This window comes from Empidonax traillii, unplaced genomic scaffold (genome assembly GCF_003031625.1).
Source record: "Empidonax traillii isolate 1590-97213 ecotype Southwest subspecies unplaced genomic scaffold, ASM303162v1 scaffold20:size5563877, whole genome shotgun sequence".
NCBI classification, from domain to species: domain Eukaryota; kingdom Metazoa; phylum Chordata; class Aves; order Passeriformes; family Tyrannidae; genus Empidonax; species Empidonax traillii.
The window spans coordinates 3,159,708-3,292,056 of record NW_020955213.1 but is presented as its reverse complement, the minus strand read 5'-3'; the positions used below and the strand labels follow the sequence as shown (position 1 = coordinate 3,292,056).

The 132,349-nt window shown below is 44.5% G+C and overlaps 2 protein-coding genes across 9 annotated transcripts; both read left to right on the top strand.

The window, feature by feature from the left end:
- Nucleotides 1-16,326: 16,326 nt before the first annotated feature.
- WDR44 (WD repeat domain 44) lies at nucleotides 16,327-39,951 on the top strand. Of its 2 annotated transcripts, none has more exons than XM_027899044.1 (20): nucleotides 16,327-16,445; nucleotides 22,760-22,793; nucleotides 24,660-24,734; nucleotides 25,204-25,834; nucleotides 26,432-26,562; nucleotides 26,659-26,751; nucleotides 27,569-27,705; nucleotides 28,592-28,675; nucleotides 28,996-29,102; nucleotides 30,085-30,236; nucleotides 31,429-31,567; nucleotides 31,657-31,721; nucleotides 32,945-33,058; nucleotides 33,839-33,961; nucleotides 34,854-35,045; nucleotides 35,208-35,309; nucleotides 36,688-36,803; nucleotides 37,644-37,771; nucleotides 38,430-38,561; nucleotides 38,877-39,951. In XM_027899044.1, exons 1-20 carry the CDS (start codon nucleotides 16,369-16,371, stop codon nucleotides 38,969-38,971), a joined length of 2,727 nt encoding a protein of 908 aa, XP_027754845.1. In that variant the 5' UTR covers nucleotides 16,327-16,368; the 3' UTR covers nucleotides 38,972-39,951. The 2 variants fall into 2 exon arrangements, with proteins under 2 accessions (XP_027754845.1, XP_027754853.1); XM_027899052.1 differs by lacking the exon at nucleotides 16,327-16,445 and adding an exon at nucleotides 16,667-16,750.
- An 8,329-nt stretch (nucleotides 39,952-48,280) lies between these two features.
- DOCK11 (dedicator of cytokinesis 11) lies at nucleotides 48,281-126,988 on the top strand. 7 transcript variants are annotated; one of them, XM_027899033.1, is made up of 56 exons: nucleotides 48,281-48,461; nucleotides 66,825-66,941; nucleotides 67,167-67,256; nucleotides 67,959-68,041; nucleotides 69,178-69,247; nucleotides 71,443-71,538; nucleotides 74,566-74,700; nucleotides 75,885-76,062; nucleotides 76,509-76,588; nucleotides 77,184-77,267; nucleotides 79,039-79,179; nucleotides 80,825-81,034; nucleotides 81,389-81,511; nucleotides 82,515-82,597; nucleotides 84,043-84,165; nucleotides 84,347-84,423; nucleotides 84,926-85,110; nucleotides 85,191-85,256; nucleotides 85,415-85,507; nucleotides 85,902-86,025; nucleotides 86,679-86,800; nucleotides 87,143-87,229; nucleotides 88,480-88,569; nucleotides 90,041-90,159; nucleotides 91,898-91,967; nucleotides 92,045-92,170; nucleotides 92,738-92,809; nucleotides 93,198-93,344; nucleotides 93,808-93,891; nucleotides 94,317-94,428; nucleotides 96,488-96,526; nucleotides 97,903-98,081; nucleotides 100,057-100,173; nucleotides 100,878-100,953; nucleotides 101,276-101,379; nucleotides 103,369-103,480; nucleotides 103,608-103,674; nucleotides 104,129-104,176; nucleotides 104,379-104,444; nucleotides 104,688-104,821; nucleotides 105,477-105,592; nucleotides 107,187-107,324; nucleotides 110,405-110,587; nucleotides 111,230-111,343; nucleotides 112,989-113,204; nucleotides 113,289-113,346; nucleotides 114,136-114,242; nucleotides 115,227-115,349; nucleotides 116,188-116,301; nucleotides 118,047-118,193; nucleotides 119,149-119,359; nucleotides 119,694-119,884; nucleotides 120,529-120,629; nucleotides 122,011-122,149; nucleotides 124,572-124,584; nucleotides 124,681-126,988. In XM_027899033.1, the coding sequence occupies exons 1-55, from the start codon at nucleotides 48,360-48,362 to the stop codon at nucleotides 124,575-124,577; spliced, it is 6,195 nt and encodes a 2,064-aa protein (XP_027754834.1). In that variant the 5' UTR covers nucleotides 48,281-48,359; the 3' UTR covers nucleotides 124,578-124,584; nucleotides 124,681-126,988. The 7 variants fall into 7 exon arrangements, with proteins under 7 accessions (XP_027754834.1, XP_027754790.1, XP_027754798.1 ...); XM_027898989.1 differs by lacking the exon at nucleotides 124,572-124,584 and having other exon boundaries at nucleotides 87,146-87,229; nucleotides 124,681-124,820; XM_027898997.1 differs by lacking the exon at nucleotides 124,572-124,584 and having other exon boundaries at nucleotides 116,191-116,301; nucleotides 124,681-124,820.
- Nucleotides 126,989-132,349: the final 5,361 nt, after the last annotated feature.

The following is a 132,349-nucleotide window of genomic DNA, read 5'->3' as shown; positions in this document are numbered from 1 at the left end:
TGTGTGAGGCCCATGGCTTTGCCTCCTGGGGAACACAGCTTTTCTTTGCTGGAACAGCTCAATGGAAAATGCCCCTGGTGCAGCTGGTCTGTGCTGGGAGGCAGCACTTTGACAGCATGGCCACAGACTGGAGAAGGGGAAGGAATCAGCTGCCTTTAGTTCAGGGTCATCCTCAGTAGCACGAGCACCTAAATTGGCTTCTGTTGCATGTCCTGCACTTCGCATCGTGGTGGAGGGGGAGATGTTGCTACTGGATCAGCCTCTATTTCCTCTGACTGTTCTGAGGGCTGCTGACAATTTCAGCTTTACTTATTGTAATGTGTCCTTTACTGTAGTCATTTGTCTTGTTATTTAAAGGCTACAGTCTGACATTTGGTCTTCGCTGCATCATACATTGCTTGTGAGCATAAAGGTCCTGTCTGCTTAAATAAAGTTTTAACCCAGATGCTATTTACAAGTTTCTCTTCCCTCTTCACCAAAATGTCAATATTTGCTTATCCTCCAAGCTGGCAGGACACATCACACTGGATAGCATTGCAAACTGCATGTGCTTGGCGACCAGAAGAGTCACTGAGCCCTTCTGAGCCCCCAGAAGAGTCTCATGCCCTGGGGAGCTGCCCCCTCCACATCCAGCTGTTGCTTCCCAGGAAGGGTCTGGCTTCTTTATTTCAAAGTTCACACTAGTAGTTACACATTGCACTTTTTATACACAGATATTGTCTCTTAAAGTGTTTTCTTCTGTTCCTTGTTATATTTCTTTGTGCTGCATGCATGTAGCTTCTCTGCATGGGACATATACTCAAAACAGAACAAGCAAGTCCTTCTTTATGGCCTTGGTAGAGGCAGCTGCTTATTTTGCTGTTTTAACAACAAATGAGGGGTTAAAATCAGCAAGGCAAGAAGTTCCTGTCTTGTGTTTGCAAGCACTAAATGATCAGGACCCTGTTTCCACTGCACCAAGCTGCTCTTATTTCCCCACTGCAGTGAGTTTTTCCAAGTTATTACCACAGAAGCAATAATGCTTTTCCCTTTCACTTCTGCCTAAGGAAGGGGGTAGTGAAATGTTGCTTTAAGACACTGAGAGAGGAGATAAGCACCGAACAGCAACCTAAGCAACACAGCAAGGTCTTTCGAATACACACTGGTCTGCACTAGACCTCTGCTTTGTGCAATGAAATCGGAGTCCTTCCCAGAGATCTTACAAAACAAGATTTTCTTAATTCCATGGTATTCAGGATACAGAGCTAAACTTGCAGGACTTAATCTATTTAAATTGCCCTGTGATATATATTCAAGAAAACAGAGGTACACTCATAAGAGTTAATCCATTTTAAATTGATTTTGCTTCTCAGCCTTTGTGAAATATCTGTGCAGGAGAGCCTGTGGGCTTCCTGCATTTCTCAGTCAGGAGAGAGACCAGCCAAGCCAAACCATGAACAGGGCAGACCTCGCCTTCCTTTATTTACTGCAGACATGCTCCATCCAGTATTTCAACTGGTACTCAAGAACCAAACTGTTGGAAAGGAGCTGGGAAAAGCCACCAGAGTCTTTTTTCTTGCAGAGAACATCGAAATAACCCCTGAGAACTGCTGCAAAGACAAGCAAGTGGAAAGGTCCCAAAGGAGTCAGCATGCTTAAGCTCGGCTCTCATATGGAGGCCGTAGCACCAGGGCAGTGCGCTGCTCAGCAGCAAAACCAAGGTCATTTCAGCCAGGCAAAACACTTTTCCCATATTTTTTACATCTGTAGCTATGCCCCTCTGCTTTTTCGCCACAACCCAGTCAATTTACTGGTTCACCGAACTGTCTTTGCTCTGGGGAGTCTCTCGCAGCCGCTGCGCAGCAGGAGTTCCGGGCTCTGCAGACAATCCTGGGCAGCGCGCACCCAGAGGAGCCCTGTCCCGGCCGGGTGACATCAGCCCGGGCAGTGCCGGGTGACACCGTCCCGCAGCCCTGTCCCTGCCGGGTGACATCAGCCCGGGCAGTGCCGGGTGACAGCGTCCCGCAGCCCTGTCCCTGCCGGGTGACATCAGCCCGGGCAGTGCCGGGTGACACCGTCCCGCAGCCCTGTCCCTGCCGGGTGACATCAGCCCGGGTAGTGCCGGCAGCGCACGGCGGGGCCCCAGCGCCACCCTCCGGGGACGCGGCCGGAGCTGCGCGGCCCCGGCTGCCCTCCCGGCGTCTGCTCCCTCCCGCCAGACGGGCTTTTGCGCCCCTCTCCAGCGCCCCTCAGCTCTGTTTTTGGGTTCAGCCCCTGCGGAGCATCAGGGGCTGTGGATGTGCCGGGTCGGGGTCCGCTTTCCCGGCAAGGCTGGCTCCCAGCTCGCCCTTTGCCCGGCGGAAAACGCCCAGGTTTGCCGGAGCAGAGACAGTGGCGCTGCCCGTGTTTTGCCACGCTGCTGCTGCCAACACACACCAAGTGTGCCGGTGTAGCCCGGGAGCCCGGGCACTGGCCGTCACTCGCAGTTGTTCCGACTGCTGACACTGCTGGGCAGATCAACAGCCTGTCCTGACTCCCTCCAGCCCCAGCAAGAGCAGCACTGTCAACCAGTATATACAGCATTTACTCTGGAGCAACTTAACTGACTGCTCTGCAGTCCTGTGTGGTCAGCAAAATACTGTTAACAGATTATATCCTTCATTTTATGGAGTGAGACCGTGCCCATGAACCAAGTGCAAGGTTGGTTTCCCTTCTACTCCAGGAGCTGCACCAGCAATACAGGGCTTGGGTTTCACCCTGATTTCCCAGTCTGGATAAGCAGAGCTCCGTGACAGTGGGATGCAGACACTTTTCCAGAATATGGCATTGAAAGCAGCTGGCATAAACTGAGTGTAACTCAGAGCACCCCTACGACATGCACCCTGGCCCTGCAGCGGGGCTACTACACCCGGGCAGGGACTGTAAAACTGAGTGGACTGTCCCAGCTCATGCACCGTGCTTCCACAAGCAGCTCCTGCTCCCCCCAGCTGTCAGATTGAGCCACTGCGCTTTTGTGCTGCCTTTTCAGCTGTGGAAAGAGGATATTTATTGGTCGTTGCAGAGCCAGCTGTTAAAAAAGGGCATCTTTAAAAGATTCTTAAGTGTCCTGTTCTTCCAGGTAAAGAATCTCAACCTTTTTCAGGCTTTTTCTAAAAAAACACTGTAATTTTATTTGGCTTGATCACTTCATGTAAAATTGGTTGGTTTGTTTGTTTGTTTCCCGATCAGCTCCAGCTCAAAGCAATTACCTCCAGGAGGAAGGACACTGCTGTAGAGCAAAGCTTCTAGAAGTGAGACATTCTGTAGCACAGGCCTATCCAAGTGCTGCTCATACCAACAGGTACTCTGAGAACAAATTACAGTATAACTTTAGTAACATGTTCCGGATGTGAGTACTTTATATCTGCTTATAAAAGAGTCCTCTTGTTATTTATTGTCTCTCAGGATTAGCTGAGGAAGGAAAAGGGAAATTGTACTTGCTGGCATGTCATGAAGCTGGCTGAGATGCTGAGGAGGAAATTAAATGGAGGCCAGCTGGGAACAGCACCTTGCAGCCAAACCCCGCAGGGTGGTTTTGTCCCTTGTGAGGAGCGAGGCAGCTTTGACTCATCATCCCTCAGATGAAAGTTTAAAATCAAATCACAGCAGGGAGCATTTTTACTGCTTCCACCCATAACTGCCAACTCCTGACCAGTCAGAAGCTCCATGGTGGAGCTGAAGATGGTGACAAGCTCATAGTTGCCACAGACCAATGGTGACAATGTGCTATGTTCTCCCCAAAAGTGAGCAGTGATATGTCCCTCCCCACTCTGGTGAAGGTCACTGCTGTTCTGCATGCTGGGACACACAGAAAGGAGGGTCAAGCACTCTGCTTTCCAGCTGAAGAGGGAATTTCCCTCCTGTACTAAATATGGGAGAAGACTTAAGTAGCCCTCTTGTTCTTCCCATGGTCATCTGATGCGGAGGACAAACGAAAGAAGCAAGAGGAATACAAGAAATGGTGCGTGATATATGAAAAATACTAAAAGGACTCTTACCTAATAACACGGACGTTTGCAGGCAGTTTAAGCCTGACTCGTAAATGAATAGAATGTTCTGTAGTCGTTTGACTAATGTTTATAATGTTTACTGTTAATGCATGCTTTTTAATGTTTGTACTCCAGTTATATTTGTTATATTATATTTGGATATGTATGAACATGTTAGTCCCCTCATGAATTTTCTCCTCCCTGATTGCTCAAGGTTTCCCTCTCCCTCATTGGCCAGGATTTGCCACAGTGTGGGCAGTCCTGCCATTTCCCTCCTTCCATGTTATTGGCTCCTAGTTAAGTTATGCATGTTGCTGAATCCCCATTGGTTGTTTAGTCCCATGCTCCTCCCAGTTTCCAGATCCTTCCACTCCGAACCCTATATAAGGGTTAGTTCTCATCAGGGACAGTGCCCTTGACTCTACTCTCACGTGTCCCTGTGTTAATAAACACCTACGACAGAGGAAGAACCCCTCGTGCTGTCGTCGCCTCTCCTGTTACCGGGCTGTGGCAATCTGGGGCACAGAAAATTCTGAAGGAGGCTTTTCTTTAGCCTCTGCTCTTGACTGCTTCCCTCCCACTGCTGTCAGAGCCAAAGCCAGCACAGTGGGAAGGGCTGGCCTTTAATACCCCACTGCTTCTTCCAAATGCTTACCTGAGCAGATGCCCTGAGTCCAGGCTGTCTCTGTGCAGAGGACACGATGTGCAGTAACAACCAGAGATTTATGTGGGGTTTCTTTTCCTGTACCCAATGAACATTTGCCAGCACTCTGACCCTGCAGTGCAGTAGAATCATTAGCAGGGCACTGATTGCTGTGGGTGCAAGCTCCTAAATCACTTACATCAAGAAATAGAGAGGAGATTGCGCAGCTTCATCTGCCTTGCTGCGAGCCTTGGCCAGTCCCACCAAGTCAAGCACCATGAGCTGATTCCTTCCAGGACAACACTGGATCTAAAAGAAGTTTATCTCTATTTTTTCTTGGTTCCAGCCTCTAAAAGTTCAAACTGTTTGTTTTCCTGGTGTTAGTCATGCACACAGATGGGGAGCCTAACCTGTAATTCTGGCTTTGCTGCTGCTATAAAACATTCACACTGGGTTCTTCTAAACCAGGAGCAGAAACCTTTAATTTAATTCCACTAGAGGAGTTTAATCTAGGACTGTGACATTTCAATTACTTAGTAATACATATTTAACACACCCAAAATCAAACCAAGAGAAAGAAAAATATTGTATATAAGCAACTACAAGGATTATATTTAAAGCCAGTTAAAGCTGTAAATTTAGAACAAAGATCTAAACAAAGACCTTATAAGTAACCCCTTTTGGCTATTAGGCCACATAATTTAGGGACCTCTGTTCAAAATGTAATGTCTGAGATTTCCATTTCTACTTAATTTGAATTTTTGGTTGATAAGAGACAGAAAGTCTAAAATATTCAATGTTATATTCTTTAACATTGCTGCTTTCTGCATCCCCATAGATGGTTGTTTATTGCCCACGGCCAGAGAGAGTTTCATTCCTCAGCACAATAAATCAGGCTCTTTTTAGCACAGCCTCAAGAATTCCCGGAGCAGTTTCAGCTCCTCCAGAGCCACAGTATGACTCAACGCAGTGAACAGAAACCAGACTTTCCCAGTAAATCCCTGTTTCTACCCAGAAATTATTGCTGCATATGGTTTGGTTTTGGTGGTCAATCCTGAGGATCTTCAGTGTCTGGATTATCCACTCAGAGCAGGGCATTGCAGGGGAAGCAGAGAGACAGTCCTGGTTCTGGAGAGCCCATAGGATGTGTGCCAGGTGAGCTGAAGTGGTGAGCAAGCAGGGGAGAGATGATGAACAGGAATTTGGAAGCAGACCTGTGGAGGCAACTGTTTAGGGGAGTGAGGAGCTTCCTGGCCTGGGCTTACACACGGACACACTGGCCCACCACAAGCAGGATGCAGCTGGGTTTCTGCACTTCTCAAATATTTCTGGGATTATTATTATCACTTTTTAATCAATGCAGGAAATTATTGAAGGTGAGAATGAAAGTCAGCAAAGGTGTCAGCAAAGGACCTGCTTCATTATTTGTGACACAGAGCACAGCAGGGATCCAGAACTGCTGGATAAGACAAAACAATATCAACATTAGAGTCTTGCAGCTACTTTTAAAAATGGCTACTGAATCCTCTATTAGCTTCCCCAGCAGATATCAACACCTGGACAACGAAAGAGATTTATACCCACTAATAATGAATTCTCTGCTAGCAATGGACAAATATTGTTAGCATTGCCTTACAATAAAACATATAGGCCACATAGTGCCCTTTGAAAACTCTGATGTTGTGCTAAACTCACTGCCACTGAGACAGGCAGGCTGCTCTCCTGGCTACCAGAGCATACAGCGATAGTAATGTGGTCCTCAGCAGTCTTCAGAGGAAAAGTAAATAGTTAAGCTCATTAAATATAATAACACATAATAACCTAATATTCATTTACTTAATGCTCATGCTATGAATAGCAGATATTGACCCAAATGTGGGAATAGCCTTATCCAATGTTCTATCACCTAACATTAATCCTTATCAGCTTTGTGGTCATGCTCAGAGATCTCCCTCGGGTATGTTTCCCGGACACTATTAAACAAATAAATTACTTCTGCTGCCTACAATTAAAGAAATATACTCAGCAGCAAAGGGCACAGATGGAAGTGAACATCAGCAAATTGCTGTACCCTGAGTTATCCTTCAGATAGAGCACAGTGGCAGAATAAGACACACTCCCTGCTGGCAAGGAAAAAGCGGAAAAGAGAATTAGATTAAACAATGATGAGGTGCAGTGCAGTCTCTGAGGTGACCTGGGGTTACCACATAAAATACTTCACAGGTCTGGGAGGGCTCATTTGACCCCAGCACTTCTGCTTTCCACTGCCATTATTCCAGCTTTTACTGCCACCCTACACAGACACCTCCCTACCTGGTTTTCTGTGCCGTCTCTGTCCTCTGTCACCATCACTTCTTGAACCAGAGAGTACAGCCCATTCCCAGTGGTTCAATGACTGGGGTTTTTTTGTGTGTGTTTTTTTTGTTTGTTGGTTGGTCGGTTTGGTTTTTTGGGGTTTTTGTTTGTTTGTTTGTTGTGTGTGTGTGTGTGTTTTGTGTGTGGGGGTGGGGGTTTTGTTTGTTTTTTGGTGGTTGTTTTTGGGGTTTTTTTCCTGTATATTCTTACCACAAAAGCTCAGGAGGCCCATTTCAGACTGTTCTCCCACATCTGGTCAGCCAGGTTCACAAATATTCACCACTGGACGCTAAAGAGAAGAGCAATAGAATATTTAATTTCCTCTGGGACCCAGAGTCTTTCAAGAGTAAAGGCAGCAGAACAAGGCACTAGGAGTAAATAGTAATTCTCATCAAAAGTATATATATATATATATATATATATATATATATAAACTAGAGTTAAACTAAGGTTGAGGCAGAAACCATGAAAGCAAGAGAATTCAAAGCTGCGGCTGCCATGGCAACCCTGACTCATGCCGAGGTTGTTGGGCATTGCAGCATCTCGCTGGGACCTCCCAGCAAGTGCTGATGTTTGCTCTGCATTTTATGGGCATTCTGTGGACAGGTAATAGAGCTGATGGAGAAAGAAGCTGGTGCATTTGTGGAAGAGGATGCAAGTTTTAAGGGAAGATCTGGAAGCCTAATCCTAGAGAGTGCAACTATAGGCACCAGTAAATCTGGGCTCACAGGGGAGGTCATAAATGAACTCCTGAGCGCACAATCCCAGCAAGCCATGGGACTGTGAGAAGCTAGTCAGGAAAGCAAAAGTTTCAGTAAGGAAACTTGGAATTCTGAAATACTATCTGCAAATCCCAAATCAGAGCCAGCTTCAGCACTGATCCTCTCTACAGGGCTATAACTTCCAGCTGCTGCTCTGCCCAGCGGGTACCTCTGTGCAACAAAACAGATTCACATTTCTCCAGATAAAATTTCTTAGAGTCATATAAGTCCCTTCATGCAACTGAATCCCATTTGCAATGGTTCTGCGGAGGAATTGAGTCTAAACCAGCGACCAACAGCTGATAAAATCTCAGTTAAAAACAGTTTGACCTGCTGGTTGTAGCCCAAGTGGGTCTGGGTTCTCCCTGTACCATATCAGAGAAGCAGCAGCCAGGCAAGAACTATGGGTTATTAACACAGTCATAATGACCAGGAGCTAGAGAAGAAGTTTTCTTAGCACTAATTGGCTTCACATTAATGGTATATATAAAGTTACAACTTCCAGACACCACAGTACTTTGTGGTGTTATTATATCTTTAGAAATCTGACTGATTTTGCAATAAGGAAAATGTATGCAACATAATTCCTTTACTGCAAACTTATTAACTTATCTTTTTCTTCTTTCCTTTCAGTATAAGTGTTCTTTAGAATCATGTCAGTAAAAGCTATGTATTTGTTTCTCCTTTAACACTTAGATTAGTTTTGCATTGTTTTAATCTTCACAAGTGGCAAATTACCTTTTCAAATCTGACAAAATTCACTTCAAAGCAAGCTGCTCACAATTCTTCCTTACAGGAACAGCCAATGCACCCTCTTTCAGTGTGCATGCCAGCAAGCACTGCTTTGATTCTGACTTCTGGTGAGCTGCAATGAAGAACAAAAGAAGAGCTCCAGAGGAAAGCATAACTCCCTGCTCCACTATACAGGGATACACCAGCTCTGATTCATAAACTAGCAGCACGCTTTTGGGTACAAAGACAGAGCACAGAGGAAACAAAAATGTAACAATCATATATGAACACACACGCCATCCACTGAGCATCTTCAGACAAAAATAAAACATGGAAATTTGGAGGACAGAGCATTTGCATTGGCAAAGCTGAGACACAACTCATCTGCACATGCAGGAATTGTCAGCATGCCAAGAAGAGCGATTAAAGAGCACGTCTGTGTGGTTAAATTGGTTTGTTTGTGAGAGAAGATGATGTAGTGCAAGTCAGAGCAGCATAAAAATTCTTTGAATAGAAATCCATGTGCAGTCTGAGTTTCAGGAGGGCATCTCAAGAGATAGGCAGGGCTTTCCTGACTCCAATCATTCCTTACTCCATTCAGCAGGCACCGAGTCTGCTCCTCACCTTTGATTTAGTAGCTGCACTTCATCCTGCTCCATGCTTTGGATAGCTGCCCATAAAACTAACAAGTTTTTTTCACTTCCAACAAAAAAGTTTGATGCTCTGCTTCTGGAAGCAGGGAAAAAACCCAGGCATTGAAAGTTTGGCTCAGCCCATCCTGGCTCCTCCTTGTCAGGAACCAGTTGTCAGTGCTCAGTTCCAGGTACCATGTCCCTGCACGTGACGGATGGAGGCAGGATCCAGTCCGGGCTTACCCTGTGCTGGGAGCAAAAGGGTACCAGCATCCCAGTGGACATTAAACACTCTGCTTTACAGGAAAGAGCCTCTGTGCTGGATTTTCCCAGGGTGAAACTGGCCTTTGCAGAGAAAAAAACAAGCCAGCAATTTCAGCTGCATAAAGCGCACCCCACTGAGCACCTCCAGGGATGGGAAGTGCAGCTCTGTAAGGAAGGAGGCTGCAGCCAGACTTACTGCTCCTCTCCTCCTGGCTGCAGGGCTGCGCTGGGGCTGCTGAAGGGCCTGAAAAGTTGGGGAAAGTCTCACCACTCATCTGGTGTCACCTATGCCTCAGGCTATCTGCTTCTGGGACATGACTCCTCCAGCTTGCCATCTCAGGAATAAAGGGAGATCTGCCTTTCCTGAACACCTGCTACTTCATCAGAGCGGCAAACAGAAGAAAAACAGGTCTAAAGAAGGATGCTGCAGCCTGTCTTCCTCACAGTTCAGCGAGAGCCTGAACCCTCCAAAATAACCAACTCCACAAAGTCTCTTGAATAGAATCACAGGATCATAGAATGGTTTGGGTTGGAAGGGACCATCTAGTTCCAACCCCCCTACCATAAGCAGGAACATTTCCCAGTAGATCAGGTTGCTCAGTGCACCATTCAACCTGATACTGCCAGGGATGGGATATCCACAGCTTTCCTGGACAACCTGTTCCTGTGCCTCACCACCTCACAGTAAAGAATTTCTTCCATATATCTAACCTAAATTTCCTCTCTTTCAGTTCAAACCCATTACTCTTTGTCCTATCACTAGAGTTCCTGATGAAGAGAACCTTCAGAAAAAAAAAAAAAAAAAAGTCAGAAGACCTTCTCCTCTTAGTCACTACAGGAAAAGACTACCCAGTCCATTCAGGGAAAATATTTTCCACATCTGCTTTTTATAGCTATGTGGGATATTTTCTTTCCTATAGTGTGCCTGGTGCTGGGCACTTCCCATGCTCCCAGAAAGGAAAGGCACATGTTATACCACCACAGGCTCCCTGTCAGCCTCTCATAACCTGCATGAATACAAACCTGTTTCCTAGCTGCTGGTGTAAACAGTCCAGGCACGGGTCTTGAAGTGTGACTTAGTGATCCGCAGCTGACAAACGCCACTGTCTCTGTTTTCACACCTGCCACATACAGCCATAGCCAACATTGCCATGTCTCTTCTCTGCCACACCTTCTTCAGGAAACATTTTGCTTGATATATTTTTGTCAGTGTGTTTGCTGTGATCTGATTTGGTATTTATGGCATTTTTATCAGAGCCATTAGCCAGGTATGGAGCATTTCCCAGCACAGGTTTTCCCCTCCCCTGTTCCTGGAGGTGGGTGTTGAACCACATTCCACTAGTTATCCCTGTGTTTGCATTTCTCAGCGCGTTTCTTCACCCCCTTGCAGTACGATTTGAGCACACCCACAGCATAGATTAGCTGGGATCCTCCCTCTCTCCCTCCTCCAGTTTCCTCTGGTTCCTCTCATTGCTGATAACTCTCCCAAAGCTGCTCGACCCTCCTCATCCTCCTGGCACTTCTGCACCATTTTGGGTGGTAGCAGTTTCTGAAGGCTCTCTAACAGCCTGCAGCAGTGGGGTGCACTGGGTAATACCAGGGAGTAGTGTATCTGCTGGGCCTCCATCAAGGCAAGTAAGCAAAAGCAAAAAGAGATAAAAGAGATGGAAACCACGACCAAAACACACAAGCACCTCTAAGGAGGAGCTCTGTCCTGCTGCTCAAGCAGCAGCTGGATGGTTGAAGCTGGGGCACAGCTCCTCATGTTCTGCTCACCCCTGCTGGACCCAGCATCCTGCTGCCTTCCTCCCTGGCACATGTTCCCATCATGTCAGCTTTACCAGCTGTGTGTCCGTGTACCCACGTGTGTCTGTGGCTGCCCCTGTGCATGTGCACACACACAGGACAGGCTGCTGTAAGCTCGGTGTGCACTTCATCTTGTGTGACCACCCTTTACACAAAACTGCCTGTGCAAGGTAGTTGTGACCACATCAAACCTCCCAGAAACCTCTCCCTGGTTCAGCGCAGGGGCCGAGGTGACACTGTGTGACAGCTGCAGCGTCAGGTATCGCAGTTTTGGTTCGGGGAAAGGACCAGACCAGTGAAGGGGGCTCTTGCCTAGCCTGCAGATGTTCAGGCGGCAGTAGCAAGCGCTGACAGGTACAGTTCAGTACCGCGCGGAGCCCCAGGAAAGAGACACACACATGAGAGACGAACACCTGCACAGCCAAAAACTGATCCAATTAATTTAACAAAATGGAAGGCTTTTATACCCTCCGAGGTTGAATATTCTAGAAAAGGGGCGTAACTTGGGCGGAGCATGCAAATCAGCTCACAATGATAGGACAACAGTTAATGCATAAACATTAGGAGGTAAAACTTGGGAGGAGAAAACTAGGGATAAAGGGATTGGTCAGTACCGCATGGTATGCTGGCTAATGGGAAGCTGTACCCAAGCCTGTCAGGCTTTTTTCAGTCCATGAGGGAGAGAGGGAAAATGGAGGGAAGGCAACCTACGAATAGGTTTTATGTTTCACTAAGCCACCGCAAATAGTCTCTCAAGCATTAGTATTATCACAGGCAGTGGTGTTAACAAAGTTGTTCTTCCAGTCTTCAAACGAAATCTCTTCTTTTCCTTGATTCTTCCACAATGCATATGCTTTCTCCTTATCCTCGTGGTCTTCCTGACCTCCAACAGTCAGGTGCCAGGGGAAGCTGCCTGAGTGGCAGTGGTGAGTCAACAGTGGTTTGCAGCACTGGGAAGGAGCAGTTCTCACAAAGAGAACCAGAAATCATGATTTACATCAATGGCTCGTCAAACAAGTTGGCAAAGATAGATGCTCCTACATGGTGCTCAAGGTATGCAGCCCTTCCTGTTTCCCTGCTTCTCTCAGACCAGCACAGGCTTGATGCTCAGACTTTAAATCAAAAGGAATCACCCTCTTTTATCTGACCACTGATGTCATTCAGCGCTCCGTGTAGTTGTCACCTCTGGTCATCTCGGTCTGTCCTACTCTCCCCAAATTCTGTATCCCAGGGGAGCAAGATCAGAGAAGCGTTGCCCTGAGATACCTTCCAGGAAACCTCAGTGTAATTCTTGGTTAAGCTGCATATTTGGGGTTTGACTTCGACTGTCCTCTTCCCATGGGTTCTTCCAGCACTTCTCCCCCTTGCTTCTCCCTATGCCCAGAGGACATACAGGAGATCACCCACTGGCTGTGCTGCAGGAGGGAACCAGCTCCAACTTCTCTCTAAAAATACTTTTTGTCCCTTGTTTTTTTAATGCAATTATAAAGGACAATTTTGCTTTAAAACCTTATGTCCCTAGGTGACCAGATTAATCAGGAGACTGCTGACGTTTTGCAGAGGCTGCAAATCTATCCTGTATCTGTCTGTAGTGAGTATATTAAGATTTAGTGGGAGCAAGACCTATCTGCCAACATCAGCAGTGCTAGCAAATGAGCTAGGAAACAACAGAGAGGGGCTCCTGTGCTTTTTTGGCCTCTGAACCACAAAAGAAGCAGCAGCACACTCACTTAAGAAGATACAACCCTTTATGCTTGAAGTCAGCCTTGCAGTGGCAAAAGACCAGGAAACTTCCACATGTCAGCAGTGATTTTGGTAGGGTGGTCCTGCTGACACCACGGAGTGCTCGGGACAAGCTGACATGTGAGCTCTGATTCATGGGTGTCCTTGGGGAAATCCATGTCTAAGCCAAAGAAGATAAAAACTCTCATCACCTGGTCAGGAGCAGAGTGGCCACTGGGCTCAACCACAGGGTACTGGGGAATCACTGGGACCAGTCTGTGCTCACTCAGGTGTGAAATGCATAGACTAACTGTTGGACAGTATGTAGAAGCCAAAAAGCAATTCAAAGAATTCAACTGTGTATGATTTTATGGTAGAATATCCTGGCAAATGTACTATCTGCTATGCCAAAGAGTTTTCCGTTCACAAGCATCTTTACCCATGATCTCTTTTTCTTCCTCACATGGGTTTGTCTCTGGGAAAACTGACCCAGAGGTGCTATTGAATGTAAGTCTGAGGATTTAACAGCTCCTTACAGAGCTGGCTGTTGCAGTCCCTCCAAGCCAATGCATGCCACTTCCATGGCAAGGCGAAATGAGCCCTTGCTGGTGCTCTCTGCCATCCCAATGCTTATCCCTGCCTGCAGCCTGAGAAGGGGCTGTGCCAACCCTGAGGAGAAAACACCTGGGTCACTTGTAAACACTAATTATGTCCTTTATCTTCCATCTCGGGAAACTTTGTCCCTGTTACACCTGATTGTCGTCTTGCTGATGTCTACAAGCCACAGAGATAACAGCAGTCAGTCATGCTCTGCGCAGTCCCAGCAACACCCTGCAGAGGCAAGAGCCAGCAGAATCCTGCCAGCAACAACGCCTTGTTCAGGTTCTGTCTTGGCCAGTGGGTTCTCTGATGCCTGGATAATACCTTTGTAGCCACAATTACATTTGTCTCCACGGACAAATCAGGCTGGGCTGTGTCATGGTGGAATTGTGGTTATAATCCTGACCTAGGGGCTCTGTCAGCCTCTGAGAACCTGCTCTGATGCAAGAAGCGAGTGGGTTTGGAGTGGGAAGGTCAAGATCACTGCAGTTAAGCTGACTTTCAATCATCATGTAAAACCTGACTAAATGCCAGAATTGGACCTTTATTTGAATGTTCCTTAATTCTGCAACTATGTAATTTCCTCTTCCTAATACAACATGAAGTCGTGCAGCTGCTGTCAGTTAGTGACAAACTGATAAACAATTCAAAATGCTTTTCAGTAGCATTTTCCCCCCATTTCCAGAGCCATCTGCCTTCCCAGTTAAGGTTGCATCATTGTTGGCTTTAATAATTTAGAGACCATCCTACTTACTCTAATGTAAATGTTGTGTTTGGCTGTCAGTTAGAGCAGGAATGGTAAGCAATGAATAACAAGTCAGTAATTTTCTGTACTACTTATTTGCCCAAATTCTTCAACACTGAGAGCTTAAGGTGTATGCTGGGCTCATGCTTATTTATTTTTAAGGGGAATCAGAAGAATTGCTCATGCATTTCCAATTTGTCCCCTTCCTGTTCTCCCAGCAATTCTGCTGGTTCAGCTGAGAAACACCATGATTTTTTTAAGGGAACAGGAGGACAGACCCCATCCCACCTGCATGTGCAAGGACAGGCATGTGTGTGTGTGCGTTCATGCCTGCATGTGCACTATCACCTATATGCTGACCATTTGACAACAGTAGCTGCCTCAAATATATTAAGCTTGTAATCATTTTACAAAAATAAGTGCAGAGACAGAGAACTCCAGTTTGTGTTGCTGCTTTGGGTAGCTCTGTGTTTGTTAGAAGTCAGAAAAGAGTCAGAAAAAAATCAGGAAAAGAGCTGCAACCCAGCTAAGAGTACCAAAGAGATGGGGGACAGAAGGTCAGTACAGAGAATGTGGAGGGAAGCCTAAACTTATGCTCAGCCTGCCAGCATCACACGTATTGATGCAGGATTAAGTGCTTTGGCTCAGGAACAGGCAATTATTGCCGAGCAAATATTAAAAGCAATGCAGGTTTCAAGGGGAAGCCTCTTTCCTCTGGGAGTTACTGTTGATCACTTGTAATTAGATAGGAGATGAAAACTGATGGGAAGATCAGATGAAAATTTATGGAAGGAAAATATAGGGAAAAACAAATAAGGAATTTGTTTCCTTAAACAAAACAAATAAGGAATTGATTTAATTCCCGCTGCTGGTTTCAAACATTCATTACAGAAGTTAATGAGAAAAAATATTTAATTGTGTGTTACCTGATTTAATCACAGAATCACAAAATCTTGGAAAAGAGTTTTGGAAAAGACCTCTAGGATCACCAAGTCCAACCTTTGACCCAACACCACCATGCCAACTAGACTACGGCACTGAGCCATGTCCAGTCTTTCCTTAAACACCTCCAGGGATGGTGACTCCACCGCCTCTCTGGGCAGCCCATCCCAATGTCTCATCACCCTTTCTGTGGAGGGAAACTTTCGTTCTGAATTCCCTCCACAACCAGATAGGGGCACACCAGGCTCTCTCCTTTCTTCTTTCCCACTGTGTGTCCACTTCTCTCAATTCCCCTGGCATTCTGGCCGTGTTTGACAGCGGGGACAAACAATGGCACATGGCTACCATGTTTGCACAGCACCTGGAAGTCACAGCCAGTGTGGTTTGGCTGAGCAGCGAGAGACAAGAACCCACCAGTAGGACCAGGGAAGTGATTTCTCCCCTTGTATTTGGCAATGATGAGACCACACCTCAAGTGCTGTGTCCAGTTCTGGGCGCCCCAGTTTGGGAAGGACATTGAGGTGCTGGAGTGGGTCCAGAGAAGGGGAACGGAGCTGGTGGAGGGGCTGGAGCACAAGTGTGATGAGGAGCAGCAGAGAGAGCTGGGGGGGTTCAGCCTGGAGGAGGCTCAAGGGGCACCTCATCGCTTCCTACAACTCCCTGACAGGAGGATGTAGCCAGTTGGGGGCCAGGCTCTTCTCCCAGGCAACCAGCGACAGGACAAGGGGACATAGTGGCAAAAGGGGAGGTTTAGGTTGCACGTTAGGAGTCATCTCTTCACAGAAAGGATGATTTGGCACTGGGACGGGCTGCCCGGGCAGGTGGCGCAGTCACCGTCCCTGGAGGTGTTTAAGGCAAGACTGGACGTGGCACTCAGTGCCATGGTCTAGCTGACACGGTGGTGTTGGCTCAGAGGTTTGGCCTCGGTGATCTCAGAGGTCATTTCCAGCCCAACCCAGGCTGCGCCTCAGCGAGTCCGTGATTTTGTGACGGGCCGAGCGCCGCCCGCTCCCCCGTCCCGCACCCGCCTCCCGCCGCCGCCAGGGGGCGCCCATCCCGCCCCGCTGCTCTGGCAGCTCCGCCCGGGCGGGGGCGGGGCCGGGCCGCTCTCGCGATAGGCGCGCGCTGCGCGGAGGCGGCGGCCCGGCCCGGCCCGACCATGGCGTCTGACAGCGACACCGAGGAGTTCTACGATGCCCCTGAGGACGTGCCCCCCGCGGGCCGCTCCCCCGCGCCGTGAGTCCGCCCGGCCCGGCCCGGCCCGGCCCGCCCGCGGAGCGGCCCCTCGGGGAGCCCAGGGGAGGGGGTGGGGGGGAGCGGGGTCGGCGGGGCGGCCGCGGCCCCTCCTGACGGCGGGGGGTGCGGGGTGTGCGAGGACCCGGCGGGGCTCGGGGGGAGCCCCGGGGTGGCGGGGACGGCGGTGGCCGAGGGGCGGTGAGATCAGACCTGTGTGATCGTACGTGCCTTGTGTTTGGTGTTGGAAAGAGGCGTGCGGGGATGGAGTCGGGACCGGCAGAAGTAATCCCTGAAACGCGATAAAAGTAGGAGATTTTCCGAGAAGGGAGAAGAGAGCGAGCTTTGTCGGCAACAGGCAGCTGTTGCTGCACGTAGAGCAACTTCTGGTGTGCTCTGTCGTCTGTCTTTAATGGTGCCTCTAATGTTTTCGCCGTTTCTCACGGGGATTGGGCTAGATGATCTCCAGAGGTCCCTTCCAACCCCTGGCAGTTCTGCGATTCTCTGTCGTTTCGATGCTTCTTGCGTTTAGCCAGCTTATAGTTAGTTCTGTGTAGTGAAGTTTTAACAGCTCTTTGTAATGTAGATCCCAGTGCTGCTGCCTCAGAACTAACCATGGCACTGTGTTGTTGGTGTCAGCCAAACGTGCTCCCTCTTTTTGTAAAACTCTTTTTGGCTGCGTGCTGGAAGAGGTTATGGCTTGTGTCACTTCTGGTTTGGTCAGACCAAACCTCTGCATTCTTTCCCTGGGTGGGATGAGGTTTCACGTAGCTTGTCCGAAGACCAGTAAGATATAGATTGTGGGATCCATGCATTGAAGCTTTAATAATTGACCAAGGAGCTTGTTTTAATCTGTGTGTCAGTGGTCACTGAATACCTGGAACAAAGGAAAGGCGAGATCTTTTTTCCTCACCTGCACATCCTGTATCAAAGCTTTTCTGAACTTAACTTCTTCCATAGGCTGGTGAAAAGCACGTCTTGGTGTACAGATGTGATAAGACAGATTAACAGTGCTTTTGCTGAAATGAGGTTTTTCTGCAACTGCTTACCTTTGGGGCTAGTGACCATCACACTCTCCTCTGAGTTGCTTTAACTCAAACTAACTGAAAGTGGATGAAAACTAGAAAAAGTAAAAACTATTCAGTAAGTGAAAGCAGCTGAAAACCTGTCAGAGTGGGGATAGGAGAGCGTGAAGGTGTGGGATTTGTGTGGGAAACAGACCTTTTGGTAGAACTGAGCCATTAAATCTGCCCAACTGCACATCCACCTTTTACTTGGTACAGATAATGCCACGTGTCCTGACTTTGCAGGTTTCCATCACCTGTATCTAAGCAGAACTTGATATAGACAAAGCCACTCGCTAGATATTAAGGTGGAGAATGCTTTTAATTTCTCCATTGCTCTTCCTTAAGTTTTAACAATACATCATAGACTCGAGTTAATAGAATTCTCTGAGCCTGTGTCAAGTAAGGAGGTGATCTCAGAGGGCTTAGCTTGCAATACAGACTGATCTGTAATTCAGCCTGCTACCGAATCTGTGTTGACAATATGGACATTATTTTCTCTTTGAGATTTCTAAAGAGCTGATTTCACATTTGCACTGGACACTTCTTGGCAGCAGGCTTGTAGATTGGATTTTTTTGCATGTGTAATGGCGTTGACTTGTGACCACAAAAAAAAAATTAAAACCTTCTTGAGGCAGGAAGGGCAACTGAAATCAAGTGCGTGTTGCCCTCTGCAGTTTGAGACACTTCCTTGTGCACTCAGTGTTCTGATGATCAGTAAAAGCAGTTGGGAATCCTTTTTGGCAGCACGTGGTATAGTCAGTTTTTAGCAAAGTAGTGTAGATGTATTTGCTCTCATTAAAAATGTGGGGTTTGTATCTTCCTCCCTTCTGTCCTGAGTTCTGTGTGGGGAAGTTTAATAACTGCTGATGAAGAAGCTCTGAAAGTGGTGCCAAGTGTTCACATCGACTTGGTGACTTATTTGCTGTTTATTAATTGCCTGGTGTTTAAGAGTGGAATTTTCAAGTTGGATGTAAGCTCCTAATTCCAACTGTAAGTCAGTAGATACTGATGCTTAAGCCCCTCTCTCAAGGAAAGCACCGTATCTCCATCCTCAAGTACATACAGTTCATTAGCAAAAATTACAGAACTTGTTACAAAGTGTTTCTTTCAGATGATAGTAGTCCGAGGTGGCGCTCCTGGGTTGATGACTCCTCTAAGGTGAAGTGTGTCAAACCAGATGTTTGGAGAGCACTGAACTCCCCCCGGGCCAGGCCTGTGTGCTTCACTTCTGCTCTAGATCTTGCCTTCTACATGTAATTCTGCTTTTGACAGGATGTGTGGAGAGTGTACTCTGGACTTAGTTATCCAGCAGATGAAGAGGGGGAGAGGTACTGTGCCAGAAGATGCCCTTATTTCACCTCTGTTGCTCTGCTTTAAAAACACTGTAACCACGGAAGGTTTCAGAAAAAGAGCTGAAATGTAGAGGCGTGAGCAGTCCCGTGCAGGAGCATGTCAGTTTGGAGAGAAGAACAATATGAAGTAAGGCACACCTGGTTGAATGCAGACATGTGACAGACCCTCTATATTTTATTTATAAGAAAAGTGATCTGTCTGCTCTGAAATCAACTGCAAACCTAATAGATATCATATGCCTAACAGTAGGGGCCAAGTTTGTTCCTGGTGTACTCGTATCCTAACAATTTTATAGAAAATGAAACAAAAGAGATGATGCAGATAATGAGAAATGTCCTCTGGGACCTTAATTTAAATTCTTGAATTATAACTTTAGTAATCCTGTCTTTTTGAAGTTGCCTCAATCCTTTTTCTGAAGAAACTAGTTTTCCCCTGTGTAGGAAGCTAGGTAAGGTTAAGTTGTGCCCTGTTGACATGTGGGAGATATTTAGTACAGCCTCTGTGTGTGTGTGTGTATTTTAGCCAACAGCAAAGCTGGTCTTGGCAGCAAACAGATGGAGTGTGAAGTGTTCGTTGTTGCAGCGCTGCAGACAGGTTTCTGTGCTCTGAGTTTGCTGAAGCTCCCAAATGCTTTCCCAGGGCAGCCCAAACAGTGCATTGCAGCAGTGAATCCGTGGGTTTGGAGGTGTGGACTGACAGGGAGAGCTGCAGCTGGAGTAATTACAGCTTGCAGGCCAGCCACGGGTTAGAGGGAGGAACATCATGTGCAGGACAGCGGTAAATGCAGTTCCTGGGCTGGTTGTTGAACCTGTATGTTCTGTGCAGGGCACAGCTGCTTCACATGCACTGTAAACCTCTTCCCTTCTGCCTGTTAGCACACCTGCTGTGTAATGATGGACATCCTCCCAGGAAGGCAGGCACTGTCAGTCTGGGATTTGCCCCAGGCCAGTCATTCACATAATTGTGTTTTGTTTGAAGGGCTAAATGTTTTGTTTTCTGTCACAAAACTTAACAACAATGTGAAGCTTAGTTCAAATAGGTGCTGGGCTGGAGCTGCCGATACTGAGAATGGGAGTTTCCTGTAGTGTGGTCACTATGAGGATGAATTGGACAGCTGGATAAATAAAAAAGCAGCTTTTCATGAGTTTATTTGACTTTAGACTATTCAGACATCTGTTTGTGTGGTGAAATGGGATCTTTCTTTGAATTTTGTTTAACCTTTGTAGATAAACCTTGAACTCCTCCTTTGTTAAACAGGTGTAAAACTGGTATCATGTAAGATATCTTAGAAGTATTTTATGTGAAATACAGTCTAGAATATCTGCTGCTAATAATTTTTAAATCCCGTGTTTAGTAAACAGTCATGCCAGATTAAGCTTTTGCCTTATGCTTGATGTGGCACATGTCAGTTTTCGTGTTCTGCCTGATAACCCTGTAAAGTACAGACCTGTCAAAGCAAAATCAATATTTGATCATTGGATTGACCTTCATGTAAATCTTTTCAGACACTTTTGCCACTGGATATACTTCTTAAAAATGCAAGGATTTCAGATATTGCATCCATATAACTAGTGGCCTTAAAGTAAAACTGGAGAGTGGAGAAAGCTGGTTAAGCTCAGGTGGTTGGGAAGACAAGACCATTCCAGAGTCATGTTGAACTACAAAAGACTTCAGTTACCAAACTGACCGTGACTGACTTTGTCCAAATGTAGAAGCACATGAGCAGCAACTCTTCTCAACTACGGGAACGATGGTGCCTTCAGACACACATCTGAAGTCATCTCAGGGAAGCCACTGAACTTGTCTGGCTGTATTATAAACTGATCTGAAAGTTGTGCTTTTGCCAAACAGTTGTGTAAGCTTTGCAATGTTTTAAAAGCATGTAATTTCCCTGGTAAAACTTCACCTTAATTTGTGTACGTGTGCTCTGTCAAGCTGTCAGCAGGATGTTATATTCTACACCTGCTGGCTCTGTAACCCTTATCACTCAAGCAGCTTTTTCTCAAGGTTGTTGAGTAAAGCCTGAGAGTGGGAAATAACATCTGGTTTTGTTTGAGTGAAGATTTCCTGCAAAACTAATTAGCTGAAGAAGTCTAAAAGGGTGGCAGTGTCTTTTGAGCCTCCTGTTTTGCATAACCAGTGCAAGAATGAGTTGCCTGTAACAGAAGTGACAGGGTAATTGGTAAGGAAGCATCACAGAAGAAAACTAAAATATCTATTCGCAGTTGAGGGATTTGCGTTTTATTTAGGTGGTAAAATCTAAGCAGTGCCTTGTACAGTAGGACCCTTGCTGATGCCTAGGCATTTATATTGCAGTTATAAATATATTTCATTGTTAGAGTAATCTCATGGATTTAATGAACTGTGACACACTTCTGCCACTACTTCTAAGGAAATCCAGGAGTTGATGGTAGAACTGAAAAAGTTTCAGTAACCAGAAATTCCACATGGGCAGTGGCCTTTCCCAGCAGTGTATTTTGAGAGACAAAGATGTTCTTGTTTCTCAGGTCAAAACATTAATTTTGCTCTTTTTTGCATGTTGGCATTAGTACCTTCTAGGAGAATCATGCTACAGATATTGTGCACCTTAAGTGTCAGTATCTGGACAGAAGCATCTTGGTTGAAGGTGTTAAATTGGTTACAAGGATACGATATCTATGTACCAATCCACTGTACTTCCTTGTTTATTTAGCTCTGCTGTATAAATGTGATCTTTGCTTTTTGTGATTAAATGCTTTCAGACAGTAAAGAGAACTGAAATCCCTAAAAATTAAATGGAAATTTTTATTTTTCAGAAAGTATTGTCCCTGCAAACCATCATTTTGGAGGCAGGAGGGCCAGATGAGCCTGAGATCTCTGTATTTGTCTGTATTGCTTGGTGCCAGGTTATACTCAGAGTTGTTGAGTGTCACTGACCTTGGGAGCCAGCTGGGATGCCTGTGAGATCCAGGGAGTTCATTTGGCTGTAGGCTTTTAGAGAATTTACCTTGATCTTTGTCTCTGCTTGTGGCAGACAAACCAATAGAATCACAGAACAGCCCGGTGTGGAAGGAACCTGGAAAGATCACCTGGCTCAACCTTTGCTTTATGTATCAGCAAGATTTCATAGTCAGAATAAGCAGTGTGACTCAATATTTAAACATCTTCTAGAACTCTGAAAGTCTTGTGGAAGATGTAAGTTCAGGATGTAATAGGAGCTGACCATCCACTAATTGAATTGACTTGATGAGAAGTAATTATTTGATACCATTCCCCTAAGATAGCTTGTTCTTTCATGTAATTAGTGAAACGAGAGATGAGGTGTGAGTGGTTGCTAATGCAAATTCACTGTTTCACAGTGTGTATTTTGGAAAATAGTGCAAAACTAGTTCCCTCCTGTTACAAATTATTTTATTTCTATTTATAGCAAATGTCCTGATTAGAAACAATACCTTCGGTTTGCTAGAGAGTCTGAGGAGCAGCGTGGCTGTGATAGTGCCAACTCCATGGACCAGGATTCAGGCATCTCATTTGCAGAGTTGCAGTATTTGTGCTTCTTTCTGAGAGTTTGGGTTTCTTTAATGTCCACCCAGTGCTTGGTGTACATGCTGATTTTAAGTTCTCTGTAATGCACAAGGTTTTTAAGTGTGTACTTGGCATAGCATCCGTTTATTAAAGAAGGATGATAGAAAGGTGATTTCTAGAAGATTCTGCTGACAAACTCTCAGGGTTTGTAGAAGCTGTGGATCTGTGCATTGTGTACTTTATTTGTAAACAAATGGTATGAGAAACATTCACTTTGTTGCTTGTCTAGAGCATCAGGTACATTCCCTGTAAAGGAAGGCTGTGTTGTAAACTGTTTAATATGAAGCTTAGTGTCTCTGAACTCTACCTAAGTCTGTCTTCTCTTTCTAACAGGTCACCAACAAAAGTTGGAACCAATGTGTTAAAGGTGAGTTTATTCATAAAATCAATCATCACGTGCATGTTGATGGACACAGTATTGAGTATTCCACCTAAAGCAGATGTGCTGCAGTAGCCCTGACATCTACATACAAAAGAAATTATAGGCTTTCCTTGTTGTAGGTAGCAATTGTGCTTGTCTCTTGAAATTCCAGCTTTACTTTTATTTAGGGTATGTTACATGTCATGAAGCTCATTTTATTCTATGTGCAATTTAACTAAGCTGTACTTGATTACTATCCTCTTTCAACTGATTTGTGAGTATTAAGTAAGTCTCTACAGCACTTGGGTTTTGGTCTCAATTTATATGAAATATTTGATTTTTCTCTCTTCTGTCTCAAAAATAAGAAGAATGTTAATGTTTGTAGTTCAGAAGCCTCCCTCTAGGTTATGTGAAGATAAAACACTATATTTAGCTTAATGAGACAGCATTGCCACTTCCCACACAGGTAATTGTTATGCTGCATCTGTGCATAGTGACAGTGTGGCTGAATCCAGCACACATTGAATAGGTGAGGAGTTGGAACCTTGTGCAAATAACACTCATTTCCTGGTCTCACAAGGGCCAAAGGTGATGCTATACAATACTCTGACGTAAAGAAGGCTTGTTGTTTTGCCCAGAAAGTGTTGGGAAATCCGTAATGAAGCTAGTGTTCCTGATTTGTCAGCAGCACTTTGCTCTGAATCAATAGTATTTTTACAGTGATACCATATCTTGCTATAGCTCTTGTGGAACAGAGCCTTACCCCCCATTTTGTGTTCTATTTAATGTCGCTTTAATGGTTAAGTATTACACGTGTAAGCCTTTCAAGAAATGTTGTTCTATCATTCTCACTAAACTCAGTGCAATCAATAAACTTCAAAACTAACTTTAATGCCTTCATGAATTATTAGCTATGAAGTTCTCTGTGTTGCTTGTAGGTTTTTTTATTTTTTTTATATATCTTCTGAAATCACTTGTTCAGAGCTAAGTTTCTGAAGGTGGAAAAAGTAGTGGCTGCTCTGCTTGTGTTATATCAGTTCAGTGAATGTGTGACTAATGGTATAGTTTGTCTTGGAATGGATAAGAAATATTTCCTAAGTCCAAAGTTTAAGAGGTGTGTGAGTTTAGTGTAAACAGAATTAGAAATTAATATAATGGGCTTCTGTAGGCACTGATTACACTTAAGTATTTAAGTCATCATACCTCTGAAGATGGATCTTAGTGATAAAGCAAAGTAGAGCTTCCATTTAGATTAGAAAAACTTTGTGGAAGGAGGAGGAGGGAGTGGAGAGGGAGGAAGAATTTTTCTGTAATTGCAGCTGTCTCTGCATGATGTGCCATTTCTTCAGGTCAGAACTCTCCAAGATGGATGTCTGCAAGAGTTGTGTGGGGGTTTTTTGACCATAATATGTTAGGATGCTCTAAAGAATGTTTGACTGTCTGAGAGTCTAAAAAAAGTCTAGAGAGAAATTTCTCAGATATCTGTACTAGACAATCACAGTAAATCTTGTCAAGATTCAAAAATATATGGGCAAATGTTTGAAAATACCCTGCTGTAGTTGGCTCTGCTTTGAGGCCTATGGGATTTCCACAGGTCCCTTCTATTGTCAGGGATTTCATCAGGTTCTCCTTCAGATATTGCTGATATATATGCGTACAGGCAATGTGATGTTGTGCGCTTTCTGTGTTTGGTGGTGTGAAATACTTCCCATGTACTGTGCATTACTGTTAAGCATGTGACAGCAGTAATGTGTGAAAATGTAGCAGAATATTTGTCCTTTATGCTATTTAATATGTAGTAGCTATATTTTTTGCTAGATCATCTTCCTGAGGAACTAAACTACTATCACCTTATGACTTTTTTTTCTGTAGGATATGGATAGCAAACTCATCAAATCTGGAAATGAAGTTTTTGTACAAGAAATGAAGCAAGATGATTCAAAAGAGGTTAGTTAAATCTTGCTTTGAGCTTCCAGCATCAAACTAGAAGTAGTAAATAATTGAATGATCAGTATTCATCCTGAAACTGCCATAGGTTAGAATTTGTCATTCATATTAGTAAGAATGTTCATCTAGAGGCATAAACCAAATTAAGCATTCTGCAAACATATTTAGGATGCACCAGTATTGAATTATTTGTGTAATTTACAGGATCATATTTAGCAGTGCATGAGAACAACGGCTTTTGTTTCTGAACTTTATCTTAAAGTACATTAAAGAGGACTGGAAATTAGTGGCTTTGTTTTAACTTTTGGACCAAGGTTCTGGTCTCTGGAATTTTAAACAAAATGTGTTTTGAATATAAAGCAACTATTCAGTGGAAGATTTCTCTTGGGTGTTGTAGGGGTTGACTGGTAAGTGTATCCCAGAAGTGCCTGCTGGTGAGTGGTAGAACGGTTTTGTTTTGTTTCTCTAGATCATTGACAGTATTATAGAAGAAAGCCAGAAGGCACAACAACTAGAGGATGATTCTTTAGCTTCTAGAGGAAAAGAATTGACTGTTCCAACTTCAGATGCAAATTCTTGGATTTCTGGAGCAGGGATCATTAATGATGTCCCAGAAGTATTAGCTGCTAAAATACCATTATCAGAAGACACTAGGGAACCAGAGTATCAGAGTACGTGTAAGGACAGTGAACTGGAGTCTGGGAAGCTTTTGTTTACTTCTGAGCAAGAGGAAACTCATAAACTAACAAAAGTAACAAATGCAACTGACCATAAAACAAATGAAACTGAAGCACAAGGAGAAGCATCAAAAAATGAGGACATAACAGACAAGAAGGAGGCAAATACTGTAGAAAAAGCGGCTTCAGATTTATCTACCAAAGACCTTTCTACAACAGAAGAAATGCCCCCAGCAAAGCCCCCGAGGCAGCTCACTGTAGAACCTGACATAGTTGCGAGCACAAAGAAGCCTGTCCCAGCTCGGCCCCCACCTCCAACAAATGTTCCTCCCCCAAGACCTCCGCCCCCTGCTCGGCCAGCGCCACCACCACGGAAGAAGAAGAGTGAACTGGATTTTGACATGCAGAAACCTGTCCTAGAAGGCAAGTATTCTATTTTAGATGGGTTTAGTTATCTACATGGTTACTATTTTTGTTTTTAGTAAAGGGTCATTCAATCTTCTGATTTTAGTTTAATTGATGTGTAAAAAATCCTTCAACAATCTTAACTTCTTACAATGAGGTAATACCCTTTGGCATTAGGAGTGTTCCTAATTCATGGACTTTCTTGTAAACTAACACTTCCTACTAAAATAGCTGCTACTGTAGCAAGGAGAAATTGACTCATCAATAGATAAACTAAAAAAAAGTTACTTCAAATAAAATGTGTGCAGTCTGTATTTGCATAGAAATGCGAGTCAAGATGTGGACTGAGGTCTCATGAAAACGAGTAGTCCTGGGTCACTGGGGATATGACTGTTAAAAAAAAGTTAATAACATTTAAAGGCCAAGGTGTGAAGTCATGCCTGAATATCCAACTGTATATGAAATACATAATTGCAACTTAGATTTGGTGGCAGTTGATCTTTAAAAAATATCAAACTTGTCAGAAACGGTGCTCAGAATGTAACTCTGATGTTAGGATTCAATGCTGGTCTGTGGAAAGTGTTACACTCTTCTTTCTCATAAATCCATTTTCAGTTTCTCGAGACACCTTTGCAGGTGGTGGCCTTTTAACCTCAAGTACAGTGACAGAGGGTGTGCCCAAAGATTCTCAGCCTTCTTTGGATTTGGCCAGTGCAACTAGTGGAGATAAAATCGTCACTGCACAGGTATTGGGAAATGGTTTTAAGTTTGATAACTGTAACATTTTCTATTACTTTAGTGTTACAGTAGAGATAATGTGTTGTGTGTCTGCAAAATTTCAGGAAAATGGAAAAGCAGCTGATGGCCAAACAACAAATGAAGTACTTGGACCACAAAGACCGAGGTCTAATTCTGGAAGAGAGCTCACAGATGAGGTATTAATGGATGTGGTCTGTGCGTGGTGCATTGCTTTGCATAGTTACACACACAAGCTCATGGCATTTCAGGTCTGTTACAGCTCACACTTTGAAGGGCCAGTGACTCAGGGACCACAAAGTGTTTTAGGTGGGCAAAGCCACTGTGCCAGCACTCCTAACAATGTGGGTATGCAAACACTTCACAGGATTTCCATGCGAGGGAACACCAGCAAACCTGGCATTTTGCCATGTGTCTAGAAGGGGAAGGAGTCAGCAGTAGAAGAATCATCTTCCTAGTGCTAAAATAGTTGTTTCAGTTAATACTTCCATTAGTCCTGATGATATCAGGCTTCTGTAAGTTTTTGTTTGTGTCCTTCAGTGTATAGCTTTTTTAACCATTACTGAAGCTATGTAAGCATCATGAGATGCTCCAAATAACCCTTTTCCTTTGTAGTGCTACTTAAGTCTAAATGCTTTTTCTCTGTATGTTAAGTTTGTCTTTGACTAAATTATGGCAGTTAGAATATCTGAAAGGGAAGACTGTGATGTCTTTTAATTACATAATATGTTTATTCCTAACATGAAAGGTGTCAGGCAGCATTTGTCTCTACAGCTGCATTTTTGATTTCTGAAATTGAAGCTTGTGATGACATGTAATTGTCATCTGTGTATAGTGGTTGATAATGTTTGCACTGATATGCCGATTTACAGTTTGCAAAATAAATATATAGTGAGCTACAGATTTTCCCATTAAGATAAATAATCTGTGATTTCTGGTTTGCTCTGGGTTTTGAAGTCTAATTGAGTTCTCTTGATTTCACATTTTTTTCCATAGGAAATTCTAGCAAGTGTAATGATAAAAAACCTTGATACAGGTGAAGAAATACCTCTGAGTCTGGCAGAAGAAAAGTTGCCAACAGGCATTAATCCCCTAACTTTGCATATCATGAGGAGAACTAAAGAATACGTCAGGTATGAATCATGATGCTGTTGCTCTTGTAGTTTTTGCATACATGGAGGCTGCTCTTATGCAAGTAAAGAGAGCCCCAGTCCATCAGTCTGACTAATCTGAGTGCTGACTCCCAGCCCTTGATGTGCTAGATGTTGCCATTTCTACACTGCGTTAAACACAGTTTATGTTCAAGTACTGTATGTTGTTCATGCCACCACCTCCTGTAGCTTTTTCGGTGTTTCATTTAGTAGATTTTTGACCTCTAGAGATCTGTTGTCATCAGTATAGCTGACTACCTTGAGGTTTACCTGTTCTTAATAGAGCTTTAGACCCTTCTAATGTGTAAAACTGAGTCTGTTTGTAAACACTGATAGAAAAAGTTTCTTAATGATCAGGAAATAGTGTCAGTCTAGATGTTTGTTTCAAAGGCCTATATGAATTTATGTATTAGACAATATTTAGGCTTTTTGCATTGCTTATTACCATTGAAATGCTCACTTTTCTAGAGCTGAACTCTCCTGTGTACAAACTTCTGTTTTGGAACTAACCACTGTTGGCTTATTTGATCTGTGGAGAGCAAGATATGAGAACAAAGTGGCATGTTACCAGTTCCGAATAATATAGTGTATTTTGTCTGCTCTTAGATTTCAAAGCATCAAAATAAGCTTTAGTTTGAAATTTGTGGATGGGAATAATGTATCTTGAGCACGTAGAGAGTATGTGCAGCTTTAGTATCAAGGTGCCTAAGAACTGAAAGATCTGTTTATTATATGAATAACACAGTGTCCATGTTTTTCTAATGTGTTACATAGAGGAATAAAGATGGATCCTAAAATGCAGATCCTACTTTACTAATGTTTAATTCAATTTAGTTTCATATTAAACAATCACTTCTGTATTTCCTAGTAACGATGCAGCACAGTCTGATGATGAAGACAAAATGCAGGCACAGCAAACTGATACTGATGGAGGGAGGTTAAAACAAAAGACGTAAGATGCTGTTTCATGGTTTTTACTTTCCCTAGAAAAAAAATGCAGGTTTTGTTTTTCTAAGCTGAAGCTTCCCATTTGACTACTGAAGAAGTTACCCTTTAAGTAATCCCTTTACAAGTGATACCTGATTTTACATAATCCTGTAGCTCTGCGGTTGAACTGAACGTTACATGACTGCTGTCAAATTAATGCTTATTTTAAGAAGCAGTAATGAAAAGAGATAAGATTGCATTTCAAATCAAAACTGTTGATTCATAATAGCAAAAAATGAGAATTTACCATGGTAATATGTTGAAAAATTGCCCTTTCTTTCCAAGGACTCAGCTGAAAAAGTTCCTTGGTAAATCTGTAAAGAAAGCAAAGCACCTTGCTGAAGAATATGGTGAACGTGCTGTAAATAAGGTCAAGAGTGTTCGAGACGAAGGTAAGTGACATTTATTTCTCTTTTTTTCTTTCTAATAGGATAGTCAGTTTATCCTTGTGCTTTCAGGAATCAAAGCTGGCAGAGGAACATTTACTGCTGTATTCTACCACTGTTCTGCTGTTGATGATAACGACTTTTTAGAGTTAAAGCTTCAGCTTAGTAGGCGTTCTGAGGGTACCAGGTCACAAGGATAAGTTCTTGTAAAGTAGTAGTTGAGAGACCTTATCAGCTAAACCAGTTTAATACTCTGATTTTTTGTTGTGATTTCAGAAAGCTGTCTGGATATCAAAATGCAAACTCTTTTTTGAAAGTTATACCACTATAGGTAGAAGTGGGGGTTATCTTCATTACTTTAATAAATTAGATTGTTTTCTGGCCAAGCAGTGCCACCTTTAAAATTCTCATATAGCTTGAACTCCGGCTAGACTTCCCAACTACAACTGAATTCTCCCCTTCTTGTTTCATCAGTGTTTCTTTCAGACAGACATCTAGTACTGCAGCAAGCTGGTCTAACCACAGCCTGAGATAAGTGCCATGGAACTGCTGCACTTCAGCATCTTGTGTTGCCACTGGCTGTTGGCCACAGCTCTTTTGCAATTCTTATGCTTCATGGGCACATCACCAGGCCACTGCAGTGTATTCAGTCAGAAGAAAGCCTCAGAATAATTTTCATCACACAATAAACTGACAGAAATCACTTAGTGCAGGATCTGCTGAATGCAAGAGCGGTGCAAAGAAAGGGGAAGAACAAAAATTGGTAGCAGTTCTTATTTTCAGTGTTCAGTGTTTGGATTCACTGCAGCCTAAAACTAGTGTAGATGTATTTTTAGGCAACAGTACTTGTTTTGCTCTAAGATCTTAAAATTGCCTGTAGAAATTTGCTAATTCAAGACTAATCTGCTACCAGAAAGTATTGGCAAATGCTTACTAACAGATTAAATGGGTGCTGCAATATGTACTGCTGAACTTGTGTTCCTCTTAGTCTTCCATACAGATCAGGATGATCCCTCTTCCAGTGATGACGAAGGGATGCCGTATACAAGACCAGTTAAGTTCAAAGCAGCTCATGGCTTCAAGGGACCTTATGATTTTGAACAAATTAAAGTTGTTCAGGATCTCAGTGGAGAGCATATGGTAGGTCCCAAATTCCATCTGTGGTTTTGCTGAATCTGTACAGCGTTAGATTCAACTTTTTGTTTTCACCTACTTGGTGACTGCCAGAAATGACTGTCAGGTTTATTCTTCCTGAGGAACAGCTTTATGCTGGGAAATAATAATCTGGCAAGAAAATGAAAATTTGGCTGGTTTGACCAGATCTTCAGGGGGAAAAGAGTATATAAGTACTCCACCATCAGGGATTCTCTAGAGCTTTCCCTTGAAGAGTTATGGCTTGGAGTGGTACTTGGTTTCTTGTTTCCTGCAATTACAAATTTAGGCTGAAAGAGGCTATTTTCCACTACCTGAACTGAGCGCAAAGCAGCAAGCTTGACCTACTCAGCAGCAAATAAATTAGTCTGTCTATTAGAGAGTTGAACACAGGTATTGAAAGAAGTACTTGATAGGTTCTGGAAGCAAAAGGCAGAGGTCAATGGAGTATGTGGATCAGAATGATAAGGAGGGAAGAAGCCAGAATATGATATTGGAGATATGGAGAATGAGGCAGAAAAACTACCTATTCATCACTGCTGGAGGTGTGCGTGCTTCCCTATGGAATCTGGAATACACTGACTTCCCAGATTATTCTGCTGACAGCAACTGTCTGACAGTTGAAGCAGTCCCACATTTTTAAATGTTAAGCCAAGGGTAATGACCTGCAGCAGTCAGTGACTGGAGATTTCAATGTTGTCATCTACAACTGAAGTTTTCAGTGCTACTGGTAATTTATGTATGTTAGTTTCCATAATGCCAATATTTGACTTTTTCAACCAACCAGAATTGGTGGAGCTTGGTGGAATCACTTGCCTAGTAGCTGTTTATTCAGTAGCAGGATACTAACTTCCAAGTCCCTCAGAACCATTGGCTGGCTGCTGCCAACTGTGCCAGTTTTTTATGGAGTTCTGTGGTAGCGCTGACCTCCTGTAACTCCTCTTCTACAGTCCTCTGCTCTGTGGGCGCTTTCTTTCAAACTGTTTTTGCACGTGTGTTGCACAGTCCGCCAATCTCAACAATTACTTATCAGTGTTTTGATCTACAGTTTATTTTACTTGTGGTATCTTGTGTATGTCCTAAATCTTGTCAGTTGACATTATAGGAAAGGCTTTTTGGTATGGAAAAAAAAAAAAAAACACTTTATGTAACTTAAACAATCATCCCTTTGTATTGACAGGGTGCTGTGTGGACAATGAAATTTTCTCACTGTGGTCGATTACTGGCATCTGCAGGACAGGACAATGTAGTGAGAATATGGGTTTTAAAGAATGCTTTTGACTACTTTAATAACATGCGCATGAAGTACAACACAGAAGGTATCTCTCTATGCATCACCCTAAAACACTACAAATTCTAGTTATTTGTGAACTTAATGTTGACCATGGTGTTTCTGTCTGTGTTCCAGGCCGTGTGTCTCCCTCCCCATCTCAAGAGAGTCTGAATTCTTCCAAGTCTGACACCGATGCAGGGGTAGGTACACGAGGCATTGGGAGGGGAAAGAGGTGGGGGCCTCACATTGTTCTGTAATGCCAGATCTTCATTGTGCTTTATCCAAACACAGGTTAAGGAGTTCTTGGGTGGTGTCCTTGAGGCAGAAACTGTCATATCAGTAGACATCTTCAGTCAAATACTGTTAATCCCACGTGTATGGGGTGCAAGAAGGAAAGTCTGTCACTGAACTTAATGCATGTCAAAATCTGCATAGCTGTGCTGTGGTCTCCTGCCAGAGGAGATGGCTGACTGAAACGTTAAGGGGAAAAGACCTACCCTGTAGAATTTCCTGTCTTAGTGTTTCATATCTGAGCATTAGTTGTGGTTAAAATCTGACCTGATGATGTGTTTTCCAAGGAAGGCCAAACTGAACAGTGGGATGCTCAAAAGCAGAATAAAACCTGACACATTTAAATTTTTCATATAACTGTAGAATAAATGGGACATAACTAACAAAAAGTACTCAGACACACTAACTTGTAGATTTTTCAGATACTGTAGTAAACCTCGCAATTAAAATTAATGTATTTAAGGTGGTTTCTTTCTGTTTTTGGTTTCCAGTAGTGTAAGAAACAAAATCAGGGTTTAAGTGAAGATCTTAGCAGTAGCATTATTTAGTGAGCATTGCTTTGGTGGAGGGGGGAAGCTGGGAAGCCAGCAATCCTTCTTTAACTCAGGTAAATGAGTAGGCTTGCCTAGCCACACACATCAGGGATGCTGTTTTGAGTGATGGTGGGTTTTGTTTTGGGTTTGTTCTTTTATTTCTGGAAAGGTTTTGTAAAGGAACTTCTAGGGCTTTTTTCTTATTGTTTTTACTTTGCACCTTTTATTCTGAAATGGTCTCTATTACTAGGAAGTTATTATTCTTTACGTGCACTACAAACATGGAAACTTGAACTCACGGTTTATATTCTGGAGTGCAGCTTTCAAGGTTGATGTACTCTGTTCCAAAAACTTATCTTTGGATGTTTGCTTCAATTGTTGTCAAGCTGATCCCATTGAATAAGAGCTGTATGAATGGAAAATTCAGAACTTCTTAATTTTGCAATGTCAGGGTGATGTTTCATAACCCAGTGTACTTGAAATTTACTTTGGTTGTTTATTAATGCAATATTGTTTATTTTAAAGTAGTAAGAGTTGTTGTTTATTGTTCATTTTCCCAGCTAATATTTGGTAATGTTTCTCTACATTTCCTCTGATAGATTTGCAGTGGAGTTGATGAAGACCCAGATGATAAAAATGCCCCGTTTCGTCAACGACCATTTTGCAAATACAAAGGCCATACAGCAGATCTTCTTGATCTTTCCTGGTCTAAAGTAAGGCACTTTAGTACCGTCTACACGGTTCTCCTGTGTTTTCCTTGTTTTCCCTTGTCAGTTGTCATGGGAACCATACATTTAAACAACATGCAACAGTCTCTGAAGTTAAGAGGAAAGTTTTTTAAAGACAACACATGCTCCAGCTGATATAGTTGGAATAAAATGAGCAACCTTCCTGGGCTTGTCTAATTAAAAGTTGTCTTAAAAAGTATCAAGCTAGTAACAATTACAGTTGTGTATTCAATAGTGAAGGGAGGACTTTCCATTGAGCTGTGTGGTTTCTCTTTTAAGATGTTACTGCTTTTCTTGTCTTTGATGTATTTCACTGGTTTTATGCGAAGTGTGCATGTTCTGAAGTTGCTGAATATATACATGTATCTTAAAATGAGAGAATTACCTTGGGCTTAACTTCACATAAAACTTATTCACTTAATTTTCCACATGGCAATGCAGTTATAAGGACACAGACTGGAAGAAGGATTTTAGGTGTCTCTGAAACCTGTCGTGCTGTTTCTTCTCTGAATACTTTAACTACAGTCCAAGTGTCCATTTTCATTGAGATTCTTCCAGAAAATTTTCAGTGACTGAGGGTCAATGTACTGGCCTTAAGGAAAGCACCAAGCAATAATAATTTGGATAAACCTTTTAGTCTGAAAGGATTAAATGTTGAATTTCATGGCAATAGAGAAATTGGTAAGGCTTTACCAATCAGACTGCTTCTGTATTTTCAGTTACTTTTATGTCTGTTAATGACCATGGAATTCTCTTCTTTCACAGAATTACTTCTTGCTTTCTTCTTCTATGGATAAAACTGTCCGATTATGGCACATATCAAGAAGAGAGTGTCTTTGCTGTTTCCAGCACATAGACTTTGTCACTGCTATAGCTTTCCATCCAAGGGTAAGTGTAACTGCCCTCTTACTTCTAAAGAGGCAGAATTTAAAATTATAACAGTCCTTTCTCTGTATTTTCAAATTTTAAAAGATATATTTGGATAATAGAGTTCGTGCATTTAAAAAAAATGGATAATATTCCAGAACTATATGTTTGCCTTCACTGAACTTCACCAAGAGTGTCCATGTGGTTTAACTGTGTGTAGGTGTGATGTGGAAAGTGAATTGTCTGTTGGCTGTAATATCACAGCTGGTGTAGTTTAGAGTAACTTTGTGAAAAATTAGAATTTCCAGTGAGGGATGTTGCAATGAAATATTAGTGGAATAATGAAATGGAACGGATTTTCCAGAGACCACACAATCCTTGAGGGTGTTTAAAACTTGACAGGATGTAACCCACTACAGCCCGACCAAACTTTTGAGGCTGTCCTTGCTATGAGCAGGGGAGGTGGATCAGAGACCTCCAGAGATCCCTTCCAACCTATCTTATTTTTTATAATTTTTAAAAAGTACTGTAATAAAGCTTCCTAATATTAGTAAAACTTTAGTGGAGAAAAAGCATTTGTCCATGTTCCCTGAACTAGTAGATGTATTGGAAACTCTGAAAGGAGGTTTCAGCTCCTGACAAGGTTCATGTTTTTCCAGCTTATGTTGAGAGGGTAGAAAGTACCTGTGCTAACAGTGAGCGGTTTTCTAACCTGAGGTATAATGTATGTGTGTAATCTTGTCAAAAATCTGTAAGAATTTGAGCTCCATTCTTAAACAGTATAATCAGCTCATGTGAGATTTCTTACTGGGGAGAAAAGGAGAGAAGCTGTTTGGTAATGGGGTGGGAGGGTTTTAAGGAAGTCAGGGACATACTCATAGCATAAGCAGAGATTAAACCTGTGTCCTTTCAGGATGACAGGTACTTCTTAAGCGGTTCACTGGATGGAAAACTCCGACTCTGGAACATTCCTGACAAAAAAGTGGCATTATGGAATGAAGTAGATGGGCAGACAAAATTGATTACAGCTGCCAACTTCTGTCAGAATGGCAAATATGCAGTGATAGGCACCTACGATGGGAGATGCATCTTCTATGACACAGAGGTAAAAACTTTTTGAGACTCTGTATTTTTTTTTCTGGTGTTAAATAATAAACAGATTTAGAAGTCATGGTTATTTAAATATCAAGAAACATACCTTGCTTGAAGCAAACTTAAGTTTTTACACCATTATTTCAAATCAGGACATGCTTTAATATCTTTTCAGCACTTGAAGTACCACACACAAATACACGTGCGTTCTACCAGAGGTCGAAACAGAGTTGGAAGAAAAATTACTGGCATTGAACCCTTGCCTGGAGAAAATAAGGTACTGTCTTTCAGTGCACCTTTGGCTCAGTACTGAAGTTTGATATTTAATGCTTAGTAATTTTGTGCTAAGTCTTTTAACACTACTAAGATGAGCCCTACTGTTTGCTGATTTAGACTATAAATGTAGAATAGAATATATATATTTTTAATGACATTATGCTCTGATTAATGTGCAGGTGAGAAAATGATTACAGATGGCTTTCAGTGGAAACCTCTTTGGCAAAAATAACTGCTCTCAAATTTAATACTCATTTCAAAATGTATTTCATACAGAAGCTGAAAAAATGCTGAAAGCTCATAAGTGTTATCCAACAAGTGCACTTGATTCTTCAGAATCAGTCCTCTTGTTTCAGTCTAAACCCAAGTCTTATGTTGTAAAAGGGTCAAATTCTCCCCAGGCAAAGAACATGCTGTTGAATATTAAAGTCTCCAACCATAAGTTCTAGCAAGTATGCCTGGAGAGTGTCTCACTTGTATATGAAACTTCAGGGGTGACGTGGGGTCAAGAGCTGACTCTATTAGAATAGCAGATCACCAGGTGTTAGACCCTGTATCACCCAGTGACACAGAAATTACTTAATTTCAAAGACATGCAGAAGATTCAGGAATCAATAGTGCCTATGAGTTTCCATCAGATGCTCTGACTTGTAACTTAGAGCTTAGTGTGAACTCTTGAAAATAAATAGGAAGTTCTGTAGTCCGATGGTGTTCCAAGAGTTGTCACAACTTTGTTGCATAAACGATTAGATAAGTAGAGGTCAGTATTTGCCTGCTACTCTGCTGCACCCTTTTTCTTAGTGTCATCTTGAGACTTCGGCTAACCTGCAGTCTGCTTCTAAGGTTCCATAGAAGGGCTGATCAGCTGAGTGCCCTTATGCATTTTGAGAACCCTTTTTGTTCCTTATAAGTGCTTCCAAGCTTCTGACCTGAAAAATGTGAAAAGGAAGCAAACTCACATCAACCAAGAAAAGCCCAGTTTGTTTATATAGCAGATAATGGCCTCTGATCTGTGCTTCATGGTTAATGGAAATTTACCTCATCTGCTCTGCTAGATCATTGTGGAATGTGTTCCAAAATATCCTTTGCAAATGGATGAGTGTTCTTTGGGCCCACATTTTACTTCAGTAAAGAGCAGCTGTTCTGGTTCAGACCCGTCAGGCTGATCTCGACAGTAAAGTTGTTCTGTCCACTGACAAAAGGTGTGAGAGAAAAATGTCATTGTCCTGAATCTTATTCTACTTCTTTGGGCCTAATCTTTGTCTTTGACACTTTTTTAAGCAAAAGAACTGCAATATTGACTGTTGGAATGAACTCTGCTGCTTTTCTTTGGGCATGCTAATTGTTTTCACATCTAAATTTATTTATTTCTTTTCTAGATACTAGTGACATCAAATGATTCCAGAATCAGGTTGTATGATCTAAGAGATCTGTCTCTGTCTATGAAGTACAAAGGTTATGTCAACAGCAGCAGCCAAATCAAAGCCAGCTTTAGGTAAGACAGTATTTTAACAACAGAGTTGTTGCATTTGGGAAATGCTGTGGCTGATGTACAGAGGCTTTTGTTTAAATAATCTACTTTGGTATGAAACTGAGCCTTTCAAATGTCACTTGGCTCGGAATACAAAGGTAACTAAAAGCTCTAGTCAAGACTGATGAAGCTGCCTGTGAGCTGGAAGCTTCTGTGAATGTGTGGATCCTGTTGAACAGGATGATATGTGTCCATTAATATTCCTGTAAGTGCAGGAACTGTGCTAGAACTGCTGGGGCTGGAACTTAATTTAACTTTCCTTAATTTGTCAGCCATTGTTGTCAGGTATATGTTGGTCACCCAGCTGTAAAAAGTAAATACCTGAATTGGATTTACAGGTACTGTCTGTCAGTGTACATTATACAGTCATGTGGTTACAATCTTGTTGAATGCTTTTCATCTTCCGCTTGTATTTGTATTGTAATACAAATCTTCCAGCCTGTGTTTGTATTGTAAACAATTCCTGTTACACGGGCCTGGATGTTCACGCAGGTTCCAGGCTCAAACAGATGAAAATTACACTTCAAGATGATGCCATTGTCTTGTTGCTGAGTATAGCTGTTAGAGCCACACTCCTCTGTGTCAGATGCTGCAGGAGAACTATCCATGAGAACCAGTTCTCTTCCAAGAGAGCGTTGGGAAGCTTGCACACATAATCATTTAAGGGCTGTGTATTTTTTCTGAGCTGTGGTTACTATAATAAAGGATCAGTTTGAATTGTGAACTCAATCTGAATGCAGAGCTACTGTAATGGATGCTTGAACAGCTAAGAAAAATAATGTTTTTCGTCCTCTGAATCCTTAGCCATGACTTTACCTACATTGTAAGTGGTTCAGAAGATAAATATGTCTATATTTGGAGTACATACCACGACCTGAGCAAGTTTACATCAGTAAGAAGAGACCGAAATGACTTCTGGGAAGGCATTAAAGGTAAAAACCAGCTTTTGATCTTTGTTTTATCAAAATTTATATGATTTGCAAATTGAAACATTGTTTCATTTGCTGTGCATTTAGTGTGAACAATTTCTCAGCAAAAGGCATTGTAATTGGTGGGCTATCAGAAATCCTTGTTCACAGGAGTCTTCAGATGCATGATTGGGATGGCAAGAGACAGAGCAGCTTAGGGTTTGTGCAGCTTCAGTAAGAGTTTCTGAATGAGTGTAATATTTTGCTGGCAGAACTTGATTTTAGAAATGTAGAAATCAAAATAATCAACCCTTAGATCCTTTATGAAAAAGTAACTTTGAAAATAAATGCAAGCTTTTTCTCTTTCATGGTGGGATAAAAAAGAAAGGGAAAAAAACCCAGCTCTTCTATCTCTACCACACTCACCCAGTTTTTGAGAAACGTGGGGCCATGTTTGTATCAAATGTTTTTTGGACCTCTTGCCAGGTAGTTTTGGCACTTACAACAGCCTCTGAAATCCTCAAGCTTATAGAACAATGACAATTGCTCCTTGAATGCTGAGCTTACCACATGCCAGTAGCACTGAGATTCTTGGATACTTGCTAGAACTTATGCCTGCTATTATTGTAAAATGAACAAATCCTTGAAACAAAGTAATCAAAATTGGATTGTCTTTCTGAAGCACACAATGCAGTCGTCACCTCTGCGATTTTTGCTCCGAATCCTGGTTTGATGGTGTCACTGGAAACTTCTGAAAAGCAAGAAGCTGAAAGTAAGGGAGAAGATCCTGAGACGTCAGACACTATACCCTCTGGTAGGTGTTTAAGATGAGCTCCACGACTATTGCATTCTTGAAACCCCAGAGAATGTGAGGTGAGGGGCAGAGCTGTTGTCCTCTGTACTTTAGGATGATTCATTTTACACTGGAGCTGTTAGGAGGTAGAGCTCTATCAAAAATCAATAAAAATGTTCCTTTTCCTAGAAGTACAGATGTTTCTTAAAGTACTGACTAGATAACAGGAATATGATAGAGGAAGAAGGATATCACAGTGATATCTTAGATTTTAATAACAGCTTGATTTTTATCTATTTTTTAACGGACTAACAATTTATTCTCTTTCCTGTTCAGGAGCTCTGAAGACGGATCACACAGAAGTGCTTTTATCAGCTGACTTTACTGGAGCAATTAAAGTCTTCATTAACAAAAAGAAATATGTATCTTAGTTGTTTTGCAACTGACAGCATAAAGCTATGGTACTGTGGGATTAAAATTCCATAAATAATGCAGGCAAAAGCAAAGTATCTAATATAATAATGTTACAGGCTGATTTATTTTTAAATCTTTATTTTAAGGCTACTCAAATATTGGATCCTCGGAAAGCAGTGTGCCTGTTAACACCTGGGCTTGTAGGACAGAAAGGAATGTGTAAGAATAATCCTGCCAAACATTAGACTCTAAACTTTCTGCAAACAGTTGTTTTGCAACGTTATTGTGAAACTGCACAGGTTTCTGCACGAAAATGTACTCACACATGTGTGTGCCTTTTGGCTACATGCACAAATTGGAACATCCATCAAAAGGACTTTAGTGGTGCTTGTGGCCACTAGATGTCAGGAATGGGGACGGGAAGGGAAGGCTGGAAAAATGCTGAATAATCTAGTCAGGTCTTTGCACAAAATTCCATTTGAGAAAGATCTCGAATTTGTAGTAGCTATTGTTCAGAATTTTAAGTTATGCAAGTTTTTTGGTGGGTCAGCAACCATGTGTAAATGTTTTTATAAATTTCTCAATTTCAGGACGTGAAAATTTTTTTGTTGTCTCTTAATTGTTGTGGACTTTAGATTCCTTTCTTATATATAATTTTTTGCACACTGGAGCACAATACTTGTGTAAAGAATTCTCTCATTCCTTGTTCACGGGCACCAGGATATATTCACCTTCCAGATGAAATTAAGCTGCATTAGAAAGTTCTTATATTTTACAACTATGTAAAATAAACTGTTTACATTTTTTAAGCATTGTAGCTTAAAGTTTTAAGTTCTTCTTGTTTGTTTAGTGCCACTGAATTTTGAAAGTCTTTGTAAATATTCATATAAAACACCTATGAAGTAACATTCTGGGCGTCATAACCCATGAAATGTTATTGATGGTCAAATGTTTCAGAGAACAGATGTATCATTAAACTTGGTCACACACTTGGAAATTGTTGCTTCTTTCCCATTTTGATTTATTAATTTGCATTTTGTTTAAGTAGTTTTGAGATCATTGATCCTGCATGAACTTATTACCTTCCGAGTTCTATCGTTCTTTATCTTGTTACAGCTTTTTTTCTGAAGTAATGGGGAATGGAGTACTGCAACTGGATATTAAAGAGAATTAAGAGTAGTTATGTGGTAGTTTAGTATGAGGAGGAGACTTCAAAAGTGTGTACAGAATCCTCTCCTTCCCATTACTGTGAGAATGGAGACATGGAAAGGCAGGAAATGAGTCTCACTCTTTTATTAATTCTTTCCTACTCCAGTAAATTTAACTGACTTTGTGTAGAATTGTCCTAGGCAAGAAAGACAGTTGCAAGAGGTTTATCATCAGACAAAATAAATACAAAAATGGGGCACACTATGTAAAATTACCTTCAGTTAACACACTCAGGTAGGTTTGATGCACAGCTGACAATACCTGCATAGATGACACAAGCTAAAAGCTTTTTTGGTTTTTTGAGCTCCACTGAATTGACAGAAGTGAGGAGGTGGCACAAGAAGACATTTGGTTTATGAGTCCACAAATGAGTTTCTGTAATAGATGCAATATATGTGCAGAAGGTTGTAATTGACTGTGATTCCTGTGAGCTGATCCCAGACACTTCCAGAGTTTGCTTAGATGTTCTACACGTTTATTGACTTAATACCATTTAAGAAGCTGCTTTGTGCAGTACAAACACCATCACCTTGCTTACAGCTACCTTAATTCCAGTGTCTTGGCACATATGGCCTTCCTGCCTCTGGAACGAGAAGTCCAGTCTGGAAGAAGAGGCGTATGGGCTTGCCGCTGGGGTTTTTTGGATATGCTTTTTTAGTCATGCTGCTCTTCCATTCCTGCTTTTCCCATGTTATAGTTAAAATAGCAATTGCAAAAATTAGTAATGAGTAACGGGAGGAGGGAGCCCTTGTTAGCTGTAAGACATGCACAGAAGAGGATGGGTCCAAGCCCAGCTTCCAGAGTGACCGAAGACCTGGCTCCTGCCAACCTGCAGTGTTTAACATTTGAGATTTAAGTGGGCTTCAGGAGGAATTCCTGCAACATTAATGGCCTGCCTTTTGGCAGGTTGTTTTACATGTTCTGTGCAAACAGTCTCCTCTGTAACCTTTTAATGATCTGAATAGTCTGGGTTCTTTTTAAGATGTAAACATGACTGCATTTGGAGACCTAAGTTGATACGTAGTTTTGCATTGTAGCTGCCAGAAGCTCCATTAAGTTGTGTTGGACCTGTCAACTACTAAGGTGATCATAAAAAGAGGTTATTGTTTTCATGATCCAGGCAGTTTACAAAGGTGATCTTGAAGAAGATGTTTCATTTCCATTTACCTCGATATTTAGCTTTATAGCACTCACAGTTCCTAGTATTCTCAATGCTTTTTCCCCAGTGAACTGTGCTGCACATTTTTAATGGTTCAGAAACCAGTGCCTCTTTCCCTCTCCTTCCAAGAGCTGCGTCAGTTAAGTGCTATTCCAGTCGGAGTGGTGCTGTGTCCAGTCTAATCTTGTCCACTGCTGGGTCTGAGGGCTCATCTGGTACCTTACACAGCTGTGTTCTGCTTTTGTGCTGAGCCTCCAGCTTCTCCTTGCAGGTAAATGTTAAGTTGCAAGTAAATGTCAGTTACTCTGCTGAGCCTGTTTGGTTCAGTCAAGTGCCTTCACTGTACCTCAGGTAGTGCCTCTGCAGTGATGTTCTGGGAGCACAAGCAAAGCATGGGTGGAGATCTGTTGAAATAAAACACTTTCCTTTCTTCTGAAGGCTTCCTCTCTGATGGACTGCTTTTTTTTTTTTTTTTTTAAGGGCCTACTTAACAAGTTCTGTTAAAGAGCAAAAGGTCTACATCCATGTAATCAAAATCCTGCTTACAAAGGTGATTGAGAATTCCCAGGAGGCAAAATGAGGAATTGCCATTGCAGAGGAACCTTGGTGCAGGAAATGTCTGAATTAACCCAGTCACTTCCCAAGAATCAATAAAATGAGCTGACTGGAGTGTCATAGATCTTCAGCACCTCATTTCTGCTGTGGCTGGCTCCTGGCAGCTGCTTCTGGCAGTGAGGGGCTGTGGGTGGAAACAAAGCTGTATCTCTGCTACCTTTGTCTCTTCCAGTACTGGGCACCAAGCCCAGTGCACGTGCAGAGGGACAAAAACAGCAGTTCAAGTAGATGAATAATGCTAAAATTTGATCTTTAAATGCTGCTTGTTTTTGCAAGCTAAAAAGGGCAGGGAGTCTTTGTTTCTTTTGGTTGGTGAGATTTTTTTGTTGTTGTTGTCTTTTTAACTGAAAGCAATGCTGAACGTGGCCAGTGGCATGATAATAACACTTGAATATAAGAGCATTAGCTGTAGACATGGCAGAATTGATTTTATCGGTCACAGAAAGCCACTGTGTCCTTTTTTTGCCTGTCATTAGCAATTGCTGAACACATGTTCAGGGAAATGTTGGAAAATGGTCACTCTTCAAATGATCCAAAGTGAACCTGTGAGTGTGAGGAATGCTAAGCTGCCGTCTTCTGAGGCAAACTTGCCTGCTGCTTCTGGCTGGAATATCATCAATGCACATTGATTTGTATTTTGTCCATGTCTGTTTTCTATGTGCTTTCTCTAGTTACATATAGCATAGATACCTTGTTTATTTGAGAACTGTGGGGACAGACTGGAAGGCTGTATGGAACTGTTGACTAGTTATGAGGACGTGGTACTGGAGTTGTGATTCTGGGTTCTTTATGCTAATGCCCGTAGCTGCTACTTTTGTTTTCCTAGTATTTTGCTAATAGTGTTGGTCTCCTGCCAAGATGAAGCGGAGGCTTTGCTGTTCACGTGGTTAGAAACTGGTCATTTTTTTCCTGCATGTGCTGTAGTGACAGTGCTTCAGGCTTCTGTGTGGAATTCTGCTCAGACTGTAATGTTAAGCAAATGGAGCACGAAAAATGAGTGAAGCCAAGTGCTACACACAGAACAACACACACAAGGCCATTCAGAAAGGGACACGAGTACTCGTTTAAGCCTGCGGGTAAATTTGTCTTTAACTGCAGTAAGAAGTGATGAGCACATGCTTAGAGCTGTGCCAGTAAGTTTGTTCTTCCAATAACCGTAACTCCTTTGATTTTTAGAGGGTTCATGAATAAATTTAAACCTGTCCTTTAGTAGCCTCCTGAATAAAGGCTTATACTATATCACGGTGATTAAGAGAACAGCTTGTTAGAGAATCGCTCTTTACTCGAGGTCCTCTGGAGCTCTAATCCAATCCCCGCTGCTCACCGAGGTCAGAGCAAGTTGCACAGAGCTTTTAGTGTCTCCAGGGATGGATTCTCCACAGTTTCCCTAGGTAACCTGTCCCATTTGACCAGCATCAGTGAGTATTTCCTCATGTCTTGCAATCTTTTTCCACTTACTTCTGGTTGTATATCTAAATGTCTTAATGTCATTTTAGTCTTTTTAGACCTACTGGGATTTGGTTAGGTCAGTTTGTGTCTATGGTCTTCAACAGACTCTGTTTTTATGGAGCTGACTGCTTTGTTTTGCTGTCTGAAAACAGATATTCAAGAGCAGTAACACTGCTAAGAAATTTTGAAAAGGTGAGAGATTATTTTACTGGCCTCATTTAAGGGCAGTACTTGACTCTGTAGAGCGTATGGTGAAATAGATTTATTTGAGTGATGGTGATCCCCTCATATTGTTTTCCCGTTGGCCTCACAGGTCTATACACAAGGAAACAAACATCAGGGAGGTTTTACCACTTTTTTTCCCTGCTTTTTCACAGACCTGTCCTGCCTGAAAAATACTGGGCTGAGACGAGGCAGCAATGGCATTTAGAGCTCAAGGGGTATGTCCAGCAGTGGTGTGTATCCTCCTCTTAATTGCTGCATTCTTTGTCCGAGCTAGAGAGATGCTCATGGGAGTTGTGTGAGATCTTAGTAATCCTCTGTGTATGGCAGTTACTGTAAGTGATCTTTAAAGCCTTCAAGCAGAGGAAGATAAATAAGGGAGTGCTCAAAAGCTGGATTTTGCTTCGTTACAGTACAGCTCTAGTGGTTAGACCAAACCCTGTGCTTTCCTACCGTCACTGCCATCTGCTTTAGTGTGATCCAGGGTACAGGAGAGAGGGGCAACAGCTCAGGGGTCTCATCAGTGTGGAGTGCTGGGTTCCCAAGTACAGAGAGACAAGGATAAAGTGGAGAGAGTCCAGCAAAAGGCTGCTGGGGTGATGAAGAGCTTGGAGCATCTGACGTATGGGGAGAGCCTGAGAGAGCTGGGGCTGTTCAGCCTGGAGAAGAGACAGCTCAGGGGGATCTTACCCACATGTATAAATTCCTGATGGGGTAAAGAAGACTGATAGAGACTTCTTGGTGGTATCTAGTGGAAGCACAAGAGGCAGTGGGCACAAACGAAATATAAGAAATTCATGTTTAAATAAACATTTTAAAAGTGTTGTTTGTTTGGGTTTTTTTCTTTCAGAATGGTCAAACACTACAACAGACCCGAACATCTGTCCCTTGAAGTGTTCCCAATTTAACAAAGTTGCTCTTGTGCCAGGGAAAGTGTGTCTTTGCCATGCCATGCTCCTTAGGATTAGGGATGGAGCCTGCATGGGCAGTGAGACAGTTGATCCAGTGTTGTTGCTGCTCTTTGTGACCCCATAGTGACGTGCTGGTGCAGCAGCTTTGCACTAGCTGTGGGCACTCTCTTTTTCTCCAGTGAGTGCAGTGGGTTCCTGCAGCCCTCACCCTCGATCCAGGGTGTCAGCAGAGGGCAGCCCTTCAACGCCAGGGCTTGGAAACCCTGGACTAAGGACCAGTTTCCTGCCGCACAGCTGGAGCATCCTCCCTTCGCAGGCCTGAGAAGCCAACAAGTGGCTGCTGACTGACAGTCCCGTTGGCATCTCTAGCGATGGGCCACACTCATCACATCTGGATCTGGATTACTGAGTCCCTCGGTTCTCTCTCCAGTGCAGTAAAGCACTTGGTTAATCACCTGCTTAAGGCTGATCACATAGGTAAGTGCTTTTCTGGGACAGGCCATTTGCAGGTGATTAAAAGGCCCACAGATAATCAGTGAAGGCAGTGAAAAATGGGATTATTGGCTAATAATATTAAGTGCCTTTTATCTTGGATGGTTTGTGAGAAATTAAATCCTAAGCCTGCCACTAACCCTTCAGCACCTTTGGGAGGTTTGCAGAGATGGTCCGGGAGTCCCCTATATATGGTTCCAGACCTTATATCTGTGTGAGCTGCACTGATAGATGTTAGTAAAAAAAAATAAAAGGCTATTTTTCCTTGCTGCATTCTCTGTGCTATAGCTCTTCTGGTAAGTGGGAAGGATTCCACCATCCGTCTAATACAGTGTCCTCTGCAACCTTTCTTGCCTTATAGTCGGTGCTGTCCAGCAGATCTGGGGAGGAGGTGGCAGGGGAGCTGTTTCAGCCAGGTTGGCTGTACCTTCCAGTGCATATCCTCACTGAGCACTACAGGCTGGTGCTGATGCTCTCTGATCAGTCAGGGAGGTGTGGGATCAAAATGACGTCGAGGACTTCAAGGCTGTAGTCTCAATGAAGAGGTGGAAATGCTAACACGGTTGCGTCTCTGAGTTCCCCATGGCAGGCTGAGTTCAAGAAAGTTTGGTCATCTGAGGCAGTGTTACCTCCTCAGCACCTCCAGAATGCCCCTGTGTGTTCTTGGCTGCCTTTCTTCCCTGTAAAAAAAGGAGATGAAAACTACAATCCTTGCTGCTTCGTGCTTGTCTCTCACAGCAGTGCTCTGGCTGCTGTTGTCCTGCCTTAACACTCCTTGTGCTTGAGACTCTTATTCTGATGTTTCTGATGTTCCCAAGAGGGAGTCACAGCTTACTGCAAGTTGTTTTCATGTGACGTGTTCTTCCCCTTGCTTCTATTTTCCTTTTGTTTTCATGCTTTGCTTCAAAAACAGCCTCACTGTTCACTGCTCTTCCCTGGCTGCCGAGCTCAGTTGAGTAGGATGCTGATGGGCAGCTGATCAGATGCAGCCCCTTGATGGCACCAAACCAAGCTTGTAATCTTAGCAGGAACCCTTTGCTTCTGACTGGGTAAAAACAGGGGTGGGTGCTTTAGGGAGGATTTTATTTCTTGTCAAGTGACTTGTCACAGCTCTCTTCTCCTCTGCCCCGGGACAAACACTCTGGTTCTTGGAGCTGTTCTTAAATGTCCGGGAACTGCTCTGACACAAGTGTTGACTCCAGTCATTGGTGCTCTGCTGGCTTGTGCTCTCCTGCAATGCTCAGCCTGCTCTGAGGAGCCACAGGGGCCAGGTGTTCTCCCCAGCAGCCAGGATAAACAGGGCTACCCCACTGTGACAAACATTGTGTTACCTGTCCTCTTGAGGCCAGGTGAATGAGACCTAACAATTTTATTTGCCAGTTCATTGCAGTGCAATCTCTGAAGCTGTGTACTGTGATGATTTCAAGTGGTTGGTAAAATCTCTCCAAGAAAGATGATGGGTGGGATAAGGAAGTGAACCTCAGTGCGCTGCTGCTGGAATTGTGCACCACAAACTTTTTGCTTCTTAACTTAGATTTGGAAAAGCTTTCTGAAAATGCAAATTCTCCAGCTTATCAACTCTTTTTTTTTTTTTCCCCTCATTTCATGGATATTTCATAATTAACAACAAACTTTTGCATTTGTTTTGCCTCTGGTGTAAAAAATCAGAGCAGTATTTCATACGAAATGGTGTCTGCTGCCCCTTCAGTGAACTGCTAAAAAGCACAACAATAACTGGCTTGCATGCTTTAGAAGTCACAAATAACATTTTGAATGGCTTGGATCATAATAGCTGTATTCATTACCCCCTACAGATTGGCTCTCATAATCAAAACAATTTCTCTATATGTTGCGTGACTTACAGCGTGCTTATAATTCCAGTGAGATCCTTGTAGATAGTATTTAATCAGCCATATGGCACAATGTGTGTAAATTCCTCAAGTGTATGACTATATGGCAACTCAATTCAGCGTCTTGCTGTGAAGATACAACACAATAAAATAAGTAAAAAAATTTTTAAGGCTTTAATGTACAAAACAAAGGATCAGAGGCTCTCTGTTGTGATTTCAAAATCACCATCCTTAAAACCAGTGTACAATGACAAAGTAACGAGGACTAGGAATTAAGTCCTAAGGAACCTTCTCTTAAATCCTTACTTCTTGCTTTTGCAGCTGGGCAGGCACAGGGGATTGTGGCCTCTCTAATCAAAGCACTTTCCTATAGCAAACCCTATAGGTTGGAGATTTTCTGGTTTAATCCCTGATGGCAACTCAGCCCCAGCTGTTCTGTCCCTTCCCCCCAGTAGGATGGAGGTGGGAGAACTGGAAGAATAAAAGTGATAAAGCTCATGGATTGAAATAAAGACAGTTCAATAGGTAAAGCAAAAGCCCCACACAGGGGCAAAGCAAAACAAGGAATTAATTCACCACTTCCCATGGGCAGGCAAGTGTTCAGCCATCCCTAGGAAAGGAGGACTCTAGCAGGGGTGACTTAGGAAGCCACTCCAAAAGTCCCCACTTCCTCCTTCTGCTCCAGCTTTATACCAGGAATATGATGCCATGTGGTCTGGGATATCCCTTGGGTCAGTTGGGGTCAGCTGTTCTGGCTGTGCCCTCTCCCAGCTCCTTGTTGCGCTGGTGAGCTGGAGTGAAGAGCAGAAAAGCCTTTGACCCTTTCAGGGCTGCTTAGCAGTAACAAAAACATCTGAATTATCAACACAGCCCCATACCAACTACTGTGGAGAAAATTAACTCTAGCCCAGCCACAACCAGAACAGAGATGCTCGGTAAAAAGATCTTGCCCTGGATCCAGCTTAAACTTGCAGGAACAGCCGGTAGAGCAGGGACACGCCTTGGGCAGAGGCCACACGGAGACCACCAGCCCAAACGGACCGGTGTCCCCTTCGTCACCGACCCTCCGCGGAGTATTGTTCTCAGTGTCCAGACACTTCAGCCGGAGCTGCTGCCCTCGGCTGAGCCCCGGCACCTGTGCCCTTGCCCGGGCAAGCCGGTGCTGCGTCCGCGGAGCCCCAGAGAGGAGCATCCCCCGCGGTGAGCGGGGCACGGTCCGGCCGTGCCGGGCTGAGGCACCGCCCCGGCCCGGGGCTGTCCGTGTGCCGGGGGTCCGGCGGAGGGGGCGGCCGGCCCGGGGCCACCTGCGGCGGGGACAAAGCGGGGCCGGGCGGGGCGGGGCGAGCAGGGACCCTCCCGGGCCCGCCCCGCGGCTCCGCCCGCCCCGGCCCGGCCGCGCCCGCCCGCCGGCAGCGAGGGAGGGGAGCGGGGAAGCACCAGCCCGCGGATCGGCACGGCTCGGCTCGGCTGCGTTTGGCTCGGCTCGGACCATGTCGCCATGTCGGAAGTGAGGAAGTTCACGAAGCGGCTCAGCAAGCCGGGCACGGCGGCCGAGCTGCGGCAGAGCGTGTCCGAGGCGGTGCGCAGCTCCTTCGTGCTGGTGAGCGCGGGCACAGCCCGGGCGGGGCCGCGGGGGCCGCTCCGCGCCGGGGGAAGGGGCAGAGCGGGGCAGGGGGTGCGCCGAGCGCGGGGAGAGGAAGAGGAAAGGGCTGGGCAGGGGCTGGAGAAGGGGCAGAGCGGGGGATGCTCAGGGCGCGGCGGGGCAGGGTTTGGGAAGCGCTGTGCGAGGGATGGGCGGGCGCGGCTGGGCAAGGCAGGGGATGGGGAAGGGATCCTTCTTTGGGATCCTCTCCGTGTGTTTGTGCCGTGCCATCCCACCTGCCGTCACCGCGCCCCTCAGCACCGCTCAGAGCTGAGAGGAGCGCGGAGAAGCGGCACTTTATCCACCTGGCGTGAGTTAGTGCCTGGGTGGTGGGAGCAAGAATTAACGGGAATCTGTCGGTGCAGGGCACTGAGCAAACAGGTAACAGAGCCCACCTTACGCAGGGTGCAGGCAGCTTGAAACTGGCACATGGAGAGGGCAGGACTGAAGGGCACGGCCTGGCAAGGTGAGATAGAGGCATGGGCATTGGCGTAAGCCGGGAGCCTGCAATATCCCGGGAATCGCGCTCCAGTGTCTGGGGTGAAAGTCACGTGCGTTATCAGATGGGTTTCATCCCCGCATGTGGGATGCTGCAGCAGGTTGTCTTTGTTGTGCTCACAGCTGTGCAAACGTTAGCGCTGTGCCCTGGGAGGATGCCGGGGTCAGCTCACAGCTTCCCAGGGTTTTGTTGGATGGATTGCACTGGTGCTCATTGAATTACTCTAGCGTGTAATCAACTTTGACCTTGACTCTGATGGAAGGAAGGTTAGTCAATGGGATATGCAGAAAGTGCAGTACAAGTTCAGGGAATAATTCCTATTAGTTCTTTACTATTAGATTAAATGACATGTGCTGTTAAACAAATTGAGGGGTTTGAACAAACCTTTTAAAAACAGAGTTTTCTTGTAAATTTACTGATTTCCAAAGCTGAAAAAAGCCATGGTGATAATCCAGTCTGACTTCTTAGTGCTAGTTTTGCTTCCAATGTGCAGTTGTTCAGGGATCCTTGTGGGCTCCCATGTGATTTGCTTTCCCTCTTTCGTCAACAATACACAGAGACAAATGTTTTGTACAAGCTGATGGAACCTCTGATTGAGAATGAAATTGTGTGTATAAGACCAGAAGAGCTTTGGTATCCTACAGACAAATGGTTACTTGGCACCTGTGCCAGGAAGCTCAGGGAGAGAAGGAGTGAGTCCGACTGTCAGAAAGGGAAGGGATGGGTGGGACTGCAGATGAAGATAAATAAAACCTTGACAGGAACCCAAAGAAGCTGTCAGAGTCCAGCATCCATCAGCAGCCGCTTTCTTTCTGATCCTCTCTAGGGTTTCATTGCCCACACTGCCCCTGCCAACTTCTCTCTCTTTCTGGCAGGCAAATCCCCAGAGCTGCTGTGCTGCCTGGTGTGTTGGCAGCCAAGCGCCAGAGGAGGATGAGGGCAGGTGTCTCTGATCCCTGGGTCTTGGCAGATTTTCCTGCTTTTGGCAGTTCAATAGCAGTGGATAAATCCCAGCACTTCTGCATCACTGGGAAGGGCCGTAAGACACTGCAGTGATCAAGGAGTGGGGAAGAAGGTGGCACAAGCTTATAGGACTGTGTCAGATGGCATTTTTGCCACCCTCGGTAATTAAGGATAAGGTTCGTGCTTTTCAGGTTATTCCAAGAAAAAAATGGTTCCTCTCCTTCTGTTAGTGCATTGTCCTGTGGGGAAGGGATGTCTATACATCGGTGTGCTGGCTGTTTGCAGGGTGTAGAGAGGATCCTGGGAAATGATGGTGGGGAGTGGTGGAGACTGAGAGGTTGTCGTTTCTGATCCTGCTCCCAAGGTGAGGCTCAGTCTTGGTGCTGATGGTGCACATCCCCTACCCATCTGCCCCCTCCTTGCCATGGGCAGTGTGGGGGAGATCGCAGGGCCCAGCATCAGGAGCGTGCCAGCAGGCTGTGGTCCCAGCTGTGCCTCACCCTGAGGCAGTGCTGAGCTCACCAGTGGTCCATGGATATGTGGGGAGCAGGGGCTGGTGCTTGGTAACTGGATGGAGCAGTCTGGCACCATGTGGTGCTGTGTGTCCCATGAGCTGGGACTTTCTGAAGCAGATTGGAGTTGCACTAGAGACTGCCTGGCGGGATCCCATCCCCTTCCTGCAGCCTGGACACAGCAGGTCAATAAAAAGTCAATAAAAGCGTGTGAGTAGTTTAATGCTCTTGAGGCCCTGGGGGACACCCTGCCTGTCCCTCTGTGATCCTGTCAGGTGCCTTGTCTGTCTGCTTGCCTTGAGGCAATCTAGCTGAAAGCATGGGTATCTGTGGTGGTGAGCATGGAAGAGATGAAGGAATGAGGAGCAGAGCTAATGCTGCAGGTACCAGAGCACACACCTTCATCCACAGGAGGAGTGAGCATTACAGGGCTCTTTCAGTGTGTTGGTTGAGCTCAACATTTTGGGCATTCAGGGTACTCCTTGAGACAAGGAACTGTCTGGAGTAAGAAGACATTTGTAGTCAGTGAATGAAATACTCATAAATGAAAACATCTCAGTGAAGAAAGCTTTTAACATCATGGAAGTGGTCAGTCTGTACAGAGCCACAGTTTGTGCATTAAAGGAGATGCATCTCCAGCCAGGAGTGCCGTGCTCCTGCACAGCCAGCCTGAGCCAGTCTGCTACACTGCATTTCCAGAAGTGCTGCCCTGCACATGCAGTGAAGCCCATGTCATCTTATTTCTGTTCCTGGTTTTCCATTTATGACTCTCTAGTGCAGTTTATGCTTTTCTTTGGTTTGCAGAGCTGGACTGAAGCTGGTGGGAGTTTGGCAGGGCTTTGCTCCTTTGTGCTTGTGCAAGGGAAGCGTTGGCTGTGGTGGTGACTGGACATCAGCAGCGAGGGGAGGTTGTCCCTTTCCAAGGTGTCCTGGAGTACGTGTGTCCACCCGTTGCCCTTTGGACCAGCTGCTAGGATGCAGTCAGAGCTGTACTTGCCATGGTCTAAACGGAGCTGTAACCTGGAGCTGTCGTAGTGAAAGTGAGCACAAGCTGTGCTGGGGAGCTGGGAGGCACTTTAGGTCCTGTGGGAAGGATGGGGAATGAAGTGCAGTTCACTTGGGGCTCCTGTTCCCTCTTACTCTGCTGCTGTTTCCAGGGTCCTGGCTGTCATTCTGGCCTTGCATCAGGTTCACAGACAGGCTGTGTAGTGGAGGTCTGGGCTTGGAAGAAAGAGTTCAGTGGGAATCCCTTGAAAGCAGGCACAGCCCTGCAGAGCAGCATCGGGAGTGCCTGGGGTGCCGCAGGCAGCCGGGGTGTGTGGGAACCCGGGCTCTCTCTGTGCGCTTTTCTTCACAAAGCTGCAGGGCAGATTGTATCAATTTCAGCTTTGAATGCTCCCTGATGTGCGCTACTGATTACAACTGGGGATGGAGTTTTGGCAGACTAATTGACAAACAAGGTCACTGTTTAAACAAACAAATTTAGCGAAAGCATTAGTTGGCAGGTGGGATAAATGACAGGCTAAAAGATAAAGGAAAATTTTAAGATTAGGTTAAAGAATGGAGCAGTCAAAGCCCAATTGTGCTAACTTTAACCATTCTTAACCAAGAGATTACTTGCAACTCAAACTCTGGGGCACCAACAGTACAATACTGTGTTAGAAGTGCAACTTCAGAGCTGAAGTGCTGATGATACCTGGAAGAGGAACCTGGACTAGAGCTCAAGGAGAGCAGTCAGGGACCTTTGGCAGTGGAGGGACATGGGTGATTTTGGCTCAGACTTTCAGTGCAATCTCCCTCCTCCCATGCTCTCCACACTGAGGATGTTGCTGAGTAATAATGGGAAAGTTGAGCAGCAGGGCAGGAGAACCCTGCTCCGAGTCCCTGGCTGATGTGGGACCTGGGCAGTCAGAGGCCAGACATTTGCCAGCAGGATGCACATGTGTGCTCGGGTGTGTGGTCCTCGTTCTGATGGAGGTGCCTGTGCATCTCTCCTTCACTCCATGAAATGCAGTGGGGCATTGTAGAGTTGAGCTGTTTAAGAGCACACATGTGTGAATGAGATCTCGAGTCTTGTGGCACTGACAGGGCAATAGCAAAGGCTCTTCTCTCTGCCTTAGAATCCAGATCACTTGCTTCTGTGTGGAGGTAAGGCCAAAACTGAGACAAGGTCTCCCTGTGCCTCCCCTCTCTCTTTGGGGGTGGTGTTCAGCAGTGGCTCAGCCCCTGCAAGGAGGGAGCTGTGTCTCAAGCCAATTGCACATTTTCCAGAGGTGTCATTCTCTGTGTCGTGACAGAGAAATAAAATGTGTGGGAGACACGAGATCAGAGCAGCAAGCACTTGACAAAACCCAGATGATGCATTTTCCCACAGTGCTGCCAAACCTACTCATCTGGTGGCAATTTTAAGTCTCGCACAATTACTCTGATTTTCTTTAGATCATTTCTATACAGATTAACTAAAGATGCATTTACTGCTTTGCCACAGAGATTTACAAAGGGTGCAGAGCCAGAGCATCTTATCTGAGAAGGAGCAGCTGCAAAGGATTTGCCCACACTGAGTGTCAGCCAGCCCAGTGGAGCATCTCCAGGCACCCCAGGGCACAGATTGGTGGCACCCAGGCACACTCAGCTCTGGGCCACACCTCTGGCAGCACAGGAACTCCCAGAACTTGCAGTGTGGGAGAACCTCTGCTTGCAAACAACTGCATCGATCCCTGCCATCCAGAGGTATCCAAAGCGGGTGTCTGCTCTCTGTGTTATGTGGTGCTGTGGGATGTGCTTCCTGAAACCTCACCGTGAGACAGTGGGCAGCATGCCAGGAGGAGATGGGTTTTGTTTGATCCTGGCTGGGCTGGGCTCACAGGGGTGGCTCAGTTTCAGTCAGTTACAAAAAGGAGATAAAAAGCACCTTAATAGTGATACTGAGAAGGTTTTGACTGGAGGCAAAAAGGCATTTTGTTCTTTCTGTGTTTTTTTTTTTTTCAGCTTAAACTATATTATTAGTGTCTCAATTTATGCTCATGCCGAGGAAATCAGTTTTCTGCATACAGCCTTCTTTTAATAAGCTAAATTCACTTTGATCAATGTGAAGCCTTTTTATATGCAGCGTTTGTAGTGATCTTGGAGCTCAAGAGAGACACAGAATACGGAATACGTGCATGTTCTCCCCGGGGGTTGTCAACATGCTGTGTTTGCACAATTTACATAGAAAAAGAGACATATATGAGGCATGGGAGGAAACTCTGCCCCTGTGTAAGTGGGTGGGAGCTTTGCAGTTGGTTCAGCCAGGGCAGGATCTGCCTACTATGGCCGGGTGCCTCCAGAGCCGGCCACCACAGCTCGCTGGGGTGGCTTCTGTGGAAGCGTTTGTGGAGAGAATGTTGTTCACAGGGGCTTATTCAAGAAAACACTTAAACGCATTCTTGAAATTAATCACATGCTTTCCTGACTTGGGGCTGGTGTGCTGTAAGGGGCTGGATTTAGCCCAGTGCTGGCTGAGTGCCGTGGCACGGCCCTGGGCAATTCCTGCCAGGGAAGTGGCCGGGTTTGCTCCTGCCTGAGCACACACCACTTGTGGAGTGGATGAAGGGCTTGGGTTGATGGAGAAGAGCAAGACTCCAAGTGACCTCTGCAGCTATTTGTGGCCAAATCTCTGGCATATCTCCTACTGATACCCAGTCCAGAAGAGATGGGGCAATCCCTTGCTCCCCCATGAATGTGTGCTGAGGAATGGCTGCCATAGGATGAGCTGCAGTCAATGTGTCCATTTCTTGAGGTGTTTGGAGTCAATGACAAGCTTTTGATGGGCTCTAAATCTTATCCTTCCTAAGGCATCATTTAAATGTGTGTGTCCTCCTACCCATTATAGGAAAAGCATTAGGAAGAGAACAAAGCACCCAGGCCTTATGTGTGTGTACCTCTTATCACATTTTGTTAGCTGGGGTTTTAGCTTTTGCTGGGCAAGGCTGAGAGTGGTTTGTTGCGTGCCAAGGACAGTATCATGAAAATGCAGGTGTCCCTGCATTGACAGCATCTGCCCCAACCCACCACCATCAGTGCAGTGAAACGCCTGGAACAGATGGTGGTTGGTGGTGCCTGCAGCTAATGCCAGCAATGCAGTGGGGATTTGGTGCACTCAGAATCCAGTGAGAGGGATGGCTCCTGGGCTTTGTTTCAGCCTCTTCTGTTATCTGGAGATATTTGCAGATATCTCCCCCAGGACCACGAGCATTTGAACCAGGACTACCTGCTGTAGTGTGTGGTGTAGTGTCCTTTTCTATATGCAGCTGGGTGGCTCTTTCATCATTTCACTTAGCCCTTTGCATGCTGATTTATTATATCTAATGGTGCAGAATTGCACAAAGCTCTTGACATTTCTATGGCCTGAGAATGCAAGTCACAGTCACACACAGCAGCTGAACAGCAGCCAGGCATGGGGCACACGTGTGCTTCATCATCCCCAGTTAATTGGCCTCCTCACTCCTGCTTTGTCCAAGGAAGAAAAGAGTAGTTTCATATACCTTTCTGACCATTGCTGTCATCTTAAAAATGCTGGAATATGTTTCCCTGCCACCAACTCTTTCCATCTCTTTTATTTCCTTAAAAAGTACAAATCAAAGCTCTCCCTTTGCTGTCTCCTCTTTCCTTCAGCACAGCCCTCACTTATCTTTACAGTTTTTCCCTGCCTCCTGCTGCTTCTCTAATGGGGTCAGGGCTGCTTGTTCCTGACCCCTTTCTCACCCCTCTCTCCTTTCTTGCTGAAATGCAGTTTCTTCTCTCCCTATTAATATCCCCTGTCACAGGGCTGTTCCTGGGGAGTGGTTGCGTCTGGAAGGAGACCCTGTGTGTTTTGGTCCGCAGTGCTCCCCACTCCCTCATCCTGCTCCTGGCTCCAGGCTGTGTGACATCCCCTCTGCAGCCTGGTCCCTCTGTCCCCACAGTGAGGACACTGCATGGGTGCAGCTGGAGGAATCTCCCCTGTGCAGTATTAGGACCTGGTGATGTCAGAGTGCCGGACATTGCTCCGTAACAGCCATACATGGACCTATTTTGGCAGCAGTCAGGACCATGGGATGTGGGCTGAACGGCAGCGTCTGTGTGCGGAGCGGGGCACATCTCCCAGAGGTCTGGAGGAAGCCACAGCTCAGGATGGAAGCTGACTCCATGTCTGCAGGGCTCTGTCAGCCTGCCAAACCCTTGGCTCTGTGGCTCAGTCCTTGGGGACATGGGGGTAGCTGGAGCAGGGACTCGAGGGAAGCGTTATGCCAGCCAGAAAGGGATGGAGGGGCACAGAGACATAAGGCTTGACAGGAGCTCGGTTTGTGATAGGAGCAGGTGGAAGAGAGATGCTTGGGAGAGGAAAAGGAAGTCTCCATCTCTTGGAGGCAGACGATGGCACTGGCTGAGGTGGGCTGAATGCCCGCAAAGCTGGTGTTCAGGGAGGCAAACCCAGCTGCCAACAGACAACCACTTTCCATGGCAGTTTGGGGCTCCAAGAAAGTTGTGCTGGACTCAGCCAGGTTTTCTTCTCAATTCTGCCTTTCCCTCTGTGCCTGGGGAGCCCTAAGCACACCCTTGTCCTGTAGCATAATGCTGGAACTTGTATGGATGTCTGTATTCGGGGAAACTTCAAGGTGTTTCTGTTGACGGCAGCATTTTGTCTATGGGTGGGTCAAAGCCTCGTAGTCTGTCCCTTGCAGAGCCCATCCACAGCCCCTCCTGCATTTGCTGGGGATAACAGAGTTTAACTCTGCAGCTGCTGCAGCTGTTTGCACCTGTGTCCAATTCCTGCAACCAGAAAATGGAGCATAGATGAGGCTGAGACAAACAACTTCCTGAGCTGCTTAAACCACCACTGAGATCTTTGGCTTTGACTGCACTGCTGGGGTGTTTGCTGTGTTGCTGAGGCAACCCAAAACTATCTTGTGACTTTCTGCTCCGTTTTTCCCCAGTGTTGCTCTGTGGGCTTGAACAAGTCTCTTCACCCCGTCCCAGCTCGGTGAGGAGTGTTCTGCCTCCTCGCCTTCGGGCAGCAGCTGCGCAGTTGGCTTGGCCCCGTGTGCAAGTGGTTTCTTAGTGAAAAACAAGAGTTTAAGACAGACAGGAAAGGGAGGGGTTCTGCTTATGTGCCATTAATTGCTTTAAGATGTTCTGAAGCTGGCTATTCTGGAACTGGATGCTAAATATAAAACTGATACTACATAAATAAATGATGAAATACAAGTGACATCTGAAAAGCACTTTGGGATGTTCCAGTTAAGAATTTAAATAAATAACATGTATTGTTGTCGTTGTAATTACTCTTTTCCTTTTTTAGCATGCCTGTGCTTACAGAATGTTTTGAGGAGTCCTATCTGGCAGAACTTCAGCTGTCCCACAGAAACCAGTAGCCTTTTGCCAGTTTTTATCAACACTATTATTTTTGGAGGAGAGAATCAAAGTTGTGACGTGTTTTCACATCTCATGCTCTGCGGCAGATGCTCAGCTGGATGCAGGTGCAGTTTGGCTGACGTGGAGCTGCTCTGATCCCTCCCTCTGCTCCTCGAGGAGAAGGGCTGGATGTGTGCCAGGATGTACCTGTGCAGACAGGGACTGACAGGACTTCAGGCACTGTGCCTGGGGACTGGAGACACTGTCGGAGTCTGTACTGAGCTGACACTGGTGTGTGTCACACAGAAGCACTCAGAGGTCCTGAGGAAGGTCAAGCACAGGGGTATAGGGTACTGAAAGCCATCTCAGATGCTTGTCCTAAACCGCTGCTCTGTGCAAGAACAGTGCTGGATCACCTCAAATGTGTGCTCATGCCAGAGGTGGGCCTGGCCCCAGCTGCCACTCGCCTCCAGCAGTGCTTTTCTGCTGACTCTGCACTTGTTCAAGGCACCATTTTTCAGAGGTGATGTGTGAAGGTGAAGTGCTGGTGGGCTGGAGTGGCAGCACTGCCTTCTAGCCACTCTCAGTTGGGCTGTGAACTCTCACTGCTTCATTGCAATGCAGCTGTTTTCTGTTTCCTTTGCTTAAGTGATTATGCAAGAATCTCAAGCTTTCAGGAAAAAAACAGAGTTCTTGGCCCTTGTGGCTGCAGAACTCAGCTTCAAAATGGGATCTGCTAAAGGCTGTGAAGTGTGGAGTCCAATTCTGAGTAAGTGGAAGGGAAATGAAAAGTCATATGTTGATTATCCTGACTTCCTGTAATTTTCTTAGCCAATCTGAAGACACTTCAAGGGCTGAATTTGTTTTATTTGATAGGCCTAATAAGGACAAGTAAATGTTTGCCTGTCTACACTGACATCACCTTTTTGACTGTTCATTCAAGCCCTCTCCAAGCTGGTGTCTCACACCGATGCTGCACCACTCTCGGAGACAGTGCTGATAACTGCAGGCACTTTGCCACTAGAGAATTGGGCATTACATTGCAAAAGGAGACATCCAGCTTGCCAGAACCCAGTCTGCCATTTGCAGAGCTGAAATGAGGTTCTGTTGCCTCCCAGGACCATCAGTGCAGGAGGGGAGAGGTGTAGGTTGGTTTGCGCAGAACTTGAGCTGGGTGGAGGGAAGCACAGGAGAGGGGGCTGGCTTTTGCTCCATGCTTTCAGATGGAAAGAGTGAGTCATTTCCACTGCAAGTGTTTTCTTGCAGGGTGCCAGGACTGTGCACCCATCCTCCCCTTCCCTGCCACATGGCTTTTTATTTCTCTGAGAGCTCCTGTTAGACACAGCCTATCTCCATATAATACAGAGCAGGGAAAGAGTGGGGTACAGCAGCCTTGTGCTGCTGGCACTGCATTTAGAGCTGGAGTGTGGCACAGACTGGCACATAACTCCTATATGGAGATGGGAGCATGGGGACTCAGATCCCTGTCTCATGAGACCCTTGGAAATTATGCACTTGCAGCTGTGTCTCCTGCTGTCCAGCTGCTGGGGTTCCTCTGCCACATGTACCCATTTCTGTGTGTAAAAGAGACAAACTGAGCCCTGAAGTTTGCTCTGGGGGTGCTAAAGACCAGGCAAGGGAGAGTCTGCTTTCCTGGGCCACAGCTGGTGAAGCATTTTTTTCCAGGGCAGGATGAGTACTGCAAGGAAAGAAGGAGGTGCTCAGGTACCCCACTGAAGGCATCACCTAACAACTGCTGGGCAGCCCACACTGCCTGAGGGAGGGTCTGTTTGCTGCAGGGTGGGGAGAGCCCTTGGAGGCCTGGCATGCCACTAATCTGCTCCTGTCTGTTGGTCCAGCCTGTGCAAGTCTGTGTCCTGCTTTCCTCTTGCTGCTCAGGGTCCCAAAACATCCACGTGCATCCATGTGCTTTGAGCATCCTTGCAAGTCAGTTCTGCCGACTTCGCTCTGGGACGCAGGACCGGAGTGAGCAGGGAGTGGGTGCAGCACAGGCTGCCCTGCAGCAGGAGTGCCTGTGGGGCAGCTGGGGCCCTGGCAGTGGCACATCAGAGCTGTCAGGAGCCGTTTCAGAGGCTGCTCACCTGCTGTCCACGGAGGGCTGTGCAGAGCATTGCTCTGAGCTGTGGTGGCATCTGATCACTCCCTGTCAGGCCCCTTCTCCTCACCTCTTCCCTTCCTTATTGCCCATGGGGCTCCTCTCCTGTCTGCAGCACACACCTTCTCCACCATCCCCTCTCGGTCTCCCTGACTTCGTCTCCTGCCTCTCCCAGCTACACAGCCCCAGCCTTCACACAAGTCTTGCTTCCCATGACGTGGCCCCTGCACAGCTTCATCCTCAGGTGAGAAAAACCCACATTCCCCATCCCACCCAGCCCTGTACCACCTTGGACCAACTCCTGACATCCTTCTTTCTCCCTGCTTCCTCTGCTCTTCCTCTTCCTGGTTTGGTTTCCCTCTCTTGCCATTTCACAAGATGCTCTGTGTGTTTGCGTGCCCACCTTACAGCCCGTCCCTCTTCCCTGTCCCAGGTGCGGATGTTTCCCCTGTGGTCTCTCAGCGTTTTGGTGTCTTCAGCACAGCCAGGCATCCTGCCTGGACATTCCTCTTGTTTTTTTAAACTTCCTTCCCTCTGACCAGTGTAAAATTTATTTTGACCCGCTTGCACCAGCTTTATCAACTATTTTTCATCCTTGTGGCTTTGCCGTATCCCATCTCTGCGCATCTGCTACATCCAGCCGTGTGCTGGGTTTGCAGCAGGCTCATGGACACAAACTCCCCATCACCTGCTGAGAGCTGCCTCATTGCCTCCTTGCTGATTTCTTCCCAAAATGTAGTTTTGCTGAGAAGCCCACAAACCTCTTGGCAGCAGCAGGGCTGCGTCGTGTTGCGACTGCTGCCATATGTGCTGACTCACACTGTCTCCCTGCTTGCCCTTCCTCCCCGATGTCTGTTTCCATCTCCTCCCTTTCTCCTGTGCGTTTGAATGCGAAGTTTTTGGGGCACAGACTTTATTCTGGCTTTGCAGAGGGTTATGGTGGTTCCAGGCGCTGGATGGCCAAACCTGGGTTTTGCCACTTTTTGTTGTTCTTTCTTATGCCCAGGATCCTGGAATGATGAGTTATGTGTGAGTCTCAGGTTTTGTAAATGAAGCTTCATAGCCTTCCTGCAAGCTTGAGTGATAGTTGTGTAAATAGGATCAGATGGCAGTGCAGGAACTAGAGGCAGAAGAAGTGAACAGTCACAAATGTGATATTAAAAAAAAAAGAAAGCTCTTAAAGACCACACAATTTGAGTTTGCCCTGACCTGATCTCTAAATCCCTGGCTGTGGAAGAGCTTTTCTATTGATAGGAGTTGTTCAATTCCATATACCCATACAGTTTGCCAAGTGAATTTGCTCAGTTCCCAGGCATCACTTAAATTCTCCCATGTGCTGTAAGGTTTCATGAGCAAAATAAGAAGATAGGGTGTTCTCTCTCCTGTTTTTGAGGTATCCTCACATCTCCAGATTGCACAGTGCAGTGGGAACTGGTCCCTCTGCCCAGGGCTGTTTCCTGTCTCAGAGGTGATGTGACCAAAGGGTGTTGTGTGTCCAAAGGGTAGTTGTATGCTTCCATTTCCCCGCCCTCTTTAGCTTTTAATTCCCCATATTGACTTTTCCTCTTGTTTTCTGTTGTTTTTCACCTACTTGGCCCTTTGAGATTTGTTTTTAAATATGGGCTTTGCCTGGCTTTCCATGTGATTGCACTACAGGTTTGCAACAGGTGAGGCAGCAAATAGGCTGTAGAATGGTTGCTAAAATTCGGTCACTAAAAGAGTTATGCACTCTGAGACAATACACGTACCTGTATTTATGTGTACATTTAGGCGTACGTGTGGCCTGTGCTATTTCCTTTTCTCTCTTCAGCTACTCTAAAGAACCAGCACTGTTAATACTCATCTCAGTTGTCTCTCTAGCTGTGGATGCACACATTGGGTAGGGCTTCATTTCCGAGGCTGTGAGAAAACACCACGTGTCGGGCGCTGCCGAACCCGCAAGGTTTTCAGTGGGAGGCAGGAGGAAGCGTTGCAGGGCCGTATGTGTGTTTGTGCTGGCCGTTAGTGCCACGAGAAGTGAAAGTCGAGCCTGGTGCAGCTCTTGGGCTGGGCTTCCGCTGTGCAACAGATAACGTGTGCTGGCAGCCACCACAAGGCTTGTGTCATTGCAGAGTGACCATCAAACTGGTGACAGCGGAGCCAAACCAGCTGGGTTTGCCATTTTCCTCTCTGGATATTGCTTTAAATGAGAGCCAGACCGAAAGGACTGAAAATAGAAAAGCTTTCTCACAGTTTTCCTTTGGCTGTTGTTTTGAAAAAAACATCTTTCTCTCACTCTCTGAACGTTCACATCACCTGGGTTATACCTGTTGTAATTCTGGGAGAAAAGGACCTCAGAAAAACATTAATCATATAACAAAGTGGCATGTTTGTATGGTATTCAAATGCAGAACATTAGTAGACAGGTGGCTACTGTTTTTCAGGCACTAAAAGTTTAAAATAGAAATGTTATTTCCTATAGTACATGAACATCCCCAGCTGTCATCATGAGTCTTTGTTTATAAAGCAAATATGAGGAATTTTATAGGCCTTGCAAATGGATAGAGAAAGGTGACAATTCAATCTGACCTCTGAAGTTTCCCCCCTCTTTGTTAATGGGTAATTCCCTTTGCTAAGCTTTTCCTTTTCTCTCTCTCTGGTAGTTTCTGTCCAGAGGGTTTTTGGGATCGGGCTGTTAGAGGGCAGTGGGACAAGCAGGACACTGAGGACAAGGAGGACCTCACTGGGGGTTTCCCTTGTGCTCTTTGTGCTCATGCTTGGCCAAAGGCAGAGCCTTGCGTTGGTGTTTGTGGGCATGTTTCTGTTGAAGTAATTTCATTGAATTTCCTGTTAAAATGCCAGCCAAGTTGCTTGTGGTGGGGAGTCAATACTCCAATAGACAGGCTGTTGTTCTGCCTGTGCTGTTGTCCGAGTGCAGCCCTGTGACCCAGCATGGAAGGGGTCTCCAGCACAGCAGGTGATCCTCTTCCATGTGCTCCACATGGCCCCATGTTGGTGTGTTGGGCTCAAACCAGTGTTTTTTTTTTTTTTAAAGAGGCTTATGTGGGAAGGTGCACTGCTCTCCTGTTATCCTTGTTTAAAATCATGTTCATGTTTTATGTGAGGTTATTTCCCATGGGCCTTGGTTTTTATCCCAGCACAGTGGGCTGTGCTGCTTTAAGCCGGAGCTGCTGCTGGGTGTGCTCGGGTGCTGCATCCACAGGAACCACAGGAGAGAGCAGCTCACTCCAGCCTGTGCTGCTGTTCCACAGGAGGTCAGAGGAGCCTGAGGAGCATCACAGTGCCTGCCCTGGGTGGATGTCTGCTGTGTGTGTGCCAGAGAGCACAGGATGCCTTTGACAGCGCTGCACGTTTTCTCCTGCAGAAGTGGATTGATTTTGTTGCTGGACTGGCAGCCTTTCTTTGTACTTCGATATTGGCTTCCCCCGTGGAGGATTTTGTGGTTTCTAAGGCTCTAATTACTTTAGTGTAATAGTTTTTCCTCTGCTTTCTTAATGACTTTGGTGGGTGCCATCTGCTGTTGTGGCAGCACAGGCTGAGCCCGGGATGTTGGGAGGTGTGTGCTTCAACCAAGCTCTTCAGGAAAACTATTTTGAAATCTGATTTTCAGCATTTAAAGCATTATCTCCAGCCCCCCTGGGCCAAAGGGCAAAAAAATATTTGGGATGGCTCCCTCCTTACTCCACAGGTCTGTTTGCAGGGACAGGAGCATGCCTGCTGGGCAATCCTGGACAGTTTAGGATGGATGGGGGAGTTTGTTTCCTCGATGGCAGGCAGGACACTGGCCACATCCTTCCATGAGAAACGTCTTTGCTGACAAACAGCTTGACCTGCATCTTTTGGCTTCGCTTTGGAGACGTTACCGTGGTTCCTGTTGTGTCCTGTGACAGACTGGGTGGTGTGCTGGGTGTGTGACACTGAGCTGCAGGTGATGGAGGGCTGCTGTGTGAACCAGCACACCTTGGGGAAGGAGAGCTCTAGGGACCGTGTTTCTAACAGCTCCAAAGGAGAAATGCCTGCCTGTGGGTGCTGCAGAACCCATCTGGGTGACAGTGCACAACCCTCCTGGAGCTCCCTGGGTTATGAGCTGTGTGTCACAGGGCCCAGCACTGGTTTGTGGGATGCAGATCACAGCACCAGCCTGCACAACACTATTTTTCCAGTATTATTAAATTCACAAGATTGGAAGGGCTGTAGTGAGTTTTAAGGACTTTTTTTGAACCTGTGGTGGGCAGTACTGTATGGGTTTTGGAACTTGTCATGTGAGGATGTGGGATCCTTTTCAGTCCTTATCCTTTAGTTGTCATTGAGTCCCATGAGGATGGCAGCCAGGACTTTGTCTTGCTGGTGTCAAAGCTAGAAAAGAAATGTTATTCAAGCTCCAACTTTTAAAAAGAACATCTTTAGAAACACAGTCCTAGTTCCAGGACCATGTTGCAAAATAAAAAAAGGACTAAAAATACTGTGTGATCAGAAGACCTGAGTTCAGAGTACCCAAAGCCACAGCACTGTGGAAGGCTCTTAGAGGGAATCTTATTTACTGTTACAGCTGCTGCGGGGAGTCAGTTGAGAGGGAAGTTGATGTGAGTGCTCAGGGTCATAGCACTGCTTTAACCCATTGATGCTGATGAGTTTTGCCAGGATTGCTGCAGTGATCAGCAGCAAGAGATGTACATTTGAGAGGTCAGCAGAGCCATACACCCTGGGTGTGTGGACTCCATGGGGTCCTGCCTGGTCTTGTAGGGAAAACGAGCCTTGAGGACGCCTGGCCCCAGACTTTCAAATAGATGTCCTGTTATTTCACATTATTTGCAAAGCTTGGCAAACTTTCAGAAGGGCATTGTGCTGTCCTGCATTAAGACCAGTGTTTCAGATGATTAACCAAATTCAATTAAGCATTTAATGAGCATGAGAGACTAACTGAGAGTAAATGAGTTCCTTTTCTCTGTCTACCTGTTGGGTTTTTCAGACTCCTATTTTTCAGATGGGCCTTTTCTTTTCTTATTAAATTCCCATGCAGCTCAGGTCTTGGATGCAGGAGCAAGAAGCCCTCTGTGTGCAGTGTGGCTGGCAGCATTTGCCACCCCATTCCCAAATCCCCATGGCTGAGGGAGCAGGCAGCAGTCCCTGGGTGCTCTGGCACTGACCATGGGCTCTCTGCCGACAGACCTTTGTCTTTCTCATGGGTAATCTGAGGCGTGTGAGGTTCTTTTCAGGTCTGTGCAAGCAGTGAAGCAAAATTTTCAGAGAACAACTAAAGGGAACTTTGTTTCAGGTATCTAAGCTAATCCATGCTGGATTTCTGTAGCATGGAAAAAACCCATTCTGAATGCAAAACTATCTGAGGCAGGAGGTGCAATTTCCCCAACCAAGAGTAGAAGCTTCTCTGTGGAAGGTGAGGGTTAGTCTGGTTGGTCTCTTCTCCCAGGTAACAAACAATAGGGCAAGAGGAAACAGCCTTAAGTTATGCCAGGGGATGTTTAGATTTGATATTAGGAAAAATTTCTTCACTGAAAGAGTGGTCCAGCATTGGAACAGGTTGCCCAGGGAAGTGGTGGAATCACCATACCTGGAAGCCTTCAAAAAATGTGTAATGTGGCACTTGTGGACATGGTTTAGTGGTGGACCTGGCAGTGCTGGGTTAATGGTTGGACTCAGTGAGGTCTTTCCTAACCTTAATAATTCTATGACAGCAGCAGCAGGACAGAGCAGGTGCTCGGTGAAATTGCTCTGCCCAGAGGCTCGCATGGGGCTCAGGCATCCTTTACATTAGTAAAACTGGCCTTAATTGCACATAGGCTCTGTGCTGTCCCCCATCAGAGAGATGCTGGGATGCAGTGCTGGGAAGCACAGCTTGAAAGGTACCTGCCTTGCATTTCTGAAGTGCTGTGGGGAAAAGCTTTCATTTTAGTTTTGCTTTTTGGAATTATTAAGAGCACCAGTCATGCACCTGGGACAGAGGAATAGCCTCTGCTCAGAGGGGCTGGTCCTTTGGGTGAGAAAAGCTAGAGGCAACCTTTGCTACTCCAGCCCAATGGACTGTTCAGGTTTGCTGCAAACCCTGGATTTTTATTCTCTTTTTAGCATGTACCAGATATGGCAAAAATGGAAAGATTTTTTTTTCTACAACTTTTTGATTTTTTTTTTTTTAACGGTGCTGGTATAAGAGAAGATATCGCCACACAAAGATTTTCTGCAACATTTCAGAAAAAGATTAAAACAAGATTAAAATATGATTATCCCCAAATAGCTCCTGCCTGGGGCCATTACCCTCTCACATGACAACTGCCTCCCCAAAGTCCCAGCACCAGCTTCGCTTCAACACAGGAAATGCTCAGTTGTCATTATAGCAAAACCCTGGGTCCCGTTTGCTGCAAAGGCCTTGAAGTCATTCATTACTTCATCCCAGAGCCTGAGGAGCCAAAGGCACAGGACGGAAACTATTCTGGCTAGAAATAGTTTTGGAAGAGCAACCTTGATTTCTTGGCTTATCTCACACGTCACAGAAAATATTGAGTTGTTTGTACTCTTGGTGGTGTGGCTGTTTACCCAGTGGTGTTAGACGATGCTGAGCCTTTTGTCCTCATTTTGGGCTCATTTTCTTAGGCTGCAGATTGTGCTGAATCAGCAAGAGACCTCATATTGGTCTTGTCTTTAGCTCTGGTCTGTGTGGACAGTTCATCCCAGCAGAGCCATTCAACTGGCAGGTAGAGTTTGCTGCCCGTGGGGAAGCATCCAGTGTTCCTCCTACGAGGGTGGAGAGCCCAAACATGCCATTCTGCAAGGGTGTCATCTCCAGAGGCACATGGCATCATGTGCTGCTGGCAGGGGTTTCATAAACACTGTCTGTGGCAGGGCCAGGCATCAGGATTTTGGTCAAGATGCAAAACAAGGCAAAGCTGATGTGTCAAAATTTGCTTCCTGTTTTCTTGTGACCATTCCTATACAGAGTCATGGTTTGGCTTTGGGTGTGATGTTTGGTTTTTCACAGTGCAATGCTGAGGGCCTGACTCTTGCACATGGAATCTGAAGTTAGTCTGGGCAGCTGAGATGGCACTTGCCTACTTCAGAAGTTGAACTTTTCTCATTTTTTTAAGTTTCGTTTTTTGGACTTGTAACACATACAAAATTAGTGTAATATTAAATGTAATGGAGCTCTCCTAGTAGATTTACTTGTGACTCCTGGGATTTTGGAGAGGTTCCTCTTGCTTCCCAGAAATGTGAGTGAGAACAATACTAGGCTCCAGATTTTTCCAGCCTTTGACTGTGTCTGAGGCGCAATTTATGGAGAGGGCTTTCCTGTCTTTCCAGAGGGATGCTGTTCTTCCTTGCATGGGGTGAGATTCCTGCTCTGGCAGTTGTAGCAGCAGGCTTGCTCTCATCCTGCCTGCGGCACATTTCCAGAGAGAGCACAACTCTCACCCCTCCTCAAGCAAAACCAGCTCTGAGCTGAGCAGAGCCAGCATAGGAGCCCATATTTCTTCTGAGCTGTACAGATGAGCTGCTCAAACATTAAGATGCTGGATCTTGCAGCTGTTAAAGCTGTGGCCTGTTCAGGAGGATTTCTTGCTCCATTAAGAAATTAGAGAGTGTGCTGAGAGTAGAGCAGCACAGTGCTTTGTTTCTTCCCATAGCTTATTACCAGACACAAATAACTTAACCCCTCATTTCCCTCCTGCAAAACATGCTCACAGGGGGGTTACCTGCAGCACAGGAGCGTCCGAGTGCTGAGGTAACAGACACTCCAGTGGTCACACAGTTTGAAATCATCAGGCTAATTAAACACAAGATGTTTGTTACTGGTTATTTTAGATATTATATATATGTAATTTTTTTCTCATCTCCTATTTTTCTTGCAGGAAAAAACCAAAGTGGTGGAACCCCTGGACTATGAGAACGTGATCCTTCAACGCAGAGTTCAGATCTACAGTGATCCCCTCCGGGACCTGCTGATATTTCCGATCGAAGATGTATCTGTGAGTTTGCACTGGCTGCTTCCCATGTTTGAGGCTCACTCGTCTCCGGTCCTGCGTACCTTGGAAAATTTCCACCGTTAACCACATGTTAATTTTGGCTGCATAACTGACACATAAAACCAAAATGACCCGCTGGTGATTTAGGCCCACCACATTCATTTAAAGCAAGTGTCAAGCCCTGGAGATCCAGTTTGCACTGACAACATCTTCTCCTTTTTTGTGCAGATCTCAGTCATCGGCCGGCAGAGAAGGACTGTCCAGTCGACAGTGCCAGAAGATGCTCTAAAGAAAGCTCAGAGTCTCTTTGTCAAAGAGGTAGGGGCAAAGTCTGTGTGACACCTGCCTTTGGTACTTTGTCCCTTGGGCAAGATGCTCAGCTGTAGCTCCTGACCTGCAGGGTTGCAGATCACTTGACTTTTCTTTTGTGGGAAGCACTGATTGCTGGCAGGGTGGCTGCATGGGAGGGTTCTCACATGCATCTCTTGTGCAGTGTGTCTTTCCAGTGGGTTTTGTTCACAAACAAGGTGTGTGGCTTTGCACCACCTGCCTGAGCTGCAAGGTGCAGGAGTGCTGCAGGGCAGGGGGGGATGCACAACCTCCCTGGAGCATCCAAAGTGCTGCAGGTTCGTTCTGTACAGTGCTGCTCTCTTGGACTGCTCCCCCCAAGTGCAGTGGAACCAAATGTGAAGTTGATGCTTACATTTCTGAGGGCAGAATATTAGTGCTTTCTGGAAAAAAGTCTCTTCCCAAATCATTACTCCATTTTTAGAGCCTTGGAGCGACGTAAATACAAAATCTGTAGCTGTGTGGCAGACCAGATGCTGTGTGATTTTTGTCTCTGTGCTGAAAAGGTTCCTTATGAAATTCTGAATTGCAACATAAAGCAAGCGGAGCAGCCTTTTTCAGACCCTTTCCACTTGCGCTTCCCTCACCCAGCAGCGTGTAACCCTTCAGACTTGTGCCTGCTTTTGTTTTGCTTCATGTAGCTTTCAAAGAGCTGTATTGTTTTCCTTTCAGTGCATTAAAACCTACAGCTCTGACTGGCACGTGGTAAACTACAAGTATGAGGAATACTCCGGAGACTTTCGGATGTTGCCATGGTAAGTGTCGTGCTCCCTTGGAATACTAATGTGTGGTCACAGGGCTGGGGTTTGATAGGGTTTAGCAGAAGCAGTCTGCCCTTTTCCTGATGCCTGTCGCACAAGCAGCCCCTCTTCCAGAGTTATGTCCCTCTGAAGATTGGAGAGCCAGAGGTGGTTTGTGTTATCATGCCCTTGTTACTCAGCTCTGCCAGGGAGATGCCCACAGTATTGTCAGTGTGGGTCATTGCTTCACGTCCCATCCACCAGTGTATAAACACCCCCTCCACTTGGGAGGAGGATGGACTGCGGTCCAGACTCAGGGCAGGGTAAACAGTGTTGGCAGTGTCTGCTCAGACCAAATCAGGAGCCTCATTGTCCCGCTGGGCTAATGTTCCCTGTGTGCTACACACGGTGTTCCCATGCCTAGCAGATTTTCCTTGTACTCTTGGTACAGAGAAGTTGCTGGACAACTTCACTCCAGTGATATGGCATTGCTGGCAGTGCTGGGAAGCTACGTGCTTGGAAACGCTGGGCTCTGCCAGTGATTCCAGCTCCAAAGCTAATTGGGTTTCTCAGACAGGCACATACATCTTGGATTTCTGCTGGATTCTTATTTTCTTCGTGTTGGCGCCTGCCCTGCTCTCACTGCCCACACTCTGGGCATGTCTGGACCCCTGTCCTGGCTGATCGTGTGCTGGCAGCTTGTTAAATGCTCTTTCTTCCTAATTGGCTGAAGTGGCTCAGTGCTGATGGTCTCACGGGGATGTGAAGCAGCGATGGGGGTAACACAGTTGATCAAATCGTGTTAAGATTTGTGAATAATCTGCAGTCTGATCTTGCTTCTTTTTTAGCAAGATGGAAGATAAATTGGCCTACTGTATCTCTTTGTTGCATAAATGCAAGTCAGCAAAACCTCTGCAGAATCAGACAACTAACAAGAGAAAGCTAATTACAGACTGCTTGTGCTTAATTTCCATGAAATGCACTCAGAAGTTCGCTTTCCCCAGCTGTAAGGGCCTGTAGGTCTCTTGAAATCAATCTTCTGCACTCCATAGTCTGCAGTTTGGCTGTTGCTTTTGGAGCCAGCATCAGCTGCTGGCTCAGAGGACCCTTGTGTTCCAGTCATTAAACATGGAAATGTGTTGTGATTTCAGCAAATCCTTTAGGCCAGACAAGATTCCAAGCCATGTGTTTGAAATTGATGAAGACTTCGAAAAGGATGAGGTAAGGAGAAGTTTGGAGCTTTTTTTTTGCAAATACAACCCTAAGATCTGTTAAAAATCAGATTTCACAAGGCGAAGGCAGAATTCATTTCCTAGGAATGGTTTCTGGTGAGATACTTAGTGCTGTGAAGGTGGGATCAAAAGTAAGACAGTAATTTATTTCAAAGTATGACAAGATAACTTCTTGGAGCCAAGGATCTCCTAAATTATCTGGAAGATTAGCCATAATTCTCATGGCTTTTTCATTTGAAACAGAGCATTCAGTATAAGAGGAAAAACAGGAAGCCAAGCACTTACTCCTCATGTCCAGAACTAAAAGTAGGAAATCTGTTTTTCAAAGACACTGCAATACCAGGGTCCTCCTCTAAAAAGTTTTGTGCTTTTCCACGTGACATTGCTATTCCTAATCAGTCACTTCTCCCCAGCATATTCACGTGTCAGTCCTCTGTACCACTTTGCCAATGTCGTGAGGCATTTGCTTCCTCTGGAAGCTGACATGTTTGTGCTCAGCTGGTTGCAGGGAAGATTTGCAGCCCTGGAACTCCTCCATGGGGGTGATCTGAGGGCTCTGACAATTGGGACATCTCAGGCCTGATGGTTATTTTGGATGGTGCAGTGTCATGTTTGCTACAGAAATGAGGGACATAGACAGACATTTTTCTGTCTCATGTACCACGTGGAGCTTAATCCACAATGGTGACATTAAGAAGTTTTTGTTTACAGAGGGAAAGGTTTAGCCCAGATGTTTAAAGTTCACATGGCACCAAGATGCTGCTGCTGAGATTCTTACAGAGGAAAAAGGAAGTTTCTTTGTTGCAGAGGTGGAGATTTGGAGGGGCTGTTTCATGCACATTTCTCACAATCACTGTGTATGTCCCAGCACACCTCGGGTCTGGACTGGGATGGCTTCTTTATAAATGGAAATGTTTTGTCAAGTTTGGCCTTAACCTTTTTTTGGCTGTGTTCTCGGTTTACTTTACATCATTAAGTTGAGGTGTTCCCTCTTTAATAATATCTAATCTGGGCTGGAGGCATTGCTGTGCACTATGTTATCAGCATGCTTCTGAAAAAGCAAAAGGACAAGAATATGCTATCAAAATTTGGAGACCTTTTTTCTTCTGGCCAGTGTCCTAAATACTCAAACAAGAGAAGTTACAGAGGTTTGTTGTAGAAGAGTATTCCAAGTGCTTTGGCAGATGTTTGGACGTTTATATCTTTTGGCATGGTCATATCTAAAGGATTCTGTTACAGTTTCCTGACAGAGCATTTGCATTAGAATTGTGTAATGGAAATTCAAACAGAAGAAATCTCTTGGTGAAAAAAGATGAAGCATTATAAAGGAGAAATCAGAGGTTGTTTTACCAAGGGAAATAAAGTGTCAGAGAATTTACTTTGGAAGTTCAACGTGAAAAGAGTGAAAACCTGCCCCTTGGGATGCAGCAGGCAATATAAACCAGTCCCTTCATGGCTCATCATTAGATAGGCCAGGGCTGCCTCTGCTGTTGATTCCCTGGAAATCCCAGGACAGGTTTTTTTTCATCACTCTGTGCCCTTATTTCCCTCCCCAGTGGAGGTCACGTTTAGGTATGGATGGAGAGCCAGTCCCCTTTCTTGGACCACGGGACAGGAGCAGATGGAAACCCCATCTGGGTGTGCCAAGAGCAGCCTGGTTGGGCCACTTGAAACTTTTTGTTTTGATAAATGAGAAACCAGCCAATTCATTTCAGTTATTGGGGTTTGATGGTTTTTGCCTAAATTTAAAATGGAGGAATGACAAAAGAAAATGACAAAATAAGTCCTGAGTTCTGCATTTTGCAACTTCCTAAAGTGGCAAAGACCTTTCTGAAAATTTCCTTCTTCCCCAGGTTTTTGAAATACTGCATAAGAACCAACATGCATTTCCTCATTGCAAAATTACTGTGCCTTTCAGCATAGATGTAATCCTTCTTTTTTTAAAAATGATCCAAACTAGCCTTTTTTTCCTCTTTATTGGAAAGATATCCCTGAAATTTTTTGTGGTAACACTGTATATGTAGCTGTACCTGTTACAAATACATTCTTCATTTCACAGTGTTGCTGGAGTTAAAATGGTATTGCTTTTCATGGTGGACAAATCCCTGTGTCCAGGGGGAATTTTCTGTGTGATAGAGTTCACCTGACCTCCTCTTTATCTAATATTTATTTTTTGTCTTTCAGGATTCCTCATCCCTATGCTCCCAGAAGGGTGGTGTGATAAAGCAGGGCTGGCTGCACAAAGCAAATGTAAACAGCACCATCACCGTTACCATGAAGGTGAGTTTGATCCAGTGACTTGCAAACAAGGCACAAGGTGAAGTTCAGACCACATCTCTAAAGCTCCAGGAGCTCAGTGAGTGGTTTGGTTTTGGATGGGCATCCATCCCTCTTGTAGAGTATCCCACGGTGGACTGGAAAACCCAGTCTGGCAAAAGTCTTTGACCCTCCCCTGATCAGAATGTGAGACTGATGCACTTCAGGTCATGATGGGCAAGCTGAGCAAAGAGGTGAAGCGTGTTCTGGTAAAGCAGGATTGTTTTCTGAATGAGCAGCTGAGGCCCAGGAGAGGAAGGCAGCTTGAATAACTGAAACAGCTGTCCCGAAAAGACAACTTTCTGAATTGATGGTTTCCTTGCTGGTAGGAAATATGCAGGGAGGCCAGCTTTAAATTGAAATGACAGATCTTTGCTTTAAAAACAGGGGTGATATCACTGCAGAGAAGGAGTATTGCTGACCTAAAAGCAACAGCTGCCTTGTCTCCTTTTCTCTGCTCTACGTAATCTGGCGTGACATTGCTTAGAATCTGCAGAGTTTTTTAATAGTTCCACCATAGGTTTTTGCTGTGGCAATGAGCCCATCTGCTGTCCCACCATGCAGCTGCCTTGTTACAGCGTAGAGAGAGTTAGAGAGTTATGCTTAATGGTGCAGCTGAAGGATGGCTGCAGTGAGGCTGCTTTGTAAGGGTATATTAAAAAAATCTCAAATAGCCTGGCTGTTCCAAGTCTCAATTCAGTGAGTTATGCTTTCTGGAGAAGCAGAACAGGGTTGTTCGTAGGGCTAGTTTTAATTTGAGTTTTTAAATGGGCTTGAAGGCGATAGACAGAACAGGATTTTCTGATCCTCTGCTTTTCCAAGCAAGGTTGAAGCAACTTTTTTGCCTATAACTTCTGGAGGAGGTATGATACGTACTCAAAGCAGTCAGTTGGGTCTGTTCTGGTCTGAGCCTCTTGTGGTAATTGGTTTCAGTGCCCAGCACCTCAGACACACCTTTTTGAGAAGTTGTCTGAACTACACTGGCTTCAGTTCCACTGATAATATCCAGAGCCTCCAGTGAAACTCTCATATCAGTAGCCATTCTCTGAGCTGGTCCTGGTCGCTTCTGTGTCTTACAAAACACCTCCTAAGGCACATATATGAAGGCTGAGGACTTTGAACACCCTCAGCCTTATCACCACCTGGAGAGGCTGCTGTGCTGTGTTCAATTGTGAGCGCTGGTTCTTTCTTTGCTGTCCTGTGCTGAGCTGCTGGTACCTCACACTGTTGCTAAGTGTGAGCAGAGTGTGTTCTGTGGAGAGCCAGCCCATGAGCAAACTGTCATTAGGCTACAGCTGCCAACCTTTGTCTCAGAGCAACCTTTCCTTTACAGAGAAGTGCCCTGGTTTGGCCCAACTCTCCCTGTCTGGTTTGCAGTGTGTGTTGTGCTGCACTGCAACCACGGTGTCCAGATTGTCCTTCTGTCCTTCTCTGCCCAAATGGACTTCCCCAGTTCTCGACATCCCTCTGCACTCACAATGCTCGACAACAACACCTGTAGCCTGATCAGAGGGCATGTTCTCTCTGCTCCTAGGGTTATACTATTAATTTCAAATAATCATTGTATTCTGACAATGATTTCTGACAACAGTGCTTACAAGGGGGGAAGATCATAGGAATAGTGTTTGCTGTTTGATTCTGCATTTACTTTTGAACAGAATTCATCAGATGCAAATGGTTTAGCGTGAAATCCCATGCCCACGAGGAATATCAATGCTGTAATATCTAGAGAGAGATCTGTCATGGGTTTCTGTAGCATCCACTGCCAAAATTCCTGAGACTGATTCAGTGAAGTGCTAAATCAGTGTTTAAGCTGGCTTAACGCTTTGCATCCTTAGCTTTCCATGTATTTTTATGCTCTGTTGAACTGAAGGTTTAGTTAGATCTTATAAAACTTAAAGCTCAACGACCTTGGAGCATCTCTACAGCTAATTAGTCACCAAATGAAGCCAGAGGTTACTTTTCAGAAGGGTTAAGTTACGGTTCAGAGTGCGAAGCTCCCTCGCAGTTCTGTGCAAGTGAGTGGGTTTATTGAACATGTGCTAGTGTCAGTAATGATGGGAGCAGGAAATTACTTGTAATCTCCCATGTGGGATGAAAAATGCTGTGTTTATTTGTAGATCTTCCAGATACACAGAACAGTAGAAATACTTGCAGTGCTGCTTGTCCCAGCTTCCTTTGTGATTCTCCTAACACAGATACCCAGAAACTGTGAAATGCACCCTGCTCCTTACAGACTTGACAGCATATGGTGCTACCCCAATTGCTGCCAAAATGTGCTCTTAAATTATAGTCCAGTGTCTTTTGGCTGACGAGCATGAAGGAAGATGTCCTGAGATACTGGAGAGCTGCTTTTTCTTTGTAAAAATCAGGAATTCAAACAAAGGAACACTTCTCCCAAAGTTATTACTTTTTGATGTGGGAATTGAACACTAAGCCAAAGCCAGTTCCTGAAAATAGATTTGTATAAGAAAAACAAACCCAAAGTCACAAAAAAACAAGCAGTTTATTGTATTGCAGCATCCCTTGGCTTGCATTTGAGTGCTAGGAATTTCCATATGTCTGTTCCAAAGTCTTACAGACAATTCCTTTGTAATTCTATCTGAGACCTATATCAAAAATGCTCTGGAAATACCTGCTTTGAGGTGAGATGATGATGTGCTGATCTGAATTTACTGTGCAGCATTACTTTGTAAAGATAAATGAGGCTGGAGCCAGCTGAGAGATGAGCTGGAAGCCCTGGGGCTTTGCTTTAGTTGAGCAAACTTGTAATAACAACAAGGACATTAAAACTAAAGAAAATATGGAAATCTCTCTTTATAAAAGCAAATCATAGTGAAATGGGTGAATGTGCAACACTATAGAGTCAGCAGTGTTTCTTGTTACAGTATTTTCACAGTACCAGGAAGGGCAGATACAGAAGCCAGGGCCATGGTTTGTGATCTGCAACAGAGTGAGTACTTGTCTCAGCAAGACTTTGTACTTTTGCAGGTATTCAAGAGGAGGTATTTTTACTTGTCACAACTCACAGATGGCTCCTATATTCTGAATTCCTATAAAGATGAGAAAATTTCAAAAGAATCCAAAGGCTGCATTTTCTTGGATGCTTGCAATGACGTTGTTCAGGTAGGTTTGCTTTCTCTGTGGCTGCACATGGACTTATACATTGCTGGCTCTGAGATACATGTGCTATCTTGAGTTCTGAAGGCATGAATTTGCAAACTAATCCAGAGCTGGTCAACTAAACTGATCAAAAGGCAGACAAGGCATTTCACAAAGATGCCATACTTTTGCCCAGGAAGAGCTGCCATCAGAGTAATTTGGAAGCATTTCATCATTACCTCATCTGTTGCCTCCCTGCTCTGTCCATCTCCTTTACCTGTTTTTGTAGGTCAGGTGCCTTTCAAGACCTTGAAGGTTGAAGCCAGTTAGTAATTGGTGTGACTTTGCTTTGGGCACCTTCCTCCTCTATTTGCTGCTTGCACCAGTTTCTTGTTTCTTAAGTCACATCCTGTTAAGTCCATGCAGACATGCAGTTCTTTGGGACTTAGGACCTGCTTGTAAGGTTTTAGGAGCAGGGATTTGTACAGCTCTAAAACCTAGGTTTGCTTAGTTGTGAGAGGGTGAGGGGCAGCAGTGGGTTGCTGCTGTGCCTTCTGCCCTTGCTGTCTCTGCAGAAGCTTCAAGCACTGAGTGTGGTGGAGCTGGTACAGGGCAGCTTAAATTACCCCAGTGGTTTGCTTTAGCATGGATGAGTCAGAGCTGTGAGTTTCCATTTATCTTCCTGAACACAGTAAAAGCAGTAATGCACACGCCTCAGTGATGTACGGGATGTACTTCCCAAGTTGCATCAGATTTGCCTTGGCTTCTGGTTGGAAAATGCTGTTTAAAGGCCAGCACAGCTCCGAAATGTTACATTAAACCGCTTGCTTTTAAGATAGATGCCTCTAAGCGTCCTGGAGCGCAGCATTACTTATTGTGTCAGACAAATGCAGTTACTGGCCTCTCTGGGTAAATACTAAAGGTCTGAGGACATCAGAAGGAGCTTGCTCCTGCTCCTTGGTGCAGTGTCCGTGGTTCAGTCTGGCTTGCTTTCACCCTCAGAGTTGCTGGCAGCCATGGGCCTGTGCACTGCTTGGTCACAGCAGTGAAGCCCTTTGTGATTGCTGCAGGATTGCTGTGTCAGAGAGGGTGGTGCATTGTATTTTGTGGTATTTCAGCTTGGGATGCTCTCCCAGAGAGGAGCTTGGGGGCAGGTACTGTGCTGAGTTGTTGAGGGAAATGTAGTTCAAGTCTCTCTGTTTGTTCAGTGTCCCAAGATGCGTCGTTATGCGTTTGAACTGAAGACAATAGACAAGTACAGCCACTACCTTGCAGCTGAAACTGAGCAGGAGATGGAAGAATGGCTGGTGACCCTGAGAAAGATCATTCAGAGCAATACTGAGAGTTTGGTGCAAGAGAAGAAAGATACTGTGGAATCTGTGCAAGGTCAGTTCGTAAATAAACGCCTACCTTCTCCCTTTGCCAGCAGGATGCAAGCAGTGTGCCTGGAGAAGTGTGTGCTGTGCTGTATAAATAGCAAGAATTGTGGCTGACACATAATATCATGCAAAGGGGCTTATTATAACACAGACGATAGTCTGAGGAATAAGAGTGGAGGGAAATGTGACCCTTCTTCTGGAAGGGAAATCCATGGCAAAGTTTCAAGGCTCCTGGAAAATTGGCTCTGTGCTGAAGTTTTGCTTTGGAAAGACCTAGCAGACTGTAATAGTACACTTTGATACTAGTAATGTATGGAAAAATCTTACTCCCGAGGAATGGAAAAGTCTCCGTAAACTGTTTTTGTGCTATTGTTAGCAAATACTGCAGGATGCTTTCTGGCAGAGCGGTGCTGCTGCAGTTGTTTTGAACATCTGTTTCTTGTGTCCTTGCAGATGATGAATCAAGCACGCAGGGTAAATCAGAGAACATCCTGGAGAGCCTGGAGAGAAGCATGCATCCAGAGCTGATGAAGGTACCGTGTTTGCAGAGACCCCTCTCCCCAGCCATGGCTAATTCTGTCCACCTTGTCTTTGAAAGGGATTTTCTACTTTCTGTGTCTTCAGCTCTGGGGGAACTGGGCAGGCACCAAGTAGTGAGATCTGTTATCCCACCTGCCTGTCTCATGGGTGAAGCTCCATGGTTTGAGGCCGCATGTTCTTCACCTCCAAGTGTGGGACCCTGCAGGAAGAACCAAGTTTAGAGCAAATGAAGGACTGTTGTGGTCAGCACTGCTCATTTGGGCTCATCTGGGGTGACCATCCTGGCTGTGGGAGCAGAGGGGCAGTTAGGCAGCAGCCATCTCCTGTTTAGGATCCAGAGTGTGGTTTGGTTGCCTGCTCCTCTCTGCCTTCTCATTTGGCACAGGCACATCACTGTACTGTCACTGCACTGTGTTGAGGGCTGCAGCTGAGATGCTTTGCATTGTCTCACATATCACAAAGAGAACCTGAAAAATAATTATTTTTCTTATCTTTTTATCTTTTTTATCTTCTTATCTTTCTTTCCCAATAACAAGTGTTTGCCTCTGTGTGGCCAGGCAGTAATGTCAATGCCTTCCTTTGTCCTAGTATGGAAGAGAAACAGATCAGCTGAACAAACTCAGCAGAAATGATGGAAGACAAAACATCTTTTCTTTCGACCCAGAAGTCCAGGTAAACATCCCCATTTTCACCAGTGTGAGGCTTTGTTCACTGTGTCTGCCTCCCTTGTTCCCTTGCATGGCCACAGTATTTGCCTGCAGGGGCAGGATGTTTTTCAGTGGACTGGAGAACAGAAGTGCAGCCCATACCCTGCCAGTGAGAGTGGAATGAGATGTCAGTGCTCAGGTGATCGCTCAAACACAGGGAAGACTCGCAGCAGCCCCACACATGGCCTCCCTCCAGCTTTGCTGGCTTTTGTGTAATGCACCTTGATGTTGCTGGATTTCACACTTTTCATCTGCGCCTCTGGGAGGTTCTCATGGTTGCAGAAGCAGCAGTGGAAGTGTTATTGCAAGGATACCTGCACTGCTGCATGGGCTCAGCACCTCTGGAGTAGGGAGCAGTGGTGGTAAAGGCCATGATACGGGTTTACAGGGAGAGCCTCAGTCTTCAGGCAGTTTTCAAATGTAGGAACAAACATAAAAAACACCCTGTGCTGGGCTGATTCATTGGAGTAGAGGGTCACTGTCTATTGGCCTGTTTTCTTCTTGGCTTTCAACTTTGCTGAATTCTCTGCCAAGGTCCAGGTGTGGGATTTCAGTGAAATGAGCTGCAATTGTTAACACAGTTTTAGAGAATTGTTCCAGGTTATTTCACAGTTTCTGGTTCTCCTTCTGGCATGCTTTGGCTTGTTCACACCTGTGAAATGGAACATTCTGGTTTAACAAGGAAATGTAATTAGACTTATAAAGGTTTAGTTGCACAAAATGAGTTTTTCTCTTGGCACTTGTTTAAGGTCTTTAACAGAAAGAAGATAAGCATCCAAGGGGCTTTTTGCTTTTTTTTTTTTTTTTTTAGAGAAGCTTTGAGAAGTTTCTTTTATTCTAGTCAGATAATAAAAATGGAAATATTATTCAGTGCAGAGCATCTAAGGTAACTTTTTTTTTACCTAACCAAATGGTTAGGCTGAATTCACTGCCCTCTTTTTGTACAAAGAGCTCTTCATTCTGATGTGGGTCAGGCGGATCTGCTATCACACCAGGCATTCAAAATCATTGCCCTTGTCAATGCTGGTGTGTACGTGCACACTTAGCTGTGCTAAGGAAACAGGGAGGAGGAACATATACCTGCAAGTTACTTTCCTTGTGGAATGGAAATAAGGTAAGCAATGGAAAGAGTTCTTCAAACCTGGATTAACAATTGCAGCCTGTTTTTCTGAAATCAGTTGATTGAATTGAGATATCAGCACCTTATGTTTGGCATGCAGGTTTCTGCAGGGTTTGAGGGGGAAGAGTGAACAGGACTGTGCCCGACTGTCACTGAGAGACCTGCTGGTATTTAGGGGTGTTTGGGGTCTCTGTGTCCCCAGTACCAGCACGGTGGGTATGGCAAAGGCTTTTTTCAGGCACAGGGACCATCTCCTAAACTAGCCATATCTTCACAGTGGAAGATACTATTTTTATTGCCTTACGTTCTGCTTTCTTCCCCAAGCTCTAAATGGTGTTTTGGGAAGATCCCCAGAGTTACAGCAAAGCAGGAAGGAACTGAAATCATACTGAGGTTTAGTTTGCTGTGCTCTACAAAACAGGTTCCTAAAAATTGATACATCCCCATGAATTCATGTCTTGTATTTGTGTAACATCACCAAATTGCACTCATTTGTGAATGTCCTGTACCTTTTGTACCACTTTAAGATAGTATTAGCCCTAGTGTGATCCCTTAACATTATTCAGGGGTTTTTTTTCTTTTTTAATGAGACCAGATTTGTTTGTTTGCTGTCTAGAGACTGGACTTCTCAGGGATTGAGCCAGACGTGAAGCCATTTGAGGAAAAGTGCAGCAGGCGTTTCGTGGTGTGCTGCCAGGACTTCTCCCTCAACCTCCTCGCTCAACTCAGTGACAGAGCAGAAGGAGGACCCACCAATGTAAGGGCAGCTCCAGCGTGTCCTGCTGTGTCTTCTTTCTCCTCACCAGCAAGAAAAACCCTTGGCAAATAATTCTGGATCGATACATCCCATTTTGCCATGAGCTCTGATGGGACCTGGCAGGTGGTGACTGCTGCCCCAGGGTCATTGAAGGATTTGTCTGCCTTGGTGTTTTGGTGTTTGGGGACAGGGTCTGTCCTGACATGCCTCAGCTTGCAGTAACTGGCACTGCTGGGAAACCAGCAGTTCAGAGGCAGAGGGGATGGGGAGTGTTTGTCTGCCAAATTCTGGGTCCCTGTGAAAGTCCTGTTGGTAAATGATTAAGCTCCATCTCCAAACCACTCGTGGCTCTGTTTTATTTCATTTCCCCTAATGGCAAGGGATTTCCCTGTTCTGGAACCTTCTTCTGACTCCCAGCCTAACTGTATTCACAGCCGCTTTATTGTATGCATTTGTTAGTGTGCCAAAGTTGTGCCTTAGCCTAAAAATCTCTTTATTGTATTTTCTGAGCCTCTGATGTTTGTAGACAGCTATTACATCCCACCTCAGCCTTTGTTCTGCTGGGCTGAGCAGACCAGTCTCTTCCAGTCTTTCCTCCCAAAACATAATCCCTGTTGTCCTGTCCTGCACTCTTTCTGGATCAGCACTTTCTGCAGGTGCCAGAGCAGCAGGTAGCATCACAGGGGAGGCAGCAGCCCTGGCACTGCCTGGTCTCTACTGATGATGTCCTGCCTGATGCCTGTTAGAATCTCAAAAGCTTTTTTGTGATGATTTCATATTGGCAGCTCCCAGCTCTGATACAGGACAGCAGGCTCCATACACAACACCAGGCTCGTTCTCCTCAGTACTCCCAGCAGATGGACGCATCGCTAATAGCAAAGATTCTTATTATTCATCCTTAACCAGGTCCAGAGTGAGACCTAATCAGCACATTTTCAGCATTGATGTAATGCCTTGAGTCATGCTGGAATGTCTCAGGCACTCTACAGTCTTATCTTCAGGCCTTAGTTTTTATCTTTACATGGATGCATGCCTACTGCAATCTTTGAATTAAAAATACATGACTTATTGCCACTTGCCTTGTGCTGTCAAGGTCAGTAGCTACAAAGGAATTGGCAGATTTTGCACATGAAGTTCCTCAGCAGTGTAAGCCTTGTATTTGAGCTCTTCTGGCTGGGAGCATTTTGAGTGTCACAGTTGAGCCATTCCCTGATGGACTCTGGGAAATCAGTAGTGGTCTTTAGCATGTGATCATAAACTCTCTTAAGCTGATTTCTTTCTCATTGCAAAGGATAAACAGCTCTGATGAACTGAGTTACCTTTTCTTCCCAACTTCATAGTTTGCCACTTATGTAAAAAACCATGAAATTCATTCTTTATATTTCATTGATGGCTTTAAAGTAGCTTTTTTTCAAACTGACTAGATCAAAATGCAAGAAGGTGCAGGAAAAAATAGTTTTGTATATTTATAAAGCAAAAAACCTGGATTATCTGTAAGAATTCTGTAGAATGCTGGTGTCCAAAGCTAAAGGCACAAACACATGCAGAAGGGTCCCAGTTTCCTTAGCAGGGAAGACAATGCTGATACCCTTGAGCCCGTGCCATGCTTTTTTTTTTTGACACATACATCCAATCAAATTTCCAGGTTGAGCCCTTTTTCCTAAGCTTGGCGTTATTCGACCTGAAAAATAATTGCAAGATTTCAGCTGACTTCCACGTGGACTTGAACCCCCCGTCTGTCCGTGACATGCTGCTGGATGGCTCCGTGTCCGGAGCGGAGGGAGCCAAGGGACGCTCGCCGAGCGAGAGCCTCGTGCACGGGGTCCCCGAGTCCTGCCTGTGCTACATAAAACGGGTGAATATCTGACCTTCTGCTCGTTCTGTGCCTCTGTTGAGGCTGTGGCTGCTCAGCAGCCTTGCAGTGTGGTGTTACTGTGGGGGGAACCAGAAGTCAGCTCTTCTCTTGAGCTGTGGGGTTCTGAGCAGTGTCAAAGATCCCACTTGGGGCTCGCTGGCAGTGACAGACAGAGCACCAGGTAGAGTTTTTCAAGACTTGACCATGCTCAAGGCTGGTGATCCCCTCTGGCCTATCCACAGCAGCAACCAGGGCAGGGTGTGTGTGGGTTGTGGGAAGGGACAGTCTGGGGGCAAACCCTGCAGTGCAGGTCGGGTGTCCTGCTGTCTGACAGCTGCTGCCTGTCTGTTGCAGGGTGTTTTCTCCGTGACCGACCCACATGCAGAGATCTTCCTGGTGGCCCGTGTGGAGAAGGTGCTGCAGGGCAGCATTGCACACTGTGTAGAGCCCTACATGAAGAACTCAGACCCTGGAAAGGTATTGGGTGGGGCCATGAGAGTATCTCTTTAGTGATGCTCTCTTCTGCTGCAGGGAGTAGTGTGGTCTGAAACATGGGTTATTCCTTCTCTTCGGTTTCTTTCTGGCAAATAGTCTTCATCTGTTCTGTTTGCTTGTGAACACAACCTGCTCCTGCTCCTGCTCCAACATTTGCACTGTTTCCAGGCTGGCTTCAGCTGGGCTGTCCTGGGAGCTTTGATTCCTTCCCTTGGAAAGGGGCAGAGGATTTTTAAAAAGAGCCAAGCACTTAGGGCAGGGGGACCTTTCCCCATTGCACTTTGATGAGGTGAAGTCTGGGCTGGTAGCAAAAAGTGGCACACTTCATCCCCAGAATGAAGCGTCTCCATAGAATCCTTTAGGTTGGAAAAGATCATTGAGTCCAGCCATTAAACCAGCACTGCCAAGCCCAACACTAGACCATGTCCCTAAGCACCACTTCTACATGTCTTTTAAATACCCCCAGGGATGGTGACTCCACCACTTCTCTAGGCAGCCTGTTCTAGTGCTTGATAATGCTTTCAGTTATGAAATTTTTCCTAATATGCAAGGGAGAGACCCTGCTCAGCCAGTATCATTCTCTGCGTGCCAAGTGGAGCTCATGGTGCCTTGTTGCAGCCACTCAAAATTAGTTTCTGAAAAGTCAATTATAGAACAACTGATGATGATGGCATTCCCTCAGCACACTTCCTGAGTCTGTATAGGATGAGCCAGTTGCAGTTAATTTTGGAAAATAAACTAATAGGTTTAATATGACTGTGCCCTCAATGTTTGCTATTGCTTTTCAAAGTAATAACTGTGGATGGTGTGAGGTGGCAAAAAGGGATGTCTGTCAGCTGCTGCAACAACAATTGTGCTGTGTGCTTGGGAAGCCGTACCTCATGGAGAGATGCTTCTTCCTGGAGAGTGCAGTGTTCTTCACTCCTTTCCCAGGCCAGCAGGGAAGTCCTGGCACACACTAACCCACCTCTCTTGTGTTTTGCAGACTGCCCAGAAAGTCCATAAGGTGGCCAAGCAGGTGTGCAGCCGTCTGGGGCAGTACCGGATGCCCTTCGGTTGGGCTGCCAGGTCAGTCTCCTCAGGCTGGGCTTTGCCCATGGCAGGAGCTGCTCCTGCTGCGAGTTATCCAAGGCATGATTCGGCCAAGTGGGCAAAGGGCCAAGTGACTGAAGTCAGTGAAGTTGCAGCCGGGGGCAGAGTTTGGCTCCGACTTCCAAAACAGAATTGGGATTGGCCTGAAATGCTCTATCTAGAATTAGAAACAAAATATTAAAAAGTAAACAGTGCTGGGAAGGCAGTAACCTTCCTAATGACCTGTAGCTACTGCTGTCAGGGAAGAACATTTCTGGGGACAAATTACACCGTCCCATGCTACCACGGGAATCAGTGCAGAACTCCTTCCTGCCACCAGCCATTTCCAGGGATAGGATGAGAGTAGAGGACCTCCCAGCCTGGAAGTGGCAGTCAGCTGGGGCTTGTTTTCCATCTTAAGCTCCGCTTTGATTAATGTTCTTGAGAATGGCTGGAGGTAGTGATCCCATTCCCGTGCTGTTCTTTTACTGGGACTGATAAAGTATGTCAGTGCTAACTCTCTTAAATCTCCATCAGAGGAAGGCCTGAAGGCAAGATCATCCACTGCCTCCTGGTGCTGAATTGCATTTTGGTGCTGACAAAAGGGATGGTAATGACATGGGAACACAGAAAACTGTCACAGTGGGATGGAATTTGATGGTATACTGCTTGCAGTGTGTAGTCTTGAGCTGGATTTTCCTGTGACACTGGCTGCTCATCTTCGAGATGGTGTTTGTGGGATGCATGTGAATCCTGGGAGTCAGCACTCAGCCCTCTTTCAAGTGGTGCCTCAGCCTAATGGTGGGCTCTGTATTGGCATTGACTTTGGCTTCGGATTTATTCCTGCTGGGTGAAGAGCTGCCTTTGGACACCAAGGAGCTGAGTGGCCTGGTGCAGGGAACTGTGTTGCTCTGCATCCATCCCTGGAATGGTTTCCCTGTGGGTCTCAGAGGAAGGTGTTTGCACAGAAAGGGAGTGCAGATGCTTTAATGTTCTTACTGTACACAAACACCCTTTATTTCCAAGGGCAGATTCCAGTTTCCTGCTCTGTCTGTCCCAAAACTGGTTTTTATTGTGCACTTCTTTCCTAGGAGGATTTCTGTACTCTGATCACATGTGCAAGTAGGAAGATGCTGGTGTTAGTGGGAGGGGATGGAAGGGTGTTCATGAGTGTGAACCAGGCTTGAAAATGGGCTGGATGTGTCCTCCTGACCTGTCTGGAGAGAAGGGAAATGGGTGATGTCCTGTGGGATTCAGTGTGACACTCTGGATTGCAGTCTGTGTGAGGACGGGTGAGCAGCCAGGTCTGGTGGTGTGCAGAGCAGTTGCAGGCCAGTGAACCTCTCACCTGATAAAGTGCCTTTCAGACGTGTCAAAGACCTCAATGTCTGTGTATGTACCAACATTTAGGAAACTTTCCTTTTTTCTTTCTTTTTCTGCAGACCAGTTTTTAAAGACTCCCAGGGCACTCTTGATGTTGAAGGGAAATTCTCACCCCTCTACAAGCAAGACAGCAGCAAACTCTCAAATGAAGATATGCTGAAGCTTTTAGCAGAGTATAAGAAGTAAGTGTGAGAGACTGGTGTAAGGGCTGGGCAGGCATTTTAACATACATTTTTAAACAGTTAAGTGTAAGCATGAGATGACAATTTCTAAAACACTCAGAGGGTAGCAAGAAGTGCTGCTGCTGTGTTCAGCACCTGAGCTTTCAAGGTTCACGCTCTTGTTCCTTTCTCTTTAATGCAGACCAGAGAAGACAAAACTACAAGTCATTCCAGCCCAGTTAAATATCATCATCAAAGACATCCCGCTAGACTTCACAAGTAAGGATCTTGGATCTTAAAATAAGTGCTGATGGCTCGAGCCTCAGGAGTTGATGCTTCTATGGGGAATTTTGCTGTTTCATTAACAAGAGTATCTTGGGGGTGCAATGAGAAATGAGTAATTCAGCACAACCACTGACTTGCAAGTCTTTCTGATGGATTCTCTGGAGGGATGTGAGCCAAGTGCAGAGGTTTACCGGAGGGGTTCATCTGCTTTGCAGTTTGGCCATTGCATCCTAAATCTAAAGGAAGCCACCTTCCTGCTTTTGCTGGTGTTATAACATCGATCTCATATGATGTTTTTGATCCATAACACTGGAGGGTTTCACAAACGGGGTCAGTGTGATTCTTTACTTTGTATTTAAAGAACCTGAGGCAAAGAAAGAACTTGTATTTTGTTCAGTGTCACTCCATGGACTTTTGGCAGCTCCTCTAGGCTAATCTCCTGTCCAAAAGGCTTTTTCTAGTGGACTTAATTTTTTTTCTTCTTGTTTTCTTCCAGATTGTGTCACAGCTTCTTACATTCCTATAAAGCCTTTTGAGAAGAGCTGTGAGGACGTTGCAGTGGAAGTGGAGGAGCTTGTCCCAGAAGTTGCAAAATACTGTTATCCCTTCACTGTCTACAAAAACCACCTCTATGTCTACCCCTTGCATTTGAAGTATGAGAACCAGAAGGTGTTTGCGAAGGTGAGTGACCTGGAGCAAGGGCTGGGGTGATGCTGCTGGCCTGTAGCAATGGCTCATCCTCCTGTTCTTTCCCACTTCAGGCAAGGAATATTGCTGTCTGTGTTGAGTTCAGGGATTCAGATGAAGCTGATGCCAAGCCACTCAAGGTGGGTACCTATAAATGGGGCTGCCCTTTGCTCACTGCTGTGCCAGCCAGTCTGGGCAAGGCAAAAGGAAAACACTGGGTTTCCATCACTGTTTTGATTTGACTGGCTAATTTAGGTTGGTAGCAACCCTGAATTCAGCTCTTTATTTGTATTTCCAGTGTATATATGGCAAACCTGGAGGCCCTCTCCTCACCACAAATGCATATGCTGCCGTGCTGCATCACAACCAGAGCCCCGAGTTCTATGATGAGGTAAAAACAAAATGTGGGAAATTGCAGATTTTCTTGGATTCTACAATGCCAAGGGGCTTTTCAGGGATACCTCTCTTTGCAGAACTGGGTGAAAGATGGGTAAAGATAATCACCAGCCCTTTGCCTCAGCAGAAGGGCTCAGCAAAGCCAGAGCCTTTGTCAATTTTTAATGTCGGTTTGTTTTCTGCTGTCTTTATTGTCACGCTTTGTGCCTCCAATCACACACCCCCATTAATAAGTAATGTTGCAAATGTGATGAAAATTTTAGGAGTTACTTAAAATGGGCAAGAGTGTGTCTTGTGTAACTGCATACAACATAGTGTTTGTGTAATAAAATAGAACTAAAATATTACTCCACAAAAATACAGTCTGATCTATCATGATATCATTTTAGATTAAAATTGAGCTTCCAATTCACCTCCATCAAAAGCATCATTTGCTTTTCACCTTCTATCATGTCAGCTGTGAAATTAATACAAAGGCAACATCGAAAAAACAGGACACCGTTGAAACTCAAGGTATGTTCAATGCTTAAATTATTTTTGTTGGAGTGTAAAAGGCCAAGATAAAATGAATGTAGGGTCATGAAAAAAATATTTGATCAAAATACTAGCCTATCTGAATCTTCTTTTCTAAAAGCAACCTAATGTGAAATTGTAGATCTAAACTGTAATAAACTCACTGGTTTTGGTGTATACTAAAGCTCTGATTTTTGCTGCAATCTGACAGCTCTTTCTGCGTGTTCCTGACTTGACTTGCACAAATGGGCTGTTGTCAGGCAAGACACCAACAAAAACCTGATGCTTGATCAGGACCTCAAGGGCTGATCCTGCCCACACTAGACATGTGCACACCCAAGTCCCAGTGGTCTGGATGCTTCTCAATTCATCCAGTCCTCAAAGGACCCTCATCATGGTGCACAGCCATGGCTCACGCACTGTTTCTGCCCCTCAAACCCACTCCTGGTCTTGGCTGTGCTGTGTCTGAATTTCATTCACCAAGTCACGAGGTAAAAGGTACTTTAACAACACTGGTGTGGTTGATCCCAGCCTCGCTGAAGCCGCTTGCACAACTGCAAGTTCAGACTTCCCAGGGTGAGAGACAGCTCTGTCTGAGCTGCACACGTGTCACTGTGTGCCTGTTAACGCTGCCCCACTGGTTGCCTCCACAGTGGGATACGCCTGGGTCCCGTTGCTGAAGGATGGGCGGATTGTCACCCTGGAGCGGCAGTTGCCGGTTTCGTCCAACCTCCCACCTGGCTACCTGGGTCTTGGAGACACAGAGTCACGAAAGGTAGGAGAGCCATTTGGAAGGGGCCTAAATGTAAAAGGAAAAGGAAAGTTGAGCTTTTGTTGCCACTGTAAGTTCTGGGCTCCTGTTGGTGCTCTGCTCAGCTGAAAAGGTCTGTACTGCAGGGCAACTTCAAAGCTTAAGGTTCTTAGGGATGGGAAATGGGACGTCTTTAATTCCACTTTCCCTGGTTATACAGGTTGTAGATAATATTTTTGTGGCAGGCTGGACTAGGCTGTTGCAGATGGCAAGTGCAGGAGAGTGAGCACATGGGCTCTGTGTGTCTGCATAGAGTCACCTTCTCACCAGTCTGAAACCAAGTACTTGAATGTTGTCTGTTCACAGCAGCCCAGCGTGGATGCAAAGTGGGTGGATGGAGCAAAGCCACTGTTTAAAATCAGAATGCACTTGGACTCAACCATTTACACCCAGGTAAGTCAAGCACCTCACTTTTTTGAAGACTTCCAACACAAATGCAGAGGAAGCAATTGCTGTGTCTCTGAGGCTGCTAAACCATAGGTGGTGTGGCAAAGAGGTACCTGGTTTGCAGAGCAGCATTGGGTACTTCCGTAGCAGCAGAGCTGGGATTACTTGCAGGGATCTGCTCCTTGTCTGGATGTGATTAAACGGTTGTGTGAGTGAATGAGCCCAGGGGAGAGGCTGATGTTTCCTTAGTCGATTGCACTGTAACTGGCAGGACAAAGGAAACACCTGAGCAAATGAGCTGCTTCAATGACACAAAAGAGAGAACTGGTGGATATGAGAGGTCTCCACAAATCATAGAATCATTAAGGTTGGAAAAGACCTCTGAGTACCACAGTTAATATTAGACTGTTTATTAAGGTTTTTTTGAAACAGAAGTTATCTGACAACAACAGACACGAGAAAACAAGAGTCCTGATTTCCCTTTGAAACTAGTTCAGGCTGTTTTATCAAGTGCTTGTGCATTCTGCCATCTTATGGTAGTAGTGGACTTCCCCAGATTTCACATGATGTGCAGCAAAGATCCCCAGTACATGCTCTGGGGCACCTCCTTTCAGCACTGCTGATGGGAAAATGCCCTTGGCAGGACTTGTATGTGCTGAATGTCATCAGCTGCATGTACGTTCACACAAATTCGCCTTCAGCATCTGAGTCTGGTTTAGTGCCTTACTAATTCCTTACAGCACTGAAAGCAGCACAGTAGTTCCACTTCCCACCAAATTACGTACGCAGATGCTTTTCAGGGTGAAATAACCCAGTAATTAAATTTATCCTTGGAGGGACAGTAATAGGAAGGAGAGCCTGCCTCAGATGGGCGGTAGGATGTCGGTGATGCAGAAGGTCAGGCAGTCTCTAAGAGTTGCAGTTGTGAGAGGAAGGCTTCTGTTTTTCCAGGCCAGTGTTGGATTGGGACTGGGACTCGAGGTAGTGCAACCACAGGAGAATTTTAACAATGCTGGAAATTTTGTGCTTAATCTTGAGTTTGGTCAGGAGCCAGGGGATGGGCAGTGGATGGGTATGTTGGAAAAGACAAGGAGCAGTACTGCAGTCCTGGGAGATGGCAGCTGGGGATCAAGAGAGCCACTGGTAGGGACATGGCCCACTGCTGTAGATAAAACAGCAGATTTTTGAATGTAAGCTGCAGAGTAGAGGTTGAGAAATGTTGAGACTGCTGAACTGAACTTGTTTGTCTCTTCCAGGACATACATTTGCACAAATTCTTCCAGTACTGCCAGCTGGTTCAGGCAGGAGCTAAGGAAGTCCCAGGAGAACTTGTTAAATGCCTAAAGGTGAACAGTGTCTGTTGGTGGGCTTTGTTTGTGTTTTTACAGACCATCAGCAAATACCCTGACCCCTGCCCTGTAGGAACAGGTCCTCACTGCAGCACTGGGGCCCTGTGCATTGTGCACTACCTTTACCTTCGCTCACTGACCTGACTGTCTGTGTGCTGCTCCCCTCTGCCTTCCACAGCAGATAAAACAAGCATGCCATGCTCATGGCAAACCTTCCTCCCAGTTGACTCACATTCCTCCCCTGCTGCCCTAGCACTGATTCCAACTGTTAAACTGAAGCACAGTTCCTTGTTTTCTGGAAGCCCATTCAAAACAGGATTGATTTTTTTTTTTAGGCTGAAAAAGATATGTGGGATTATCAGCCAGTTAAATTTGACCAGATCTGACCTGTGACCTAAACCCAGCTTTTTGGCAATTTCTGCAGCATGAGTAAGGACCTTGGAGCAGGTCCACCAAAGGCTTCTGCCAGGAATATTATATATTGGCTATTTACTGTCCTTGTTTCCTTGCATCACTGCCTGGTTTTGAGAGTGCTGCTGTAGCAACAGCTCCACTTACAGTGGTGGGGATATATCACCACAAAGTTACTGAATGTGTGCCAGATAACATACAAATATTTTAAGAAATAGAAATAATGGTAGGTTTTGAATCCAAGCACTAAAATCACACTAAATTTGTTGTGAACATTTCATCAGGTCCCAGCCCTGCCAAGCCCCAGCGCCCTCACTGCAGCCTACAGACAGGGAGACATGTATGTGCTAACCACAAGTGAGGGATTTTTAATCACCAACACCTCAATAATTTCAGTTATTTAAATAACTAGATAGGAATTTAAAAACACTTAATGAGATTTGCAGGTTTGAAAACTGAAAATCAAATGCACTGTCTTTCCTAGACTCGTATCATGAGATTAAGACACAAGAGCTTTATGAAATGGGTAGAGAGCATATGCACCAGATTATCTTGACCTTCACCAAGTCCCTTAAATCCCATTTCTTGTAGCAAGCTATGCTTTTTGGTGAAAAGTCCTAGTGCAAGTCATTGGGCAGCAGGTTTTCATGCTCCAAAGGCACTTGTGAAAATGGCATTTCAAAAAACTGGCGCAAAGTGATGAGAAAACATGAGAGCAAAACTTCAGCCTTAAATCTGGAGGTTTTCAGTCAAATCATAGCATGTGACCTCTAATTAAGTCATAGCTACCCGGGCACATCTGAGACAAGGATTAATACCTGCCATGAGTGATTTATGCTGCTCCCCAAAGGCGTGCAGCTGGAATCTGTCAGCTGGAAGGAGGCAGCGAGTGCTGCTATGGGTCCAAGTTCCCCCATCCTCCAGTGGGCTGAAGCCCACACCCTGAAGCATTTGCTAACGCCTGTCCTATTGCCACAGAAATGTCTGTGGACTGTAAATGTTTAACATCTGAAAAATGTTGAACTAAATGTGTCTGTGTTTTGAACATTTGTTTTAGTGTTTGCACGCCATGGAGATCCAAGTAATGATTCAGTTTCTACCTGTAATTCTTATGCAACTATTTAGAGTCCTCACAAACGTGACCCAGGAGGATGAAGTAGCTGTCAACTGCACCATGTGAGTGTTGGGCAAACAACCCGGTCTTCAGTTACAAATGCAAAGCCACAAATGACAGTGCAAAGCAGGGTCTGATTTCCCAGTACAGGGTGCTAAGTGGCAGCACTGTCTGTCCCCTGTTGCTCTCTTCCCCTGACACATCTGGGTGTTGTGGGGCTTTGTGGGGCCCTGGTCCTGGGAGAAGTGTGGGGAAAAATGTGGTACTTTAAAGATACTCCAGGTTTGTTTTGAAAAAGGGTTTGCTGGCAGAGATGGCTCAGGGATGGCTCTGGCATTATTGGGGTATCTATAGGCAGCAGAGTATCCAGGCACATCCCAGCTGCAGGCAGCCTATGTGGGGAGCAATGCCCAGATCTCATCCCAGCACACCAGTCCCCTGTGTCAGGATTGCTACAAGGTGGGCATGTTGTGCTAGAGGAGCAGCTGCTCCAGCTGTGCCTGCTCTGATCCTCCTGTGCTGCTCTGGTGACCCTGAGAGGGTGGCACTGGCCCAGGCCCATGGAGCCAAGGCAGGCGAGGGGCCGGAGGGAGCTCAAGGTGCAAAAGCACCTTCCCTGCTTAGCGCTGGCTGTGACTCCCTGAAACTGAGGGATGTGCTGAAACACCCATCTTCCTCCTGGGCTTATTCCTCAGTGAAGTGCTGCCAGGGCACAGGGGGATGCTGGATGCCACTCCATGGAGATCCTCCTCTGGTTCTAGTACATACCGTGCATCCATGTACCCTGCTATCATGGAACTAGAGGTTGGAGGCTGAGCCCTGGTCCCGCAGGAATGTGGGACTTGAGCCCTGCTCCCCCAGGGATGCAGTGCCTATTGCACTCACAGCCCTGTGCCATACATTTCATGTTGTGAGGATTTCTGTGTGGAACACTGTAATTCCACTCTGTTTGAATCACCAGGGGGCAAGGACAGGGGATCAGGTGACCAACTCCCACCTTAATTTCCAGAGATTTTTTCAAAACTTGGCCTGATGCTCTCCGGTTTTGCTCTCCAGTACTGAAAGTTGTCAGTAGCTTTCTGTTTAATGACAATTGTTTTTTCATCAGACTTTCACAGTGGAATTTAAAACCCAGTTTATCTGATAAAGGTCTTGTAAACTCCTTCTTGTGGCTTGGCCTGTGCGGTTTGTGAAAACATGCAATAGTTTGTTGCTTCCTCTGGCTGGGACTGAAATGTAAGTCCTCAGTTCCTCAGTTTCCTGGGGAAACTGGGCTCTTGCTGCCTTCATTAACTGCCTGGGAGTGCTTCCAGAGGGCTGGCATATTCTCCAGGGTCTACTTGACCCTCCTGAACTACAAGGTGACAACCCAAAATAGTCCAGTGCATGTAACAAGAAGCATATGATGCAAGTTCAGTAAAAAAGGAGGCTTCCAGAATTAATAAATTCAGGGGATGCAGGAAGGCATCAGATTATAAAAACAATGGAGACTGTTTTGTCTCATCTCATCGTGCAAGGAGTCTTGAATGTTGAAGTCAGCTGGTCTGGGTGATACCTGGTCCAGCACAGAAGTAAAGAAGAGGCTTTGGCCATCTTATGTCTCAGTGCCTTGTGCAAGGATGGTGCAGCCACAGGAGCTGTGAGGGGTGCTATCCTGCAGGTACTGGCTCCCTGCAAATCAGGCTGTGCCAGCAGGTTTTGAGGTTAAGCAGGATAGGCCACACATGGTTTCTACTTCTGTAAGCTGAAGGAACTTCTACCTCGCATTGCGTGCTGAACACAAACCACCTTTCTCCTCAGGGTTCTTCTGCACATCGTGTCCAAGTGCCATGAGGAAGGTCTAGACCACTACTTACGCTCCTTCATAAAGGTCAGTCATGACACACCATTTCTCCAAACTCCCTGCTGGGAGCAGGCACACCACTGACTCTGTTGTTCTTGCCCCAGTATGTCTTTCGAGCTGAGAAACCAAGTGTCAAACAGGCGAAGATGACCCATGAAATATTGGTCCTTTCCATGGCCACAATCTTGAAGCAGTCAGCAGATTTTCTAGCCATCAATAAGCTACTCAAGGTGAAGTATTGGCTGTACTTGACTATCAAGGATGGAGGGGAGGAAAAGGGTATCTGGTATAGAGCCCAACACTTACACCCATCTAAACCCAGTGCCAGGGCAAAGCTACCGGGGCAGCTCCTCACATCCACATCCTTGAGGTTCTCCCCTTACAACAGAGATGAATTCTTGCAGGGAACCTGGCTGTGTTTAGGCTCATGGCAGGACACAGCAAAGGGCTGTTCATCTTGCCAGTTTTACCTATTTTCCTCAAGCCGTACATGAGGGGTGACTCACAGGAGGCAGACTGAGTCTGGCCTCTGGGTCTTTACAGGGCTTGCTCCCCAAACTCTGCTGACTTTTGGCAGAGTGCATTGGGATGCAGAGGGGATGGATCTATTCCCACCCTAAGACTTGCAGGACATCTCTGGGTAGCAAAGGCACCCATGCCAAGCACCACTGTGCTAACAAAATGCCATTTGAGTGTGAGCTCTCCCTCACAGCATCCTCACAAAGAGATGCTTCTCCACACAGTCAGGGAATGTCAAGCCTGCTGAGAAAACTAACAGTGTTCTTTGTTCATTCTAGTACTCGTGGTTTTTCTTTGAAGCACTGGCAAAGTCCATGGCAATGTACTTACTGGAAGAGAACAAAATCAAGGTAAAAATAAACTTGGTCAGTGCTGCATTACAGAACTGTCACAAACTAACTCTCTTCCAAAAGTTTTTCTGAAAAGCTTTGTAACTCTTTATTAAAAAAAAAAAAAACCCAAACATGCCAATCTGAACATCTAGCCTTCTTCTCTTCTCTTTACTTTTCCCTTTTTTCCTCTTTTCATTTTCAGTTGTAGTTTAAAAATTCCAGCCCTCCTTATGGCTTGTGCACCCTCCTTTTCTGTTACTACCTACTGCACTTGCAGCCAGCGCTTTCTTTGGCCAGTGTTTTATTAGCAAACAACTGAAACAAATGCTAAATAACTTGTGCCTGGGCTCGGTTCTCCCCAGCTGCTGACTTCCAGCACTGAGTTTGGGTGTGCTTTTGGTTTCAGCTGCCCAGAGGTCAGCGGTTCCCTGAGTCCTACCAGCACGCCCTGCATTCGCTGCTGCTTGCCATCATTCCCCACGTGACCATCCGCTATAACGAGATCCCCGAAGAGTCCAGGAACGTCAACTTCAGCTTGGCTAACTTCCTGAAGGTCAGCAGCTTCTTTCCTTCTCCCAAGGTTTTTATCAGAAAAACGAAAAGACAGATAATGAGAAATAAGGAGCAAGCAAACGATTACGGTTTGACTTTATCTTGTCTTTGGGTCTTTTTTTCAGTTGTCTAAACTCTGGAGGAGATAAGCTTTCCTAGGAAAGAAACTTTCTCTTTCTGAGGAGCACTAACTCTACATGTTACCTCAGGTTTTCAATCATGCCCAACAGCTGTTTGGAACCCGAAATATGTGTAATCTCATTTTAAGTATTTCTGTTGTCCACGGGAGACTTAAGTGAGATCATCCAAATAGTTTCAGAGAAACAGTATCAAGTATGTTTTGGAAAGTCGACAACAGCCTGGAGGATCAAATCTGGCTGCTGGCAGGACAGTAGTATGGAGAAGATTTAGGATGATTGCTTCAATTGTTAATCATTGCTCACATCTTGCTATTTTTTCTCCAGCGTTGTCTGACCTTTATGGACAGAGGATTTGTTTTTAATTTGATAAATGATTACATTTCTGGATTCAGCCCAAAAGACCCTAAGGTAAGCAGTAGGTTTCTTGAAAGGTGGTTTGCAGTTGTACATATCTACATCCGCTGTCAGAGCTCTGTAGTGATTATTTTATACGACTCCTGGAGGCCTTTTAGATTCTGTTCCTGCAAAGTCTTTTGGAGGCAGAGAACTCTTTGTCTGGGCCAAGAGCCTGTATCCAGATAAGTTTCCAAGTAATGTAAAGAGTCAGAAGTGAAGGAGATTGGTTAATAGTCTGGATGAAAAAGGTGAAGAAGTCCCAAGTGAGAGCCTCAGGCACTGCCACTTGGTGGGAACAACACAGAAATTTGCCATTTATTAGTGAGTTTCAACACATGCTCTTTAGATTCCCCAATTCTTGTGCAACAAGCACATTGAACTGGAAACAAATGGGTAAAACTGAAAACATAGTTTGTGTTTGTCTTTTTTTATCCCAGCTACTGGTTGAATACAAGTTTGAATTTCTTCAAACCATTTGCAATCATGAGCACTACATTCCTCTGAACTTGCCAATGACCTTTTCCAAACCCAAGCTGCAAAGAGTTCAAGGTATGTCCTTTCTCAAGAGACTGGCTAAAGAACTGTAATTTATTAGTCATAATGGCTTCTGACCACATGGACTTTGATTTGGTGTCAAGGAAATGTATGTCCTTGTTAGCCTGATTTACATTAAGCTCAGGACAAGATGCTTTTCTGGCAGGTTTACCTAATTTTGCTCCACAATAGTATGCAGTCAGTCTTTTCAATATTTCCTGTATTTAAGTTTGCATGGGACTAACAATATCCAAAAGAAACTGCCCGTGTTTCAGTAAATACAGAAACTGTGCAAGTGTAATCCTTTGTTCTCATGAGTGTCAGCATCCCCTGAGAAGTGGGTGTCTCATCAATGGGTGCTGTAAGGAATGGAAATGTAGGAGAACAGACTGAACTCACTGCTCCAATGCCAGCTCTCTTTGTGGCCACCAGAAGGTGACTTAGGTTACCTTCTCCTTTCATTGTGAACAGGAGCACAGCAGGTGCAGTGTGTTTGAGCTTGTACTCAAACCTGGGCTGAAGGCAACCAGCAGAGAGCTTGAGCCCATGCCAGTCCTTAGTGCATTCCAAGGACATAAGTGCTGTGCACCACCACGTATCCACACTGCTTTTGCTGTCACACCGTGTCCCCTTTGGTCCTGAAGCTGCTCAGCAGCTCAGATGGGGTTTACAAGGGGCAGATGTGAGGCACTGAGCAAGAGTGGGTGGCTGGAGCTCTGCCACCCATGGCAGTGTGAACATCAGCAGCTTCCCAAGAGTGCTACAGAGATACCCTCATTCTCCCTGGGTCCCACTTTCTCAAGAGTCAAGATAAATACAGTAAATATTGCCAGGTTTGAATGCAAATAGCTTGGCCAGTATAAGTACGGGAGAGGAGAGTGAGGTTTGGGATTCCCCTGTGTGAAAGCCCAGTGGTTTTATGATTGTATGATTTATTCTGGTAGTGGAAAGGAGATGTTTGGTTGTGCCTCAGGGTGTAGCTATACAAGTCCTGAAGTGGTTCCACACACATCCAGATGGCAGTAGCAACAGTAACTGTGAAGTATCCCTTATTTTGATATGTGTGGGTGTGTGTGGGTGTGTGTGTGTGACCTCAGAGCTTTCTGGACCAGCTGCTAATGTCTTACATCAATTTGACTACTTGCCTGGCATTATTTAACAAAAAGTTTTGCTTGAAATGGCTGAGAAAAACACATCCGTAGTGCCTCCCTGATGCTTGTTAGTGGTACGGTAACATAGGGATGCTCTTTCTTGGTTAATGTTCACCTTTGCATTGAGATGGTTAAACTGAGAAGCTGTGAGGGCAGCTCATCTTTCCTCCTGTGTTTTATTTTGACTGAGATCTACCAGCTGAGATTTACACACAGCTCTTGCCAGTACAGCAGCCCTCCCTCAGGTAGCTGAAGTGCCTTTGCAGTGGTGCCTGAGCTCTGCCTGCCATGGCAGAGGGATATAGTGATGCATCTCCATTGCAGGCTGGTCTGGTTTTATGGACAGACCTGTGGTTACAGGGGACTGCAGGCTCAGAGATGGAGAGGTACAAAGTGCTCATCACCAAGGAGATACCCTGCTGGCATGCTTCACCTCCTTATCAGCCTGTTTGGATGAAGAGAGGGGTCATGCCCAAACCCTTACTGCTTTGTTTCCAAGAAAAGAAGGAATAGACCCCAGTGAGGTGGATAAAGAGGGTTTCTGCAGCTTCAGTCACTGCAGACAGGCATGATGACAGAGCACATTACAGCAGCCACATCCCACTGAGCTGGAGAGTTGCATGTCAGAGCAGTTTCTCTGAAACATCTCAGCTAATTCCGTGTTCCTTCTGCTGTACCTGAGGACATCAGCCAAAGCAAGCCCCAAGTTTGGCCTCACAGCCAGCAGCATGTGATTGGTTTTGCAATCTTGTGATAGGAAAAAATCCAAGGGATTGACAGAAGCTGAGAGTTAAGCAATAGCCTTACAACTAATATTAAAACATGACATACAGTCCTGTTTCTCCAAGATTTAAAGCATTACTTGTTCCTGTTTATTTTTGCTGTCTTTTTATTTGTCCCTTTTCTTTTTACACATGAATTAGATTTTTTTTCATTTGCTGTGGAACGGTTCACTTCTGTAGGTAGGTCTAACTGGAATGATCAAATCCTCTAATGTCAAATTCAATATACACCTTCGAATCAATTAGCTTGCATTCAACTAATGAAATAACCATGTTGTGTGACAATTGCTAACATGACTAACAATGAAAGTTAGATAATGTTCCAGATGGCTTTCTCTTTCCTCTGAATCACAGTTTCACAATTCAGTAAATGCTACTTATGAATCAATGAACCCCAAAATATTTTTTGCAACCACAGAGCTGTTGTAACCCTCTGGCTGGAATTTTCAAAGCTGTGCGTATGCACCCTGCCTTACCACAGCAAAACTTGCACACATGTTTTAAAAAAAAAAACAAAAAGTGTGAACCTGAGCACAGCTCTGTTCGGGGTATGGGTTGTCTGACAGAGATAATGGTGTCAGGACAAAGTCATTCATGTGCACCCTGCACTGAAATCTCTGACTGTTGCTTCCCTGCTGCACTGTCCAGGCACATCCATGGAAGTGATGCCTTATCCTTGTAGCAACCACTCCTTTGATTACAGAATATAGCCTGAATCTACATGAGATGCAGGGTACAAGTTAAGTTAACCAAGGTAATTAGATATTGAGCTGCCTTTCTCCTGGGAGTCAGCACAGCTTCTAAGGAGCTGAGTTCAGTATCTGCTGGTGGGAAGCTGAGGGAATCTCACGGTTTCTGACAAGCAGCTGCCTGGAGTTCCAGCCTGGTTCCCCAGCCTGTACAGCTGCCCAGCTGTGCAGACTGCTGGAGAATGCAGTACTGAGCACTTGGCACCTGGTCCTCATTTGCATCCCTATCCCAGAAGGAGTATTTGCCTTTGCTCTGCTCTCTTGACGTGGAGAGAAGGAATGCAGATTTCATGGTGCATGTGGAATGAGCTACAGAGCAGCACTGCTAGGGCTGGGTATCCCAAATCCACCATCTCCACTGCCCATTCCCACACTCACAGATGCTTGGGGGAGGTTGGCACTCCTGCAACCTGGGTAGTTTGGGGATTTACAGGATAACCGCCAGTCAGGAGCAAAGCAGCCCCAGGCACTAAGTTGTCCTGTTTTTCCCCATTTCATCCATCTCTGACTTTACAAATTACTTACTGGAGAGGCAAGCTTTGCAAAGCATCACCCTGCAGAAATGCTTCCTTCAGGTGTTGCTGAAACAGAGAGGGCTGTAATTAATGAACATCCTGAACTGGAAGATGCCAAGTTATTTGATATGACTTAGCTTAGTGGTGGAGAAAACTGTATATTCAGTTCAGGTGTTACTGAAAGATCAGTACACTGCAGGAGAGAGAGATGAACCCTTCTGGAGGACTGTAGTAGGTTAAGTGACCTTTTTCTCAACATTTCCCTTAACTGTTGCCTTGCTGTTTCTTTCAGATGTAAATCTCGAGTACAGTTTAACTGACGACTATTGCAAGCACCATTTCCTGGTGGGGATGCTTCTTAGAGAAGCTTCTGTTGCCTTGCAGGACAACTATGATATCAGATATACAGCCATCTCAGTTTTGAAAAACCTCTTAATCAAGCATGCCTTTGACAACAGATACCAGCACAAGGTCAGGCCTGTTTTGTTGTCTTTTTAACATAATGTTGAATTTTATGAAAAAAACGCACTCATCAGACTTTTAAATATTGCGTGGTGCACCAAGGGTAGACTCATTACTTTTTAGGAAATTGTTGTAAATAACTGATAGTTATGATATAACAGTAATAGCTCTGAGAAACTATCTAGGAACAAAAATAATGCAGTCAGATAACTGCAGCCCCCTTATTCATCCTGAGTATTTAGATAATAAAGCCCTAAACCATTAAGGAACTTGAAAGTGTCATTAGCAAAGAGGTTGTTCAACAAAATTAGGCAACATCAGTGATGTTCTGGTCTTGGGCTTAAATTCATATCCTGCATTAATATGCTATAATCAGGAAACAGAACTGATCTCTGTTACAAGTCAGCTGCATGTTTTCCTAATTAGTGACTCAGAGGAGAGGATCTCAGTTCTCATGAGATGCTGAATTTCCGCTGTGTAGCTGACGGCGTTCTTCAGGCATAGGCTCAGAGTGTGGTAATGCTCAAAGAGCCTGGAGATGGGCTTGTTTTATCTTGATGCTGCTCCCTGCTGAAAGAAAGGCCCTCAAAAGTGCCCATCTACCTGTGCAGACACTACCTGTCCTTGTTCTAGCTTGATAACACGACTGTTTAGAGTTTAGGTCCTCAAATGGCTCCTGATATGCTGCGTTGCTGAGCTGTATCGGGGACATGGACAGCTTCCTGGCATGAAGGGTGGGAGGAGTGGCCCAAATGGGCCCAGAGCCAGCTCCTCTTCCCTCCTTTCTCTGCCTGTTTGAAGGGCTGAGCGGGAGGTGGGCTTGCTTTTCTCTGCAGTGAGCATCCATGGTGATTACACTGCCTGGAAACAAAACTGCAGTCCATGGCAGCTGGCAAGACTTGATATTTCAGGAGAGATTTGGCAGCTCCCTGCCAAGGCTGGGTCAGAGGCAGCCTGTTCCTGCACTTCTGGGTGCCTGGAACCCCTCACACTAACTCGGGGGCTGTTTGCCCTCTCAGTGTGCAACACTCTCCCTGACTCCCCAGAAACTCCACCTGTCTTACAGTTGTCCCATGGGGTATTTGTACATGTGTTGTGCTCCAGGCTGTGTGACCAGGAAACTGTCTGGAGCCTGGGGCAGGATGCTCAGCTGGTGTCCAGAGACACCAGAGCAAAAAATCACATCACGGGCAGGACAGGCTGAGTGTGGCAGGGTCTATTGGCACAGTCTCGCTCCAGCCAAGGAGACGTCATCTCTAGCAATGGCCAAGAGGTTTTCTCAACCCATGAGTGTTTTCAAGATTTCTTTTATCTTTTGTCATACTGAATCACGAGAAAAAAATGGATTCTTTTATCATTCAAAATGTTCCATTCAATTTACAAGCCTTAAATTTCTTTCCTTTTTTTTTTTTTTTTTGGTAACTTTTCTGTCAAATCCAGAATAATAATAAATGTTTAACAAAAAATAATTGTAAAAGAGCCCTCCATTTAGAAAATGTCAAGCAGACCATTTTTGATATGTATCACTTAATCCAAATTAATCTGTTCCTACAAACTGTTTTCACTAGAAACATTTACTGTGGAGAATTCCCTATGGGAAGCAATAGCCAGCACCAGGCATGGAGCAAATGTTTCTCTTCCATTACTCATAGGTGTTGTACTTAAAAATCAAGCTATGTACACCAAGTAGCAGTCAAAGAGTTAGGAAATCCAGGATTTAGTTTGTCACACATCCTGTATGACTGGAAATGTTACTTTACTTAACCTCCAAAATCCCCGAGTGCCCCAAGCTTGTTGCTAGATGGGTAAAACCTCCCTGGCAGCTCTAGAACTGGAGATGAGAAGCCAAACCGACAGATGTCCTCAAGACACCACATACAGCATGTCAGTACATATATATGTACATGTGTTTTGGCTCAAGAGTTTCCTTTTTGACTCCATTGGAAACCTGGGCTTTTACCTATGTTTTTCTCCCTGTTTTCAGAACCAGCAGGCAAAAATTGCCCAGCTGTACCTGCCACTCTTTGGGGTGCTCCTGGAGAACCTCCAGCGCGTGGCCAGTCGTGAGGCACTTTATTCCTGTGCATCCGCCTCCAGCCCTGTGAGTAATGCCCAGTGATGCCTCTTTGCCCCCTCTTCTGTCCTGTTGTCCCCACACACCCCCTGTGCAACTTCCACTGCCTGCAGCCGGGCTCAGCTTTAGAAATAAATGTGTTTTTCCACTCCCCACGGGCCGGTAAGGTGCTTGTTTCTTTTAATTTGGCTTTTCTGTGACTTAGTTCTGTCTGCAGAACTGGGTACAAGGTCTCTCCCTTTTTTAACATGTTTAACATGTTTCTGTACAGTATGTGTAGTGTCCTGAGGTGAGGTAAATCCCTCCAAGTGCAACAAGTTGACAGAGGACTCAGCCTTGGACTTCAGCAGCTGTTATGGGGAGTTGCCTCAGAGTTGTAAGGTTGTGGTTCCCAAGTGGCCTTAGCCTTGCAGACTAGACTTGCCTCCTTGTTTGGGGCAAAAGAAAAACAAATAAGACATCTGAGAAAAACAATTCAAAATTTCAATTCAAAAGATGAAAAACAAAATGGAAAAAAAACACTGTTGTGACTTTAATATGTTCTGCTATTCTTTCTAATCCTCCTCAAGTCTTTGTTTCTTTGTTATGGAAGAAAATATATTGATTTTTGTTTTCTACTGTGTTGTTTTTAATAACTGCTCTACTTTGCCTTTTTGTATTGCATTATTCTCTTCTGTAAGAGAGTAGGTGTTACCTTCTTTTGATCACAAAAACCTTATATTGCTTTACAGGCATCCAGGGATGAATTCATATGCAGTTTTCCATCCCCCTCAAATAGATCCAGCCTGATTGCAGACAAAGATCCAGGTAAATTTAATTTTTCTAAATTTTAGCGGTCCCGTTTATTTTTAACACAACTGTTAGCAGCCCGAAAAACCCAAACCCCATTACGCCAAACCCAAAACAGTCATCTCCTGAAAGACCTCACAGAGTCTGCATGCTTTTCCATGGCGGTGGTGCCACCCCAACTGTCCTTTCCAGATTTGTCCTTTTTACAGCTTTTGACATGGGGCTTTGCCAAGCCCCACCAGTGCTGTCTGAATTGTGCCTTCCACTCTCTGTCTGTGCTGCAGCGACAAGTGCTGGTACAAAGGGCTTAACTGTGGGGTCTGGGTTTTATTTTTTTCAGCCTGTGGAGCAGCCCTTCCAAATGGCCATGCAATAAAGCGAGAGGACTCAAAAGGATCCCTGAACTCGGAGGGGGCAACCAGTTCCCCGGATCAGAGCGAAAATGTAATGTATCAGGAGCTGGAAAAAAACACTCTCACTGCAGCAGTCTGTGGGATATGTTAAATAAGGGGGAGGCGAAAGGAGTCCCCTGTGTCAACGCTCTCCAAAGCCAGCTTATAGATATCTCTGTTTGGAAACAAACAGATTGATGTTTAACAGAGGAGGTCAGAGTCACTGGTCTGGTATGCTTTCCCTCTTCAAACATCCCTGAGACAAAAATAGAACTGCTGACAAATTACTTGTTAAAGATGAAAGGCAAAATCTGTGTGGAAAATCTCTGCTCCCATGGTACATTTATCCATACTCAGACATGCTTCCTGTGTGTGGATGGGTCTGAGCCTGGCCAGAGAGCAGTGTACGGTGCTGAGAACTGGTTTCCATGCATATCTAGGAAACAAAGCACTTTGATGTGAGATTGGCAGGGACTGCTGATTTAAGATGAGCTGTTTGATGATAAAACAGCACACAGGCCAATAACCACAGGCCCAAACTTGCAGAAGGTGAGTGCGGTCACTCCACAAAGAGCTCTGACCCCACTATTGGGACAGGGTGTACCTTCCCTCTTGGCAGATTGCACACATGGAAATCAGGTATTTGTGCAATCCAACCCCTGGTTTTCCTCAAGGTGCTTTCCAAACGCCTGGGTTGGCGTGAATCATTGATGCATCTTCAAAAAGTTTGGCCCTTGCGAGGCAAAGATAATCTGGGCTCCTGGCTGCGTCCTAACATGCTTAGCAGAGGTGGGGCCTTGCAAGCTCTCCTTCATAAATCACAGAGCTACAAGACCAAGTATAGCCAAACACTTGGCTATCAAACTGTTCAGCAAAGCCCTGAGCATGTGCTTCAGTGTTGCTCGTGGGGTTTGCAGAAAGCAATATCATTTGCAGCTCAGCTCTTCCCCCATGGCCAGACTTCCTCCTCTGTGCCCTTGAAGGTACACTTTTCAGAGCTGATGAAAAATGCCTGTCTGTTAGGAAATGCAATATCCACAAAACCACGTAAAAGCAATGCCATGTGAAGGGGCCCAGCTTAGTGCTGCTCTGCAGAGGCTGACAAGTTGCTCATTGGCTGTTGCCCTGGAGTGAGTTTTGTGCTAACTTGATAGTTTGGCATGGTCAATAGCAAAGCTCTGGCTATAGCACACATCTCCAACTCTAAAATGATTGTTTATTTCTGAATTATTATGACTCACATCCACAGCTTGTCCCAAAATAAACAGCAAATAAGATCTGTGGATCACTCTACAAACATCTGACGCACAGTTTTAGGAGAAGTGTCCTGCTTTGGGCTTAATTGTGTCCATTTGTTGGAGGATACGGCTAGGGCGAACACAGAGAATCCAAAATAAAACTGATATAACCTTAAAAGTCATGTTTCCCACCACACAGTGCTCAAGACTTTCCCACATAAATTGACTCACGAATAGGATTTCATTTATTTTGCCTAAATCACTAAGTAGGAGGAAAACCAGAACACTTCCAAAAATCGGGAGTTAAAAAAAAGTCTTAAGCTGAAATTTCCTCCTTTTTTAATAACTGACATTTTGTTTTGAAGTGTATGTCTTTAACAGAAAGTTAGATTCTTGCTTTAAACTGTGATAGCCAAGGAACTCTTTTGTTACAAGAACTGTCTTTAAAAACGTCTGGGAGTTTAGATGCTGCAGAGAGCAGGGGAAGTGAAATCAGACTGTTGTGTGTTTTGCTGGATAAGACCTCATTCCCTGCCCAGACATTTGTTTTTCTGGGCAGAGAACCGTTCAGTCATGTGTCCGGGATTTCCAGGCGGGATCAGCAGCAACCCCAAAGGATGAGCTGTCTCCAAAACGTGGTGCTGTGGGGTGCTCAAGTTGGGGGGCAGGAGGAGTGGCAGCACATCTGGTGTGTGCCGGGTTTGCTGTGCCCACGCTGCCCAGTGTCTGTCCCCACACTCTGCTTGGGCACAGCCCAGGGACCCGGGGCCATGGTCCTCCATGTCACATCTGTGTCCCAACAGGTCCGCAGAAGTTCCATGAGGAGCAGTGTGTCACACTGCAGCCGGCTGGACCAGTTTGAGATCCGGACGCTTCTGATGTGCTACCTCTACATTGTGAAGATGATCTCTGAAGGTTGGTTGGTGACTCCTGCTCGCTGGGGGCAGCCAGAAACACAAGGGACCATCACTGGCTGTTTTGGTCTGTAAGGTCCCTCTTTGAGATTTTAAATCTTAGTGCACTGCTTTTCTTTTTCTTTCAGATACTCTTTTAGCTTATTGGAACAAATTCTCCCCCCAGGAGCTGATCAATGTCCTTGTGCTTCTGGAGTGAGTATCATGAGGTGGCTATTCAAACACTGCACCTTCACATGGTCAGTACTGGCTAATGAGGAGGCCACAGTGCACTCACTGCTCTGTGCAACGCTAGGGGTGTCTGTCCAGTTGTAGTGAAATGCTCTCCCTCTGAGGAAAACCAAGTGAAGTAAAGTGGCAGTGCCCTGTGCTCGGTCTGGGCTGTGTCCCACCATGTGTGAACGAGCAGGGCTCACAGCACAGCCTCCACATTGCAGTGGGTTTGGTGGAAGAGATGGGTGAGAAGACAGGGCTGTGCCACTGGGTTTGGAAACCACGAGTGTGAGGTCAAGTGACTTGTAAATACAGACCCAAACCCTCGTGCACAGAGGAGTGTGTCTGCAGGCCAGGACAGGGTAAATTTTAAATGTTCTGGATCGTTCCAGATCTGCAGGATCTCTAACAGATACATATTTTACTTTCTTCTCAGGGTGTGTTTATTTCACTTCAGATACGTGGGGAAGAGGAATATTGCCAGGTACTGCGTTCCTCCATCAGGTGCCAGGGTGCGGGGGCCGTCCCGGTGCTCCCTGCCACAGCCAGGGCAGGAAGGGCACATGCTCGCCCACACTGGGCAAACCCCAGCTGGCAGGATGCCCATGGGGCTGGGGCTCTGCTCAGCACCGTGCTGTGAGCAGGAGCCCCACATCTCAGCACCCCGCCCCTTCCCTCCCCTCCAGCTCCTGCATGCGATCCCCAGGCCCAGGCGAGCGCAGGTTGGCGGTGTCCCCCCCAGCCGGCTGCAGGTGAGACACGAGTCACAGCTCCCTCCCTGCTTCCTGAGCAGCAGCACTGCTCTGGCAGTAGCTTTAGGGCCATCTGGAGCAGGCGCCATCGTCCTAGCCTGGTCAGTCCCACTGGGATTGTCCAGGACAAACCAGATGAGTGTGTTGGAGGGAGGAGGTCTCCGTCCTGGTGCCTCATGTAATCTTATCGTGGTGTGGCTGTTCCTGCTGGTCCAAACCCGCAGTGTCTGCTTCCCCTTGCAGGGTGCACGATGCCTGGTTATCCAAGCACACGGCAGCAGACAGGAAATCCCAGACGATGCCAGCGCTCCGCAGCAGAGCCGGGGTGCGGCTCCAGCATCTGGGCAGCTTGGAGACTTCCTTCACACTCAACCACAGTACGTACAGCAGGGTAGGATGGGTCCATGGAGCGTTAGCATGACGAAAACTCCGTGCAGCCGTTTTCCACTTGCTGCTTGTCGCCTCAGAATACTCAAACTCTACGGAGTTGCAGCGGTCACCACTCCTCCCTGCAACACTCCTAGATGGGTGGGGGTGTTGTTTTAAGCCAATCCCCTTAAAATCACTTCTGTGACTTAGGACTTCTGTGACTTTTTCCTTTTGGCTCAACTTCTTGGCTGAGTGTGTGTGCAGGCAACACCTTGGTTTGGGTAGTGAGCAGGGCAGGCAGGAGAGCTGCCCTGCACAGACCTGTGCCAGGATTTGCTCTAAGCCTTTCCATGTGGGTGAATTTTGTCCAATTGAAGCGCTTTGCTGTTTCCCCTTCGTGGAGACAACTTGGACACCTCATTCTCTGTCTGGCTTTAAAGACAGTGATATTAAGGGGTAATACTGATAATGGCTTTCTCTCTTGGCACCAGGCTGAGGCAGCTTCTCTGAATGGAGCTAGCAAATTCAGCATCTTGATATTCTTGCTTGACCTCTCAAACCAAGTGAAGTGCAAGGGAAGAACTTTCTCTATATCAGCATTTAGATCTTGTTGGAGTTGGAGTATTGAACACTGTTTCTTCCTGATTTTCTCTCTGCCCACAGATGCAGGCACCTCAGAAGCAGATATTGTGCACCAGGCGTTACTGGAGGGCAATATTGCCACCGAAGTGTGCCTGACTGTCCTAGACACCATCTCTTTTTTCACTCAGAGTTTCAAGGTCAGCACTGAAATCAAAAATGTTGTAGAAAAGTGTGCTGTATTTCTGTATGTGTGTGGATTTTGGTGACCCGTTCTCCTAGAGCAGAAGAGTATGGAAGGCTTTACAAAAGCAAATTGTTTGCAGCTTGTTTATTTTCCAAAACACTGAGTGTTTCACAGGGTCTTAGAGTAATTATGCCCTTATGCAGTCTTGCCATTTCTTCAAAACTGCAAGATGTTATACCATGACTGTAAACATTACAAAAATAGAATAAGAGGAAATGTACATCATGTAGAAAGGAGTACTAGAAGAAAGGGAAATGAAGGTCCAGCATTTTTAGAATGGTCACTCTTTTCTGACGTGAATTCCTAGAAGCAAGTCTCAAATTTCTTTGAATCCCTGCACATAAATGTCTCTGGGGCTGAGGCCTTCCAACTGTGGTTACCAGTGCAAACAGAACCAGTACTTTCCCTTCATATTATGATTCACGGTTCTGGCAGTCATTGCCATCTACAAAAACCAAAGCCTCTGTGGTGAAGAGAACACCAGACTGGCAGCAGAATATTGAAATACTGTTCCAGAAGTGCTCTTCCTGAAGTGTAGTCAGAGGAATCTTATGTGTAGCAACGTGTCTGCATAATGTCACAAGAACAACTCTGGATTTGAGAGCAAGCACGATAAAGAATTCCTTTTCAGATAGATTGAACAACATGAAGAGAAATGTCATCGTAGCCTCTGCTTCTGTTGCAGAGCCAAAAAGCCATTCTGGTGAATACACCAAATTACTACTTAGAAGTTTGGTGAATACACCAAATTACTACTTAGAAGTTTGGCAGCAGCAAAAGGATTTTCAGGCAAGGGTTAAAACTTGCTTGACTTTCTCAGTTGCCTCTTTTTGAATATGACTGAGCTGCAAAACAATGTGATTTTCAAACCACAGGATGGACTGGATTCCCTTCCGCTTTAATGGGCTTCTGCTTCGCTTTTATGGTCACAGGATGTTCCTGCACAGAAGTGGGCCCTGTGCTGCAGCAGCAGGGCTGGTGTTGCTCTTGCTGCCAGAGCAAATGAGCTCAGTTTAAAAGTCTGGATCCTAAACTTACCCTGTGACAAGGTGTCCACAAGGTGTCAAAAGAAAAGTAGCTCCATTTTACCATATCTCCAGAAGATGCAAAATTTGCAGGGAACAAGGGAAGTGTACTGGTTTCCTACAGCTATGAATCTATCCAGTGAAAAAAATGTGATAGTCAAATAGGCAAATAAAAAGAAATGGAAAAAAAAGCAGTGTGATAGTTATGTTGTTAACAGCATGTTTTATATAAAATGACTAGGCAACCAGTGAAAGTTGTACAGGTTATTGACTTACATTTTGGAATTAGTGATGCAAAAGTGATAAAATATTTTTGGTTTATTCTCTGCTATAAAAATAGGCTCTGACTAACTACTGTAGGTTTGTAGTGATTGTCACATTTTATTGGTTGGGCTTTTACTGAAGGCCCTGTTCTTTATCTGGCTTAAGAATTGATGTGATTAATTATGCAAAACTATCTCTTGTTATTTCCAGCTTCAGGCACAACATTTCTGTGAAGTAAATCCTCTCATTGCTTTACAGACCCAGCTTTTAAGCAACGATGGCCACAATCCACTTATGAAGAAGGTTTTTGATATTCATCTGGCTTTCCTCAAAAATGGGCAGTCAGAAGCAGCTCTTAAGCATGTGTTTGCCTCTCTGAGAGCTTTCATTAGCAAGGTATGTAATACATGACAATAAGAGTGTAGGAGAAGTTATAGGTATGGCAGAAGAGGCCAGTATGCTTAAACTACTAATATTTTGGAGGCCAGTATGCTTAAACTACTAATATTTTGGAGATGTGTTTTAGAAAAGAAGTTAACCTGGTCTGTTTTTTAAGTCGTGAAGTTTATTATTTGGTGGATATCAGGAAGCAAAAGGAGAAATCATGAGGAGTTCCCTCACTTGCCTGGATCACAAAGATTAGTATCTGTGCTTGAATCTTTGCCCCAAACTGACTATGCTGACACTGCTATTGCTTGAATAATACTTGCTCTGACAGGCAGCTCCTCACCCACTGCATTTGAAAGAAAGTACTCGCTGAACTTCTTTCCACACTTTTCTGAGCCCTGGTAGGCAGTGAGGCTGTTTAACCCCCCAGCTCAAGCAGTGACAAAGCCACAGCAAACTACAAAAGAGCAGTGAGTGATGACATTTCCCTTAGTGCTTGTCAAAACCTGCCACTTCTCATAAGTACGTTTTCAAGACCCGATGTACATGCAAACGCCATTCCTTCCTACTGCACGCTTATCATGAATACAAAATTAATTAAAACCTCTGAAATCCCGTGGACACAACACTTCATTAATAAGGAAAATCCACGTGGTGGGAGATTACAGCCTGGCAGAGCACAGTATCTGAGTCATAAGCAGCAAACAGTAACTTCCAAAGGAGCTCTTGCACTAGCTGCTGAGCAAACTCTGATTAAATAAAAAGGCTGCTAAACTGTGGAAAAAGTCTTTTCTAGGTATGTTTTACTATAACCCCACAGCAAAGCTAAGAGGTAGTGTGAGTCTAGGGCTGAATACTGACTTGTGCTAAGCAAACATGTGAGAGAAGCAGAAGTCTTGCAGGCTCCCTATCTGGCTCCAAACAGTGTGGTCTTCTGCAAGGTGTTTTTCCATGGGATTTCTTAAAGCCTGCTAGATTGGCAACTGGCAGGAATCACTCAGTTTTTCTGCAGCGTCCAGTGCGTGTTTATTGCTCTACCTTTCTGTTGAGTTTTCTGTGTGCCTGTCATCTGCGTAGCCTCGAGGTCCATCCAGATGCAGATCTGCACACACCCCACCTTTTCTCTTAATAGTCAAATGTTTGTTTGGCCAGAAACATTTATTCTGTGCCTATAGCACATAAGAGACATTCCTTGCCTTCCCAGCATATTTTCTGGGAGTTTTTTTTAAACGTGAAGCCAAAGCTGAACACCTGCTCAGTTTGATCTCACTGTCATCCTTCAAAGCCTGGAGCCCCTCAGGGGTTCCACACTTGCTTTTCAAAATGCCCATGACAGCAAGGCAGGCTGCATGCTTGGCTACTGCAGGGATGGGCAGTGGGATTGTTTTCTTGGATTTATGCCAGCCTGAATCCACGCTCAATTTGGCATCATGGGTCTTTAAAGATATGAAAGACTGATTTCAGCTAATTTCTCACATTTCTCCTGTAACAGGACATGTGTTGGTTCTGTAAGAGCAAGATATGAGCCCAGCAGATAGTATCTATAAGGAAGTGTTTTCTTTGCCAACTCCATAACCACACAAGTCCCAGACTTCCTTCTAAGTCCTCTCAAGGGTTCTTCTAAGGGCTGAAGTAGCTGGGGGGTGAGTGTGGGTGGTCACTGCATTTCATGACAAGTGCAAGAATGGCATGTGTTCCTGCAAGTTTGTTTTGAAGTTTGTTTGTTTGAAGCTGCACGGCTTTGTAACTCCAAGAAAAGCAAAAGGGAGTTATGCCTTTGAAAGGGTTAGAGTGGACAATTTGTCATTTTTATGGGCTTCTACGATAGCTATAATTACAATGAAAATCTTATCTGGGGTCACAGCAAATGGTTGCTGGAGGGAAAAAACCTTCTGAGATTTATTCCGCATCCTAAAATCTGTCTTAGAAATGGCTTTCCTTCTGCATTACATCCGGTTACAGAATAGGCAAAAGACCTGAAAAAAAAAATAAAATAAGAGATGTTGCAAGAAAGCAAAGAACAAAAAAATTCTATAATTGTTTGCATCTTTGGTTTTGGTTTTAAAATGAATCCTGCTTGCATGCATGTGTGCTGGGAATTCAGGAAGAAAGCTGACTCTGTTTGACCAGCTGGGAAGAACCAGCAAAAGCTTGACCATTCTGGTTTCATACTCTATGTTTTCTTAACAACTGAATCCTTCTGTTCAGAGCATCACTTACAGATAAATACATACATACATGCTTGGCAATGGTTTTAAATTAAAGGTTATAAAGGAAAACATGCACAGAGGAGGGGTCTGCCTTAAAGAGCAGCTCAGACACGTGGATGGGAATGATGGAAATCCCCTGTCCTGCCTGCCACTGTGACTATCCTACCCTCACATCCCTTTTGTGCTGAGACCTCTCTGGGAGCTGGTTGCTGTGTTGACTCCTGCTTTGGTCCATCATATTAGGGCTGGATCAGAAATGGGCTCCTCCAGTGTTCACAGTCATCACACATGGGCCATTTCATGCTCTTCTCAGTGTGTTCTCTGGCCAGGAGAGCCACAGGCAGCACCTGGCCAAATCTCCAGCAGGTTTCCTGGCACCAGGAGCCACTGCTGTGGCCAGCTGTGGGCTAAACCCACTGCTGAGCATGACCCCATCTTGCTGTGGGGTAGGGTAAAACCATGGTTGCCTCTTTGTGCCAGGAATTCCTTGGGGCTCACTGCCAGCTGTAGCAGGAAGGAGCAGAGTGCAGAAGGAGCAGACTGTTGCTGTGTAATGCCCAAACAGCCTCCACTGCCTTGAGGAAATGTTGGCATCACCCCTCTCCAGCAGGTCCCTGCAGAGGCAGCTGCGTGCCAGCACAAAGCCCTTCCTTGTTCTGCTTCCCTGTGCCCAGACCACTGTGGCTGGGATGGAAGGAAGCTGAGTGTGGTGCTCCCTCCCCAGATTCATTCCCACAAATAGTTTCAGGCTCAGAATGCTGGCAGAAGTTTTACTGAGGCTGACTGGGCTCAGTGTGTTGCCCTGTGCTCCTGCCCATCTGAGCCCTGTGGGTGCCATTTAGTGATGTATTTTCTAATATTTGCATGTTTCTTGTGAAGTTTCCCTCAGCATTTTTCAAGGGAAGGGTGAACATGTGTGCTGCCCTCTGCTATGAGATCCTGAAGTGTTGCACTTCCAAGGTGTCCTCCACAAGGAATGAAGCCTCCGCTCTTCTGTATCTCCTGATGAGAAATAATTTTGAGTTCACCAAAAGGAGAACGTTCCTGAGAACACATCTTCAGGTCAGTGACTTGAGAAAAGCTGGAGAGCAGGACGCCTCAGAATTAATGAACATATACAGCAGTTGTCACCTCATGTCTGCAGAGGATCTTGCTGTTGCCATATGGACAAAAATCGTCTTGCTTTCCAGGCTTTACCTAATTCCTCTTTCCAGTGGCTGGCCCAGGCAGCTTTGGATAAAATATACTGCCGTCAAGTACTCCGAGTTGTTGAGTTTTTAAGAGTCTCAGACACAAGACACACCTCTGCCCCAGAGGCTGACTGGGATGGGGTGGAAAGGACAGCTGCCTTTGAGGCAGGAAAAGGGATTTCCCTGGAGCAGCTTTTTTGACATCATTACTTTTTGAAGCAAATTTAGATAACCTAGTGGGACAGATGAATACCTTCCAGGTTGTAATGAATCACAGAAGAAGGAAGCTAACACACAAACAGGGATTCATATTCCAATTGTTGGATTGTTCTGTTCAGCAAAGCTGTTTGGACCCCTGGGGAGTATTTGTCCTTGGGAGACGTGACAGCAAAGGCACTCCATTTGCTGCTTACATTGTGGGAGGAACTGATGCTTTCCTACAAGCATTTTATTAACTGTGACAATAAAACTCGTTAGGGTTCGTTTAAATAAAGCCCCTACTCTGTCCCAACAGATAATAATTGCAGTGAGCCAGCTGATAGCAGATGTGGCACTCAGCGGTGGGACAAGATTTCAGGACTCTTTGCTCATCATTAACAACTTTGCAAACAGCGACAGGCCTATGAAGGTGAGTTGAAGGAGTTACATCCCATCACATGCTGTCAGCAAGACTGGGGACAGACTCCAGGAAGCCATGATTAAGGGTAGGGCTAATGATTGGAACTGTAATTTATAGGCTCATAATGGGCTCATAATAACGTTCTGCCAACATATGCAGGGCCAGCTGCTCAGGCAGGTCATGATCTACCCGTGAGGCCTCATGCCAAGGGGAGCGAGCTCAGGTTATGCTTTGCAGGGTGCTGCTTGCAAGGGTGTCCAAAGAGCTTTCCAGGAACTTCCAGCTTTGAGGAAAATGACAAGGGAGGGTCTGATACTTCTGTTGCCTGAAGGTAATAATTAGCAGGAATTAATTTTAATTAACTGAGTGTCAGTAACATTAAGAAAGCACTTTTTTATGGAGATTACTGCTTGTATTTCTCTAGAAAATTATTGTCTGTCTATGCACTAAGATTAGTAGATTGTACCCAACCCACTGAGCAATTGCAGCTTCCTCCATTGCACACTGCCAAGGTAGGATAGGGGAAAATGGGAAGTGTCCTTACACTTCCATGACTATCCCATGACCTAAAGGCAGAATGGTGTTTAATTGTGATGTAAAAAATATGTAGTTAGGATATTCCTGGTAAAAGCCTCAGTTCTTTTCTGTGCACAGATGTTGATAAGGGTTTCACTGAGCCATACTTTGCTGCTCATAATTTACATCGCGAGACGATCGTTATACCCAGTTTATGTATTTGTGTAAGTGCAAGAGTCGCTTCAACACGCTGGAGAGGGTGCTATGCACAGCCACAGCAACAGCTAGGGAGCAGGAGCCTGAGGAAAGGGAATGTAAACCAGGCTCATCATGGAGGAGAGAAAGCCAAGGGGGGACCTAACTGCTGCTTTCCACAGCAGGCAGGTTTTAGAGACAAGGTCAAGCTCTTCTCAGAGGTATGGAGTGCAGGACAAGAAAAAATGTGCATGTTGCTGCAAGGGCAATTCCAACTTTACCTAAAGTTATTTCCTAAGCATGTTGCACAGCCCTGCAGCAGGGCTCAGAAAGGAAGTGGGATTTCTGTCGTAGGAGATTATAAAACTTGGACAGTCAAGCCTTGCTTTTACTCAGTAGTGTCCCAGCTCTGAGCATGGAACCAGATTGGAGCCTGTGTTTCTTCCTCTATTGCATTCCTGTGGTGAGGAGCTCTACAGATGCTGTCAGTGCTTTAGGAATGGAAGAGTGACCACATCAGAGCCTAACAAGCCAGATGTTGAATAACATGAAAAATACTGGAGGCGTGGTTTGTGGTTCCATCCAGGGACATTTGCATGCATGGAGCACTTCTGTGTTGCTCTCGGGCCAGTTCCTCAAGATGCCAAAGCACCAGACTCACTGTATCATGGGAACAGCCAGCCTGGCATCCTGCACATGACCTGGAGAGATTTGCCATGTGTGTGCCACAACTGAAATGCCTCTACTTGTGTATGAAACACTGTACACTGTATGCAGTGTGAGTTCAAAAAGGAACAGTTAATTAGTCTTATCTCCCATGTTCTCAGCAGTTTCAGATTGGCGGTACGTGGAGTGTTGGCTAAAAGCTTAGTGACAGTCTTTCCTTGGCAAAGCCTGTATTTTCTTTCTGTATTATCTTCTAATTAGATTTGCTTTGTGCCAGGCAACTGCTTTTCCATCTGAAGTCAAAGATTTGACAAAGAGAATCCGCACAGTGCTAATGGCTACTGCTCAAATGAAAGAACATGAAAAGGATCCAGAAATGCTGATAGATCTGCAGTACAGCTTAGCCAAGTCTTATGCAAGTACTCCAGAGCTCCGGAAAACGTGGCTGGACAGTATGGCAAAGATACATGTAAAAAATGGAGACTTTTCAGAGGTAATTCATGGAACTAAAAACATGGTGCACAACAAAGACAGATTTACAGATGACATTTTAGTAACTTCCCTTTGTACTTTGCAGGCAGCCATGTGTTATGTTCACGTAGCAGCCCTCGTTGCAGAGTTTCTCCACAGGAAAAGTAAGTGTCTGCTCTTTGGAAGGCAGAAGGAGGATGATGCAGTGAAGGGGTTTGAGGGGATTGGAATATTTTTAAAGACAATTTTCTCTCAATTTGGTAAATAATTACTTTAGAGACAAGCCAACAAGGAAAATAATAATTCATTGGATCAAACGAGAAGATTACGAGTATTTTTTAAGGAATCCAATTGTGCATATTCGGGCATTTTCTAGGCTGGCCAGGTCTACTTAGACAGCCATGTTGGCAGAGTGCTGAGTGAAGTAAGAACTGACACATCATGCCTTGGTTTAAAAGTTCAGTTTTACATTCATGTTTTACATTAGGAAACGGGCTCACAGGGGAAGCCCATGTTGAAAACTGATTGTCAATATGTTCATCAGAAGTACTACTAGAGGCAGTACAGAAAACTCTAGAATAAAGCAGTCAAAATTCAGTCAAAAAATGAGACTATAGCCAAACTATACACATATATAAAGAACAATCAGAAAAAAATGAGAGTGTTGTGGTCTAATGCAAAACAGGAAGGAAGGACAGACTCGTGTGTTCTCAAGTTACACCACAGTGCAGATTTTCTTTTAAATGTCTGTTCCACAGTTGATATATTGACTCCATTTCACATTTTCATGTAAGAGAGTAATTGTTGAGGAGGATCCTTAACTTTTCAAAAAGTTAAGGCTGCATAAAATCTAGTTAAATGCACTGCCTTGGCTGGGAAAGTCTTCAGTACCCTGCTTAGGAGGTTTGGAGTCCCTCCAAATTCTGTTGGCTATTTGGTTTTGTCTGCTGCAGAACTCTTCCCCAGTGGATGCACTGCCTTCAGGAAAATCACTCCCAACATTGATGAAGAAGGTGCAATGAAAGAAGATGGTGGGATGATGGATGTACATTACAGTGAGGTGAGGTCCTGTACTCAGACTACAGGATATTTGATGGCTGGTTAGGATTGAGGTTGTTCATGTGAGCTCTAACAAATTATTTCGTGTGCTGGCATCTGTAAAGAAGACTGTTCCACTGCAATTTCCCACGAGAAATCTGCACTGAAGGATTATCTGTGTATGATTCAGAAAGGCAAAACTGGTGTAAGTTCTTGATTCCTATGAAAGGCATTTCTAGCACCGAGACTGATAAAGCTGCACCGCAACCTTTGCCTCCTCTGTTATGCAAATCCTGATTCTGCCAGCACAGGGCACTGCAGCTGGGCGTGGTATTTTCAGGGAGGGATAGAATGCAAGTCAAGCTCTGCTGACCAAGAGGTCAGCTTAGGGTTCCCCTTTGAGTTAGGGCTCTGCTGCAGGACAGCATGTTAGCAGAACAATCCAGGAACCACAGCAGAGCCCTGGGGAAGTGGGTTTATCCACCCTTGAGTCATAAAGTCTCACAATTACTTCTGCACTGTAGCTGTACAACTACATAGGGTGGGCCATACATGGCTGAGCAAGGTGGCCCTGCAGCCCAGCTGCCCACTCCTCAAGACTAAGCTGGAGGGTCCTTAGCATCACATCCCGCTGCTGTTGCACACATGTTGTTTGGACATGCTTTTTAGACATACACCTCTGACTTCCAGTGCTGTCATCACTGTATTTTCCCAGAGTGTCGGCATTCTCCAGAGGAGGTAGCTAAATAACCAGGACATGCTTGCTGGCTATTGCGCTAATGATTGTTAAGAATTAATGAGCTTCTTAAAAATAATTCATACCTTTTCTTCCTCCCCCCCACCTCTAAAATTTAGAATGCCTTTGGAAAGACTGGGAACAGCCAGAATTTAAACCTACGTAACTGTGGCTACTTATTCTGGGACCCAGTAAAGTATCTGAAGTTAAAGTGGCTTTATCTTTTAACTTCGATTGTTATTAACATCACCCATTTGGTTGCTCTTGTAGGAGGTCCTGGTGGAGCTGCTGGAGCAGTGTGTAGATGGCCTGTGGAAAGCAGAGCGTTATGAAACAATTTCTGAAGTTTCCAAACTGATCATTCCTATTTATGAAAAGCGACGGGAATTTGAGGTGGGTATTTTGAATAATTTGCATATAGTAGGTAATTTTCTAGATTGCTTCATTGCTGGTCATTAAAGAAACTAGTGAAAGCAGTGGTCTGAGTGGTAATTATCAAAGCTAAAGTTATGGGAGACTCATATTTAGTGAATAATTCCCACCTTCCTTCCCCTAAAATAAAACTTACCATCCCATACGCTCATCAAAGCTGGGTTCTTTTTGAGACTTGAGGTTCTTAAGGGTTAAAAACAGAGTGAGAACCATTCAAAGAAACGACTAGACCTGTAGGTAATTCGGTGGCAAGTGGAGAGGAAGGAAGGAAGCTGTTACCAGCCCTCTGCCTTGTTCCTTCCCAGCACCTGCTGTGACCTGTGCTTTGGTGAGGCCGGGCCTCAGCTGCTGAGTAGTGTTACCCTTTCCCTCCCTCTCCCATGACCCCTTCCACATCAGGACAGCATCCAAATATAACTGAACCTAGGGGAAGCCTTGCCTTGATCTGTTTTTTTTTTCATTGTAAAGCTGTTTTTAATAAAAAAATTTCTTCCTGGGTAAAATAATGCAAGCTGCTCTACCTGTAAAAGCCAAGTCAGGGGACACACTGGGATAGTGCACTCAGCCTTCTCTCCAAGGGTAGTGGCTTTACTGCAGTCTGTGGTACCTTGCAGACCTGACACTAAGCATGTACTTAAGGCAGGTTTTTCAAGCAAAACTGCATGAGTTCAACCTCTTTGGAGATTCAAGTTTCAGTTCTCCAAAGGATTGTGTTCAGATATCTCAGTAGCTTCCAGTGTTAGCTAGAATGTTCTGCTTGCAAAATCCTGTTTTAGCAATGTCAAAATCTGATTTCCAGAAACTTACTCAGCTGTACAGAACGCTCCATGGAGCATATGCTAAGATATTGGAAGTAATGCACTCAAGGAAGAGGCTCCTTGGAACCTTTTTCAGAGTGGCCTTTTATGGACAAGTAAGTATATACACTGGCTTGTCAGCTACCCCTCACCAGGCATCCTGGCCCCAAGAGCTGCTGTTCTGTCAGACCTGAAAAGTTCCCCTGGTGCAGCCACCAGCGTGTCTACCTGAGCATTTTGGTATCGCACACATGGTGGGGGTTTGTGTCTGTTCCAGGAGCACTTATTTATTATCAAGTTTATGATTCTGCTGGTAGGCTTTTCATAAAACAACTCAGCAGTTAGGAAATGGCTTGCTGGGTTCAGAAAACACTGGGGTATATTTGTAGCTATAGTTATTATAAGTTACACAATTTAGTGTGTATAGTATATAACCACTAACAGTATATACCATAGTATATAAAAAGTAGTAACAGACATCTTTTTTTGCAGACAATTGCTGCTCCTTTCTAGATATTAGTAGAGTAAATGGTTATGGGAGAAGCTGGAGGCAAAACACGTATCAGTGTTGGTTGCTCGTGTGTAGAGATAGAGAGTATTTCTGGTAGCTGAGGTATCTGGAAAACTGAACAAGATCTCGGCCTTAGAGTCCCAGGAAGGGGCATGATCTTATGATATCTGATGAAGTCTTCTGAGCTTGAAAGTTGTGGTTTTGTTTGTTTTTTCTTTTTTTCTCCACCTGTAGAAGTTAATCTAAAGTATGGTACCCTCATGTCCTTTTTGTCTCTAAACAACCTCCTTCTGCTTGTGGACCCACAACCATGGGGGACATACAGAATCCCTCTTTAGAAAAACACTGTAGAAATTAAATTAGCCTTGCTTTTCCTCGTTCCTTCTTTTAGAGAAGATGATGAATACCCCTGAAACCATCATGGGTTTGTACCTTTGAACACCACTGTCACTGCACACACAAGGTATTGGAGCATTGCCATGCTGCATTTGCTGCAGCAAACATACATTTTACCTTTGTCCTCATCTTATCTGCAACTTTGGATATGTAAATAGTAAATAAGGTTAGCAAAAGATAAAATAAAACAACTGCAAAAGTTAGTATTCCAGAAGCTGTGGAAATAAGTGGACTAGCCCTTAAAATTAAGCTGTGTAAGATGTCATCCTGATAGTCAATATCTGATCCAGTTTTGTACTTTAAAGCTTTGCTGGCTTTTTATTCCAGCTACCCACAAATAGTTTTAACACTGCGTCACAACTTCTGACTGGCACAGCTTGCCAAAGTGTGAACTTTTCATGCTGTTTCCATTATTGGGAGGACTGGTGATGCAAGCATAACCCTTGATGCACTTTTGTCTTTACTTACAGTAAATACACCAAGTTCCACTTCCTTGAATACAAGAGGAATTAAAGCAGAGAAAAACCATTTCTTTTTTTGTTGCTTAAAATCTCTCGCAGTCTACACAAATTCCTTAATTTCAGACTTTTCCCATGGCTCTGCTGTCCTCAACTTATTTAGCTTTCAGCTCCTTCTCTGTGCCAGCCAAACCATCTTTCACATTGTTTAGCTTTCTCACTGGTCACAGTCAAGCAGTGACGTGTTATGTTTGGGTTGCTTGAGGAATTTGATTGTTTTGTTAGACAATTTTTGAAGGAACCTATTAAACAGGCTGAATTCAGAGAGACTTTATGGGAGCCATAGCCTTACAAACCTTCTTGGCTTTCTGAAATGTTAGTAGAAACTTGCTTTCCAATTAGCAAATCTAAGATAAAGTTCTCCAAATGAAGAAACACAGCTATTCCTCACTACTTCACTATTTTTCTTTGTGTGTGTGTGTGTGTTTAATGCAAGACATTCTTTGAAGAAGAAGATGGGAAGGAATACGTCTATAAGGAACCCAAACTGACAGGCCTCTCAGAGATCTCCTTCAGACTTCTTAAGCTTTATGGAGAAAAATTTGGGTCAGAGACTGTAAAGATTATCCAGGATTCTAATAAGGTAGAGTTGAAGTGCATGAACAAGCTAATGAAATGCTGTTGGCAGAAATGCTGTTAGGGTGAACTTTGCTGTGTGGAGCTGAAGAAGGAAGTTGACAGAGCATTCCTTCCTTCTGCCAGTAGGAAGGGAGGAGCAAGCCCTCTCCTCCACCCTCTTCCAAGCACCTTGCTTCCAATGGTCCCTTGCATTCTTATGCTCCAGTGTGGATATTTTGGCACAGCTTGACAAGTTTTGGTGCTGCTCTGGCTCCTGGGTGGATGGAAACAAATGAATTGGGAATTATGAATGGGAAATTGCAATCCCCAGTCTCACTGACATTACCATCTCACTGAGCCTTGTTGTTGGGAGGTGTTAGAAACCAGCACAGAGCAGCAGATGACTGGAAGTAGAGTTATTTCTTGTTGCTTTGACACTCCAAGTCTAAACCCAATCTTTTTGGGCCTTGCAGCCATAGCTCCTTCTCTTTCATAAGGAATACTTACTTATGCTCCTTGCAAGGGCTGTTCACACCCTTAGGCTGCAAGTACAGATTTATCTGGGTTAGCAAAGACAGCACAGGAGATCCCAAAGCTGGCTTAGTGCAAGCCTGCAGATTTGCCTGTCCCAGCAGAGCACTGTATGAGCAGTGGCTTGTGCTCTGAAAACTCCGTGGTCACATTAGAAGGACTAAGTAGCTGAGGCATGTGCTGCATTGATGGATAAGGTGATAGGACTGCCTGTTCAGGAGCGGCTTGTGTGGCACCAAATGACGTGTTGCTTGTGCCACGCCTGCTTGTCTTGTGTATCTGCTAGTGGTCTAGACATCCCAGCCGAGGTCAAAAGGAGCATTTGATGTGTCACTAACCTGCATGCAGTAAGGCTAGGTCAGCAGGAAATCAGTTTAAATTAGATCCCAGTATATAAATTAGTCAACTGTAAGTTATTAATCTTTGCTCTCTTTGTGAGTAACCCACAGGTCAACATTAAAGACCTTGATCCTAAGTATGCCCATATTCAAGTGACCTATGTGAAGCCCTATTTTGAAGACAAAGAAATCTCTGAGAGAAAGACTGAATTCGAAAGAAATCATAACATCAATAGATTTGTATTTGAAACTCCTTACACTTTATCTGGAAAAAAGCATGGCAGTGTGGAAGAACAGTGTAAAAAAAGGACCATTCTAACTAGTAAGTACAAACATCTGATGATGAGATAGTATCAGCAACTATTTTGTAACTTTTTTAGCTCATGAAAATATCCCAGAAGAGTCAGAAATTCTCTCAGCTTAATCAGTATTGTAAGATAATATGCTGGTTGGGAGGGAGAATTTACCTTTTGTTTTTATGTTCACATTTTTTCCAAATTAATAAACTGTGCTGGTAAATTATAGCCTTGTTTAAGATTTCACACACACCAAATAAATCCCTAAGAGCAAGAATCTGCTTGTGTATATTCTGTGAAGAGTACTCCTATGTGCTGCATGACTTTTCAGTCTATAAATTCTTTTGCTGTTTCTGCTAGCTTCCAACTCCTTTCCATACGTAAAGAAGAGAATTCCAGTCAACTATGAACATCAGGTTAATTTAAAACCAATTGATGTCGCTACTGATGAAATAAAAGACAAGACAGCAGAGCTGCAGAAACTCTGCTCTGCTGGTGATGTTGACATGATCCAGCTGCAGCTCAAACTGCAAGGCTGTGTTTCTGTGCAGGTGAGTCTGTCTGATGTGTGTTCAAAACTGCGTTTATATACCCAACTCAGGGTGATCCATCTAGTCGTGACACAACACATTTACTTTCCAGAAATCATTAACTAGCAGGGTTGCAGGGCTGAGCCATCAGCCTGCCAGCACAGCTTCCCTGCAGTGTTCAGTGCTGCATTAGCAGGTGGCTCTTGCAAATAAGCACTTTCTCCAGTGGTGTTTACAGTGTCCAGTCCAAGTAATTGCACATTAGTTGTCCATGGGTGACTGCTGAAATATACTTAACACTGGAAGATTGCACTGCAAGTATCAGGCACAAATAGCCTTTCTGCAAGCCTGCCTTCTCAAGCTGAATAAATGACCTTAGGACTCGGGTCATACTGCTCTTCCAAAGGGTAATAAGAGGAAAGTATGAGGAAACAAATTTAATCTTTTTATCTCCATTTATCTTTTGATCTTAGAAAATGTAGATGGAAAAATACTCAACCTTTGAAACTTTCGGTGTCTCTGGTGACATTAGAAATGCAGAGTTGATGGCATTCAAATAGCTAATGTTGGGTGGGTTTTTAAAAAACAAATGGTTATCCTTTTCACAAATGCCCTTATCAACTCGGCAGAATTTCTAGTATAAATGATTTCTTCTTTGGTTCTAGGTTAATGCTGGTCCCTTGGCCTATGCCAGAGCTTTCCTAAGTGACAGCCAGTCCAGCAAATATCCTGCTAAGAAGGTGAATGAGTTAAAAGAAATGTTCAGGTAGGATTTCTAATTTAATAAAACTAGCTAGCTGGCTGGAACATGGTATCTGCTTTGATTATGTTTTTGCCTGTCTCCAATATCAGAGGATGCTGTGTGTTTGATATGCCTTATAAAGATCAGAGTCTCATAGGATTATGGGTGCTCAGACATATGGCAAAGGCCAATGTAATTATATCTGTCAAGAGTTCCCAGGCTCAGGGCTGTGCTCTTCATGGGGAGATTTACATGAACACCTGCTTCAACAGTTGGTATGGGTATTTGAGATTATCACATGAAGGAAGTATGTGTGAAAACCAGAGACCTGACAGTCCTGTATTCAGACATCTTTCATACTGTGCATGGTTTCCCAGTTTTTCCAAAGGGATTTTTTGCTAGATAATGATGAACGTGAAATATTGTAAAGCAAATCCTTTCCCAGTTTATGGAAGACCATTGGCCTCGTTTCTGCTGCTAATTTTTGAAACTGTGTGACTTGCACAGGTGTTTTTCTAACTTCTGTCCCTTAGGGGAAGTTTTACCTCCCACTTGAAAGTGTACTCCAAGATATAATTAGGCAACTGCTGCTTTACCTCAGGATGATGAGTCTTTGCCACCCTATTTTCTGGACCTCTCGGGTGCAACCAGTTGCTCTGTGCTGGTGACTCCCATTTCACTCATTAGTAGTTATATGGAGAAAGCAGCTTTTGGGGCAATCCACTTCTCCTTCTGTGTATTGAGTAACCTGACAATAAGGGAGCAACCTCTGCAAACCTGCCATGCATGGATGCAGACTAGAGGGAAGGCAGTTTTACTTCCCAGCCTTGCAGTGCAGCCAGCAGGGCAAACACAAACGCCAGGTTTATAAAGAAGGAAATTACGTGTGTGAAATGAAGCAAAGAATGATCAACAGTAACCAAGAAACAGTATTACACCTCCCCATGATCCAAACTTCCTTCTGGAGGGTGTCTCTGCTGTTAGCAACCTGCCCTCTCCAGCACACTGCTGTGTCACACACCCAGCTCTGACAAGCCCTGTGTGACTGGTTTTCCCCTCTGTGCCTGGCCATGGCCTCCCTGTTTTGTGACCCCACGTGGATGGGCTGGATGGGCTTATCTGGTACCTGTGAGTTGTGTGTGGTTCTGCAGGTCGGGGTGTGTCCCATCTGCTGAGGATCCAGGCTTGAAGGAGCTCCAGCAAAAAGCCCCAAACCTGTGTTGCAGTCCCTTCCCATTCCCTGATCCACTGGGCCAGGGATGCTCCTAGAACGCAACTTGTCCCAATCACTGCAGAAAAAAGGGGGATGGGAAATAACGAGATTTGCCTGTCTGTCTATTTGGTTGCTTGCTTTGGTAGAAGACTGAGCTATTGTAATGCCCAAGTTCATTCCTTTCCTCCCCAGGAAGTTTATCCAAGCCTGTGGAATTGCTCTGGAGCTCAACGAACGTCTCATTAAGGAGGACCAAGTGGAGTACCATGAGGGGTTAAAATCAAACTTTCGGGATATGGTGAAAGAACTCTCTGACATCATCCATGAACAGGCACGTACTGCATGTCAGGAGCCCACAGAGGTGGCTCTCTGTGCTTGAAAATTAGCTAAGCTGAAAACTGAGAACTAATTGAAAACTTGATCATTCTTCATGTTACGTAGCTAAATAGAAAAAGGCGAGTGAGTGAACATGAAAATTAAGCATCAGACTTGGTGGATTCCTCACACTGCTTTCTGTTCGCTGGAAGTCTCAGCTTGTTGGTATTCAGTGTGCTTGAGGGTGGAGTCTTTGCTGACACATGCTAGTTTCCTGGCTGACTGGTCATCAGAAATCGTGTGCCCTGTGTTAACATCATCATTTATACATTACAAGAGGTCACAGGTCAAAATTCTTTGGCAAAATTTCCATTTCCTCAGTTATATCCGGCTTAAGTTACTTTTTTTTTTAATATGTTATTTTTGCTTAAAAGATGTTTTCTTACAATTTTTGCCTGATGCCAACACGTCATTTATATGCACAGTTAAAATATTTCTTTTAATTTATCTGATCCATGTTTTAATATTTTCTTGGATCTTCCTAGGAAAATACGTTTTAATAGTAGCATCAGAGAGGTGAGAGATTCAAAGAGCAGTTGCACTTCTACCTAGCATCATGCTATGAAATTAGATGAAAACTGGGTTTCTGAAGTAATCTCCATACCTCTGCTCTTTAATTTTTGCCTTCATTATGACAAAAGACAGCTTGTTGTAGATTTATAATATCAAGGATATAAAATGAACAGTACAGACTGCATTGTGATTCACAGAACTTGAATTTTAGAAGAATGCTTTCAGGGACTCCCAGTTACTTGATATACAGTCCATGTGTGACTGAATTAAAAATTAAACATTTTAAGTCACTGAAAACAGCTAGGCAGGTTCCACAGTAAGTCGAGCAGTTGTTCACACTAATGCAAAAATGCACAAATACCAAAAATAATACAACTGCACCAGGCAGCTATTTGTAAATTAGGTTTATTTACAATGAAGTAATGCTTATGGGAATCAGAATCTTGTTATGGAAGAGTACAATGTCATTTCAGGGAAACAGTCTCATGATGGGGTTGAATTTTGTTGTAGGAGCATAAGGGTTGATCTGTTTGAGAGTGACTGCTGCACCCCTCTTGCTTTTGTTAGATTTTTCTGCTATTCTGCTCTACATCATTTTTTTAGGGTGCAAACTACTTATTTTGCACATGTGCCACACTAATTTTTTTGATTTGCATTACCTGCCCTGCATACTGAACTTTGCTCAGAGAAGCTCGTTCATAGGATTGCCACCTGCTTACTCCAAGCTGTTTGCCCTAAACCTTTCCAAGGCATTTCATTTGCATGCAGCTGCTGGAACTTTTGTGGCTTCCAAATCCTGCAATAGTCAAATCAAAACCAAATCACTCAGTCCTGCACTGTCACAGTACAATAGTTCTTAGAATAAAGAAGCATTGTTAAAGCACACTCCCTACTGTCTCAGTACCAATTTACAAATCCACTGCGGTGGATTTGTAATTGGTTCATGGGTTCATGTGCAAAATATGTCTGAAATGTCCAAGTGAAGGGCTCCCTGGGAAGGATATACTTTTCACTTGTATTAGCTCAAAAGGCAGTTTAAAAGACCATGTTTAAAACCACTGTTCTTTATAGCTGTACAACATTATGTACAGCTGCTGACCTAAACTTTGCATTGCCATCAAATGACCCAGGTATCTAACAAATTAAACTCAATGGAACATGTTTTCCTCTTCTGCAACATTACTAAAGTAAACATAAAATGCATACTGCATTAATTTGAGGTTCTCATTGCAAATAACATGCTTTTCAAAATATTGCCAGTGTCCCAAAGCAACGCAGGCAGTGCCCTTTGTTTGAGGTAGAAGGGCAGATGGGCAATTCACTGGGTCAGCCCGTGACTTATACAAATCTTTTAAGTTAGGGAAAAAATGGATAAACTGCAGCTGAACAGGTCTTGGAAGCTTCAGAGACTGGCAGAAAGCTGGATGTCCAGAAGCTGTTTATGATGGCCAGTGATCTCAATTCCACCAATGCAACATGAGGCTAACTAACTTGTTGACTGGTGAACCACATAGTGAAAAACATACACAGTGAGCTCTAGCACAGCTCTGCCAGTCCAGTTATATCCTGTGCTGTCAGACTTTCAGATTATAAAGTATAAAATTTTGCCAAGTGGCACGGAGGTAGCGAGTGTCTGCTGGGTTTAGCTGCATGTACTCCCTGTATTTACCAAAAAACCTATTAAAATTCTGTTACAGCTAAGACATAATAAAATTGCTATACAGAGAGCTGTTTCTTTCCTATGGTGCATAGCTGGAACTAAAAATGATCCAGCAATATGCAGAATAGTGTATATATTAATGCTACAGAAATTGCTAAATTACTCTTCTTTCTCATTTCTTTGTTACGCTGCCTTTGCGAAACAGCTTTGAAGACAAGGTTGGATATCTCTTTTTTGCATACCTTTTTAAACAGTTTTATTATAGTAATGAACTGAGAGCTTTAGTGAATTTGTGATTATTTTGTTTTGTCCAGATCTACCATGAAGATACAATGCATTCTCCGTGGATGCACGATTCCCTTCATGTCTTCTGTGCCATCAGCGGAACCTCTGGTGATGGAAGTTACTGTTCACTCAGACCCACTGCTGAAATATAAACATATCAGTCATATTTTACAGAGCTTTCTCAGGAATTCTTGGAACTGTACAAAGGATGCTTAAAACCATCCATGATGAGCAAAGATTCAGTTGTGGATTTTTTGTTTGTTTGTTTTGTTGTTTTTCGGTGTTGTTTCCCCCCCTCCCCCCCCAAAAGGAGTTGCCATGCTTTCAGACAGGGTGCTTGCTTATTTTGCTGAGCAACATTGAAAGTGCCTGGACATTGCACCACTGTGCTTGTTTTCTACTATTTTTTTTAAGCTAAATGTATAACAGGATGTGGAAAGGCAGTTATCTAAATATGTATTGAATTGCTGAACTATGAATTTGAAATGATGACGTACTATGTAAAGTTGTACAATGGAATATAATAAAATGTAAAACTACTTTGTAAATAGAAGGAGTATAGAGTATATAGAAATTAGCATTGTATCATATTTGCTGCTAAAAGCTTTGTTGGACAGGGAACATGAAGGAGAAATTGTAGTCACTAGTAAGAGACCTTACTCTTCTAAAAAGTGACTTGGGGTATAGGTACCCTTCTTGCACTCAATTGAGAGTAAGCTTGCCCTAGTCTGGAATAAATAAAAACCTAAGTCAGAAATTATAATTTTCATACATCCTCAGAACAGATATTTCTAAAGTAACCTCCATGAAAGCTGAGCTTACTGTAACTGATTTCAATTTTGGGTAACCTTTTGCAGCTGCAGGAGAGGATGGATTGACCTCATTAAGGACAACCTGAGAAATTTGTCATTTGGTATGAGTTTTCCTGTTTACCACTCATGGTCTCACACAAATATAAACTCTGAGGACATCTTAAATTGAGTTGGAAATTATAAAGTGCTTTAACAGTGTTCAGAAAAATTCCAGTAATCTGAGAGACATAGTTTAAAAAGAAAAAAAGCTGCACATTGAAATAACTCATACAAAATTGAGGAGATTTCTTTTAGCACCATAAAACATGCATTTTCCCTCCTATTAAACAGATCTGTTTTCTGAAAGCTTGGTTTTTTTGTCTGACAGGTGGATGAAGAAAATGTATTTTCCATAATTCTTTTATTCCTCCTTCACCATCCCAAAGCTTGAATACATTATCTCTGTTTCTTTTTAATAAGATGCAGGAAGAACAACACAGAGTAGTAATCCTTTTATCTGGCAACATTTTTAATATCCGTGTTTTTTCAAAATCCCATCAATTGTAAATACGGTTCCAGTATTTACTTAGGGAAAGTGAGGGGTTTTAAGGATATGTAACAAAATGCCATAAGAAAAGGACTCCAGCTGGGTATTTAGCTTGGCTGTAGTGTCTATAAAATGTTAAGCTTCTAATATTTGTAACAAAAATTATCTTCAAATAGTAACTGGACCACATTTCAAAATGTTTGTTATGCATGATTCTAAATACCTAGAATTCAGAGAAAATGATGTTGTGATCCATAAATTCACCCATTAGCTGTTGCAAGCAAAATACAGATGTGCCTACATAACAAACTGGCCACATTTCTGCTTGTATGTGTTTTTATGCCAGGCAGGCTCCAAATTTAGCGTAACAGAAAGAGGAAGAGAGACTACTGTGTTTAAATATGATTAGCACCTTACTGATTGTCATCCTTCAACAAATAATATTTAAAGGCAGATGGTGAGAGTTTTCCAAATTTCTTTACTAAAAAGTGTTTGAAGCTCGATCCAATTCAAGATTTTTTTGGAGCTAGTTGACCTCTAAACATCAGTACTGAAGGCATATCTTGACTGCAGTCAGCAGTGATGAGATACGGACATCCAAAAGCTCTTGCACTGTGGCTCTTTTAAATACTGCAGATAACCCAACAGTTTTCCTGTATTTGCAGTAAGATTCACATGCATGTTTTTTGATGTTTTTAATGTTCTGAGGTAACATTGTCTGAGGCTGAATTTTCAATTTCTATTCCTTATTTTTCCTGGAATTCCAGTGAAATTCTTACTCATATCTTCAGATGTCTTCGATGATCCAAGATGCATTTTTGTCTGAACTTGTCAAGTTGTTGTTGGTATTGGAATTGTCCTATCATTTCACTGTCATATACTGGAAAGCTGTCTTGGTAATTTGGCCAAAAAAAATGTGTTTAATGCCAGCCCAGTCAGAATATATACAGTCCCTACATTTCAGAATACACACTTATGTGTGCAGTTTTCATGAATTACGGTAATGATCACGCCCTAAAGGTAGGCCTTTTGTCCTGCAGCTAAATAATTTTTCTCATTTTTTTACAGAAAAACCTCCCTTTTAGATGGGTTATAAAAAGATTGGTAACAAACCAACTTGTTTTTCTTTTATGTATTCATAAATCTAGGGAGAGGCCATTAGATATTTTGCAGCTGTATCTCGACAACTGTGCCAAGAAAATGATCACATTTTCTCTATCTAGACTTTTCCCGTATAATTGTCCCAGTTAAAAGAAATCCTCCAGATTTTTGTCATTTCTGGCTGAAATAGCTTAATTCACAGATATATCTGGAGAGTGTACTGTATCTATGCCACTTTTATGTAGCTGGTACTCACATTGGGTACTTCCTATTTGCTACCTTTTTGGGAACAGTAGAAATGTCTCTTGTTCATTATAATTTTTTTATTTTTTTTTAATACTGCCTGAGGAACGGTGGAAAATTTTTGGTCTGGAAAAATTAGCAGAACATTATCTCAAATTATATCCTGCCATGCACTCTTTCTGTATCTCAGTGTGGCTACATCTACATATTTTATATATGTGCCTCTAATAACTTTTGCTGCAAAACTGCTGTACAACACACCAAGCCTTTGGGATGGATGCACTGGTAGTTTTGCATAAAAGGCAAAGAAACAGGTTAAAGTATCTCTCCATGAGGTTTAAGAGCACTTGGCTACTCTTAGTATCAGGATTGATTTGGATAATGGTATGTGCTAGAATCAGATGGTTTGCAAATAGGGCATATAAAGCAACAAAGGGTCCGCCAGCATTTTATGTACAAGAACTTGCTTTTAGAGATTTATAGAGTAAGCTAAGTATAAACATTTTCTTCTCTGACCTACTGGTTTTCTCTCTGCAGAGAGATTAGAAAGTAGTGTTTTAAGAAAAAAAACTTCAGTTATGTTTCTTTCTACCCCCAAAAATCTAGAATGAAGAACTTAGTGCAGCGAAGGATGTATTTCTACATACTACTTGGTGTTCTAAATTTCTTCTGATAACAGGAATTTCCATGAGATAGGCTATCAAATGAAAAATCATCATGTTACACACCTGCAGTGTGTGATATGGTTATTTTGTTCCAGAAGACTTTTGAACTTAAGCAACCTGGATATAGACTTTACATAAACATGACACCTTTTTTCTCAAAGTAGGTAAAATATACTTCCCTTACATGTACTTCACAGCAGCCTGCAGAATAACCCTATGATTTGAGTAACTTGAACCAAAAGAACTGGAAAAAAAACTTAAGTGGAGGTCATGGGCTCAAAAATCTCATACAAATTAAACCACATCTTACTCAATTTAGCTGCTTGAGGAGAGTAGCATGTGTTGATTTGATGTTTGCTGAGCTGAGTTCTTTAATAAAACAAGGGTTTCTTACTGGATTGAGGAACACTGTGTACAGCTAATTATTATGCAACCACAGATTGTGTAGTACTTAACCTTTAAATAATATGCTTGTGTCAAGCAACAGTGAACAGTTGTGATATATACATAATATCTCGGCTATTGTGGATGTAATTAACTTCCTTCTCATGTAAATTTAACACCTTCTGCTACATATTCATGACAGAAATGCTTTTACCCTGTGTGTTGTACATAACGTGTTTTATGAGGCCTGTGGAACCTCCTGTGTGTGCCGAGGAGCAGCGCGTCCCCCTTGCCTCCGTTTTTAACTCATGCACGTGGGACACTGAGTGATGCACAGCACTGCTCCAGAGCTTTCTGAGACCAGTGGTCCTATATGGCCCTTTTTACTTTCTTTTTCTTGAATAATGAATAACTTTGACAAGAAGCCAGGGCAAAAAAATCACATTCAGATGAGTTTAGAGAGTTTATTCCAGGTCAAAATAAAAGACTACAAAATCAGGAAAAATAAGTGTCGCAATAAACATGTTTTGCTTAGGGTTTTGGTTTGGTTTTTTTTTTTCTATTTCATAGAATAGGATGAGTGATAAAAAGCTAATAGCAGTGTAAGATTCATGGGACTAAATCCTAGTACACTGAGCTATCACATATGCTGCCTCTAAAGAAGAGTACTGTAATAAACCTTCTAATACATAAGTACACCAAATTAAATTGTGAACACTAAATTATTCAGCAACAAATAAAAGATGTCGATTCAGAAATGCCACAAATCCAGCTCGGGGGGGATTCTGAAAACGTGATTGATCGGGAAACCTGAGACATACCATAGACATGCATACAAATGTATGAGGTATGAATGGCTAGTAAGGAAACATCTCAGCAGATCACCCTACTTTGATAAAGGATATCCAGTAAGTGTGTGATCTCGTTTTACCTCAGGATTGTAGTTGCAATTTTCAAACCTAGACTTTTGCTCTTTGGGGACTTATTTATTGTTGCTCTTCTCCAGTTAACTCAACTTACATGGAAAATACACTGGTGTACATGCTCAGGCCAGGCAGTTTTACTAGCTCTCATATGATGTAATGGAAGTCAGGCATGATTATTATTTACCTCACCAGAACAAAAAGGACAAACTTCTTTTCCTACTGCTGTCTTCTATCACTGAGGCTTCTCTGTGTGACTCTTGGAAGCCTTGGCCAAGCAGCTGTAGAGCCAGGTTTATGTCCTGCTTCCCTTAATAGGTGAAGGAGTTACTCCCTTGCCAAATAAATAGATTAATTAAATAGATCATGTTACCTAGGCAACTGTGAGCAGAACAGTTAATGCATGGACTTGCAACAGCAAGTTCGAGAGGGGTGCAACATTTGCACAAGCGTACCTGGTTCCACATCTACCCAAAAGTGCTCTGCAAAGGAGGTGGGTTTTGATCCTCATAATTTCTGATTTCCATGGGGCTTGAGCCGCAGCTGAGAGGGAGTTTGGAGAGTTCATGGCCATTGTGGACACTCAAATCACAAAATTCTAGAAGTCCCCAAAGAACACTGAAGTTGAAAAGAGAGAGGCCCCATGAGTCAGATGGGGTTTTTTTTCAGCTCATAGTTTTGGATTTTTGTGCCTGAGGCACAAAATACAGTCAGCTGTATTTCATTTGAGCCCTTTTTTGAACTGACCCCAGCCATCTTCTGAAGGGTCTATCATTATGTTAATTAAGACACAAAGTACTGGTGGAAGTTGCTGCAAAATCCAAAATCAAAAAGGAGGAATCTCACCACTGGTGTGAGATGACAGAGGACTCTTCTGCTCCCACAGCCCTGTGCTGATAATTACTGCTGCTTGTCAGACCTAGTAATCACGAAGCCCACACCATCACACCATTCATTAGCACCATTTGTTTATCTGTGTTGGGGAACATGTACAGGAAAAATGCTGTTTGTATTTTGGATTTTTTTTGTGGTTTCTTTTTTCATTCTTTTGTTTGTTTGTTTCTTTTTTAACGCATCAGCAAACTCGCTACACAGTCCCACGACCACTGGCTTTGGTCGCATGGGTGAAAATGGCAGGAACACACAGCCAAGGGCAGATCAGCAACATATTCTTAAAGCAGTTTACACCAAGGATGAAGGCATTCCCCAAGAACTCATTCAACAGATCATATAAATATACCTCAGGTGCGTCTACACAAGTTCCACTCATTACAGGGCGGGTGTATCGGCCCACAAGAACATGAACGAGCATGAGATTTGCAACAGAGAGATGCAGGACAGCATTCAGTGAAATTGAGAAACGGGAAGTCTTGGGTAGGTGGCAGAGATCAGAGACTCTGGCAGCCATTCTGATTGCCGTGAATCAGTATGGGAATGTCATAACAAGCTGGGCACTCAGGGAGCAGGGAGAAAGCCAGGGAAAAATGTTTCAGCTGCCGACAACGATGCTGACGGGCAGGCAGCCAAAAGTGTGTGAACTATTGGATGTGTGCCTGGCACTGACTCTCCTGGGAGAAAGAGTGGACAAAACCGAAAGAAGGAAGGAAAGAAAACATCAGCAGGGAAACGTGCAAGAGAGAGAGGCTGCTTGGATCAGCTTTGCTCTACAAACGTCCTCGCTAGCAAGCGTAGTCCATGCTGGCTACAGGTAGTTGCACAATCTCATCTCAGTCACACGGCTGAAATGTTCCACATCCTGAAACTTTAAGCTTCATTTTTTATTCGATTATAACTGCAGGTCCTTGGGCACTTTTTAACAAGCAGCAAGCAGGAAATTTGCTAAATCCTTTTCACAGGAGAATGAAAACAGGCAGAAAAGCAAAAAAGCCCAACATTAACACAGGATATTCCCCACCCTATCATAAAAAGATACACTTCCCTTTTTCTAAAATGAGTGTCTAAAAAGCAGATGAACTCTTGCAAAACTCCTTGAAGAGCTGAGTAATTATGGAAACATTCTGTTGGCTTAGGAATAAATAAGTTTCACAAATGAATTTTGTTTTGCGTTGAAACTTAGCCAAAATTTCCTCTCTTCTGGATCTGTACTGTTTTTATAATACCTGTATTTGATGGCAACTAGGACCAAGCTTGCTAGCTACCACAAAAATCTAGTTCATAGGAAAAGCCTTATCCCAAAGGTTTTCCTCTCCTGAAATGTACCAAATATCACTTATGTCGTATTCCCACTTCTGTGAAAATTTTGGGAAACTTGCTACATCACACCCATAAAAGTGAGAGCAAAATTGCAAGTGACCACATAGTGTTTGGAAGGGGCTGAAGCAGATGGCATTTGGGGAAGTTTGTAAAAAGAAGACTCTGTAGTAGCATAGGGAAACAAAACAAAACAAAACAAACAAAAAACCTAACTAAAAAAAAAAAAAAGAAATAAAATGCACAGACGACAACTATAGAAATTACCTGAATTTTCAGAAGGGATTTTGAAAAGAGGAGTTCTGCCAGGGTGTGAATAACGAGTTCTAAGATCAAAAGAACTGCTCAGGGACCTGCTAACGTAGCTGCTTTCCTTTTGAGAGGATATGAAATAGCAGTAGTAGCTGAGTGTGAATCCGGTTGTAGAAGGAAAATGACTTTGACTTAGAAAACGAGATCTTTGGGAGTTTTTGGCCGCGCTGCGGTGCTCAGCGATGGGGCACGGAGGGGGCGCGGGGGGCACCGGGCTGGCGGCGGGGCAGCAGCGGGTGCGGGCTGCGGTCCCTGCAGAGGATGTGCGGGCACTGCCAGGGTCCCTCAGCACCGCTGAAGTTTAGGGTTCGCGATAGGGCCATGTTGGGGCTCGGGGAGGCACAGATGGCTCCGGGAGAAGGGAACGCGATCATCTCAGGGGTCTTTTCCAACCTAATTGAATTCTGTAAAGTGTCTCTGTGGCGTGCGTGCGGGAGGCAGCGGCGGGCGACAGGGAGCAGAGAGCAGGCAGGGACGGCGCATGGGGTGACAAAGGGGTGACAACAGAGGGAGGGCAGCGC

Bases quoted from the DNA above. Each gene is read 5' to 3' on its own strand.
- WDR44 (XM_027899044.1), top strand. From the start codon at position 16,369: ATGGCGTCTGACAGCGACACCGAGGAGTTCTACGATGCCCCTGAGGAC. The intron at 25,835-26,431 runs GCAAGTATTCTA...ATCCATTTTCAG, and splicing joins GCAGAAACCTGTCCTAGAAG to TTTCTCGAGACACCTTTGCA. The intron at 29,103-30,084 runs GTAAGTGACATT...TGTTCCTCTTAG, and splicing joins CAAGAGTGTTCGAGACGAAG to TCTTCCATACAGATCAGGAT.
- DOCK11 (XM_027898981.1), top strand. From the start codon at position 48,360: ATGTCGGAAGTGAGGAAGTTCACGAAGCGGCTCAGCAAGCCGGGCACG. The intron at 67,257-67,958 runs GTAGGGGCAAAG...TTTTCCTTTCAG, and splicing joins AGAGTCTCTTTGTCAAAGAG to TGCATTAAAACCTACAGCTC. The intron at 71,539-74,565 runs GTGAGTTTGATC...GTACTTTTGCAG, and splicing joins CCATCACCGTTACCATGAAG to GTATTCAAGAGGAGGTATTT.